Genomic DNA, 144,179 nt, shown 5'->3' with positions numbered 1-144,179 from the left:
AAATTAGGTCCTTGCATTCAATGAGCCTGAGACCCATTTTTCAATCTCTCCATCCTCTCCCCTATCTACTATTTATTTTGCTTAACATAACACTTTTTTAGTTGCTGTACCTAGACCCCGGCGTCGCGCCACCGAAATTTTTTTCTTGTTGCCGCCGGTGAGATGTCAGCGATAAACATTTATGTTTTGATCAGTCTTTTTCAAATCCCAACTTTAATTCAGAACAGATTTGGACCTATTCTGACGAGTTAGAAACTTCGTGAGTCGGTGGCTGGACGCTCGTCATCTTCATTATTCATCCAGAGAAGCAGAAATCTGGTAGAAACGAAATGTCTCTGGCAATTTCAGAACCCTTGCATAATAGATGAAATATCTAATAGCTATGTGTTTCTAACAGAATTAATTATCAAAATTTGTAGTATTTTTTTCAGCGTCACCATTTACATCACAGCTGGGTTGGTAGGAAAATCTTTACCCTTAGCTTTCATACCATCAAACATCCAGAAGGTATTTGGAAGGTATATCTCTTTTAAATCCAGATTAGTTTGATAATGAAGATCTGAGCTTTTAACTACAGACCAACCAAACATTTTGTTAGCCCATGAAGCTGGTGGCAAATTGTCAAGCTCATCAGAGGTTCTAACTCCAGCCCCATCCCTACCTGCACTGTCATCCTCTCACCCAATGCTTTCAGTAAGCCCTGTAGTTTTGTAGCCATTATGAAATAGGATAATGACACCTGAACAAGTACAACCACAAGACCACCCAGCACCACCAAGAAAAAAAAGCACCTGAAGGAAGAAAGGAGGGCAGAACAAAAGTGCTCACTGCTTTTGCTACAAAGAAGGAAAAGAAGAGGTGGAAGAGAAAAAATGAAGCAACAAAAACAAGCCAAACAAAGAAGCAGGCTGTGAAGCAATTTGGTGAGAATACAGCCCTGAGGGTGAAAATGAAACTGAAAAGGGTCAGATAGTGACTGTCGATGACAGCTCAAACGGTTCTCTTGCGTAAGATAGTGAAAAGGAATATGAACTTAGGTTTGATTTGGTATAAGTCATCTATGAGGGCCATTAAGCAGAAGGTAGAACCTACTGCAGAGGTCGGTGTGACGACTATGAGTGGTTTGAGAGGTAATCTGTGAAAGTGGCTGGACCAGCCAGATCATATCTACTACGTGAAAGAGGATTTAGGGTAAAAACTCCCAGTACTTGGCCAGTGTGAGATCTTGGACACATTTTTTGACTTAAATGTATCTTCCCTAAACAAGGACATTAAGTTCTTAATCTTGAACCTGATGCAGATAGTTGGGAATCTTGTGATTGGCTGACTATAATCTTATATCCAGGCCTATTTAAATATGATTACTCTTTTTCACAGCACATGTCAATGATTAATCTGTCCATGATTGAGATACTTCAGTTTTAAGATCCTTTGTCCAAAATTGGGCAGTAATCTATTTTACAAGATTAGACTCAAGCTGAAAATTTGCAATTTCAATTAGGCCTTTACTATTAACTGTCTGTGGATTTAAAATGCTTACTATTGTGTATGGTTGAAATATCCAAACTAATGAAATACTTATTGAGAAAATTTAGACAGAACAAGTGGAGAAAAGTTAATTTCCCAGTTGGTATAATAGATATAACTATTGAGATGGTGATTAAGGAGACCTACATTTGTAGTTTCCTTCCCATTCATTTCTGTCGATGTCTGAAATAGGTCCCCCTCCTGTAATTAGACACCTCCTAGTCTGATCCTATATATTACACCTCCAGAGGTTTTATGACTAATAAGGAAACACATTAATTGTCCTCGACTCATGGCAAGGACTTCCGAAATATTGATTCTTTGCTATGCCAAGGTGTCTTGAAATAGAGAGGTCCTTAAATCTCAAGTTCCTACCTGGAATTTAATCTGGTGTCTGTTCAAAAGACAATTGTCTATTCAATGGATGCGCTACAAAAACTGGTGCTGAACAAAAAATTACCCTAAAAGCACAAGGAATTCTTGCAAACTATTTGTGTTCGCACTTGTTTGCTTAATTTCAAAACCGCACTTCATTTCTAAGAAGGAAAATTGAAATCCTTAACCACACAAGAAAACAAAAGCTCCAATATCGTGGTTTACGCAATAAAGAATTGGCTCCAATTAATTCAATTAATTAAAATACAGCGCCGGTGGCGTTAAGACACTTTGGCGGCGGTCGACCGCGCGTCTCGTCAGCGGCGTTCGATGCATGCGCCGGCGCGGCGCTGGGGTCTAGCTGTACATTTAATGTTTTGTCTGTGTGCACTAGTATGATATTGTTTTTTTTTTAATTGCTCACTTTTGTGAGAGTTCTATCATCATAAAACTGCCAAATATAATGCCATCTAGCCCAATGAGTTCTAAAATGGGCAAGTGTGAGAACCACAATGCCGAAATTGGGTAGCATAAACACTATATGAAATTATAGGAAAACTACAAAAATCTGGAAGTACCCCCTCCTTCGCCCTTACATACTTACGTGATCTATACTGTACTAAAAGCTACTCAGTTACTTTTTTTTTGTAGACACAGACTGCTCAAATGTGCAACTGCAGCTCACCTCAACTGAACTTCAACTTCACCTCAGTTGCAGCTCAACTGCAAATGTAACTCAAATATACAACTCTTTAGTCTAAAACTTATATTTAAATTCTTATTTTAGATTTTATATTTCAGGCGCATGACATTACAAGACTGTGCTGAACGAGCGCTGAAGAAAGGAAAATGTGCTGAACAGCAGGAAGGAGGAAAGCTGGCTTCTTTGCTCTGCTTTCAAATGGGCACAACTCTTGATACGGAAACGTTATATAAAGACATGAGATCCATGTTTCTTACAATTATAAACGATACTAGTATTGGGATTGGTGCTAGAGAACAATGCTGTTATACTTTAAGTAAATTCCTTTTATAAGTTATTGACTTTTGTTAATTATTTTATTGGGTTAGCGTTCTATAGAATCAGTATTATTTACTTCCATTCTTCATGAAATCCTGCATTAGATGTGCTATTGCCATGAATTTAGTAATTTGTGTGCACCTTTGCCTACATGCTATTACCAATGTAGAGTAATGATAGTTAAGCTAGATGCGAGGAAATAGCTAAATGAATAAAGTCAATAGCTAAAGTCAATAATAATGGTACCTTTTAGTTAGATGGGGCCTGTAAACCTTAAGGACACGTATTTATTTCAATATTTTCATTTGCCTGATAAGTATCAGGTCAAACCGTGTAATGATCGAATGACAAGAAGATCAGGTCAAATGACAATCAGGTTAAGAAGATCATGTCTGGTCAAGAAATTATCAGGTCATTTTACAAGAAGAAAAAATTAAATAAATTGCAAAATAAAAAAAATCAACGAGCAATAAAGCCAGAGTAAAAACCAATGAAGCGAAATCAAATGACAAGAAGATCAGGTCAAGCAATAATCAGGTCAAATGATAAGAAGAAAAAAAATTATTAAAAAAAAATCAACAAGTAATAAAACCAAAGCAAAAACTAATGAACTGAAATCAAATGATGAGAAGATCAGGTTAAATGACAATCAGGTCAAGAAGATCATATGAGGCCGAGAAATGAGCTGGTCAAATAACAAGACGAGAAAATTAAGTAAATTGTTAAATTGTAAAAACCAATGAAGTGAAATCAAATGACAAGAAGATCAGATCAAGCAATGATCAGGTCAAATGACAAGGAGAAAAAAAATTTAAAAAAAAATCAACAAGCAATAAAACCAAAGTAAAAACTAATGAAGTGAAACCAAATGATAAGAAGATCAGGTCAAATGATTGACAATCAGGTCAAGAAGATCATATGAGGTCGAGAAATGGGCTGGTCAAATAAGAATACGAGAAAATTAAGTACATTATTAAATTGTAAAAAGCAATGAAGTGAAATGAAATACCAGAAAAACCAGCAACCGAGGAAATACCTAATTAATCATTTTCACAGTTGTATGTGTTTGCATGATAAATTGTCTTAGATCATAAAACGAAAACGGAGATAAAACATTCTTTCAGTACGAACAAATAAACTTTCAAATGGGGATAAATCCATTTATTTAGACAGTGAAAAAAAAACAGGTACCAAAGTGGAGATATTTCGATCACATATACAGTGACTGTCTTCAGTAGTAACACTAAAATAATAAAATTGAAACTAGCATATTTATATACAACAAAATAAATATTTTTTCGGGTCATTCACAAAATAATGAAATACGGGATTATTCACTAGATTATTTTCAGAGAGAGTTTATTGACAAAGTTCATTCAAAGTTCTTGATGTATATTTTCTTCTCTAATCTTGCCCAAACGTAAAACAAATTTCCAAGGAAAGTGGCAAAGCCTTCCGTTTTTCAATCTCTGTTTCCTCGCTGTCTAAATAAATGGATTTATAATTTTACTGTTACTGCTGAAGACGGTCACTGTATTAGGTCTTTGCCAGCGTTGAACTACGAACTACGTTCCAGAGCTTTCAACTACGTTGAACAAAATGTCTATCCCAAAATTTTAATTGGATGTGTTTAGGGAAATGGTGGGCATAGAAGGGGTGTTAGTTGCCTTCCAATGACTTTTGGCTATTAAAAAGGGCACTAGTCACTCTAATTTCCAATCGAATCAGCCCTTTTCGAATTTTCTACGACTTCTTATTTGATACGAAGTGCCCTGGTCTAAAGGGAAAAAATAAATAAAGTTGATTCTAAAGTTTTGGAGTTTCCTTTTAAGGAGCCTTGAATAAAGAGTCGATTAAGCTCTTTAGCATTAAAATTTCAACATTTTGGAGAACGTAGCAAATCAATTTATCTAATGAAAGACTTTTGTCATCTAAACTTGTGAGACAACTAGATTGTCATAAATTTCAAAGATTTTCGACGAAATTTAGAGCAACGTTCGATAAACGTATTATTCACCACTTTTGTTCTATTACAGGCGTTTTGTGTTTCGTAGCATCACATAATCTAGAAGAAATAGAAGATATTATGAAGGCTTTGTCGAATGTATTTAAACAGAAACTTCCCTCTGATTCTCCTCAATTGTCGGCGTTACACTCAGCTGCACTAGCGTCGTGGAGCCTTCTATACACATTACTACCATCCAAAAGAATCTATGATTCTGCAGAAGCGTAAGTTCTTTTTCTTCTCCCAAACTGAAGATACTTGTGTAGGTAGATGGAATTTCTTAAAATAATTAAACACAATTAATTTCTTAAAATTGTGCTTTAAGCTAATCAGAATTTCAGCATTCGCTTTGTTTTTCTTTTTGCTTTTTTTTTGTTCGTATGTAGTTGAATGCCTTCATAATAAATGAAAGAGAAGAGTGAAACTTTAAGAAATTGTTTGAGTGGTGGATTCTACGTTGTTCCTCAATTCTTTAATCCTTTCGCCCGGACCATTTGATAATTTAATATACTTTGAAAACTAGATTACTTTCTTGTAACTTCTTCTTTTCTTTTATTTTACTAACAAAACAAGAAAAAAAAACCTCTTAAACTTAAACTTCTTAAAGAGACTTCTTAAACATTTTCTTAAAAGAAGAATTTCTTGGCTACGTTTAATAAGTCTTCGAAATAAGAGAAAAGCTATAAATTCTTCTGTACGAAACGTGAGGTTCAATCCTGTTGTCTACGGCTATAATGAGAGAAGGGTTGATATAGCTAGGGTACGTTCTGCGAATGAACGATGACAGATTGCCGAAGATCATCCTTTTTGACCAACCGTTTAGGGCTAAACAGAAAGCAGGTCGTCCTCGGTTTGGGTGGGAGGATGTCGTAAGGAGAGATTTAGGTGAAATTGGAACTTCTTGGGAAGGTTTAAAGAGGAAGGCTTTGAATAGACTTGGATGGAGAAGGTGCTTGCGTAGCTGTGTTGGCTTCAGGCGGCTTGCTGATGTGGTGAAGTATTAGTAGTGGTAGTAGTATACATTCTTCTACACAGTGTGCAAACTGCTTCACAATTTGACTATCCAACAAAGAAAATCAACTAGTGCAGCAATCATTTTGGCAGCATCTTGTGAATATTTTGGCCTGTGGTAGTACTGGGGGGTGATCGCGGATTGGTATTATAGGACCGAGGTTCAATCCCAACTGCCAATGTTGTGCATGCGTTTGAGTGTATCTCAGTAACTTGATCTGTTGATGTTTACATGGCTGCCATTCCTGCACTTGGTATAGGATCCTTGACTCCTACGAAGGACGTGTCCAAGATAACTCCGTATTTTCTTCTTCGCCATTTCAGGAATACGTAGAACTTGTCAGTTCTAAGACGAATCTTTGAGTTGCTTACTCTTTCACCACTTGAACTTAAATATGTCCTCGAGCATATATTTTCGAATGCTGCCCATCTTTTCTCTGTGCTTATGTCGAATTTCCAGCACTCGCTAGTATAAAATCAAATTTAGGTGACATTGCTTTCGAGGAGACGCAGTATTAAGGGAAGGAGGTGGCCTTTCAACCTCCAAAATGACCCAAGTCCGCTAAAGTTGGTGACAACCTCCAGTTTCCGAGATATTTAAATTCATGGACCTACTCTATTCTGCATTTTCTACATAGCAGTCCAAGTAGGGAGCCTGATGTTACCATATATTGTGTCTTGCCAGTGTTGATATTCAATTCAACTCGCTCTGCTTCATTGTCTGCTTTTTCAAGGAACTATTTGACCTGTTGTTTTGTACCTCGCAGAAGTGTCACGTCATCAGCAAAATGTCAGATAAAAGTTTTGTTTCCGACTGTTACTCCAAAGCAAATCTCTTCCCTAAAAAACAGGCATATTATCTCAAAACATCAGTAAAATTAAATTAAGAAACTGCATTTTTCATTAAAAGAATGTACAAAATAGCTATGTACACATTGATCATGATTATTGTTATTATTAAAGACAGACTCACAAAACTGAGTCAAAGCTTGGACCGTATATGCCCATTACCTCCACCCCCCCCCCTCTACTTCACATTAAACAAAAAGTCAATGGCTTATTATTGCCCACTCGGGTGAAGTATTTTGAAACAGGGCATGTATAACTGTCTTTTCTCTCTACAGAAGAGCTTTCCTTGGTAGTGTCAAGGCGTCTCCCCCATCCCGAGTACGCTATCTGCCAACTTCTGATCGGCTTGGGCAGGCAGCACTTGTCCTTCGAAAAGGGAGAGTCACCACCCGCCAGCCATCAGTGACAAGCTGTACATGATCCTCAGAACCGGCACCAGCAAAAGAATCTTTCCTTTGCCTCTACTTGCTTCCTAAAGTATCTTTTCTTCCCGTCACAGAGGGCGCTTGTCCTGGGTATACCCCCCCCTCACACGATTACGGGCTTCAGTCAATCCATATTTCACAAAATACCGTGCCTCTCGGCCGAAAAATCGGGTAGGACGGCCACTGGCTTGGACTTGAATGGACTTTGATGTAGTAGCCCCCTTTTTCGGTTTACTAATCTAAGGGGCACCACGAGAAGACTGTCATCATTACCTCATTCATCACGACGCCATTGTTTCTAACTTGTATTCTGTCTATACAGAAAAGATACATGTAGACCTCTTAAAATAGCGTTATTTTGTTTTCTGTGGTGATTTTAAGATCTTTGTGGCCATTCACAATATGCTACTTCGTTGTATTACTATTACGGTTGTTTATGTTTGGATGATAATAATAGTTTTAATATTGTATTTCAACACCTACAGCCATACACCCCACAAATTAAACATAATACTAAAAAATGTTGTAACCAAAATTCTAAATAAATACTAAATGCAAAATGCAAAATACTAAATACAAAATAAAGTGTAACCAAAATTAACGAAAGAATAAATGTTGGCTTTTTTTTCATAAAGTTGTCAAACATAAGTAAACGAAGTTGATAATAATATAGATAGGAATTGCTCATCTCCCCCTCCCTACAAAATTGACCCTCGGATTGAAAAGAGCTTACTGCATCTAAATAGATCATGGCGAAATCATTTATCCAGAGAATTATTTATAGAACAAATAATCTGGTATTCGATTTCTTCTTTGTCTTTCAGAAATGTTACAGTGCTGTTGAAGTTATTAGAATCTGGTGACGTTGATCTGCGAATAACGGCTGGCGAAGCAATTGCCCTTGTCTATGAAGGAGCTAGAGCTTTTGATGATGAATTTACTCTTGCTAATAATTCAGAAGGTAATTCTTTGTTGTTTTTTTCCACTATACCACAAACAGAGGAACTGCTTGTAAAGAATCTTGTGACTCAAAGTTTTTATTATTTTTACTGGTTTTAAATTTTCACAGCGTAGAACCAATCAAGGAATTTTAACTCTTTCTCTTTTTTACTGGCTTGAAATTTCTCTTATAAGATTCTAAACTATTTCGGGTATATAAAGACAGGGTTATTTGCCTCTCCTGAAATATGGCGAAATTTGATTGGCTTACATAAATACGTCGCGGATGTAAACCAATGAAATGAAAGCATTGCCATGGAAATTTAGGGAAGTTATCCCTCTTTTTCTCTTTGATTAAACTACCTTAGCAATGATTGTTGTTATTAGGATAATGAGACTCATCAGCCCCCTTCTGTATAAAAAAAAAGCCGACCTAGGTTATATAGAATTTTAAAAAAGAGGAAATTTACTTTATAACATGCGGCAAGTATCAATGAATCATATTTCTAAGTTTTTCCCACTTTCACATTTTAAGTGGTTCTCAACCGATTTTGGGCCCTGCCCCACCTAAGCATGTCTAAAATCCTGATGCCCGCCTCGTGATATTTAAGTTTTGTTATTCAGAATTTATCGCGTATTCACCTGAAGGAAGCTTAAAAGGTTATTTACTTGGTATTGTTTTGGGTCGTCCTCTAGGCATATTTTATACTAATGGAAAATATTGTCTGAATACAACGCCTTTTATACAATTTATGATGTCATTGCGATATTATCATGTATCTTTTTTGCTCTTTAAATGCATCTGAATATGACGCCATTTATATGAATAACCTCAAGATTTCAACTGTTTTCAAGATTAAGGCTCTAAAGTATAGTCAGCCAAAGGGGGCTCGTCCTGTCCATGGCGCATCACAATATATTTTCATGTCCCACCGGTGGGGCCTGCGCTCCACATTTAAATCACGGATGTAAAGGGTCTCTTCTGTTTGGGCACATGTCTTGGTTCTGCTGAATGATGCTATTGATCATCATGATCTGATTCTAGAGACTCTAAAAACTGGAAACCTTGTTTTCCAATTATATAGGAATCATTATGACGTATCTAATGATTCTTGAATTTTTAGATTTGAATGATTAGAATTTCTAAACTAATTATTCTATTTGATATTTTAACCCATTAAATGCAAATTAGATTTATATGAGTCCATTAGTAAGTCAATAATACATTAGTAAATTCAGTAGAGTAAATGTGTCACTTTGTTTTTGTGTCATAAAAGAGGGGGGGGGGGGTATATAAGGAATCCCTGGATATGTTGACCATTTTCGGCGAATCAGGGGCCCCAAAAATAATGAGAATATCAGAATTTATGGGCAAATGTTTAGTTATTCTCTGAGTTTTTCATTTTAAGACACTTAAAATTTATCTAGGGATATTTCAAACCCTACATTTTTGATAATTTTGAGGCGGTAAAATTCAAAATTCAATGTTTGTTCGCTACTCGTCACTGATTGGGAGAACCAGTTGCATAGTTTTTAAGAATCCACCTTTAGCTCTATAAAGTGTTAATTATGCATTATATACAATATTTTTGGTAGTTAAGCATATTTATTGAGATTAAAAATACACAGAAAGTAAATACACAATTTAAGATAACTTCTAAAGTTTGAGTGAGGAGGGTTATCAGATTAAATAGTTGGAGTCAGAAAGAAGGGAACCTACGGTATCAATTAGGCGTTTCGACAGATCCAATTAAATAATTACTGACAGGTTTTGGACTGTGTTGTTTTTTAGACCAACTGTTGCCCTAAATCGTATTCATGGTGGCTTAAGGCCGTATTTCCACCTGATTACTGTTTCCTAATAACGATACAAATTTTGTTTTAATAATTGCATGGTGGCTTAATGCTAAATATTGAGTTTATGTTAATGCTTCAGAGAAAGAACGCTGGACATCCCAACTACTTGCAATCTCTGCTGTTGTGAAAACTGTTTCTGTTTTAGTTTAAAATATTAATTTTAGACATTGAAATTTTTCCAGTGGTGGCAGCATTTACGCCTTCTATTAACGACATATTTCTTTTCTCATAGCTTTATATGTTTATGATATTCATTCTTTAATAAGATAAGATAAGATTTATTCTTCATTAAATACACATACAATGATACATGTTATTATTAAAATGATCACTTACTCACAGACAGAAGAGCAATAGGAGAAGAAAAGAAAACATAGATCAAATAAAACTATAGGAAAAAATAGAATAAATAAACTAAATTAATTAAGTAGATTAAATAGACTAAAAAAAATAATAATAATAAAAAATAATAATAATAAAAGAAAACGATAAAAATAGTTTCTACGAAGCCAAAGAATTTTTAAAAAAAATGTTTAAACGAACCAAATAAGTGGCACCTTCTAGCCGATTCAGGCGACTTATTCCAAACAATATGACCCGCCATTAAAGAATTAAAATCTGACCTTATGCTGACACGCTTAAAATCTGACCTTATGGATTAAAATCTTAATCCATAGGATTTAAATCTGAAACCTTATGCAAGGAGTAAATGGAACTTGAACATGATTTGCCATATTGCAAAGATCGTAACTCCAGACAATTTAGTAAATATACAATTTTAACTTCAATATTCTTTCTAAACTCTTCTTTTATTCAGAAAGTATAGAAACCCCCAAAGTTTTTGGTCGTTTTTGCTGAAGACACGAGGCTCCCAAAAAACATATTTTTTGGGGAAGTTTAAAACCCTGGTAAGCCATAGCTTGCAACTGGAAGGATCTTGCTAGAGTTAAATATTTTTTATTCTTTAAATGTCTTTTTTCTAACTAGACTTATTATATTGGCTTGTTTTTGTTTTTCTTTTTGTTTGTTAACCCCAAAGTTTGAATTTGGCCCATCTAATCTTGTGACAGAAATTTTTGAAAAAATAATCTCATCTTACATGCCTCAGACTACCAATTTATTGATTTATTTACTTTGTTAATTTATGTCCTCTTCCCTCACTCAACAGTTTAACCTAAAATTGTAATTAGACAGAGTGGAAAATTTGAAAGGGTTGCAGGATATTTAAAAGCGAGTGGAAGGTCAATATAACCAGAAAAAAAGGTATCAACGCCATTTAACATACCCAACAAGCTTATAACGTTAGTTTTAAAAATCTAATCAAAAGCAAATGGAGGTAATTTTTTTCTTTTACTCTATATAGGCCAATGATAATCACGAGCTACTTTTGTTAAAAGGGTACAGTAAATGTAGTCAATCCCATTTGTTTTTTAACTTGACTGTGTTCTGCATGCTATCATAAACTTAATAGTTATTTTAATATTACCAAAAATTATGATCCGAATCGCGTATGTTCCACAAAATAATCCGAGGCGAGGATCAGATGATCTGTTCCTCCACCCTATGCTCATGGGCAAAAAAATTGAATTATTTTAGTACACATAATTAGCTGGAATTAGTTTTTTAGTTTTTGATTGAACTTTTTTGCTCAAGTCGATCAATGTGTGTAGGTGGATTTCTTGTCTAGAAGGCTAATGAGTCTACTATGCCTCAAAATGCTGAAATTCATTTGTTTAGTTTGTTCTTTCGCCCAAACTTATCCCATTCCACAGAAAAGTCTAGTAAAAATTTTTATGTAAAACATAAAATTTTATGTAAAGACCTTATGTAAAGCGTTTGGTATTTATTTCGAATTTACTTAGTCGTTAGAGAAGACTTTAATTCTAAAAACCCGTTAAAGCACTAATACGTCTTCACGACAGGTCCCAGCTTATATTAGACAAAGGTTGGGAGTGAGGTAGAGGAAGTTGAAGGGTCGATTTTTAACCTATCTGTATGCTGTTTTGGATCAACAGTGTTGTCAACGAAGTTAAGCTTTCCAGGGATTGGACCTAGCTGTGATTTTAGTGTATATACTAAAGTGTGAAATGTACTGATGATATTTAAAACTCATTTTTCAGATGAAAATTCTACTGACCTGGAGTCAGAACTCTGCAATATGCTCAAATCGTTGGCAACTGATTCTCAAAAGTTTAGAGCGAAAAAAGATAGAAGACAACAGAGGTCTAGCTTTAGAGATGTCCTTAGAGCAGTTGAGGTAATTGACCGTATACTAGTTTAAGCTGATCATCCGGATTAAATCTCCCATTTCTTCGTAATCAGAACCCGTTTGTACAAGTGTTTACTTATTAGCATGGTCAAAAAGGCATTTGACATCTCATCTATGATCAAAGACATTTCCCAATTGTTTCTGTGAGTAAGAAAAACACATGTTGGAGAAATAGAAAACTTTAAATATTTCGAGAACTGAATAGTATAGGAGAAAACAGATTTGACCTATTGATAGAATTTATTTAATTTAAGGGTTTTGGACTGTAAAACTAAGTTAAAAACGCACCTCAAGAATTACCTAAAACGAAGGTATATAAAATGCGATAAATGATACTATTTAATATTCAAGAAATTCTTATAAATTACTTATTTTAAATGTAAAATAAAACGTTTAAGACTTAAAAATTAGGGGCATGACTAAAAAAATAACATATTATAATAACATATTATAAAAATAACATAATAATAAAAGATTACATATTAAAATTTACATATTATTATATATGCATATATGCGTATCCATTTCCATGTAATTATGACCAGTTTATAGAAGCGTTTTATTTATTAGCATGATCAAAAATGCACTTGACATGGAATGCTTAAAAGATCGACATGTCTTTATTTATTTAGTAGAAAACCGTCCACGGTAACGCGAAAAGGACAGATCTGAAAAAAAAGTTACATTAGCAGATCAATGTTAAATTTTTTATTTAGTCGAAAATTTGTATAATGTATTGATCTTGTAAGTAAAAATTTTATCATTAATCATACAACCCCCTTTTGTTTAAGTTATTTGAATGAACAAAATTAGATATATGCATATAAGCTAGCATATATTAAATTAGATATATGCATAGGTCTAAGCATAGATATAAGCATAGAATATATTATAAGCTTAGATATAAGCATAGCATATATTAAATACGTAACCTAACCTCGGTACCTTTTGCCCCCCTAAATCCCAAAAAACAACAGTTTAAATATTGTAAATTCAATAAGAAACCACGCTTTGCGATCAAGATTCTTTAAAAACTTTAAATATTTCGAGAACTGAATGACAGAGGAGAAAACAGATTTGGTTCAAACTAATCCGCGAGTTGCATCAATCTTTTTAAATTAGGATCTATCGAAACTTGCTATAATAATTTTATCAATAATCGTACAACCCCCTTTTGTTTAAGTTATTTGATGAACAAAATTAGATATATGTTTGTATATATGCAGAAGTGTAAGAATGGATTCACGAATTTTAAGCTCAGCTACCCAGAATGAAACCCATATAGGTTTTTTCTTTTAGAAGCCATGTAGCTAACGCCATATATCTCTACCAATATGATTAGTAAGTGTTTGTAACTGCAAACAGTCACTGATCTCCAACTCTAAAAAAAAAAATAACGTTATAGAACAGATATTGGAAGCTTGATTTTGTTTTTCTTGGAAGAAGAGCGGGGCTGTTGTCAGAGGAATGTTCTCCAGGGGAAGGGTTATCTAAGGTCTGAAAACTATGGATTTTTACTTAGTAACTTTTTATGGTTTTTTTTTTATGGGGGATGGATCGTCCAAAAATAGTGTTTTCAGCGATAGGTTGGTAAAAGTGACGTTTGCTTTTGAGACTTTTATTCTCCTTTATTTTGTGTCAAATTTTGTTTCCGTGATTTTAAATTAACTTTAAGCTAGTGAACAGTTTGTATTTCCAAGTGCCTGAAAACGATTGCTGTAACAAAATAGACCGCAGAAACAAGTGTTACGACCATTTGCTGTGTTAAGACCATCACACTTAATAAACGTGTTAAGACCATCTGTTTTATAATGCTATAATATTATATGTTTACGATATTACCTGACAAAAAATATGATGTACCGACGAAAAATATGATGTACCTACAATGGTATATGTTTTTATAATGCACCTGACAAAAACAACAAATTCGACAGTTTAATGTTGTGAAAATTCGGTTGTAAGTAAAGTCTCATCAATCTTCTATCACGTTTCTTAACCTAGGAAGCCAAATTGTGAGAAAAAAAATTTAATTAGGAAATGTTGTTAAAATTATGGAAAGCTCATTGTTATTCTCAATTTTGTGGTTTTTTTTTTTGTTTTTTGTTTTTTTTAGGAAGGCGATACTCCTGATGTACATATAAAATTTGGTATCGAGGTTCTAGTACTCGACTCTTGGTCTCGAAAAAAGCAATACGATGCCATTTGTCAGGTAAATGTCAGCATATAATCTCGCAGTCCTTTGACTTTTTTTTTTATCTAGGTATGATATTTTTGCCATTTACCGGTTCTTGGGTCGATGATAATGTACACTTGGACGGATTTTTCAGTGTTTTCGATGCTTGTCCCCCCCCCTTTCTAATACTAGAATATTTAAATTGCTCTGCATCTCGATTTGGTACTATTTTGGTCTTCTATTTGTTAGAGGGAGGGATAAAGTTTATATGTCTAAAATAAATAATAAAAAAAAGTTTTGCCTTTATCATATTTACTAGCAAAGACTGTAAATATGAAGGCTGGAATTTTGCAAAAATTTGTATCCTAGAAAAACAGAGTATTGTATCCTAGAGTTTTTTTTTATTCATTTATTTTGTTTCCTAATTTTTACGTCGTTCCATCACGAAGTTTTAAAATTTTCTTTTGAAACTTTCTTTTGGAAAACGTCCACAGGAAGATCATTCAAAACGAAGTTTAAGGTAGAACGAAGCTGTTCTTATCTCGGCGTGTCAACAAAAATCTACAATATTTTGGAAAATCTACAGTGTAATTTTCATTTTGTTGCAGGATCTCCTTAGGACTATCCGTCATTGAAATACCAGGCAGGAACACTAAACAAACTGCCTAAAGAGTTAGGCAAGGGTGTAACCGGGATTTTTTTGGGGAGGGGGGGGGGTATGCAAAATTTGTGTAAAACTATTTTTTTACTTTTTTAGGGAGCTGACGAAACTTTGGGGTTATCCCCAGCACAACTAATGCATTTACGTGGGTTGTTTGTAGCAGTTTTTTGTTAGTTAACAATTCTATTTCTATAGAATTGCAGAAAGTTATTTGTAGCAATCAAGACAGCTGAAACAGGCCTTAAACTACCCGAAGCTACTGTCAAAGAGAAGTGGTAAATGATGAGAAGAAACTAAGTTTGATTTTAGAATAAAGCAACAATCAGCACCATCTAGTGCTACCCAGAATAATGGAATTTTATCGAAACTTCCACTCTTATAAGCTACCTATACTCTTTGACAAGAGATTGGCGAAATAATAGTTTTCATTATTTCCCAGATGCAATTTTTAAGTGCTTTTAAGTGAGGAATCAGACGAAAAAAATATAATTAAATGTTGCTTGAGATTTGTCGTTGGATTCGAAAGTTAGAAAGTTATTGTTAAAGTAACGTTAAGTTATGTTGATGATTGTAAATTTTAAAATAAAAAGATTGGTTATTTTCTTAAAATAAAATATCTTCTTTTAATTTTTTTTTTTGTAGAAACCTGATCTATGAGACTCTATTTTAAAGTCAGACTAAAAGCATTTACTTTAAGCCTACTCTGGAAGCCTCTTTTAAGCCTACTCTATTTTTCTATCTTCTAAAATAATGTAAACTGGGGTAAAACTGTCTAGAATATCTTTTTAGGTTCTTGGATCTGGTATGAATCTGCATTTAGCAGAAAATGAATTTCTTAGAGATATATTTGACCTTGGACCACCAATGTTAGTGGGAGGAGTTACAACCAAAGTATCGAAAAGCGAAAGAGTAAGTCAATTTTAGAATACTTTCTAGACTTCTCTATTAATGTTGTATGAAATATTAAATAGATATAATGAAATGTAATACCAATTAATGCAATAGAAATATTGGTCGGTAATACATTACAAATGAAGATATACCTGTAAAATTAATAAAAATTGAATTTGAAATAGATTTTAGGCTTATTAAGGTCACTTCTGACAGAAGATGGTAAGTATTATCGTGCAAAAACGATCATGGTTCGTTTACACATTGCGGAAATCCGTCCGTTTCTGTTCGAACTATGGCTAAAATAACGCTGCGTTTTAAGACAAAGATTTCAAATTATTGCAACATTATGACGTATGTTCTTACCCTCTTCTGAAAGCTGTTGAGCAATAGAGAGCCAAATGACACCATTTTTCTTAGTTTTCTTATAGCCGGGGCGAGCAGGATCATACAAGCTGGCGTAGCCTCGAACCAAAGTTTTAACATATCTTAGTTTTTGGTATTCCATACTCATGGTTTTATTAACTTAAAAATCTTGCCAAGATTCCGTCCTGATTTGACCAAAACGTTGCGGAAAGCTAGAGATTTTTTCTAGCACAAAAACAGACGGAATTTCCCCACGGATTGCTAAATCCACATGAATTTCCGCAATGTGTAAACGAACCATCAAGCGACGTCGTTATTAAAATCCGGCTGTTTTGTTAGGCGGAAAACGAAATTCTCTGAAGTCTTCCTAGAGAACTTCCATAATAAAAAGGCAACTATATCAATTTGCCAATGCATCTTTGTATTACTAGAAGATATCATCAATAGTAAATTTTCACTGTCGTATTAACAGGAAGTTGTTTATCTGTTTTAAAAGCAATGTTTTTATCCAGAGGAATTAATTTTAAGGCTCATCTGAAATATAGAAACAAGTTGAATATTCGTCACCAAATACGACATTTTATTGGGTGAAGATGAAATACGGCTAAAAGAGTATGTGAAATTTACCAGAGTTGGAACTGGCGCTAGTGTCGACGAAACAACCTTCAATGCCATCTAGCATTTGGCGACATCGCATTCTTTTTTTAGTGCAATAATAAGAATTATTAATTTAATTTGTGTAGTTGATAACATTAGTTTAGTAATAAGTGTCTGGTCTCAGTTCTTGCAGAAAAACGATTACAAAGCTTGAAAAAGAGACGAGTTGCCAAACGCTAGATGGCCTTGATGTTCTTTTTGGCCAACACTAGTGCTAGTTTTCACTTTTATAAGTTACCCTGCCTCTTTGGTCTGGCCGCCGAAGCAAAATTTCACCTCTTTCAGAACCTAGCTTCAGATTTAAAATATGGATAAGCACTACTAATTTACGATAAATAAAAGTTCAAATAGGGACAATTTTTTTTTAATAGACAGTGTTTCACAAACAGTGATAGAAATTCACAAAACAATACCAAATATTTCGGTCACATATGCAATGACCGTCATCAGTAGTAAAACTAAATAAAAACAATTTAAAAGAATAATTTATATACGAAATCAAATAAAAACACATATTGTTTAATTATCTAATTCTTTTCAAAGCAAAGGCGGAAGCCAGCCTCTTTGACCTTTTTGGATTCGGTTCATTAGTGTTCAATGATATGACACTTGGACAGAGGTCAACTACATTGGGTGAATTGAACTATACTTTATCAGATTTTAATAAATTATAGTAGATAGAGCTCAGCCCAAATTCAACTTTGTCACAATTCAAAGCTATATTCTCGAATAAGATTTTCTTTATTTCAAGAGTTTTTACGAAAATTTTCCTTTAAACCCTGGTCCCTAGAAATCAAAGAGACATTATCGAACAAAATAAAGTGGTCTGGAAAATTGAAAGTATGTTCTGAAAGGGCTGAAGTAAAATCTTCAGACTTGGAATCTTGCTTTAAAGCCTAAGAAATAGTATGTTTATGCTGTAACTATCTCATTTCCAAATTCTGTTTAGTACGTCCACATATGAGCTTCCGCAAGTGCATGGGATCTGAAAGACCACACTCTATTGCTCCAATGAAGTTAGATCCTAGAATGTAGAAAACTACCCAAAGTATTATTACTCTTTAAAGCTACCTTTAGACCCTTACTCTGTAAAATTGTTTTAAGTTTTTCACTTAGCCCGGGTACAAATGGTAAGGAACAATCCTTCTCATGAGGTGTCTCCAAGACTTCCTTAGAAATTTCTAGAAATCTTTTTCTTCTCTTTGAAAAAGTCTGGTTAATTAACCACTCTGGATACATGTTGCTTATTAGTATTTTTCTTAGAAAAGATAACTCGTGCTCCACCAGATTTGGAGAGCAAACACTGAAGATCTTGTCAGTTAAGTAGATGATCAAGTCAATGTTTACTTTGCAAGTGTGACTGGAACTATAAAACAACAGTCTATTGTTATTTGTCAGTTTTCTGTGAATTTTAAAATCCAGACTATTTTATTTTTTAAAAGAAGAACATCAAGAAAAGGATGTTTCCCATTCTCTTCTAATTCAACAGTAAACATTAAGTCCCCCCCCACCCAATTAAGATTCTCCAAAAATCCTTTTGATTCCTGCTCCCCATAAACCCTTACTGAAATTATGTCATCCATATATCAGCCCCAAAAAATTTGTTTAAAACAACATGAATCTAACGCAATTGTTTCAACATTTTCCACAAAAATATTAGCTACTAAAGGAGATAAAGGGGCCCCCATAGGTAAACCTTTTACTTGTTCGAAAAACTTCCCTCTGAATTGAAACAAATAAGAGAAATTGTTGAACAACCTTACTAAATACATAATTACAGAAATTCCAAATCTGTTTGTCATTAATCAAGTCCAAATTTGTTAACAGCTTTCTTTCTAGAAGAGTTTCGGCTGCTTCTACATCAATATTTATGTACATTGATACAATGTCGAAGGTTGAAAGCAAAGAACTTGAAAAAATTTCTACTTTTTTCAGTTTTTCAACCAAATTTGAAGAATTCTTAATGTACAAAATTTGTGTAGACAAAAGTGGTTTACAGATTGACACTAACCACTTGGTCAAAACACTTGTTGGTGACCTTGTACTTGACACAATTGGTCGTAATGGTAGGTTAGGCTTATGAATTTTGGGAAGTCCATATAATTTAGGGTGCAAGGAACTGCATGGCAGGCCATTGTAATAAAGTTGAGATATAATTTTCCTTCATCCTTTAAACACTGTAATTCGTTCTTAAACTTATTTGTAAATGAGTCTGTTGGTATTTTTTGTGCATTTCAATCACTGTTTGTGAAACACTGTCTGTTAAAAGAATTTTGTCCCTGTTCGAACTTGTATTTATCGTCATGAAAAAGGCAGTGTGGTCTCCGAAATTATCTACTACTAATTTAATTTTCACTTATAATTTGGATCCAGTTGCCATTGACTAGAAATAGTAAACTTGGAGTTCATTTTGTGATGTGTTCCAAGTGATGACTCCAACTAGTGCTTGAAACTCTTGTTTGAATATAAATAGTGTTTAAGTAATGTCTCGAGTTTTGTCATATGTGCAAGTGCAAAAGCGGTATTTGTCTGTCTGTTGAGTTTTAAAAAGCTAAGCATTTACAAGTGTGAATTAATTGAACATCTTTTGCCAATTATGCTGTCAAATAATTGAAAAAAAATCGATGAGCTCCCCTGCTAGTTTGTTACAAAGGCATCTGTTAAAATTTTGAATATCAATTCTTTTTGATATTTAAAATTAAAACAAGTTTAATGATGAAGTGACAGAGGTCGTCCCCATTGTGAAATAATAATTTTAACTCTTATTTACTTGTATTTGAATCAGGATACTTGAACGATTACATATAAATATCAGAGCCATCGTCATACAAATTTACATGCAAACTCAAAATAACACAAACAGAGTCTAACTAAAATCTAAATATCCAACTTTGTAATAATAAAAAAACAAATAGAAAAAAAAATCAAGTTCAAATTTTAAAAAGTTTAAAGATCAACAAAGAATAAAAAGAATAATGAACCAGAACAAACTCATATGTACAGTTATTAACGAGTGAGTGTAGCATTAAAAACCTTGACGAATGAGAGAGCGGAACTATTTGCGTAACACATATGTCATGTTGTTACCGACTGAATTTTTGGTACCGGTTTAGCTACTTGTCGCGGGAACTGTTGGTGCGAAGGGAGACGGTGGATAGAATTTTACGAAGCCGTGGATTGGGCAAAATACCGACATTAAACTTAAAACACAATTCATCACGGCGTGCCGACAGAGAATACAAGCTGGGTGCATCTTACCCTGGCGAGAGGACGCTGCAGATTGTTGAAATAGGTGACAACAGCCTTGACGACTGAAACTTCCGACGGGCTCAACGTCCGTCTTGACAGTCCTGATCCATGTATTGACTTTTCCGTTCCGACACTTTTTCTATTCTGAAGTTAATTGCAGCACAAATCCAGTGTTTTATTTTGTCTTTGACAGACAGGGTCAAACCAGAGCAGGTGCCAGTGGTACATTGTAGTTCCAAAGAAGAGTTTCATCTCACAACGTTGACAGATGGAGTCGTTTGACTATCGGTCTCTTAAAACACAAATCAAGTATATGCCTCAGGCATCCAAACCATATACCTCTATTACTTTTAAAGGCTAGGTTACACAACCGAACAGAAGAGCTTCATATATTCAAGAGTAGGTTTTGATGTGAATCAACGTCCTCCTCCACAGGGTTCTTTGAACTTGAGCAAACAAAGTAGAAGTGGCAACTATGTGGAAACGAATTTCATCACTACAACTGCCATTTATGCCTATGATAGACCTCAGATATTTGAAATTATCTTAGACCTTTACTTTTCCTTGGTTGAGAGTGAGAGGTATAGGAGATAATTTTCAAACTACGGGGGAGAGATGGTTGCAACTACTCTGAGTAACGTGTTTTGCATCTTCCAAGAATGGCTTCCAAGTAGAGTCAAATCGTCCACATTGTCGAGCTCTATTGCGCTGGAATCAGTACCAAAAAACAGAGCCAAGCCTCCATGCCCCTACACATCGATCCTTTGAAAGTTGAAATTGGTTCAATGTATCAGTGTCAATGCGTCGAAAACAAAGGAGCTGCTGATTTCCTGATCGAAAGTGCCACACATACACCCCAACTTCATCTATATGAATGAAGCTATAAAAAGGGTCGACGAGCTTCGTCTCCTTGGGATTGAATGATAGATTTCTCTTAGATAACCCACCTCGATCCGGTGAGAAACTCCTGCGAGAGAAAGCTGGGGATGACTCTTTTACTGCCAACGCCCATCTCCTTCACCCTATTTAAGATCATCTTCCCTCCAAATTCCAACCGGCAAGACATGCACCATGCACACAGCTCGGCCCAGTTATCTTAAGGTTGACACGCCGAGAATAAAGTATTGTCCTCATATTTTTCTGTGTAGACAGAGACCAACAATTGATTTCTATCCTTTAAAAAACGGCATAATCAATAGAGACAGATTGAACGGTTTTTCTGTCGACATGAATCTTAACGAATAAATTGAACTGAAACAAACAAGTAAATCGAAATAAAAATCGAGAGTTCTCTAGAAAATTTCCTTGAAGGTATGTGAATATTATAGTTTTCTTGCTTTTCGCCGAAAAAAAAACGGCTAAAAGAGAAAACAAAAAAAAATCATGATTTTGGTTTTACTCTTGTTTTCTCTTAGCAGTCGGCTTTGAAGCTTTTTAAAACACATATATTTAGACATTTTTTTATGTTCTAACTATATTATTTTTTATTTATTTTTAGCATGCTATGAATATGGCTAATTTCAAGAGCCGTTCTATAGCCCGGCAGAAGAATAGAGATAAACGAGTTGCCGCCTTTTAACCACATTATGAATAGCTGTTATTGACACTGACGATTTATTTTTCTAGTGATAATTTATTTTTGTGTTGGCATGCAGACTTTATTAGGAATGGTAATTTGTGACCTGATTTTAAAAAGTAGATACAGATTATGATACACTTAGGCTAATAGATTTATTTAATTAGGCTAATTAAATATGTTGGTGGTTTGCTCATGAATAATTGGTTGGTTTGAATGTTTTATAATGCATTCAAATTTATAAAAAAAAATTGCACTTTATGCCTTGTGTTGCAAATTTCGTATCAATTTTTTTCAGGAGCAGGGTTTGATAGTTGCTCAATTAAAAATTCTTAATTATTCGGTTCAAAAATATTTTGGTTTGGAATGGCGGGGGAGGTACAATTTTTATCTTACAAAAAAAGCAACAATTCTTCATATGTTTTTTTGCTTTTGCATGACTGGGACAGAAATTTCAGGGGGGAGGGGAAGGTAAATTTGGTACCTCCGGAACACGACCCTTCCTAGTTCATAGACAGATGATCAAAAATTAACAAAAGAGAATTAATTAAGCAACTACTCTTAAAAAAAAATACGTTGAGATTTGTCTATGTGCATATTTGTTACGTTTTAAGGAGCCAGACAAATATTGCGGAGCGGAAGGGGGAGGCACCCAGATCAGCTGTAGTAATTCAAAATGTGTGTGACACAATTCGGAAAACAAATATATATACTTCATCCCTTCAAGCTGATCAGGGTCAGTTGATTGGGTTAATCTGTTTTCTCCTATCTTATTTGGTGCATAATGTCCTTTTTAATAGTCAGAAATTAAATTTTTGGATATTACGCTTGACATATTTTATACGTCTAAAAATATTCTCTTTTTTAACAACCAAATCGCGACCTGAGAGTGAAATCCTATGCCATAAGAAACCAAAATTCAGAGTTTTTTCCGTTTTTTTTCAAATGTTCTCTGTAGGAACTGTGCGTGACCAAACATTTTAGTTTTATCCTAATTGACACGTCAGTACTTATTCTGAAAAGGAAATTAAACTCTTTACGAAATTAATTTGAAAAAAAACTTTTTCCACAAAATAAGTTTCTCAAAAAAAGTAAAGAACTCCATTAATTCAAAAATGAAAAAAAATAGAATCAAATAATCTACCAAGCATACAACTACCACAAATCAATATCAATAAATAAATGAAACTAAAAACAAACAGAGATTAAAGTAAATAACACGACTCAAGCTCAAAACACGCAGAAATTAACATGAGTAGGGTTCTAAAACCCTTTGCTTTCTAAAAGCCAGAATATAATTTGTACTTTACTGAAAAAATTACGTTGAACAAAATGGCTATCTCAAAATTTTGATTGGAAGTCTTTGGGGAAATGATTGGCATTGGAGGGGGGGGGGGTATTTGCCCTCTGATCACATTCGACTAATAAAAAAGGCACTAGTACTCTCAATTTCTAATCGAAAGAACCCTTTTTGAAGCTTCTACGACAAAACTTTCTATAAAAACCTTATATGTCCCAAGGGCATAACTTACGACCCTTGTCCTGAGGGTTATAGGGGGAGGGTTGTCATCCTCAAAGACATAATTTCCAGGCCTTTCAACTACGTTGAACAAAATGGCCATATCAAAATGTTGATCGAAAATGTTTGGAAAAGTGATGGGCAGTGGTGGGGTGATTCTCCCTCCGGTTACTTTTGACTATTAAAAAAGACAACATCCTCTCAATCTCCAATCGAATGAGCCCTTTTTGAAGTTTTTACGAAAACGCTTTCTATAAAAACCTTATATGCCTCCAGAGCATAACTTACAACCTTAGCCCTGAGGTCTATGAGGGTTGTCATACTCAAAGACATAATTGTCAGACCCTTCAACTACGTTCAACAAAATGGATGTATCAAAATATTGATTGTAAGTGTTTGGGGAAATGATGGGCATGGGGGGGGCATTCGCCCTCCGATCGCTTTTCACTATTAATAAGGGCACTAGCCCTCTCAATTCCCAATTGAATGAGCCCTTTTTTAAGTTTCTACGACAACGCTTTCTATAAAAACGTTACATGCCCCCAGGGCATAACTTAAAACATTTGCCCTGGGGGCTGTGGGGGTTTGTCAGCCTCAAAGACATAATTTCTGGACCTTTCAACTACGTTGAACAAAATGGCTATCTCGAAATTTTGATTGACTGTGTACTAGGAAATGGTGGGCGTGAGAGGAGGGTTAGTTGCCCTCCAACCACTTTCGATTATTAAAAACGGCACCAGCCCTTTCAATTTCCAATTGAATGAGCCCTTTTTGAAGTTTCTACCACAACACTCTATAAAAACCTTATATGCTCCCAGGACATAGCTAGCAACCCTTGCCCTGAGGGCTGGGGGGAGGGGTGTCATTCTCAAAGACATAATTTCTAGAACTGTCAATTACGTTGAACAAAACGGCTATCTCAAACTTTTGATTGGATATGTTCGGGGAAATGGTGGACGTGGGAGGGGGGGGGGGGTTTAGTTGCCCTTCAATCACTTTTGACTATTAAAAAGGGCACTAGCCCTTTCAATTTCCAATCAAATGAGCCCTTTTTGAAGTTTCTACAACAACGCTTTCTATAAAAACCTTATATGCCCCTAAGGAATAACTTACAACTCTTACCCTGAGGTCTGTTGGGGGGTTGTCATTCTCAAAGACCTAATTTCTAGAACTTTCCGCTACGTTGAAATATATTACTATTCAAAATTTTGATTGGATGTGTTTGGGATGTGGATGTTGGATGATTGGATGTGTTTGGTGTCTTACAATCCTTGCCCTGAGGGCTGTGGGAGGTTTTTATCTTCAAAGACATAATTTCCAGAACTTTCAACTACGTTGAAAAAAATGGCTATCTCAAAATTTTTATTGGATGTGTTTGGAGAAATGGTGGGCGTGAAAGGGAGGTTTGTTGCCCTCCAATCACTTTCAACTATTAAAAAGAGCACTAGCCCTTGTCAATTTCCAATCAAATGAGCCCTTTTTGAAGTTTCTACGACAATACTATCTATAAAAACCTTATACTCCTCCAGGGCATAACTTACAACCCTTGCCCTGAGGGCTGTGGGGGGGGGGGGTTGTTGTCATCCTCAAAGACCCAATTTCTAGAACTCAACTACGTTGAAAAAAATGGCTATCTCAAATTTTTTATTAGATGTGTTTGAGGAAATGGTGGGAGCGAGATGGGGGTTAGTTGCCCTCCAATTACTTTCGACTATTAAAAAGGGCACTAGCCCTTTCAATTCCCAATTGAATGAACCCTTTTTGAAGTTTCTACAACAACGCTATCTATAAAAACCTTACGTGCCCCCGGGCATAACTTATAACCCTCGCCCTGAGGGGTGGGGGGAGGGGGATTTTCATCCTTAGAGACAGAATTTCCAGGACTTTCAACTATATTGAACAAAATGACTTGACTTATGTCCCATCCGTCCTTGAAGGTCGTTTTGGGGCCTCTAATTAAACCAGTTCATTGATGTGCCTCCTGTAGGTGCTTCTGTTGTCGGCCAGGCGGCAGAGTTGTGGCAGGTTGTAAGGTGAGAAGTTTTATTTCCATCTCTTCGGAGGGCGACCTCTGGATCGAGAACCGTGTACTCGTCTATCGAAGGTTATCTTCCGGAGACGAGTGCTAGCCATGCGTTTGGTATGTCCAAGCCATTTGAGTTGTTTTAGTTTTATTTTGTCCAGTATTGTAAATTTGACTTTCAGATTATGGAGAAGCTTGGAGTTGGAGATTCTGTCGTGGTAGGTGATACCAGCGATGCGTCGTAGGGATTTGATTTCAAAGGCAGCTAAGCGGCGTTGATCGTCTGTTTTAAGCGTCCAGGATTCACAGGCATAGATGGCGATCGGAATAATGAGGGAGTAGAAGAGTCTCGTTTTGAGAGTTGTTGTTAAGTTCGTATTCCTCCAGATGGGCATCAGAGCTTTAAAACTGGAGTTTGCAAGTGTCAGGCGTCTATTGATGTCTTTGAGTTGGTTGTTATCATAAGTAAGTAAGCTCCCAAGGTAGGCGAAGCCTTCCACCCACTCAATGGTACCTTCACCAAGCTGATGGCTGAGATTTACCTGTGAATCGAACTTGCGTGAACAGCGCATCGCTTTCGTTTTTGAGGTGTTGATTGCCATCCCGAAAAGGTTGGTGGACGATTGAACGCTGTTAGCCTGAGATTGTAGATCTTGAAGGGACTCGGCTGTTAGGACTATGTCATCAGCATATGCCAGTTTGTCTATCACCACTCCTCCGACAAGGGCGCCGGGCGGGTTATCTGTGAGTGAAAGAGCTGCCGTTAGGAAGAGATTGAACAGCTCCGGTGATATTAGGCAACCTTGAAGTACTCCGGTAGAGGTTTTGAAGCTCTCGGTAAGTCCTTCTCCAGTCATGACGCGGCTACTGAACTTCTTATACATGTCTTTGATCAGCGAGATCAGGTTGGATGGGATGTCAAAGTGAAGAAGGATGTGCTTGTTTAAAGTCTATGAAAAGGTGGTAGATGCTGCGGCCAAGTTCGCTATACTTTTCCACGATTGGCCGAACAGTGAATATCTGATCAATTGTTGATCTATTAGGTCGGAAGCCGGGTTGGTATTCCGGAATGACCATTGAGGAAATGGCTCGTATGCGCCCGAGCATCACTCTTGTGAGGATTTTTGCTGCGTGGCTGGTAAGACCTATTGGGCGGTAGTTGTCGCAGACAGCTTTAGAGCCTTTCTTATGCAGAGGGACTATAGTGGCTTCGCACCAGAGTGAGGGGAAATGACATTTTTCCCAAGCAGCTGTGGCAATTTTGTGGTAAAGGTTAAGGAGTGGTTTGCAGTTTACTTTGAGTAGTTCGGGCTGGATTCCATCGAGGCCGAAATCTTTGTTCGTCCTCAAGTCTTTAATAGCGGCTTCTATTTCAGAGTGAAGAGGAAGAGGATTTGGATCAGTAGAGGTTATTGGGATAGTTTCGAGAATTGTTCGGTTTGGGTGGATGTCCAGATTCAGTTTATTTTTAAAATGGTTTTTCCATCGAGAGCGGATTCCGTCTGTGGATTGTATTTGGTTTTTATGTTTGTCGAGAAGGGAGAACGCCTTGATGTCCTTCTTTTTGGCCAATTCGCGCACTCTTCTATACATGTAGTGGGGGTCTCCTTTCTTGAGGGCCGATTCACATTGGTCACACGTTTCTTTAATAAAAGCACGATGAGCACATCTGATGGATTTCTCAACAGCTCGTTTGAGTTGCTTGTATCGGTCCCTGCTTTCTTTATCTTGCTTGTTCGTGAGTTGGCGCTTTTCGTCGCAGAGTGAGATGATCTCGTCTGTTATCCAAGGTTTCTGAATGTTGTTTTGGGTACCCAGTGTGGAATGAGCGACATCACATGATATTTGTGCTGCTAGTCACCAGGTTGTCAATATCTTCCTTAGACAGGATAGGTGGAGATCTCGACGTGAGCTCCGAAATTTTTTCGGATAGAATGGTGATATAGGTCATACGTGTGTTTTCGTCTTTCAGTAGATCTACTCGGAATTCGGGGGTTTTCTGAGACAACTTTGATACTGTTTCAAGTCTTGTTTTGAACCTAGACATGACAAGCGACTGGTCGCTGTCAAAATCGCCACCAGCTAGTGTGACTGTGTCTAGGACGGACGTTTCCCAACGTATAGACAGGAGGGTGTAGTCTATTAAGTTTTTAGTTTTTCCATCCGGTGAGGTCCAGGATGTCTTACGGCGAGGTCTGTACTTGAACAGTGTGTTTGTAATGACTAAATCGCTGTCTCTGCAGAATTCGATAAGGCGTTCTCCTCTTCTCTTCATTTTTCCATGTCCAAATTTGCCCATTACATCTTAGTGTCCTGTGTGGTTGTTTCCAACGATGGCGTTAAAGTCACCAATGACAAAGACTATGTCCTTTTTAGGGACAGAATCAACTAGACTTTGAAGCTGGAGATAGAAGTTTTCAGACTCTTCGTCGTCTCTGCTGGAATCCGGAGTGTATACTTGGATAATTGTGAGGTTGGTGGGTGAATCTTTCAGGCGGATGATGATGATCCGTTCCGTGAGGGGGGTTACGGAGATTAAGGATTTTCTGGCTTTATTAGACAGTAGGAAACTTACACCTTGTCGATGTTTCTTATCATTACGTCCCGAAAGTAGAAGGGTAACATCTCCATGTTTCTCTTCACCAATGACTCGAAGATGGGTTTTGGCGAGACCAACAACGTCCCAGCTGTACCGTTTTATCTCTCTTAGGAGTAGGTCTATTTTTCCTTGTTTAGCGAGGGTTCTAGTGTTGAGGGTACCTATTGACATAGTTATTTTTGGAGAAACAATAGCCTCCAGGGTTGGAGTTGTCAACGTAGATATATTCGGGCGATTCACGGTTGTCGAGTCGTCGGCTGCCCCGGACGCGGTATCTCTTAACGCATTATCGTCGGTTACCCCGGACGCGGTAGCACTGGTTCTCATATTTGATCTCTTATTCGTATTCATATTCATCATTAAAATTAAAAAAGAGGTTTCTTGGCTGGTTTCGGGACAGCGGTAAGCCACTCCTCTCTGTCCCTAGCAGGGGCCGACTGTATCTATTACTGATAGTGCGCCCTTTTGGTGTCCTGCAACACCAGCAACTTAACCCATTGCTAAGAAAAGGTTTGTGACTGACGGGACGTATCGAAACACCGATGGGCCCTGCCCAGTGCACATCAGAGTGGTCATCCTCCTCCTCCGTCTGAATTTAAGGCCCCCAGACGAGGGTGCTCCAGCAATGTTTCAAGACCCCCAGAAACTGTGTCCTCCCTTGGTCCGCGCCTCACTACCCATGAGGTAACCTACATATCTGCAGGGCGTTCCCCTATCCGCCACCTGGGGACGCGCTGAGTGGCCTGGGTTGCTCTCCAACCACTTGCGACTATTAAAAAGGACACTAGCCCTTTCAACTTTCAATCAAATGAGCTCTTTTTGAAGCTTTCTTCAACAATGCTTTCTATAGAAACCTTATATGCCCCCAGGGCATAACTTACAACCCTCGCCCTGAGGTTTGTGGGGGGGGGCTGTCATCTTCAAAGACTTAATTTCCAGAACTTTCAACTACGTTTAAAAAAATGGCTAAATTAAAATTTTGATTGCATGTGTTTGGGGAAATGGTGGGCGTGAGAGGGGGTTTTTTGCCTTACAATCCCTTTCGACTATTTAAAAGGGCACTAGCCCTTTGAATTTCCAATCGAATGGGCCCTTTCTGAAGTTTCTACGACAGCGCTTTCTATAAAAAAAAATATATATGCCCCCAGGGCATAACTTACAAACTTTGCCCTGAGGGCTGTGGGGGGAGGAGTGTCTTCCTCAAAGACATAATTTTCAGATCTTTATACTACGTTGAACAAAATGTTTATCTCAAAATTTGGGGAAATGGTGGGCGTGGAAGGGTTGTAAGTTGCCCTCGAACAACTTTCGGCTATTAAAAAGGACAAAAGCGTTTACAATCGAATAAGCCCTTTTCGAAGTTTCTACGACAACTCCTTTGATGCGAAGTGCCCTGTTCTAGACCAAAAAATAAAATAAAGGATACATTATGCCAACAGCGTCCTTTACATAGGCAGCGTTATTGCGCTGTCTATGATTTCCCAATTCCATTTATTTGTTTTCACTATGATTAATGGCCGATGAAAGAATAAGCCTACGCATCTGGATGATGGATCTTTCAAAATTTTTGATCTTGTTTTTCTCTGCGTGAAGTTTCGAGCAGTCGGACAATTTTGCTCACCTGTCGCGAACCACTTGTAAATATTGGTTAATAAAAACTGAGAAACTTTTTGCCGTTTTCTGCTCTCCTTCAAAACTGAGGTTTATATAACATGGTGCCTTTTGAACCACCACTGTTGAAATTTCACAGTTCTCTCGTGCCAGATAAGACAGTACTAACCACAGATAATTTAAATATTCTAAAGATCATTGCACTGTTCTGTGGGGTGGGAGTGGAAAACTGCTAATTGTCAACCCCATAGAATAGAGTGAAATACGTCTGTACCAAAAAGTTCCAGAGTTGGGAGTAAAGTTATCTGAAGTAGAAATCGTCTTATTCAAAATAAAAAGCTTTACCCTTCTATTTATGTGGATATAAGCCAGAAAAGTAGAATATTCCTTTATTAACTGGTCCCTGAGCCCAACTTTTCGTTAAAAACAAGTATTCCCACCTTTAGATTGATTTCTTTTTTGAATATGTTGAAAAAAAAGCATATTTTATTATTTTATTAGCTGGTCCCTGAGCCCAAGTTTTCGTTAAAAACAATTATAACCACCTTTAGTTTGATTTCTTTTCTTTTTTAAATTTTTTGAAAAAAAACCTATTGTAGTCGTTTATTAGCTGGTCACTGAGCCCAACTTTTCTTTAAAAAAAATTATTACCACCGTTATATTGATTTCTGTTATTTTTTAAATTTTTTGAAAAAAAACATATTTGATTCGTTTATTAGCTGTTCACTGAGTCAAACTTTTCGTTAAAAAAAATTATTAACACCGTTATATTTATTTATTTTATTTTTTAAATATTTTGAAAAAAAAAGCATATTGGATTGGTTTATTATCTGTTCACTGAGTCCAACTTTTCGTTAAAAGCAAGTATTCCCACCGTTAGATTGATTTCTTTTCTTTTTTGAATAAGTTGGAAAAAAAGCATATTGTATTCGTTTATTAGCTGTGTCACAGAGCCCAAGTTTTCGTTAAAAACAAGTATTCCCACCTTTAGATTGAGTTCTTTTATTTTTTTAATATGTTGGGAAAAAAAAAGCAGATTGGATTCGTTTATTTGCTGTGTCCCTGAGTCCAAGAGTTTGTTAAAAGCAATTCTTCCCACCTTTAAATTTGATTTCTTTTCTTTTTTTATTATGTTGTAAAAAAAGTAATATTGGATTAGTTTATTAGCTGTGTCCCTGAGTCCAAGTTTTTGATAAAAGAAAGTATTACCACCGTTATATTTATTTCTTTTCTTTTTTAAATATGTTGAAAAAAACAGCATATTGGATTCGTTTATTAACTGGTCCCAGAGTCCAAGTTTTCGTTAAAAGCAATTATACCCACCGTTATATTGATTTCTTTTCTTTTTTGAATATTTTGAAAAAAAAACATATTTTATTCGTTTAGTTGCTGTGTCACAGAGTCCAACTTTTCGTTAAAAGAAATTAGTAACACCGTTTGATTGAGTTCTTTAATTTTTTAAATATTTTGAAAAAAAACAAAGTTTATTCTATTATTATATGGTCAATGAGTCAAAGTTTTCGTTAAAAAAAATAATTAAAACCGTTAGATTGATTTCTTTTCTTTTTTGAATATGTTGGAAAAAAAGCATATTGGATTCGTTTATTAGCTGGTCCCTGAGCCCACCGTTAGATTGATTTCTTTTCTGAATATGTTGGAAAAAAGGCATATTGATGGTTTATTAGCTGGTCCCTGAGCCCAAGTTTTCGTTAAAAACAAGTATTACCACCGTTATATTGATTTCTTTTATTTTTTAAATATGTTGGAAAAAAAATATTTGATTAGTTTATTAGATGGTCCCTGAGTCCATATTTTCGTTAAAAACAAGTATTCCCACCGTTAGATTGATTTCACCGTTAGACTGAGCCCAACTTTTCGTTAAAAACAAGTATTCCCACCGTTAGATTGATTTTACCGTTAGACTGAGCCCAACTTTTCGTTAAAAACAAGTATTCCCACCGTTAGATTGATTTCTTTTCTTTTTTGAATATGTTGAAAAAAAATATTTAGACTACAGGTAAGAAAAATATGATTTTTTTATTGTCAAATTTACTTTTCATTTTTAGACAAAGAAGCAGCATTTTAACTTGTTTTCCTCGACTCATCGACTTTTCCTTACCTCTTTTTTGTTTGTTTGTCTTATGAATTTTAAAAATGTGTGAGCCACTTTTCGATCTTTTCAGAATGTTCAAAAACTTATAAATTTTATCAGTAGATGTACTTCGGGTGCCAACGCAACAATACAATATCAAAATTCCCCCTCTCGTATTATCCTTTGCATAAATAAATCAACATAAAAGGGTGATAAAGCACAGCAAAAAGTATAAAACAAACACACTATTATGCAAGACTTGATAGCGCAGCGGTAAGAACATTTGCCTGTGGCAACTTAGGTTCGAATCATAGGCCAAATTTTTTTTTCAGTCTGTCTTTGACTAAAGATAGCTTTAGAGAAAACTAAATATAAAGTAAATATAAAAAATAGATGTTAAACTTGTTTTCAGAATGGATCGATCGAACATAAGTAGCCTATAAGGGAAGAGGGTACAATGGATTGGGCATAACGACCATTTTAACTAGTTTTCATCACTCAGCAGGTTATTTGATTTATGCATTTACAATTTGTTTTCGACTTTTTAGTCCTTTTTAAAAATGAGTTTAAAAAAAGTATATATTTGCTTTTATTATCTAAATTTAATCGAGAGAAAAAAATAACAAAGTGACACTAGAGATGAGACTTATTAGAAATATTAGAAGCTTCGAGGATGAGGTGGTGACCCGTGTGCATATATTAATAGTAGCAAATAAACCATAGAACATGATAAGCTGCAAAAAAAGCCATTGAAACACTCGTATCAAGCTCCTGAAGGTCAGTATTAAAATCCCCGAGCATCATAAATGGATGCGAACCAGTTGGTAATTTACCCCTTATACTTATCCAGAAGATCTACAAAGAATGGTATGGAGCCAGATGGCTTAACTAGGATTTATTTTTAAATTAAGTGTTTACTAGTATTTGTTTTTAAATTAGTAAAGTATTTACTGGAATCTATTTTTAAATGCTCAAGTCAACTCTAACAATTTTTATAGCTCTGGTCTCTCCTCATTTTATTTACGTCTCATGGAACGCTAAGGATAAGTAATCTTGGAATATTCGAACCTAAAACAAAAGTGGAGGCTAGTCTGCCTTTCGGTATTCAAAAATTTCTCAAGACTCTTCAAGTCCCCCTCCCCACAGTAATCTTTAGTAAAAGGCAAAAAATTAACTCTATATCGATTTAATGGGTCTCAGTCCGATGGCATTCGTAGTGGCATTTTGGTTTCATGGGAAGTAGTGGAGATAAGCCAGGAATGGGGCAACAGTTTTCTAGTGCCTCCAGCTTAATGAAGTCCCATTACACAGCTAAGCACTATAATCTGCAGTTATATCATTTAGGTATCTGAACAAGATGGTTTTGTGAAAATGTTTGTAAAATTACAAAAGTGAGAAATACACCCCTTTGCTTTGGGCACAGCGATAGCCTGTAAAGGAAACATATCATCGACAGAAAGGGCGGGATAATTTCATGAATCTCTTTTCACGTAGTTTTCAGATGGTTTTTCATGGTTCAGATGGTAGATGGTTCAGATGAATTTTCAGAATTAGGACTAACTGTAGAATAGACAAATGTTACCAAATTTTCACGTTCATAAATATTGATCATTATCTCAGTGCAAAAATTTCGTTCCTGCTCTACGCTTGGGAAACTTGGCCTTTAAAGGCCAAAGAAACACGTTCTCTGGAAGCATTCGACCATAGCTGTATCAGGCACATGCTACGAGTCGATGTTTTTGAACCCAAACGCTACGGTTCGAAGATGTTGTACATAGAAAGACTCCCTCTAGGCAATCATTAAACTACATTGACTGAAATTTTTGGAACACGCTTCAACGACCAGCTGGAACCCTATCCCGCGATAATTAAATTCATAGGTCTTACATTAACTCAATATAGGTCATTATTTTTCTAAAGGAGACAGAAACCGGAACCCGATTTAGGGTGCAGAGTAAACACTCTGCACCTACTCAAGAACATTGTTATGCCTTAGCAATAGTGCAAAACTCATTTTAAAACTCCTTGCGTTTCGGAATTAATAAATAAAGGAAGTTTTATATATATACAGCATCATGCCTTACTAAAAGTCTGCTTGCCTCTCGTTTTTGCTCATATTTTGTCTAGCTAAAAACGTAAGTCTAATTTTTTTATTCTTTTCCTTAATTTTTAAAATATAATCCTAGTTAAGGGGTAAGATTCTTATCTTGCTTAAGTCTATAATGAATCATCCTGTGCCTATTCCATTGGTTGTATCATATAAGGTCTTATCCTATTAGGAATTTCGCTTGCTTTTCTTTCATAATACTGAAAGTTAACTTTTAGCTTAAACCTCAACGGGAATTTAGTCAAGATACCAGAATTTGTGAATGGAAAATATTGATCCCTTAATAAATCAACAAATGATTAATAATTAATCAACAAACATTTCTCAATAAATTACAAATAAATGGCTTAAATTGACACAAACACAGAGACCACATTCACACAGAGACGACGCACACACAGAGACGACACACACACACAGACGACACAAACACAGAGACGAAACACACACAGAGACAAACACACACAGAGTTTTCCAAAAATACTATTAGTAATTAAATAAAAAATAAACTGTCACATCCACTCCATTTTCGAAAAAGCCCTATCTCAGGATCATAGAAATAAGTGAAAATATGAATGGTATATATTTTGAAGCAGCATAGTTATCTAAATTAAACTATCGAATCGGATTTTATTTATGTAATCTAATTTCTTCAAAAACTTAGTTTTTAGTTTTTTTTTTCGAAAACAACCTCTGTTGACGCGACAAACATTATTTTTGGCCAGATTACAGCCTTTAAAGCGTGAGAGGGGAATTAGTTACCCTCCAATCACTTTCGACTATTAAAAAGGACACCAGTTCTCTCAATTTTCAATTGAATGAGCCCATTTCGAAGTTTCTATGACAACACTATCTATAAAAAACCTTATATATCCCAATGGCATAACTTACAACTATTGCCATCGGGGCTCTAGGGGGTTTGTCATCCTCAAATACATAATTTCCAGAACTTTCAACTACGTTGAACAAAATGGCTATCTCAAAACCTTGATTGAATGTGTTTGCGGAAATGGTGGGCGTGAGAGGGTGGAAGTTAGTTGCTCTACATTCACTTTCGACTATTAAAAAGGGCACTAGCCCTTTCAATTTACAATCAAATGAGCCCTTTTTGAAACTTCTACGGCAACTCCTTCTATAAAACCTTCATATGCCCCCGGGGCATAACTTCCAACCTTTGCCCTTAGGGCTAGGGTGGGGGTGTGGTCAGCCTCAAAGACCTAATTTCCAGAACTTTCAACTACGCTGAAAAAATGGCTATCTCAAAATTTTTGTTTTATGTTTTTGGGGAAATGGTGGGCATGAGAGGGGGGTTATTTGCCCTCCAATTACTCTCGGTTATTAAAAAGGGCACTAGCCATAGCAACCTTGAATCGAGTGAGCCCTTTTTGAAGTTTCTACAACATCACTTTCTATAAAAACTTTATATACCCCCAGGGCATAACTTACAACCCTTGCCCTGAGGGCTGTGGGGGGGGGGGGTGCCATCCTTGAAGATCTAATTTCCAAAACTGGCTGTCTTGAAATTTAATTGGATGTGTTTTGGGAAAAGCTGGGTGAGAGAGGCGGGTTAGTTGCCTTCCGATAACGTTCGACAATTAAAAACAGCACTATCCCTTTGAATTTCCAATCGAATGAGCGGTTTTTGAAGTTTCTACGACATAGCTTTCAATAAAAACCTTATGTGTCCCCAGGGCATAACTTATAACCCTTGCCCTGACGACTGTGGGGGGAGTTTCCTTCTCAAAGATATAATTTCCAAAACTTTCAACTGTATTGAACAAAATGGCTATCTCAAAATTTTTATTGATTGTGTTTGGGTAAATGGTGAGCGTGGAAGGGGTGTTAGTTGCCTTCCAATCACTTTCGACTTTTAAAAAGGGCACTAGTCATTTCAATTTCCAATCGGATGAGCCCATTTTGAAGTTTTTACGACAACGCTTTTTATGAAAACCTTATATGCCCCCAGGGCATAACTTACAACCCTTGTCCTGGGGGTTTTGGGGAGTTTCCCCCTCAAAAACATAATTTCTATCTGAAAATCAACTACGTTGAACAAAATGGATATCTCGAAATTTGGATTAGATGGGTCTTAGGAAATGGTGGGCGTGGGATGGGGGTTAGTTGCCCTCCAATCGTTTTTGACTATTAAAAGGGGCACTATCCCGTTCACTTTCCAATCGAATGAGCTCTTTTTGAAGTTTCTACGACAAAACTTTCTATAAAAATCTTATATACCCCCATGGCATAACTTACAACCCTTGCCCTGGGGGCTTTGGGGAGTTTCCTCCTCAAAAACATAATTTCTATCTGAAAATCAACGACGCTGAACAAAATGGCTATCTCAAAATTTTGATTGGATGTGTTTGGGTAAATGGTGGGCGCAGAAGGGGTTTTAGTTGCCTTCCTATCAAAATGGGCACTAGCCACTCCAATTTCCAATCGAATGAGCCCTTTTTGAAGTTTCTACAACAACTAATACATATACATATTAGGTGGGGCCTATAGCATATATTTACAGATTAGGGGGGAAGGGTTTAAGTTCTCTGACACAAATGAATGATAGGTCTATATTAGTATTCAGGATGAAACTATAATTCTAAATGTATGTCTATGTCTATTTTATAGCTGTCCCATTAGTGCTTTAATCAGAAAATGTTAAATAGCCTTGGCTACAAGACAAGCTAATTTTTACTATCTTAGAAAGGGGTTGGGTTAGGAAAATGAAACTTGTAGTAATGAGTACAAAGCAAAAAACATATTCTGGGAAGATATTGCCACACTACTATGATAACCCTCTTCTGAATTCTAAGTCTAAGAAATCCAATTGAATATTTGACAAAACATTATCGGCTTAGGCTACCTTAATTTTCAGCCTTTGTTTTCTTTTCTCTGGGATTAACTTTGAAACTGCAATTGCTGCTGTTTGAGCAGGAGTTTAGGCTATATCGATATTTTGTTTCTTTCTAAAATTATTTTATTGGCTATTTTGCGATCTTTGCAAGTTAATTGAACTCTGGGAATTGTCTAATGATTTTATTTTCTACTACTAATATCTAATCAAACTCTCCAAATAATTCTCCAATAATTCTCCAAATTCTCTTATTTGTTATTGAAACGCCTAATAAGCTCAGATAACCTCCTATTCTTTAAGTTTATGGATTTATGTGCTGACATATCCGACAGTTTTTGGTAACAAATTTTAAGAATGGAGATACAACGCTAAATAGTAACCAAAATTCTAGAAACGGATTTTGACATCACTTAATATATCATCGGCTTATTATGTTGATTCCAAATATATAAGATTCAATAAGTTGAGTTTTACCCATAAAAGGCTAAGAAACAATGAAAATTTGACTGATTTTTGAAGGAAGGAGGAAACACCCAATAAAGGTGAAAGAATTTTAAATAAAATCACACCATTAGGTTCGGCGAATCAGAGAACCCTATTGTAGAGGTTTCAAGCCCCTATCTGCAAAAGTCTTAAATTTTTTATTATTTCCCAGGAGAAAAATGACGGATGTATATTAATTTGTTGTTTTTCCCCAGGGGCGATCGTATCAAACCAACGGGTCTAGAAAACTGGGAGAGGGCTCATTTGAACGGAGATTAAAATATCTGGTGTCCTTTTACTTGACCAGAAAGATCGGACGGCTATTAGCCCCTCTACCACGTCCCTTTTTTCCCCAAAATTTATTTGATGAAAAGTTTGAGATAGGCATTTCGCATAGCATAGTTGAAAGGTTCCAAACCAATACCTTTAGATTTAAAGTGACCCACGTAGCCCCTGAGGATAGGTCTGGGGATGAAAGTATGCTAAAGATAATTTGTTAAGGATAATAAGGATAATTTAAAAACTAGGGAAACCAGTTTCATACCCACAAGGACAAACAACGGGTGCCTGAATGCATTGGACTTGTATAACTTGGGCTATAAATTTGCATATTAGGGGGGTGATGCAAGGTTAGGTTACTTTACCCCCACAGCCCCCTAATGCGGAAATATATAACCCTAATTATATTATTATATAAACTAAAGTATTATATTTTCACTATATTTTGGTATATTTAATTAGGATTAACATAACTCTACTTCTTGGGTGTGTTCCTGATAATTATAAGTTATACCCTGGGGACACATAAGGTTTTGGGGAGTTTCCCCCTCAAAAAAATAATTTCTATCTGAAAATCAATTACGCTGAACCAAATGGCTATCTCAAAATTTTGATTGGATGTGTTTGAGGAAAAGGTGGCCGTGGGAGGGGGGTTAGTTTCCCTCCAATCATTTTTGACTATTAAAAAGGGCACTAGCCCTTTGAATTTCCAATCGACTTAGCTCTTTTTGAAGTTTCTACGACAACATTTTATATAAGAAATCTTATATGCCCCCAGGGCATAACTTACAACCCTTGCCCTGGGGGCTTTGGGGAGTTTCCTCCTCAAAAACATAATTTCTCTCTGAAAATCAACGACGCTGAACAAAATGGCTATCTCAAAATTTTGATTGGATGTGTTTGGGTAAATGGTGGGCGCAGAAGGGGTTTTAGTTGCCTTCCTATCAAAATGGGCACTAGCCACTCCAATTTCCAATCGAATGAGCCCTTTTTGAAGTTTCTACAACAACTAATACATATACATATTAGGTGGGGCCTATAGCATATATTTACAGATTAGGGGGGAAGGGTTTAAGTTCTCTGACACAAATGAATGATAGGTCTATATTAGTATTCAGGATGAAACTATAATTCTAAATGTATGTCTATGTCTATTTTATAGCTGTCCCATTAGTGCTTTAATCAGAAAATGTTAAATAGCCTTGGCTACAAGACAAGCTAATTTTACTATCTTAGAAAGGGGTTGGGTTAGGAAAATGAAACTTGTAGTAATGAGTACAAAGCAAAAAACATATTCTGGGAAGATATTGCCACGCTACTATGATATCCCTCTTCTGAATTCTAAGTCTAAGAAATCCAATTGAATATTTGACAAAACATTATCGGCTTAGGCTACCTTAATTTTCAGCCTTTGTTTTCTTTTCTCTGGGATTAACTTTGAAACTGCAATTGCTGCTGTTTGAGCAGGAGTTTAGGCTATATCGATATTTTGTTTCTTTCTAAAATTATTTTATTGGCTATTTTGCGATCTTTGCAAGTTAATTGAACTCTGGGAATTGTCTAATGATTTTATTTTCTACTACTAATATCTAATCAAAACTCTCAAATAATTCTCCAATAATTCTCAAATTCATTTGTTATTGAAACGCCTAATAAGCTCAGATAACCTCCTATTCTTTAAGTTTATGGATTTATGTGCTGACATATCCGACAGTTTTTGGTAACAAATTTTAAGAATGGAGATACAACGCTAAATAGTAACCAAAATTCTAGAAACGGATTTTGACATCACTTAATATATCATCGGCTTATTAAGTTGATTCCAAATATATAAGATGCATTAAGCTTAGTTTTACCAATAAAAGGCTAAGAAACAATGATAATTTGACTGATTTTTGAAGGACGGAGGAAACACCCAATAGAAGTGAAATAATTTTTAATAAAGTCAAACCATTAGATTCGGCGAATCAGAGAATCCTACTGTAGAGGTTTCAAGCCCCTATCTGCAAAAGTGTTGAATTTTATATTATTTGCCAGAAGAAAAATCACGGATGTATATTAATTTGTTGTTTTTCCCCAGGGGCGATCGTATCAAACCAACGGGTCTAGAAAACTGGGAGAGGGCTCATTTGAACGGAGATTAAAATATCTGGTGTCCTTTTACTTGACCAGAAAGATCGGACGGCTATTAGCCCCTCTACCACGTCCCTTTTTTCCCCAAAATTTATTTGATGAAAAGTTTGAGATAGGCATTTCGTTTAGCATAGTTGAAAGGTTCCAAACCAATACCTTTAGATTTAAAGTGACCCACGTAGCCCCTGAGGATAGGTCTGGGGATGAAAGTATGCTAAAGATAATTTGTTAAGGATAATAAGGATAATTTAAAAACTAGGGAAACCAGTTTCATACCCACAAGGACAAACAACGGGTGCCTGAATGCATTGGACTTGTATAACTTGGGCTATAAATTTGCATATTAGGGGGGTGATGCAAGGTTAGGTTACTTTACCCCCACAGCCCCCTAATGCGGAAATATATAACCCTAATTATATTATTATATAAACTAAAGTATTATATTTTCACTATATTTTGGTATATTTAATTAGGATTAACATAACTCTACTTCTTGGGTGTGTTCCTGATAATTAAAAAGGGCTTCTTTTTTTAGAAAGCAATAAGAAAATTACTTACTGAAGTTATTGAAGAGTAGGACACATTTTTTTTCCATGAAATTATAAAAAGGCCATTTTCAAAATTGTCACTAGTGTCCCAGCAATTACACTAGCTTAACTAAAGTAAAAAAAAAAATTCTATATTTTTTGGGAAAAAAAAGACAGGGGTTTCGGACCGACAAGGAAAAAAAAATTAAAAAGAAAAAGCAAATACTTCGATTAGATCACCGATAACCAATTTTCAGTGTTTGGGGTATAAGCCAAGGGTACCAATTCGGGAACATACATGTACAAAGCAAGAATTTTGTTCTATTCTCTGCATAAAGATGCAAAAAGGAATTTCTCACAATTTCAAGGGTAATTTTAGCTTGAGAAAAAAACAAAACATCAATCTAAAGGTATTTCTCCACATTTAGGGGGGATAATTTTGCCCCTTTTCTGTAGATGTGCCTGTCTAGAACAAGGTAAAGAAACAAAACAATTATTGATTACAATGATAATGAGTATTATAGCTCTAGTGGTTTCTGGTCAATAATCTAGTGATGTATATGCTGATTTAGTGTTTTTCTTCAAGAATCTAGTGATCTTTTTCTCACCAGACGGCAACCCTGTGTAATGGATCCCAAAAGAAATTCGAAAAAAGCTATCAGTAAGTTTATAGCTACTGCGACTGGAATTATTACCACTAACTATTGCCACTGGACTTGCAAGAAAACAGTGCTACTGTCACTTAGGATGTTTGTATGGAAGGGGTTTTATAGAAAGAAAACATGGTCCTAGGCTATGCTAGACCTACCTTCAGTTGTAGCTCTAAGTGTTGTAAGCCTTTCTTCTTGTATTCTGGAGTGTAACCTAGGCTGCAATGATAGTGGTGATGAACATTGGGCCATGCAGGCTGCCAGTAATTTCTCCCAGGGGGGGGGGGGTTAAGGTCTAGAGTAGGGGCTGTTGAAAAGGAAACAGGTGTAAATTCCTAGGTGGCACTACAATTTAGCAAGAATGAAAGTAAAAGCATCATTTGATGCCCTTTTTATGTTATTTCATTATACAATAATTGCTTCTGTTATAAATTGCATCTTGAGCCCATAAAGAGGCCCCAAATGTATTTTATATGAATTATGAAAGAGCATAAAAAAATTTTACCCCTCCCCTCCTAATGTGTAAATATATACCCTAAATTGGAATATAGCCTACCCTGAATTGTTAACAGCAAAGTTTTGAACCACAAAATTCAGCACTATTTTTGTTAAAAGCATTTGAAAAACTTGAAACAGTAGGAAACAGGGGCAGATCCAGGATTTTTTTTAGGGGGGGAGGGGTGCAAAATAAATTGACCCAATAAACTTGCATTATGAGCATCTCCATCCCCTGGATCTGCCCCTGGTAGGACAACAGTTTGAATTGTAAACCATGTATTTTGTAGGATAGGTTATAACTTCTTTGTGAAGTTACAAAAATGAAATACCTTTGGGTGCCCCTTTAAGGGCTCAAGATGCGATTTGCAACAGAAGCAATTTTTGTATTATGAAAGAACATAAACAAAGGCATCAAATAATGTTTTTACTTTCATCCTAGCTAAATTATAGTGCCACCTAGAAATTTACCAAAACAGGTAAATTTGGAGTAGGCCATATAGTTTAGCTAAGATGAAAGTGAAAACATCATTTAATACCTTTTTTTATGCTCTTTCATAATTCAAGAATCACCTCAGGGTCTAGTTGCATCTTGAGCCCATGAAGGGGCCCCTAAAGTATTTCATTTTTGTAACCACACAAAGAAGTTATCAACACTAGTTAAGTTATTGAAAAGTGGTTGAAAACGTATCACTAGTTTATAAATGAGTTGTTCAAGAGTAATATATCCCAAAAATACTTATAACAGTTCATACCTCATTTATTAGGCAACTCAAATATAAACCATTTTTCTACCATTTCAAGTTTTTTTGAATGCCATTGACAAAAATAGCACTGAATTTTGTGATTTGAAAGTTTGCCATTGACAATTCAGGGTATATATTTGCACATTAGGGGGATGGGTAAATTTCCTGTGGGCCATACAATTTAGCTAGGATGAAAGTGAAAACATTATTTGATGCTTTTTTTTATGCTCTTTCATTATTCATATAAAATACCTTCAGGGCCCCCTCAAGGGCTCAAGATGCAACTAGCCCCAGAAGCAATTCTTGAATTATGAAAGAGCATAAAAAATGGCATTTTCACTTTCATCTTAGCTAAATTATATGGCCCACTGCAAATTTACCAGGAAATATTTTAAGAAAACCTTAGCCTAATTCATAATATGCAGAATAATTATAGCTATTACCTTAATTTGTATTTGGAGCAATTAAGGTCCATACAGGATCTGTTGTGCTCTGGGTCAATGATGGCAAAATTTCATCACTGTGTTAGGGCCCAATGACATGCCATAAGAGAGGTCTGCAGGAGAGATGCAATTTAAGCCCAAAGCAGCATCAGCCTCCTAGCAAGACACTCATTATGATGAAGTTGGCATCAGTTGGTAGTTAAGTGGGAAGGTCAGTCCCACTCGTATTTCCATTCCTTGTCCAGTCTGGACTTGAAGGACGCAGCCATGTGTGCAGTTGCTGTTTCAGCTTGAAGGCTATTCCAATATTGACAACATGCTCAGAGAAGAAGTGTTGCCACATTTGTGTATTGACAGAATGTTTTGACAGCTTTTGTGAGTGTCCTCTTGTATGGTGCTGACTTGAATTTTTGGTAAAAAGGGGGTTATTTGGTTGTGCATTATCCTTCTAGGGCAGCATTGTATCTCAACAGAGGCGTCTGAAGACGAGTGTTGGCAGCTGCATGTGCTCCAGTCTCTTGTTGTATGGGAGATCTCATAGGCCAGCTATGCACTTCATGACATGCCTCTGAACTCCTTAGATTAGACTGGTATCATTCTTATAGGAAGGGGAGGTGAGACATGTACCAAAATCCAAAACAGACCTAACTATAGCCTTATAGAGCCTTAGAAAGACTGTAAAGGAATGGCTGGTTATGGTCCGTTTGAGGAGACCGAGGCTTGAACTTGCTTTTGAAACTGCTTGTTGCCAGTGGCCGTGGAATTTTTGTTCATCTATCAACACTCCTAGATCTCTTTCTTCAGGACTTGTCTTTAGTACTAAGTCAGCCAGTGAAATGGAGTTGGACATGTTGTACTGGTGATAGGGATTGTTGCTCCCAAAGTGAAGGACACTGCACTTCGTTATGTTGAATTCGAGTAGCCAATCTTGTGCCCATGTTTGGATTTTATGAAGATCACACTGCAGACTTTGTTTAATCTGCATGCCCAAAAAGCTTGGAGTCGTCAGCATAGAGATTGCTGTTGTTTTATGTTCCATTCACCATATTGTTGATGTATATGAGGAATAGGGTAGGGCCCAAAACAGTACCTTGGGGAACTCTGCTGACAACATCACATGGTTTGGAGAAAACCTTGTCACCATTAACTGTGAAGAGTCAAACCTGCTGAGTCTGATGAGTCAGAAAGTGCATGACCCAATCAATCACGTCTGCATGGGTACCTGCTGCTGAAAGTTTCAATCTGAGATGGTTGTGTGGTACCTTGTCAAAAGCCTTGGCTAGGTCCAGTAAAATCAGGCCACAGGGATTCCTTTCTTCAGGTGATGTTCTATGATGCTGTATGTCTCAAGGAGATTGGTCTCAACCAATTTTCCTGGCTGAAAGCTGTGCTGGTTAGGGGAAAGTATATTATTGGTATGGAGATGTGTCAGAATCTCACCATTCACAATCTGCTCAAGGGTTTTTGCCACTGCTGAGGTCAGACTGATGGGTCTGTAGTTTTGACATGGAAGCTGACATGGGTCAGCTTCTAGTCTATGGGTACCTTTTTTGAGTCAAGCAACAGTTGGAATATATTGCATAGTGGTTGTGCAATTTCTTTGGCAAGCTCCTTCAAAAGTCTTGGGTGCAAATTATCAGGACTGGCGGACTTGTTGACGTCTAGCGCTTCAAGTCGCTTTTGGACAACAGGGGGGGAGTAAAATCGGTGGAATTGGGTTAGAGATGTAGTATGATGGGCTATGAGGAAGAGGGCTATCTGGTTCATTGGTGAAAGCCGACACAAACTGCCTGTTGAGTAGTTCGGCAATTTCCTTCAAGTTGGTCACTTCCTTGCTATCATCTGTACTGAGTGATTTTACTGATCCTCTGCTATGGTCCTTACTAGATACATACTTCCAAAACTTCTTCAGGTTATTCTTACTACCATCAGCTAGCTTGGACTCATAACTTGCATAAAGTTGTTTAGTTAGGCTTCTTAGTTTGTTTCAAGCTTTTGCAAACTTTTGGTAGTGTTCTTTTTTCCCTCCTTTATTGTACTTTCTCCAGTAATCAAAATTATATTTTTGATTGTAGCTCAATTATTCTTTACCCCCACCCATTAGTCTGCAAGTATATAGCCTAAATTATATATTTCCCATGCGTTCTGCCAATGCATCTGATGTTACAACCTTTGAAACCATAAATTGAACCAACTGTGACAACAAAATAAACAGAAAAACAAAATTGATAGTCTATGTTGTGGAACATATGGGACCATCCACCACCATGTTGCTTGGGATTATTTTAAATATAGCTACTTTGCATATACAATATAAATAAAGAGAAAATAGCACACAAAAAGGAGTAGTAGATTGGCTAAGATGAAGTTGAGTTGCTATTTTTGCAACTTCTTTGAAACATTCAAGTGACTACTTTCTTTTTTTAACAGTTAGTATAACTGTTTTCAAGTCTTTATCCTTTTCATGTCAAGTTTTTAGACCATCTAACATAGCCTTTGCTACATATACTCCAACCAAATTCTTTGACTCAAAAATGTTATCTTGTCTTTAAGCCACTTGTTCCAAAAGATTGTTTGGAACCACTTACTCTATTGACACATGTTCTTTCTTTTTATCCACATCGTTTTCTAATGCAACTGTAGATTCTTTCTATTTTTTGAGGCTTTCTTCTAGTGCATGTTGCTTTTCTTCTTCACAGTTTTTTCTCTCTTCTTTTGTCTCTTCAGCTTTCTCAGCAGCCAATATTTCAAGATATTTTTCATATGCCATTTAGACAGGCCTGGCATAGGATAAAATCTCAGAGGAGGTAGGATGCAGTCCATTGTTCCCACTGTACAGCTTCAATGCAACTTTGACAGTCAGTTTGGCATTGAGAGTTCTCTCCACCATCAATGTCTGAAGCTGGTTAAGTGTATTCTCTGATTTGAAGAAACTGTTTTTAACATTTGCACCTTTATATGAAACATTAAGACTAGCACTCATGACACTGGTCAAATTAGGATTACTCAAAGTGAGAAGATTGGTCCAATAGCTTCAATTTGCTGGTTGTGTAGGTCTTCAGACTCCTCTTCCAACTAGATCAAATGTCACTGGTGTTGCAAACTGTCAACATTAATACTAATTGGGAACTGGAATGCAATAGCTAGTACTCCTTCAATGGTCAGATGATCTTTTCTCAAAGAACAAACTAGGAATTTCATTTTTGAACAGCATGTCTTCCTTCTATGTAGAGTGAATTTTTGCTGTCAGATGTTTGACAGCAGCAATAACATGTTGACAAATGTCCAACAGAAATGCAGCCTTGGCATTTTGGTTTATGGATTCCAGAACCTCTCTCATGTTTTTGCTGTAGCTAATACTTTCAAAAGTCAAGAAAAGGTATTTATCATTACAATCTTGGACTGGTCAATAAATCTGCCCTGAAAATGCTCAGGTTGTATAAGTGGGAAAGAGCATAGACAATGAGGCCCTATAACTCCAAAGCTAAAGTATAAACTGGAGGCTCATCCTTCTGAAAATGAGTACAGAAATTCTGATAGGCCTATGGGGCAGCACCAAAGATGACAAAGCATTGTTTAGCAATTACCAGCTCTGGCTGGACCAACAAGACTTTTTTCTTATTCTTCGAACAATGATCTTTTCCTTTGGAAAAAAAACAAACAAACTGGAAAATAAGGCTACCAGGTCTGCATGGCTTTCCACTGTTCAATCACTCCTTCTGCCACCTCTGCAAGGGCTAACGATTGCATTTTAATGACCTTAATGAAATTTTGCTCCAGTACTGACTTTTTTTGGACTGACTCAAGATCCATCCATGGAAAAATGTACTACAGTTCAATGACCAGGCCAGCAATATCCTCACTAAAAACCTCTAGGCCTTTGTGATATGGATTGTTCATGACATGACACTTGCAGGTGCCAATGTCCAATAGATGCTTTCCTGTGTATTGGTTTTTCAGTTCATCAATCAACTTGAAAACTTTCTTGTTAACATTGTTAACATATAGCTTATCACTACTCAACATACCTCGTAATTATCTGTTGTAACCAAAGAACTGCATTTTTCAATGCCTTCAGTAGACTGTCTTTTAACGTATTGTTTCCCCAGTAAAAGATGTTTCAAGATGTCTATTAACAACTTTGGCTTGGTGATGAGACAAGTGCCTAATACAAATTTAAAACTCTTGATGACTGGCATAATTCGTCATTCTATTATACTCTAATACATAATAATCAGAATCCTTGATATCTTTGTTTTTTATTCCAGAAATACAGGTACAGCCCCTGATCAACTAGATTTCTGAACTTGGAAAAGCCCAATGCACATTTTTCTTAAACATATAGAGGAGACATCACTTAAAGCAACACCCTGGTCCCATTGCAACTGTTGCCAGAAAAACTGATATAAGACACTTCATGCACCAAAGTATTCCAGCTTTATAGCTAGCTACTTTCAAAAACAACATACTTATGATGTTTGGATAGGCACTCTGAGAAGTTCCAGCTGGGACAGCAGTCACTCATAACTGACCAGTGTTTAGGTTTGTTATTGCATTTGTCTATGATCATCTTCTTTGTCATAAACTGGCATACTAACATGCGTACAACATACAACAACTAATTTTTCATACAAAAATTACCTGCCCTGTAGTATTTTAATTCAAGTACCAATTTGTGTCTGTAAATAGGCCTGTCCTGAACCATAACATTCCAAAATACATTTGACTATATATTTCAATCTTTGGAATCAGAGAAACTACCATCTAAGCAACTCAGTTACTTTACTCCACAAAAGAATAAAAATGACAGGGCAGGCAATAGCAAACCTATCAAATAGCAATGAGAAACTGCAAATCAAGAAGGTAATGTGTTGGCTTGCTGAAACAATGAAAATAATGACTTTTTTAACACAACAAAAAAGAGTGGTAGGCATACAATTCGATTCTACAGCTGATGTTCTTTCTAAGTATAATACTTACTTCCCCAACAATGAATCCAACCCCCTTTATGGTCCCAAATAGGCTCCCAATGGTGGCAGAATGCAACACTGTCAAATTATTTGAAAATCATACATGTCTCTTGAATCATCAAGATTCTGTAGAGATCATACATCTCTACAGGATATTATTATTTCACAGGGATCCTCAATTTATGGTAAATTAATAACTTTAAAAATAAATCTACCAGTACCTGAGCATTAGAGGTGTGAAAGATGGTGGGCCATGTGAAGCCACCAGAGTATTTTGCTGCTCTCTGTCACCTGAATTAATAGTGTTTGAACTTCAGTGTTTCACAAACTGTGTTGATTCCTGTATGATTTGTTGGAGGTACTGTCTTTGCCTCACTCTGAAGGTAGATTTTTTATTAGCAAAATCATTTGTATTATAAAGGTTGTGTTTTAAATTTAAATCAAAATTTAAAAATATTGTGTTTCAAATTTATGTCAAGTGATTGTGGATTTATCTCTGGACTCCATGCTAATGTCTGTTTTTAATAATAACTTAACTTAAAGTACAGTAGTCATTTTATACTTATAGATGAGAGAGAATTTGGAAGAAAAATCAAGACATTGATAATATATTGAAGCTAAAAGTTTGTCAAGTAACATGATTTTCAACAAAATGAAGTGTTGGTATTTATTATAAATTCTTCTCTTATATCAACTGATATATGGTTCAAAACATTTCCTATGCTTAATGAGTATTTACTTGAATATTGCCCTGTTGATGTGTTTTGTTAAAAATGTACTGTCTTAATTTTAGATTGGGCTTCATACTATACACAAGAAATGGGGGGGGGGTGGAGTCTGCGTTCCTCCCAAAAATTTTGAGATTGTTATAATTTCGTTTGTTTTCCTTATAATTTGACCATTCATCTTGTCTTAATGCATTGCCTAAATTTTTGCCATTTTATGCTTTACCTGATTCCAATGTTTCATGTTAAGTTAAACACTACTAAGTAAGCAATTAATTTTATTTATAACCTATAATAATACAAAAATGAATGCAGAGTAAAGAGTTTTTATTTTTTTTAATACTAAGCAAATAGAAATAAAAATACTTTCATCCTGGCTCCATTTTAGGCCTGTTCCTACCTGAAAATTGGGACTTTCCACTATTTTTATTTTGTTTTTTACAAAGTGATGAAGAGTACAAGCCTAGTGCAAACTTTCACTATTGTTGCCACACTAAACTCTGAAAAAGCTATGTATAAACTAATTTGATAAATTTTAAGATACTCTGTGATAAAAATTCCAACCTATTCCTTGATTTCTAGTGTGTTAATCACACATTATTTCCTGTGTATGCTATATTAACTGGATCCAGTTTATTGTTATATTATCAAGGGATGGAGCCAAACCGGGCAAATATCCCCAAGGTTAGCACTTACCTTTTGATAAGTGTTATTAGGACACTGAAAATGAATCACATTTTAGACAATGTTGATTGTGGTGTCTAAAACCAAAATAAGATTTAATATTTTTGCTTTATATAATAAAAACCAAGTACAAAATTGACATTTTCAGTATTAGAAGAAAATGAGGATCCTATTAAAATGCCAATAAAGTTGAAACACTAAAGTAATAAATATAATAAAATAGAAAAATTTGTCTTTTGAAAAGATGCTCTTGCAGGCAATGCAATTAACTAATAATTTGAAATGTTTAACTTTGAATAATTTTAACAATAACCATATTAATGTATAGCTTAGGTTAACTGTTTAATAATTATACATTTCTTTTCAGTTCCTGTTTTGTTCCAAGATGTTAGGGTTATATTCTTACATAATTTTACTCGCTCAGTCACAGTCTTTTCTACCAGTTAATTAAAAAAAAACAAATTTCGAAAAAGAAGTTTTTTTAAAAGAAAAGCAAAGGCAATATCAAACTTAAGATCAGAAGAAATAGAAACATACAATAGATCAAACTTAAAACGACTAGAAATTACTATTAACTCAAGCTTAAAAAAGATCAAACAAACATACAATAGGTACTAATATAAGTGAAATGAGAAAATAATTCTTAAAACGAGGGAAACTTAAATTGAAAATACAAATCAAACTTGAAACGAAGAAAAATCACTGCAAACAAGAGTTTGGGTTTTGCTTCTTTCTCTCACTGTAAAAGTCTAAAGCCTACTGCGTCATTGGTGCTTCACTGAAAACAAAATTATATAACAAATATTTTCTTTTGTACTTATTACAACATTGAAAATAAACATAAAAATTGACGTAAAATTAAATTTTGAACTGATCAGTATTCAGCAATTAATATCATTATATCTAAATATTCAGTTTAATTTCATTAGTTCTTTCCAAGACTGCTCAAGACAAATATAGCTTCAATACAAACAAGAGTTTGGATACTTCCCTCTTCCCTAACTGTAAAAGTCTAAGGCCTACTCTGTCATTGGTGCTTAACTAAAAACAAATTATATTACATGAAAATAAAATTACAGTGAAAATAATCTTGAACTGGTGATCTTTCAAAAATTGATAATACTATATATCAAACATTCAGTTTGATTGTATTTGTACTTTCCAAGACTGTTCAAGACGCATATAGTTTTCAGTAAAGTGCCAATGATGCCATAGGTTTTAGACTTTTGCACTGACAGAAAGAGGCGATGCCTAACTACTTGCTTGAAGAGATTTTTGCTCGCTTCATGTTGTATCTCAAAATTCAGTTTCAGGTCGACTCTTTTTCATATTTGTTCGCTCATTTATAATAGTACCTATTGCATCTTTTTTTGCCATACCTGTTTAGTAAGCTTATGTTAGTCTCGTATCTCATATATTCTCTAAAAGAAAAATATTTTTGTTCGTTATAAGCTTGAGGTGCATATTCAGTTTAAGCTGTACTCGCTTTAAGATTTAATTATTGATTTGTATTCGTACCTGTTGTATGTTTTTTGCTATTATTGTTTATATAGTTTCTGTTCGTTTTGGGTTTCATTTATTCTTTAATAGTAATTTCTGGTTGTTTCGAGTTTGAGTTATTGTAGGTTGAAATTTCTTCCGATCTTAAGTTTGATATGGCCTTTACTTTTCTTTAAAAAACTTCTTTTTCGGAAAGTCTTTTTAAATTAATTTTTGTTCGTTTTTGATTGCCAAGGTTTCAAGTTTTTCAAAATTGCCTATTCCAAAATAGATAAACAGACTTGGCAAGAACTAAAATAATTAAACTGAAGATTTGATATATAATGATATCAATTGCTGAAAGCTCACCAGCTCAAGGTTTTGTTTCACTCAGGGCAGATTTAAAGCTTTGACACTTCTAGGTCCAAACTTTTTTGCTGCTCTATTTTTGCAAGATTTTCGGGGAATTCCCTAAAACTTTGGGAATAGTGAAAGTTGCAGGGCCTTGTTGGCCTATTGGTAAATCCTGGTCTGGTTTCATTGCAATTTTCAATTTATTTTCAGTTTTGTAATAAGTAAAAAAGAAAATATTTGTAATATAATTTGTTTTAGTAAAGCGCCAAATATGCAGTCGGCCTTATGCTTTTACTCTTAGGGAAATGGGCAGTAGCCAAACTCTTGTTTGTAGTGAAGAATATAGATGTTTTGAACAATTTTGGAAAGAGCTAATAAAATAAACTGAATTTTCATGATTATTTGAATAAAATATTCTTAAAAAATTCTTTTTTTCGTTGGGGGGGGGGACTGAGGGGGGTGGAGGGTTGGCCGATGGAGGGAAGGCCAGGGGTCAGTTCCCATGATCTTGGAATAAAATATCGTTATTCAGTTGTTGTTGTTTTTTTGGGAGGGGTCAGCTCCCATGCTGTATCATTGGTAATTTTTGCCAAGAGAGGGAGGGTATTGGGCTATGGGTCAGCTCCCATAAGTTTTGGAATAAAATTTTGATAATAAGTTGTTTTTTTGGGGGGGAGGGGGGTCAGGCCATAGAGGGCCAAATGTGAGTTGCCATATTTTTTCTTACTAAAATGTCGTTAATAAGTGTTTTTTTTGGGTGGGAAAGGGGGGCATGTAAATAAGGCAAGGGGTTAGCTCCCTTAAGTTTTTGGAATAAAATATCATCAATAAGCTTTTTAAGTGGGGGTGGGGGTCAGGCTTAACTGATCTTTGAAGTTTTTTCAAAACCCTCGCATAAGAACCTTATATGCCCCCAGAGCATAATATACGACACTTGCTCACAGTCTATGGGGGTTGTGTTGACCCTGTAGTTTTTGTCATCTGATGTTTTGGCTTATTTTAACAAAGTGGCTATCTAAAAAATTTGATCGGATAGATTTGGCGAAAAGACGGCTGGTAGGGGGGCGGTGAGGCTAGTTGCCAGGGAGAACTTGTTGCCATCGGATCACGTTTTACAAAGGTAAGTTTTCTATAAGACAAAGGTTAATAAATTTCATTGCAAGTAAGAACCATATTATTTAGGGCTTTGAAAAGAAACGACTAAGGGCCTATTTATACTTTCCTTGTTAAAAAAAGGAGTACCCAGTCTCAGCTGCCCTGCTTTCACAAGCTGGGTTGCCATTGTAGGGAGTGCTTCTTCTTCATAAAGCAGGAAGTGTTATCGCTAGAGGTAGCTTCTTTGACCTCTTATTGCCATGGCTGCAGTAGTGGGCCATACTTATGACCAATTAAAAAAAAAAAGAAGATTAATCAGGCGCCACTTGAAGCAGCAAGTGCTGGATTTTTCTTGTGCAAGATTAAAATTAAGACGAAAAAGGACTCGAGATCGTGTTCTAGGAATAAAAAAAAATATCTTAGACAAAATGTCTAAGAAAATATCATAGAAAAAAAGATAAAATACTCGGTCAAAGGGTGGACTTGTAGCTGTGTGATGTTTTGTGCTGAATATACTGTATCGGACAAGGTACTGCTGCAACTATGGTTATTTTGATGCCCACTGGAATGTCTGAAATTAAGGTTTTAGATATTCCAGTGGGAATTGCAATAATCATAGTTGTGGCAGCATTTTGTCCAATGTGAATCTCAGAGTGAAATATCGCAAAATTACAAACACGTCCTTTCACCTATTAGTTTTTGTATGAAAGTGAAAGGTTAAACCGCCTGGCTAAGCACTAATGAGAATGTGCCTATAGGGACGTTCATGCTTTCATTTCTTTCTTTTGTCTGAAGAGAAACTTAATCTGTACCATCTAACATTTAGAAGTCCTGCAAGTCTTTTTTCCACATTACGGACATGACATGTCCAAATTTTTGTGTTTCCTTTTTTTCATTCTAGAAATCAATTGCAGCGTTGCAAAAAGTGATAGGCTGCTTTTGTACATGCCAAGATTTATTCCTATCCCAAGCCTAACCTTCGGATAGTTTAAAAGTCGGGGGAAAGTCTGAATGTCGAAATTTCCCCATTAGACTGGATGAATTTCAATTAACTGGGTAACAGCCAAAAAATCGTCAGGGGTTTCTCAACTGATCCAGACTAATTTTGGTGTTCTGAGCCGAATATCCCATTTATTTTGCTCTATCAGATCGACTTTTTGAGATACAGCCATAGGCCTATCTGACGAGCTATACATATGCTAATATCAGGGTTTCGAGTTCAATCCTATTTTCTTGAAAAATATATCGAATTAAAACTCTAATTTATTTCTCTAGAGTAGCTGAATACGTGTATGTATGATTGCAAGATTATTTAATTAACCCTTAGCCAATCAAATTAATTCTAAATTTCAATGCCTGTCTTTAACCTGCATTTTCAGTTTCTTTAAAATGATAGAAGTAACTTCGGCGCGATGGTCACGCAGTAATGATCCTGACGTTTTCTGCTACATCTGCAGAGATTACGCGCTGTCATTGGACAGGAAGAACATCACAGAATTTGTAAAGCGCACTTTCGAGGCTTACTTTGAAGTCATTCTGGGTCACCAAGATAATCCCTGGGTACCGCAACGGTGTGCAAGACGTGCGTGGAATACCTCCGGCTTTGTGCAAAGGGCGCGAAAACTTCACTGAAGTTTGAGATTCCGATGGTTTGGAGGGACACGTTATGCCATGCATTGGATTGCTACTTCTCCACCATCAATACTACTGGCATAAACCGGAAGAATCAGCAAAGCCTTTATTACCCCGACCTTCCATCTGCCTGCCTTCCAGTTACTCACTGCAAAGAAATTCCTGTACGAGCGTTCATAGAGCTTCCTGACAGCGACGTCCAGGCCACCAGTGCAGGCGAGGGAGGATATACAGAAAAGGAGTATAAAGCACAAGATTGTCCGCAGCCCTATTCACAATGTGTGCTTAATGATCTGGTTCGGGATCACAGATTGTCTAACACTTCCTCCGAGCTGTTGGCTTCCAGACTGAAAGAAAAAATCTAGGCGATGAGGACGCACATATCAATTCCTTTCGTAGAAGGCATGAGGACTCCATGGGTTACCTCTGCCAGGGGAAAGACCTCGTTCACTGCCTAGATTTTCCCAGTTTTCTTGGTAAACTCGGCGCTCGTCAATACGATCCGAGAGATTGGTTCATTGACAGCAACAGGTGCTCTTTGAAGTGTGTGCTCCTCCACAACGGAAACCCCTTAGCCTCAATGCCCTCCTGCACACCCTACAACTCTCGAAGAAAAATATGAATCAGTGAAGTACGCGCTTGACAAAATCCAATATGAGCAGCACCAATGGATCATCTGCATCTACTTCAAGATGGTGAACTTTCTACTTGGTCAGCAATCTGGGTTCATGAAGTACCCATGCTTTATATGTATGTGGGACTGTCGAGACAGAGCCTAGCATTATGTAAGGAAGAGTAGACGTTGCGAGAGCAGTTAGTACCTGGGGCGATAAACATAAACAAACCTCTTGTTGACCGAAAGAAGAAATTGATCCCACCGCTACCCATGTAGCTTGGATTAATGAAACAGTTCACACGCACTCTGAACAAGGATGAGAGGTGCTTCAACCTCCAGTGCCGTGCCTTTCCTCGAATGACCATTGAAAAGCTGAAGGCTGGAATTTTCGATGACCCACAGATACGACAGCTTAGAAAGGACACAGAGCTCCAAAACTCCATGAATTCGCTGGAGTTTGCTGCTTGGAAATCGTTTGTAAAGGTGATGAACAACTTCCTAGGGAGCATGAAGGCAGCAAACCACACCATACTTGTCAGCGGCATGATAGAGGCCTTCCAAAATCTCGGGTGTTTGATGAGTATAAAGATGCACTTCTTGTTTTCACACAAAGAAGTTTCTTGAAAACCTTGGGGTAATGAACGATGAGCAGGGAGAAAGGTTCCGTCAGAATATGCGCAAAGTGGAAAAGAGGTACCAAGGAAGGTAAGACGCAATGATGATGGCGGACTACTGCTTGTTGCTGAAGAGAGACAACCCAGCAGCTGCTTATACACGAGAATCAAAGAAACACTGTAAACTCTAAAATTTTGTGTCACGTAACGCTCATTCTTTCACTAATATTATGAATTCTGCTCATCAAATTTAATGGAGTGAATAAAAAAAAAAAAAAAACTGAATTTGGATACGGTGACTGTTATTTCTTGAGGAAAACGGAAAGAACTGTCAGGGGTTTGTAAGCTGATGATCGAGCTCACAAACCCCTGGATAGATGATCCAGATCTATTTTGACGCAAAATAGATGTTTTTTTTCAGTTCAATAGCAAAAAATCCCGATAAAACAAGCGATTGCTAATATAAAGAATGATTTTGTAATTGTACCTATTGATAAAGCTAATAATAATTTTGCAATAATCTATTAGAAGCTCTAGTTTGATGTTTTATCAAAGGAGCTACGTATAACGAATACATATGGAAAGGTTCAAGATGAGAATAATAGTTTAATGGAAAGAACAGAAGATATACTTTTAAAAAAATTTAATATTAAAGTTATTGATAATGATGCAAATTTCCCTTTTTTATATTGGACGGCAAAATTTCATAAGAATCCCCCTAAACCACGCTTTATTGCTGGAGCAGCCAGATGCCCAACCAGAATTGCGGTGACTGACCTGCCGTGTATTTTAGGAGAAATTAGAAATAAATTTAATGCATATTGCTTGGGAATTAAAAAAAATTCTAATTTTAATGCATATTGGAGTGTTCATACTTCATTGCAAGTAATAGATTCTCTGTCAATAGTTTTTGCCAAAATAGTGGACTCATTTCATTTCACTAGACTATATTGATTTAGTGTTCGGAAATTTAAAAAAGACTATTAAGAAAACTTTCCTTTTGTCTAATTTGGTTTTTCTAAAAATTGACACTTATAATAAGAAGACTAGATGGACTAATTTCATTAATAGTACTACTAGTTCAAGATGCTATAGCTTGGGCATAATTTACGATTTACTAGAATTTATTCTATTTAATACTTTTATAAAATTTAATGGTAATCTGTATAAGCAAAGTATTGGAATCCCTATGGGGGATAACGCTAGTCCATTCATAGTAGACCTGTTTTTAAGCCATTTAGAATATGAGTTTGTAATTGATAAAAAGAACCCATGTAATATAAAATATTCGCTTTCAAATAATAAAAGATATTTAGATGACTTTTTGGTGACAAATTGTGCGGAGTTTTTAAAGATTTCGAATAAGATATACCCACCAGAGTTAAGTATGGAACCTAGCAATGGGAAAGGCAATTTATGACCATTTTTTAGATTTAGATATTAATATTTCACATAATAATAAATAAGTTTTTAAAATATATAATAAAACGGATGATTTTAATTTTGAAATAGTTAATTTCCTATTACTTAAAAGTAATATACATTCAAATATCACATATTCAGCTTATTATTCCCAACTATTTAGATATGTGAGAATTTGTACGAATTACATTGATTTTAAAAGTAGTAGTCAAATGCTTAGCCATAAATTAATCGTAAGAGGTTTTTCCGCCAATAAACTTTCTTGGCAATTTAAAAAACTTAGTTTTCAGTATAATGAACTTTTAAATAAGTATAATAAAAGTTATCAAGAAATTTTGAATGATATTTTGATGTAACTTGTTGGAGATATTTCTTCTCTTCCCTATATTTTTGAATTTAGAGTATGTTTAGATACAAGCAGGTGTTTAGTTACAGGGGGTAGGTTGAATTAAGTTCTTAGAAGGTTTTGCATGAAAGTAAATGGGTATTTATTGGCAGTTCGTTGTTATGCAAATATGGGAGGTAAATTGGTCGAAGTGATATTCTTTCAGGTTAGGGTAGATATTATTTTGAATCAGTTCTGGGTGAGTGGTTGTGAAAGAAGCTTTGCTAAAAAAATGGGTATTTTATAATTTTGGTCATTTAAATTTTTGTAGGTATTCCACAGGTGATACTACATATTGGATGTCATATGGTTCTATGGTGGTCGCGCTCATTTGCCAGGGTCAGGAAATTTAAGCGCCGAAACCCGTATTGGCAAGTGAGTTTTCCTCTGAGGATCCCTGATGTGAGGTGATTGCTTGGGGATATTAATTTTTGTAGGCTTAAGGTGGTTTTGCTTGGTTTTGGATAACGACTTACATTTATTAATGTTGAATTTGCTCTATTTTGGACATGATTTTTTGGCTATTGGATTGGATTTACTGTTTTGTCCTAGGCGATTGGATGGATGATTAAGGTCTAGACCTTGTTTAAGTGCTCATTTATCTCAGTTACCAAATTAGGAAGATAGTTTTTTATTTTTTTTTCTTTTTTTCCAAATAATTACCTGTAACATACTATATGTCTTAAAGTACCAATCACTGTAAAAATGAAATTTGATTCTTTGAATTGGTTAAATGGGAACTACCCAAACACACTTATATATCTTAAAAATTGGGAAATACTGGGAATTAAATTTATAATTATACAAAACATCCACATGCAGTTATTCAGTTTATAGCAGTAGCGGGCTCAAAATTAAAAAAATATAATCATGAATGAGAAATCATCAAAATAAGGTGAAAACACATGATGCCAAGCTGCTAAAGGTGGAACTTTCCTTTGAAGGTGGAGTAGTCTTCGGAAATCAACAGATTTTTAGTATTCGAATTATTATGGAGGACAAGCATATGTCAAGTTAAACTACTTGGTTTTTCCAATTTGTTTTCTTGTCTCAACATGGCAACACTGACGAAAATGTGGTACTGCCCCGAATAACCAAAAGAAGAAAACCAATTTTGGGAATTAAAAGACGTAAAATAAAAGATTTTTTTATACCTAATAAGATTTTAAGTTTTGATACGGTATGGAATTTTTTTACCCCCCCCCCCGAACAAAAATCCTGGATACGGCCTTGTTTTAATTTTCATTTACAGACGAAGTCGATTTGGCAAGTTTAATTGGTCTTCACGTAACGACCCACAATCAGGTAATAAAAGGTGACCTAGGAGTATTTTCGCTGAGAATGAGTAGATTAGCACAGATGATCCAGTACTGGCTAAAAGTTCTAAGTCTGCCAGAAGATATGTTAGCAAAAGCAGCTTATGTGGAAATGCTACGGTCGAAACGTAAAAGATCGCGGCCATATCAAATAAAAAATGTTTTAGATGGATTAGCATTATCATATATTTGGAATGAGAGGCTAGGGCCCTCAGATCAGGATGAGTTGTTTTTGGCCATGATTATAGAAAGAACAAAAGACCAGGAAGTCCGAATGAGGACCCATGCAGTTAAAACATCTGAAACATTGAAGTTTTATTCCCAAGTAAAAGAGATATTTGGATTTGAATATTATTTTAAATTAGGATTACCGAGGGAGACATTGAGGACTTGGTTTTGGATCCGAGCAAATTGCCTGCCACTAAAAAATAGAAAAAGAGAATTTGAAAGAAACAGGGCGGCCCCAGATGTAGATGCAGATGCGAATTACTCTTGCCCCAGATGTAACCTAGGTATTGAGGATGTGGCCCATATTCTCGCCGAGTGCCAGCAACTTTCTCTTTTATGGCTAATTTATTTTGCGGGGGGTAAATTGGAGTACTCGAGGATCATTAAAACGACTGTAAAAAGGACAATCAGCCAGTTATGTAAATATGTAAATGAAGCGTTGACATCAATGAGTGAAACTTGATATTTATGTTATTTTTCTTGTGGAGTGTATTTAAGAATACTGTTCTGTATGGCCTGTTTTTTTTTGGCTTATAATAAATTGTTATTATTATTATTATTCAGTCAATTAGGTTATAATTATAGTGTTATTCTCCATTATATTTTCCTTTTTACAGAAACGTGGTACTCAACAACCTTTGAAGTCATAGCAGAACATATTGCTGAAAGATGTCGGTGTGACTTAGTTGTTGACGCATTTTGTGGCGCTGGTGGAAATGCAATTCAACTGGCAAGGACTTGTGAAAAAGGTTAGAAAATAAAGAAGAAAAAGATCTGCGTGTTTTGTTGAGCTCTTATTTTTTCTCTCTTTTATTTTGCTTTTTTCCTTATTCTGTTTTTTTTATAAGGCTGGGATATTTTGAGGGAAACCTAAAATAGTAAAATAGCAGCGTGCCAAGTGCTAGGACCTGGCGGCGAGGCTGCCTTGCTCCCAGTACTATATATACACACACACATATATATATATATATATATATATATATATATATATATATATATATATATATATATATATATATATATATATATATATATATATATATATATATATATATATATATATATATATATATATATATATATATAATATATATATATATATATATATATATATATATATATATATATATATATATATATATATTTATATTTATATATATATATATATATATATATATATATATATATATATATATATATATATATATATATATATATATATATATATATATATATATATATATATATATATATATATATATATATATATATATATATATATATATATATATATATATCTATATATGTATATACATATATATATATGCGTAGTACCGGGAGTCTGGCGACTTCGCCGCCTGGCCCCGGCAATTGGCATGCGGCAGGCTTCTATATATAGATTCCTACTGTCGCTGGTCTTATAAACGCAGACAAATTGAGCCTTTTCTTGATGTCATGACGTCCAAATGGACCTTAAATTAGATTTGGTGCCGTTGTAAAACTACATTTTATGTTATTGGCCTTTTAACTATTGCCTCGGCTTGGCTTTTGTTATTATGAAAGACATATCGCCGAATGTTTCTTTTAGTTTTTCAGGTGGTGGGATAAAGACTTCTTTTTCTTCCAACGATTTATCTTGTCCAGGTTTTTGTTTTTCAAAAGTATGGAAGGCAATGATGATCACCTTTACTTCTCTTAATTGTTCAGACGGTGGGAAAAACACTTCTTCTGTCGCCTTGGCTTGTATTTTGTATTATGAAAGATGTATCGCCGAACCTTTATTTCTTTGAATTGTTAAGTTGGTGGGACAAAAACTTCTTTTTCTTTCGATTTAGCTACTCCATTTTTTTGATTTTCAAAGGTACGGTAGGTATTGATGACCTTATCCATGACAAAATCCAAAAACCAATCATCATCGCTATCATTTTCAATTTTAACACATTTGGATTCTCGCTGTTCAGGTTGATTTTCTTTGACTCGCTGCTTTTCATTTTCATTTTTGACTCCCTCACCTGTTTGGTATCGTTTGTCTTCTAACTGCGTGTGTCTTTGCCCTTCATTTTCATTTAACACGCTCTAATGGTCATTTCGCATATCTTTTAACCGTCCGTGTCTTTGTTCTTCATTTTCATTTTCGATGCTTTTTTGGATTTTCACATCTTATCAGGGATTTCACATATTATTTCACATCTTATCACGTTTGATAGTTCAGGTGTTGGTTCCAAAGAATCATCATTTATAGTAACTGCAACTGCAATTTTTCATTTTTTTGGCCTTCCAACAGATATTATCAAAGGTATGGTAGGCATTGATGACCTTATCCATGTCAAAATCCAAAACTCAATCATCACCTCTATTATTCTTTATTTATTTGGTTTATTTTACTTCGGCTTATCTTTTGTCATTACCAGATACATATGGCCAAACCTTCATGTTTTTAACAAAGGTATGGTAGGCATTGATGACCTTATCCGTGTCAAAATCCCAAACCCAATCATCATCACTATCATTTAGTGTTTTGACAGTTTTGATTCTCGCTTTCCTGGTAAATTTTCAATGGCTCGCTCACATGTTCGGTGTCGCATGTCTTCTAACCGTGTTTGTCTTTTTTTCAGTTTTGACTCTGCTCATATGCTCGATGTCACTTGTATTCTAGCCGCGCGTCTTTCCATTTTCATTTTTGACACGCCACCGCTTTTTTTCTAACCTTATTTGTCTTTCCTTTTCATTTTTGTTTTTGACTCTCTCACTTGCTTGGTGTCATACGTCTTCTAACCGTATGTGTCTTTGCTCTTCATTTTCATTTTTAACACGCTCTAATTGTCGTTCTCGCATATCTTCTAACCGCCCGTATCTTTGCTCTTCCTTTTATTTTTGAGAAGTTTTTGGAATTTGATTACTTCAGACAATTTAGCAACGGCATTTGCTTTAGTTGTCCGTATTGGTGTTGTCAGAGTTGATAGTTCAGGTTGTCGAATTTCACATCTTATCACGTTTGATAGTTCGGGTGTTGGTTCCAATGAATCATCATTTATAGTAACTGCAACTGCAAATTTTCATTTTTTGGACCTTCCAACATAGCAATGTCCTTTGCTTTAGCTGCCGTACTGGTATTGTCACAATTGATGGTCCAGGTTGTCAAATTTTACATCTTATTACGTTTGATAGTTCCGGTGTTAGTTCCAAAGAATCATCATTTATAGTAATTGCAACTGCAAATTTTCGTTTCTTGGGCCTTTCAATAGACATTATATTATATAAATAATTGTTGCGTTGGAAAATTAACAATCTTATTTTTGCTATGCATGAAATCATATAAGAAAATACTTATATGATGTTATAAGAAATCCTTATATGATGTAATAACATGGTACATGACGTCATATTTAAAAAAACAAAATTTAAGGCTCTTAACGATTTTTCTCAGACTTCTGACCTATCTAGATCGTTTTTTTATTCGAGAATATCCCACGATACCAATTTTCCCAAAAAAAATATGGAGTCGTTTTGAGAACATACATAAATAAATATATATATATATATATATATATATATATATATATATATATATATATATATATATATATATATATATATATATATATATATATATATATATATATATATATATATATATATATATATATATATATATATATATATATACTATCTATTATATGTGAGTATATATGTGGTGATATGTATGTATCTTTTCAGAAAACGGCTCCATATTTTTTTGGGAAAATTGGTATCTTGGGATTATATTGCACAAAAAAACGATCTAGATAGGTCAGAAGTCTGAGAAAAATCGTTAAGAGCCTTAATTTTGTTCTTTGAAAATGACGTCATTCACTATACCATTACATCATATAAGCATTTCTTATGACATCATCATATACAGTTATTTATATAATTTAATGTCTGTTGAAAGAAGCATAAAACGAAAATTTGCAGTTGTAGTTGCTATAAATGATGATTCTTTGGAACCAACACCTGAACTGTCAAACGTGATAAGATGTGAAATTTGAAAACCTGGACCGTCAATTGCGACAACACCAATACGGACAGCTTAAGCAAAGACCATTCCTAAATTGTCAAAAGTAAAAATGAAGAGCAGTGAGTCAATGAAAATCAACCTGCACAGCGAGAATCAAAACGCGTCAAAATAGAAAATGATAGCGATGATGATTGGGTTTGGGATTTAGACATGGATAAGGTCATCAATGCCTACCATTCCTTTGTTAAAAAAACAAAGGTTCGGCGATGTTTATTTCATAATGACTATAGATAAGTCGAGATGTAACGAAGCAAACAAATTAAACATGATAGCGATGATGATTGGGTTTTGGATTTTGACATGGATAAGGTCATCAATACCTACCATACCTTTGAAAATTAAAAATATGGACTAGATAAATCGTTGGAAGAAAAAGAAATTTTTATCCCACCACCTGGACAATAAAAAGAAACAAATATAGTCGTCAATGCCTTCTATACATTTGGAAATCAGAAACCTAAACTAAATAAATCGTTGGAAGAAGAAAAAGTTGTTGCTCCACCACCTGAACAATTGAAAGAAACAAAGGTTCGGTGATGTGTCTGTTACAATAACAAAAGACAAGCCAAGGTACATGTGTAAGGTCCAATAAAAAAAAATGTAATGTCACAATAGCATCAATTCTAATTTAAAGTTTATTTGAACGTCATGACATCAAAAAAAGGCTAAAACTGTCTGCTCTTATAAGACACGTGACATTGAAAATCTATACTTAGAAGCCTGCCACGTGCCACGTACCTTCGTTAAAAAAGCAAAGGTCCGCCGATACGTAATTCATAATGATGAAACATAAGCCGAGGTGTAACGAACCAAATAAATTGAAAATGATACCGATGATGATTGGGGTTTGAATTTTGACATGGATAAGCTCATCAATACCTACCATACTTTTGAAAATAAAAAATATGGACTGGATAAATCATTGGAAGAAAAAGAAGTTTTTTCCATCACCTGAAAAATTAAAAGAAACAAAGGTAGTCGTCAATGTCTTCCATACTTTTGAAAATCAAAACCCTGGACTAGATAAATCGTTGGAAGAAAAAGAAGTTATTGTCCCAGTATCTCTTAACAATTGAAAGAAACAAAGGTTCGATGATATGTCTTTCAAAATGACTATCTATCTATCTATATATATATATATATATATATATATATATATATATATATATATATATATATATATATATATATATATATATATATATATATATTATTTATATATATATACCGGGCGGCTTCGCCCCGGTGGCCTGAAGCTCACGCCGGGCTTCCCGGCACTATATATAAACGAGCAATCATTTTATATTTATATATTTTCTTTTCTCGCAAAACAACTCCATTTTCTTTCCGGAAAACTTGGTATCTTGGGATGATCTCGCACTATATAGATATATATATATATATATATATATATATATATACATCTGATGCACCTATGCATAATACTGATATATATCAATCAATATCATATATATATATATATATATAGTATAGTATATATGACAGTGATATGATATATATATATAGTATCATACTATATATATATATATATATATATATATATATATATATATATATATATATATATATATATATATATATATATATATATATATATATACTACTACTAACAACTCACCACAGCACCAAGCCGCCTGAGGCCAACACAGCTACGCACGCTTCTCCTCCATCCCAATCTATTCAGAGCCTCCTTTTTGCACACCCGCCCATGAAGATCCCATTTCCTTTAAATCTTTCTTTATGACGTCCTCTCACCCCATACGAGGACGACCTGTTTTCCGTTTAGCCCTAGACGGTTGGCCGAAAAGAACAATCTTCGGCAATCTGTCATCCTTCATCCGCACAACGTGCCCTATCCACCTCAACCTTTCTCTCATTATAGCCCTAGAGAACGGTATTGAACCACATCTTTCGTACAGCCTATTGATTGAAATACGGTCATTCAGCTGGGTACCCAGAACAATCCTTAAGCAATTTCTCTGAAAAATATCTAGCAAATCTTCATCCGCTTTTCGGAGCGCCCATGCTTCAGAGCCATATTTGACCCCTGTCAGCACTGTAGCTTCAAATATTCTAATCTTGGTTTGCAGACTTATTTTCCTATTCTTCCAAACTTTTTTCAACTGTGAAAAAACACCCTGAGTCTTGGCTATTCTACTTTTGACATTTTCACTGCTCCCACCATCTTTACTAATAATACTACCAAGGTAAATGAAGCTGTCCACCTGATCAATATTTTCATTACCCAACTTCACCTTTTCATCTTCACTTATTCCTACCCTTAGTGACTTAGTCTTCTTAACATTAATTTTCAAACCCATTCTAGCACCCTGAACTTGCAAAACCTCTAAAACTTCATTCATTTTGCTCACACTTTCATCTAGGATGCTTAAATCATCAGCATAATCTATGTCCAGGAGACCTTTTCCTCCCCATTGGATTCCGTGGTCTCCCATTGCTTTTCCTGTGCTCCTTAAGACAAAGTCCATAACAATAATCCATATAAGGGGGGATAGAACACATCCCTGCTTAACTCCTGATTTAATACAAAACCACCTGCTAACCTCATTTCCTACATTAACCGCAGCAGTGTTATTCTCGTACATAGCACTAATCACTTTAATGTATTTGTCTGGTATACCATACAAGGATAGAATCTTTACTAAAGCTTTACTAAACCTTTACTAAATCGAACGCTTGCTCATAATCCATAAAACTGAGGACCAAAGGTGTTTGAAAACTCAGACACTTCTCAATTATTAACCTAAGAGTGAAAATTTGGTCGACACATCCTCTACCTTTTCTAAAACTGCACTGTTCTTCTCTTTTGGTCTACGGCATCTCTCAGTCTAAAAAGTATCATATTACTAAGTAATTTACTACCTACAGAGACCAGACTAATCCCTTGATAATTACCACACTCACTTTTATCACCTTTCTTATAAAGTGGCTTAATTAAGGTTTTCCTAAAATCGTTAGGAACTTCCCCTTTTTCAAAAATCATTTTCATAATCTTCAGTAACTTATTTCTAACCTCATAAGCCACCATATTTAAGAAATTTACAACACTATCAGCACCTGGAGCCTTATTATTTTTTAGTCCTTTTAGTAGTGTTGCTAATTCCTCCTCACAAAACAAATCCTCCTTCACATCCATTGTATCACAAAATTTTTCCTCTATATCTCTTCCTTCAACTCTATCTCGGTTAAGCAAACTCTCAAAATGTTCGGCCCATATCTCTTTAGTTTTTTCCTTATCGCTAATTGCGGCCCCATTCCTATCTTTAACTGGGTCAAGTCCGCATTGACTACTCCCTCTCAATTTGTTAACATGCCAGTACAATATTTTACTATTATGCCGTCTAGCTGCATCTTCCAGACTCTCGGCAATTTTATCCATGGCCTCCACTTCACACCTCCTTAGTTCATATTTTAATGCTTTCTCCACTTTCTTCACATTCCTTTTGCTTTCATATGATCTATCACTAAGGTAATTCTTGTACAACTCCTTTCTATCAAACATAAAGATTTCTCACTAACATGCTTAGCTGCAGTTCAAGCTTTCTTCACAAAGACACCTTTTGCAACTTCACAAATTATTTTTCTAAAATTATTCCAACCATCTTCTGCATTATTAAATTTTAAACTCGCTAGTTTAGTATTCAACTGCTCCTGAAAAGTTTCCCTCAAATTCCTATCCTGAAGTCTACCAACATCATAACTTCCTGGAAGGTAGTTACCCTTCCGATATTTCATTTTTAAATTAACCCTTGACACTACTGGATGGTGATCTTTACTTTTAACATCGATAAAGGCACTGAAGATTGTTCTTTTCAGCCAACCGTCTAGGGCTAAACGGAAAGCAGGTCGTCCCCGTCTGGGGTGGGAGGACGTCATAAAGAAAGATTTAAAGGAAATGGGAACTTCGTGGGCGGGTGTAAAAAGGGAGGCTTTGAATAGATTGGGGGGAGGAGAAGCGTGCGTAGCTGAGTTGGCCTCAGGCGGCTTGGTGCTGCGGTGAGTTGTTAGTAGTAGTAGTAGTAGTATATATCCTAGTGTCAATAAGGTTTGCTGTCATACCGTCACGTGAATACCATGTTAAATTTTGAGCCATTTTATGACCAAACACCGTATTGGTTATAACTAGATTGTTATAACTACAAAATTGCAAAAGCCTGTATCCATTACATTCATCATGAGCCCTACTCCCTGTCATGTAACCCATCCTTCCTGTCTGAGTAAACAAATTCTATATAACCTAATTTCATACTTCCTACCCCTGGGATATGAGTTTCTGAAACTCCGAATAAATCCAGTTCGAATCGTCTGAATTCGTCAGTCAAAATGTCGATACGATAGTAATCTTTTAACGTCGTAACATTCCAAGTTCCAATTTTCATGTTCTATAAATCATTGAAATTATTGTGGCCTCAGGAAAAGCAATAATCCCAGATACCAATGCAGGATGGAGATCATATATCTTCTCAAGTCTACGCCGTAGTGCTTAAGCTGGCTTAGAACCGGACAGCAAGAAGTCCCTGGGACCACCATGGACGGAGAATTTGTACAATCCTGGGCCCATCTTGGTCCCAACATGGTTTTCAGCACTTGGCGATGCTCTTCTATCAACAAGAGTCGAAATCCTGCACAGACAATCTCAAGCCTATTACCTCCGACTCATTATATATTCATGCCTACAAATATTATGCTACTACGGGGAGGCAGCTAATAATAGATAAATTAGCTAGGAAGAGGTTTTTCAGCCCGAAGACGGCCGTCAAAACATACGAAGCCCAGAAGAATTATCCATTAGTCAGAATCCCGTGCGAATGCTGTGTCGTTTACTAGGCTATAATTTCCTCGAGGGGCGCCACTTCTCAAGTGGGAATAGAGTTTAGCGCAAGGTCCCCAGTCTTGCAGGTACCCTGAAAGGGTCGTGGCAGCCCTTTACAGAGGCCGTTGTCCCTAGACCTGGATCTTACGCCCTGCCGCAGTTGTCCTCCTATAGAGGATCCTCCCGCGATGGTGTTCTGCATCACCTTGCAATTTAACCCATTACTGGGAGAAGGTTCGTAACTCCTGGGACTTGTGGACAAACCAGTGGGCCCTTTTGAGTGTACATTTGAGGGGCCTTCTTCCTCCTCCGCCTGTATTTATGACCCCGGGCGAGAGGTGCCCCAGTTTCTATTATGGACCCCTAGGGACATGGTCCCCCCTTGGTCCGTGCCTCCTGTGGAGGTACCCTATATATCTGTAGGGCGTTCCCCTATCGCCACCTGGGGACACGCTGAATGGCCTGGGGGAGGCCAATATATAAATATATATATATATATATATATATATATATATATATATATATATATATATATATATATATATATATATATATATATATATATATATATATATATATATATATATATATATATATATATATATATATATATATATGTATGTATACATATGTGTGTGTTCTCGAAAACGACTCCATATTTTTTTGGGAAAATTGGTATCTTGGGATATTCTCGCATAAAAAGACGATCTAGATAGGTCAGAAGTCTGAGAAAAATCGTTAAGAGCCTTAATCTTGTTTTTTTGAAAATGACATCATGCACCATGTTATTACATCATATAAGGATTTCTTATGACATCATATAAGTATTTTCTTATGTGATGTCATGCATAGCATAAATAAGATTGTTGAGTTTCCTACACATCGGTTATTTATATAATATAATGTCTATTGGAAGGCCCAAAAAACGAAAATATGCAGTTGCAATTACTATGAATGATGATTCTTTGGAACTAACACCTGAACTATCAAACTTAATAAGATGTGAAAATTGACAACCTGGACCATCAGTTGTGACAACACCAATAAGGACAGCTAAAGCAAAGGCCATTGCTAAATTGTCTGAAGTAATCAATATCCAAAAACGTATCAAAAATGAAAATGAGGAGCAAAGACATGGGTGGTTAGAAGATATGCAAAAACAACAATTAGAGCGTGTTAAAAATGAAAATGATGGGCAAAGACACATGCGGTTAGAAGACATGCGACACCGAGCAAGTGAGGTAGTCAAAAATGAAAATGCAGAGCAGCGAATCAACGAAAATCAACATGGACAGTGAGAATCAAAACGTGTCAAAATTGAAAATTATAGTGATGGTGATTGGGTTCGGGATTTCGACATGGATAAGGTCATCAATACCTACTATACCTTTGAAAATCAAAAATATGGACTGGATAAATCGTTGGAAGAAAAAGAAGTTTATATCCCACCACCTGAACAATTAAAACAAACTAAGTTCGGTGATATGTCTTTCATAATGACAAAAGACAAGCCAAGACAAAAGAAGAAGTTTTTGTCCCACCACCTGAACAATTAAAAGAAACAAAGGTGGTTTCAATGCCTTCCATACATTGTAAAATGAAAAAATTGGACTAGATAATTCATTGGAAGAAAAAGAAGTTTTTGACCCACCACCTGAACAATTAAAAGAAACAAAGGTTCGGCGATAATTAAAAGAACAATTGTTTAATTGTTTAATAATGACAAAACACAAGCCAAGGTAAAAGTTAAAGGTTCAAAAAAAAAATGTAATTTTACAAAGGCACCACTTCTAATTTAAGGTCCATTTGGGCGTCATGACATCAAGAAAAGGCTCACATTGTCTGCGTTTAGAAGACAGGCGACAGTGAGAATCTATATATAGAAGCCTGCTGCGTGCCCCATACCTCTGTTAAAAAAACAAAGGTTCGGTGACACGTAATTCATAATGACGAAAGATAAGCCGAGGTGTAACGAACCAAATAAATTGAAAATGACAGCGATGATGATTGGGTTTTGGATTTTGACATGGATAAGGTCATCAATGCCTATCCTACTTTTAAAAATCAAATATATGGACTGGATAAATCGTTGGAAAAAAGAAGAAATTTTTGTCCCACCACCTGAAAAATTAAGAGAAACAAAGGGTTCGGCGATACGTCTTTCATAATGACAAAAGACAAGTCAAGGCAAAAAAAAAGTTTTTTGACCCACCACCTGAACAATTAAAAGAAACAAAGGTGGTTGTCAATGCCTTTCATACCTTTGAAAATCAAAATCCTGGACAAGATAAACCGTTGGAAGAAAAAGAAGTTGTTGTCCCACCACCTGAACAATTGAAAGAAACAAAGGTTCGGGGATATGTCTATCATAATGACAAAAGACAAGCCGAGGTAAAAGTTAAAAGTCCAATGAAAAAAAAATGTAATTTTACAAAAGCACCACTTCTAATTTAAGGTCCATTTGGACGTCATGACATCAAGAAAAGGTCTGCGTTTAGAAGACAAGTGACAGTGAGAATATGTATAGAAGCCTGCCGCGTGCTGAGTGATGGGGCCATGCGGCGAAGTCGCCGTGCTCCCCAGTATTATATATATATATATATATATATATATATATATATATATATATATATATATATATATATATATATATATATATATATATATATATATATATATATATATATATATATGTATATGTATATTATATATATTTATATATATACTATCTTTATGTGTGGGTAATAATTGTTTATGTATGTATCTATGTTCTCAAAAACGGCTCCATTTTTTTTTCGGGAAAATTGGGATATTTGCAGTTGCAGTTACTATAAATGATGATTCTTTGGAACTAACACCTGAACTATCAAACGCAATAAGACGTGAAATTTGATAACCTGGACCATCAATTGTGGCAACACCAATGCGGACAGCTATAGCAAAGGCCATTGCTAAATTGTCTGAAGTAATCAAAATTTAAAAACGTAATAAAAAATGAAAATGAAGAGCAAGGACAGGGGCGATTGGAAGATTAGTGGAAACGACAATTAGACCGTGTTAAAAATGAAAATGCAGGACAAAGACCTAAGCGGTTAGAAGACATACGACACCGAACAAGTGGGGGATTCAAAATTGAAAATGAAGAACAGCGAGTCAATGAAAATCAACCTGGACAGCGAGAATCAAAACGTGACAAAATTGAAAATGATAGCGATGATGATTGGGCTTGGGATTTTGACATGGATAAGGTCATCAATGCCTATCCTAACTTGAAAAAAAAAATAAAGGTTGGGCGATATGTATTTTATAATGACGAAAGATAAGCCGAGGTGTAACGAACCAAACAAATTAAAAATAATAGCGATAATGATTGGGGTTTGGACTTTGACATTGATAAGGTCATCAATACCTACCATACCTTTGAAAATCAAAATTATGGACTGGATAAATAGTTGGATGAAATAGAAGTTATTGTCCCATCTTCTGAACAATTAAAAGAAACAAAGGTTCAGCGATATGTCCTTCATAATGACAAAAGACAGGCCACGGCAAAAGAAGAAGTTTTTGTCCCACCCTCTGAACAATTAAAAGAAACAAAAGTGGGCGTCAATGCCTTCCATAACATGTAAAATCAAAAACCTTGACTAGATAAGTCGTTGGAAGAAAAATAAATTTTTGTCCAACCACCTGAACAATTAAAAGAAACAAAGGTTCGGCGATATGTCTTTCATAATAGCAAAAGATAAGCCGAGGCAAAAGTTAAAGGTCCAATAAAAAAAAATGTAATTTTACAAAGGCACCACTTCTAATTTAAGGTCCATTTGGACGTCGTGACATCAAGAAAAGTATCAAATTGTCTGCGTTTAGAAGACAAGCGACAGTGAGAATCTATATATATAGAAGCCTGCTGTGTGCTCCATACCTTTATTAAAAAAAAAGATTCGACCTTACGTATTTCATAATGACGAAAGATAAACCGAGGTGTAACTAACCGAACAAATTGAAAATGATAGCGGTGAGGATTGGGTTTTGGATTTTGAAATGGATAAGATCATCAATACCTACCAAACCTTTGAAAATAAAAAACCTGGACTAGATAAATCGTTGGAACAAAAAGAAGTTTTTGTGCCACCACCTGAACAATTGAAAGAAACTAAGGTTCGACAATACGTCTTTCATAATGACTAAAGACAAGTCGAGGCAAAAGCTAAAGGTCCAATAAAAAAAGTATAATTTTACGAAGGCAACAGTTTTAATTTAAGGTTGATTTTGACGTCGTGACTTCAAGAAAAGGGTCAAATTGTCCGTGTTTGGAAGATAAGGGCCAGTGAGAATATATATATATAGAAGCCTGCCGCGTGCTGACTGCCAGGGCCCGTTTGCGAAGCCGCCGGGCTTCCGGTACTATATATATAAACGAGCAATCATTTTATATTTATATATATTTTCTCGAAAACAACTCTTTTTTTTCGGGAAAATTGGTATCTTGGGATGATCTCGCATTAAAAAAAAAAATCTAGATAGGTCAGAAGTGTGAGAAAATCGGTCAAGAACCTTAATTTTGGTTTTTGCAAATGACGTAATGTACTATGTTAGTACATCATATAAGCATTTCTTGTGATATCATATAAGCATTTTCTTATATGTTGTCATGCAAAGTATAAACAAGATTGTTGAGTTTCCAACGCATCAGTGTTTTATATAATATAATATGAAGAGCAAAGACACGGGCGTTTAGAAGATATGCGACAACGACAATTAGATCGTGTCAAAAATGAAAATGAAGAGCAAAGACACACGCGGTTAGAAGACATGCGACACCGAGCATCTGAGCGAGTCAAAAATGAAAATCAAGATTAAATACACACGCGGTTAGAAGAACAGCGGCGGCGTGTCAAAAATGAAAATGAAGAGCAAAGACACACGCGGTTAGAAGACATGCGACAACGAGCATGTGAGTAAGTCAAAAATGAAAATGAAGAGCAAAGACTCGCACGGTTAGAAGACATACGGCACTGAGCATGTGAGTGGGTCAATGAAAATTAACATGGACAGCGAGAATCAAAATGTGTCAAAATTGAAAATAGTAGCGATGATGATTGGGTTTGGAACTTTGACATGGATAAGGTCATCAAAGCCTATGATATCTTTGTTAAAACAAAACAAAGGTTTGGCGATATGTATTTCACAATGACGAAGACAAGCCGAGGTAAAACGAACCAAACAAATTGAAAATGACAGCAATGATGATTAGGTTTTGGATTTTGACATAGATAAGGTCATCAATGTCTACCATACCTTTGAAAATAAAAAACCTGGACTAGATAAATCGTTGGAAGAAAAATAAGTTTTTGTCCCACCGCCTGAACAACTAAAAGAAACTGAGGTTCGGTGATATGTGTTTCATAATGCCAAAAGACAAGCCGAGGCAAAAGAAGAAGTTTTTGTCCCCCCGCCTGAGCAATTAAATGAACAAAGGTCAATGCCTACCTTAAATGAACAAAGGTCAATGCCCACCTTACGTTTGAAGATCGAAAACCTGGACTAGATAAATCTTCGGAACAAAAATAAATTTTTTCCTACCACCTGGACAATTATAAGAAACAAAGGTTCGGCGATATGCCTGTCATAGTACAAAAGACAAGCCGAGGTAAAAGTTAAAGGTACAATAAAAAACATGATTTTACAAATGTACTACTTCTAATTTAAGGTCCATTTGGACGTCATGACATCAAACATAGGCTCAAATTGTCTGCGTTTAGAAGACAAGCGACAATGAGAATCCATATATAGAAGCCTGCCGTATGCCGATTGCTGGGGCCCGCTACTATATATATATATATATATATATATATATATATATATATATATATATATATATATATACATGCGCTTTCTCTTAAGTTATCCCGATTTATTAAAATATGTTTTTAATGGGTATTTCGCATGATTTCATGAATGAGTCCTCTCCTGAACTTGTAGGACTATAGGTTTGATATTATCACCCCTTTGACTGACTTCATTCACATGAAAAACGTCTTTGTAAAATTAAGGTTTCAAGCGAATTTTTTCAAAGGCGGTCTATTTGAAAATAGAAAGGACCTTATTTCTGTGTATATCAAACAGTTCATGGTAACGAACTGTAAGTAAGGAGCGACCCGGCTCAATGGTAACCGAAACTGTAGAAAACGGAATTTTGATACTAATAGATGCATCAAAAGAATCAGATTTTAATGCTGATTTCAAATATATAGGTTTCATCAAGTTTAGTCCTACCTATCAAAATTTGCACGCCCGAGAAAATTTGCCTGATTTTCGAAAAAAGAACAAAAGACCCCTAAAAGCTATTGAACCTTAATGAAAATCACATCATCATATTAAGTGTATCAGAGAACCCTAGTACGGAGCTTTAAAACTCCTATCTACAAAAATGTGGAAATTTGCATTTTTTTTGCCAGAAAAAAGATCACGGATGCGTGCTTATTTGTTTTTTTTTTCTTTTTTCCCCAGGGGTGATTGTATCAACCTAGTAGCCCTAGAATATCGTGGAAGGGCTCAATTAACCGAAAACTGGTAATCCTATTGCTCTTTTGATGTGACCAAAAAAATGGAAATCAAATAGGCCCTCTTCTGCGCTCTTGACTCCCCAGTAATTTAATCAAAATTTTGAGGTGGTCATTTTGTATAGCCGTGTCGAAAATATAATGTCATTGTCTTTGGGATTGATTAAATCCCCCACAGTCCCCGGGGGGAGCGCTGAAAATCATGAACTTCAACCACAGTTTGTGTATAGTGTTGACTATTGGGAAATATTCAGACGTTTTCAGGGGGAATTTTTTGTGGTAGTGGGGGGAGTGGGTCGGGGGTTATATGGGAGGATCCTACCATGAAGGAAGTTTTCATGGGAGAAGGGACATTGCTATGAAGGGGCGCCGGATTTCCCATCATTATTTAAAAAAAGATCAGAAATTATATATAAAAAAACCAGTTTTTTAACTGAAAGTAAGGAGCAACATCAAAACTTAAAACGACAGAAAACATTACGTATATGATTGGGTTCATTCCCTAGTCAATATCTCGCTCTTTAAGCCAAAGATTATTTAGTACTTTCATAAGAGCTATTTATTCTAATAAACGGCATTTGTGATTAAGGGGTCATTTTTAAAGAATTGGAACAAAATTCGAACCTTAGCTTAAAGAGCAAGGTATTGACTAGGGGGCGAACCCTCTAATATACGTATTAAAAATATAAGAATATAGAGGTTCGTTACGTAAGTTAATTCGTTAGTTACGTATATTTATTACGAATAGAAACGTTCGTAAATAATATTAAGCACGTTTCGAGAAAGCCGTTTAACCAAATAAGAGTAAAATTAATATGCAATTTTTTTTAATTATTCATGTACGGGGAGCCAAAATTAAAACCTGCATTAATTCATAAATGTTCAAAAATTAAATAGATAAAAATAAGTTTTTTTAACTGAAATTAAGTAACAATGTTAAAACTTAAAACGAAGAGAAATTAATCCGTATATGAAAGGGGATGTCCCTCCTCAGCGCCTCGCTCTTTGCGCTAAAGTTTGACTTTCTCACAACTCTATTTTTTTTTAACAATAAAAAACTTTAGCGTAAAGAGCGAGGCGTTGAGGAGGGGACAGCCTCTTTCATATACGGAATAATTTCTGTTCGTTTTAAGTTTTAACGTCGTTCCTTACTTTCAGTTAAAAAAAACTTGTTTTTTTTTATTTAATAAAATACAAACATGAAAAGAATTATTCTTATTCTCCTAGAAAGCTGGTAATCTATCATAACACATACATTGCAGATGAGATCTTGGCAAAACACAATCTGTTTTGCGCAAAATCTGCAACTGTGTGAACCATTGTTAAATCGTTGCAAAAGAAGAAAAGAAACATTGGGTCACGAAAATCACGTGTTTTCAAGGGATGAACTGATCAAGATTAAAGGTATGCTGTTTAGATACACCTAATCCCTTGCGTCGTCTTAGCCGAGTGGTTAGCGCGCTAGATTTGAAATCCTTCGTCTGTGAGGACAAGAATTCTAGACGTGGTGCAGCTGGTTATTTGGTTTGGAATGAGGGTCAGCACTGTGGCTGTGTAAGCTCAGCCAAAGTCGACCTAGGTCCAAATGGGTCCCTGGAGAAATCTAGGGAAAAACAAGAAGTATCGGATGATTCTTTAACTATGCATTGCACTCCCAGCCGAAGTTGGTAAAACCGGACATCGGTACCTGCGCTGTGCACTCCATGGTTTAGCATGCGATTTTTTAAGCTTATGTTGTATAAATAGAAGTATTCTGGGAGACGACATACTTTTTCTCTTTTTTCAGTGATTTCTATCGACATAGATCCCGTGAAGATTGAAATGGCACGAAAAAATGCAGCAATCTATGGAGTCGAGGATAGAATTAAGTTTATTACTGGTAATTTTTTCGAGCTGTCTAGTAGTTTACAAGCTGATGCTGTCTTCCTCAGCCCTCCTTGGGGTGGGTCTGCATATTTGAAAAATAAGCTTTTTGATATCAGTAAAATGCCAGTTGATGTATTTTCAGCCGTAGAACACTCAAGGAGGATTACGAAAAACATCGCAGTGTATTTACCGAGGAATTCTGATATTAAACAGGCAAGTTAAATTTTTACCAGCAAGCAGTGTTGTCACTACGGCTTAGATTCAGAATTAATTTTTGTTTCTGCTTTAGGAGTCAAACCTGCGTAAAGGTTGATAATCGCTTTTCGGCTAAGTTTCGAAGTTTTGGTGAATCAACTCAGTCGAGTGCAAGTCAATAACATATATATATATATATATATATATATATATATATATATATATATATATATATATATATATATATATATATATATATATAGAGAGAGAGAGAGAGAGAGAGAGAGAGAGAGAGAGAGAGAGAGAGAGAGAGAGAGAGAGAGAGAGAGAGAGAGAGAGAGAGAGAGAGAGAGAGAGAGAGAGAGAGAGAGAGAGAGAGAGAGAGAGAGAGAGAGAGAGAGAGAGAGAGAGAGAGAGAGAGAGAGAGAGAGAGAGAGAGAGAGAGAGAGAGAGAGAGAGAGAGAGAGAGAGAGAGAGAGAGAGAGAGAGAGAGAGAGAGAGAGAGAGAGAGAGAGAGAGAGAGAGAGAGAGAGAGAGAGAGAGAGAGAGAGAGAGAGAGAGAGAGAGAGAGAGAGAGAGAGAGAGAGAGAGAGAGAGAGAGAGAGAGAGAGAGAGAGAGAGAGAGAGAGAGAGAGAGAGAGAGAGAGAGAGAGAGAGAGAGAGAGAGGAATGAATGAATGAGCTTTATTGCGGCAGTTGGGTTTTGGAACCTAAGGATCATATAAGCTACCTATTGATCCTTTTAAACGTATCGATTGCCACGGGTTTTTGCTCCGTAGTATTCTAGTCTTATTTAGGAATTAATTTTTTTTTTTTTTAAGTTGGTACTTTGCTGTGACACAATCTCTTTTCTTTATTAAAATGGTCATAGTGTTTTGAATCTTCGTACAGGTGACCCCGCTCACGATTTTCTACGACCACCCATCCGATGCGATCATCCTAAAAAAAAGACAATTTTTGCTTTTGACGGCTATTTCGTATTTTTTTGTAGTTATGTGCTCGAAGCATCCGTTCTAGGGTTCCTAGACAGGTTGGATTTGATAGAGTAGTTTTCATTAAGATAGCACCCCTTTTAGTTGATTGTTTCGCTTTTTGAAAATTACGGAAATAATTTTGATGGTAATGACTTTATGTGGATGGATTTCTTAAATTACATCATCTTTCCATTCAAAATTAAAACGAATTGAAGATATAGAAAAACGGATATAGTTTTTCAATAACACACTGGAAAAATAGGAAAAAATCCTTGTTAAGCCTTAAAAAGCCTTAATCAACGGGAAGAAAAGAACCAAACGAAATAACCTAATATAAACAAGATATGAAAATAAAGGGGGGGGGGAGGAACAAACCATACACAAAAACAAAATAAAGAAAAACCCACATTTTATTAGAGTCCAGTAGGATAATTCAACTTAATATCACAAGACAACAAAGCAGGTTGTCTTTGCAATTTTGTTCTTTACATTTTTCGTTGTCCACCTTCTGTTCGATCTTCCTGTTTTTGCCAAACTTTTGTTTTGGCTACTGTTAGGAAGAAACGGTCTTAATTTACCTGTCATTTTCTTAAACGGTTCGATATTTCCGATATTGTTTACAAGATTCCATATTTTATCAAGCCATTCCATGAATTGTCTTTTGATAAGACTGCAATGTTCTATTGGAAATAAAGCATTTAGTGAAAGTAAAATGTTTGTTATTTGAGCTATCTTGCGCTTAGAAAAAAGAATGTGTGTCTCTAGATGGTGTTATTTAATAGTCAGACAAAAGACAAATTACATTACCAGAAACTATTTTTCTTAAATTAGAGGACATTATTTTGTATAACAGTCGCAAGTATCGACTTGCAAGTATGAATTTAGACCCATCTAAATTTTAGTTTTAGTCCAATCTCTTTGAGAAAACACTTTACCAGGGAGATAGGAGCTGCTGCTGTATTTACACACGGAATCTCTACGTATTGACATTGTGTCTACACAGTCGAATTACCAGCAATAGCCTGTACTGCAATTTTCTTTTAGGTGAAACGAAAAAAAAACAACAAAAAACAAATGGCTATATCTTTGAAATAATTTCCATCTCTTTGTTGAGACTCTGTTCTATATAAACAGTATCTTCAGCTTAAATCTAAAAGGGTCTTTTCAAATTTAAAAGAATGTGTTTATTTTGTGCTTGTTCTTGAAGGCTTCCGTCAGTTTTGGCTTCGAGGCAGAATTTTTGGAAAGGTTTATTGTTCATAGTAAACGATGCATACGGCTTCTGCAAATTTTTATTTATAGACATTTTCACTTTCTTTGATTACCAATTCTTATGCCTAAACAAGTGCAATCACCCGTTTGCTGGTGGTGGAATTAAGTGGCTCATATGATTTAATTTTTTTAGGTTTGTCTTTTTATTTTGCGTTTAGTGTTTTATTTTGTGTTCTATTTTGTATTCTGTTCTGTGGTTTTTTTTTTGCTCTGAGGACGGCTGAGCATGATTCTTCCCTAAATATTTGGATTGTTTTCTGTTTTCCGATGTTTAAGATGTATGTTTACTTGTTCTAAATTTTTCTTAAAGTACCAAGGACATCAAAACAAAATGATTTTCCCCCGTAGATCAATCTTGGGCCCATTCATGACTAGAAACTGCAATTTTTAATATTTTTCTTTTTCCTGTTTCAAAATTATCAAGTTTCTAGGGGAGTAGCACATTTTTGTCAGTGTTGCCACGTTGAAACATTGAAATAATAGGAGGAAAAAAATCATTTAAATTTGACAACACTTTGTGCGTAAAAATTCAAACATTAGTAATCTGTTGACCCCCAAAGACGCCACACCTTCAAAGAAAAGCAACTTCTTAAGCTGTTTGGTGCTCATGCGTTTAGCTTATTTTTTGTTCAGTATTCTCACACGTTCCTTTTTTAAATTTTGCACACACTATTACCAAAAACTGCATTACTGCATATGAAAGCGGTTTTCTTTAAGATAGAATTCCGATCTGTGCTCATTTTTAAAATATAAATGGTTGTGTTATGTATACTTAATTCAAGCAATCGTACCTGTATTTGTTTTTTGAATCTCGTTTGTATTTTAAGTTTCTCTATTTCTTTTAAGTTTTTTTCTTTATATTTCCTTTTCAATCTCCTCTGTACTTTAAGTTTCTCTTTCTTTTAAGTTTTCCTCGTGTTTCTTTCTCTTTTCTTTTGCTCTTTTAGTGTTTCTTATTTCTCTTCTTCAGGTTATTCAGTTGGCTAGTCCTGGAAGCCGTATTGAGGTTGAGCAAAATTGGCTTGGGAAGAAAATCAAGTCTATTACTGTGTACTTGGGTGAGCTCATAAGACATAATCACTGTGACGCAAGGATGGAGTGAGCTTGCTTAATGTGTAATAGTCTTTTTTACTGTTGGTCTTGTATGTGATTTTATAGGAGGATTTGAATTTTTCAAAAAAGTAAAAAATGTCTGATTTATTATTTTTATGATCGCGATTATGATTATAATCTTCAGACCATCAAGTGGTTTAAATGAATGTTTGCCTATTTGAATCATTTCTTGGAACTTATCAAACAATAATAATAAAAAAAACAGACCGAACTAGACTCGGTTCAATAAAAACAAACAATAGATTCCTGAACTTTTGGCAGTTTAGAAGCCAAATGTGTCAAGTCCGCTTTTTATATTTTATGGTCATAAAAAAAATAATAAAAAATATAATATAAAAAAAATAATAATAATAAATACAGACCGAACTAGACTCGGTTCAATAAAAACAAACAATAGATTCCTGAAATTTTGGCAGTTTAGAAGCCAAATGTGTTAAGTCCGCTTTTTATATATTATGGTCAAATCGGCTTTTAGTACTTCTTCTTCTTTTTGTTTGAATTTTGTTTTTGTCTCTCTCTGTATGCCTATGTGTCTGAGTCGCGGTCTGGTTGTCTCTATCTTTCTCTCTCTCTGTGCCTGTGTGTCTGAGCGGGTGTTTGCTCGTCTGTGTGGATTTTGAAAAAATCCAGCTCATCTCTCTCAGACTTTGGTGAAAGCCCTGTTAGCTTATCTCAGATTCTAATATACCCCCTATGAGCCTGCTTGAGGTATCTATGTCTCTGAAAATTCCTTTTCTTACATCTTCGACTTTTTAATAAACTTCCTATAGGTTTGACTTGATAGCTTATCCTAAAATAATAGAAATATAACAAAGTGATGGATGAATTATTTTTATTGAAACAACAATATGTAGAATATCATCATAAAACCAAAAATGAATGCTTTGAATCCATTCTACAAAATACTTCATTCTATTTTCTGTTTACATGGCAGTTATTCCATTTTGGGGTCATGCACGAGTTTTAACATAGTTTCAGCTATAATCGCATCACACATTTCATCATTGGTATTATTGGGTTCATTTGTTGGTATACGATCAATGGTGCTAATAATGTTAACATGTGTCTTGTTTTTCATCAATTCGTCTTTCTATTCCTTGGAAATTTTGTCTGTCAATGCCCTTTTACCCCTCTTTTGATTTCACTATCTATTACCACATTATTTTTACATAGTTTGCAATTTTGGCACATAGACAAGATTTGCATTATGGTATTAGTACAGCAGTAGGCCTTTCTTTTCCCCTTTGCTTTCTTTTTAATGGTAACAGAAAGATGGTGATATGATCTATCAACAGGTACCATGTTACCACCAGCAGTAGCAAGAAACTAGCCTTCGTCATCAACTAATAGTTTTATGTTTGCATTCTCTTTGAGCAATAACATCTCTGGAAAAGTCAGTCTCACTTATCATTATCTTAAAAGTGGAATCTTTTCGGTACTCCAACGGATTCTAATCTCTCACTGTCATGACAATGCATGCATATATTTTGAATAGTGTTACCACTAGTAGTTGTTTCATACTTTAAATATTTGTCTTTGTCAGCATTCAATGCAACCATAACTTTATCCTATGCACACGCTTTCTTAGAATGTTTCATCTTCACTTTTTTTTCTATATATAATGTGAGTGTTTATCCTTTCAATGTACAAATAATACTGTTTGAAAACATACAATACACTAGGTACTCTCAATGACCAACCAAATTTTAAGTCCTAAAAAATTCTAGGTAAAAAAAAGTCTCACTACAAACATTGTTTTACCAATAGGAAAAATCACAAATAACATATCTATATCATCTTCATTTCGTATTTTGAAAATATCACAAGTGAATTTTTTTTGTTTTAAGTATATTTTATGTTATTTTAAGACATAAAAAAAGTTTAAAAAATTTCTAAGTTCCAAAAATTCCAAGTCAAAAGAAAAAAAAATGTTACTACAAACATTATTTTTCTAATATGAAAAATCACCTACTAACATATCTATATCATCTTCATTTTGTATTTCGATAATATCGCAAGGGATTTTTTTGGTTTTAACTATATTTTGTGTCATTTTAAGACATGAAAAAAAAGTTGAAAAAATTTCTAAGTAAAACAAAATATTTAAAGTTCTAAAAAAAAAATTAAAAAAATTAAGTACAAAAAAGGGTAAAAAGTTGGGGAGGGGCGCTGGGCCCCTTGGAGGTTGGGAAATGGATGACCATAAGTCCTCTCTAAAAGAAGTGTTGATGCTGTCAAGTAAAGTTCAATACTATATCATAAATTATATTGGTTCAATTTGAAATCAAATAAAATGGTTTACTTAAGTGGTTATAGCCTTTCTGCACTTGAATCAATTGACTTGAAAATGTTGAATATATGTTAATCATGCCCTAACAAGAATATGTAGGTCGTTCACCGGATGTAGTTGCTAGGAAAACCGGTTATGCTAATCAGGTATATCTCCTGTGGTATGGTTATGTAAGAAGGTGAATGCTCTAGTTTAGTATAGGCAACCCTTAGTGCCAAAATAAGGGTATAAGATCAGTACCCATCTTGGGACTACTGCTTGTGCTTCAATTCTCCAACTATTTTCTCCAACAATGATCCGGTTTCATAGAAAAATCCGTTTTGGTAGTAAACACTTTTTATTTGGACGGCTGAAAAAAAAACTAAATTCTTCCCATAACTATATCTACCAGGATATGTTGTCAGATTTTAATCTAATTTTAATGAAAAAATAAGAGCTGGTGTCTTACTTGGGACATTTTAGGGTATAGAACAGATTTCTCTTTGAAACTGGAGATAGTGTATATTATTGTAATCAGAACATATGCTAGAATGGGTTTCGGATTCAAGCCAAACTTGGTGCAAAGTCAGATTTAATTTCCGAATTTCGGTCTTTTTGGGGCCAGGACTTGATTTGACCGCTGAATGGAGGGTACTAAATTGTTGTCTTCTGGACATCTACCCAACAGCCCTTTCTCTCGAAGTATTGTTTTGGAAAATTTAACCTTTAATGTAAAGGGCGGGATTTGAGGGACGCATTCGAGGGTGCCTAAGTGTGAACGAATGGAACTTAAAAAAAACAAACCATGTTTTTCAAATGAAAGTAAAAACCAACTTCAAAGAAGTTAAAACGAACAGTGATTATTCTGTTTGACTTTTTTTCTCCCAAAGCTTCAGGAACGAATGTATAAAGACAAGGGTAATTGACTTGGGATGAAAAGCAGGCTTTAAACTTCGTCAAAAATGGAAGGGCTTATTTATATGCATTTGATCTAAACATACAATCCAATTTTCCGTTCTAATGTTTTGAAAGACAATCAGTAAATAAAAGAGTTTCAGTTGCCCATTGGTCAGTATTTGTTAACAGTCAAAACTTAGTGTAAATAGCGTAGGCTGGGGAGAGGAGCAGCCCCCCATATACAGGAGGACTTTTGTTCATTCTGAGTCTTTATGTCCCTCTTTACTTTAATTTTTTTTTTTTGTAATTAATTTTGAACTGATCCAGTGCTAGTTGAATAACGACGTTAGCTGAATATAATTTTGAAAGGGACTTGCGTATTTTATAATTGATAAAGATAATTAGAAAACAAATGAATGTGTGTACTATCTGAAAATTTCTGGTTGGATGCTAAATTTAGGATCTTAATTGATATCTGCATCTTATAGATCAAATTTGTTTTTTTTCTAATTTTGCTGAGCAACCCTCCATGTCAGTGGTACTAATAGTTTCCCATGCGCTTTGCTTTCGGTATTTATGTGTCATTAAAAAAATATTCTTTCACTAAATCATGTAGTAAATTATATAACAGACTATTTAGGGCGGGGGAGGGGGTCGCCCCGGTGGATCCACAACTGTTGCCAAAATTATTTTGTTTTCCAATTCAAAGCAGCTTTTCAAAGCAGATTACTTCCTGAGTAGATACAACCAAGGGTGAGATACAGCTAATACACTTACGGTTTTCTAGCTTTTTTTAGATAAGTAATATTTACACCGGCTTTTCGTCTATCTATTGGAGATGACCTAAGAATTCTATTAAAAATATAGCCTGCTGGCTCCTACACATTATTAAGGTGGAAGAACATAAAAAAAAGCAATTGTCTTTTTGAGCTTAGTGCAGTAATACGTACCTCCCGTGGCCCCGCCCTACAATTTTGGAGATTGTGTTCGTATCTTCACCCCCTATCGACATTGAAAAAGTAAAAAAAAACATAAAATATAATGTTTCAAAATTAGAAAACCAGTTTTTTTTAGCAAAAACTTTATACAGTAAAGAACTAAAAAATTAGATATAAAAATGCGTTGAACAACGCCCCAGCAACCCTGTCAGGACATAATATGATAAAAATAGTTTTTTTTTGTGGAATTGAAGACACGCCAGTATTTTACGCAAAAGAGGGTCTTATTTCCAGTATCAAAATTTCTGCAAATAGATTGATAAACAACTATTCTCTCATTGCATCCAGTTCGGATCGTTGGTTCAACCTTGATGTAAGCATTATTGGATTGTAAATATGACTAGCTTTGGTAGATCAGTATTATTAGCTTTACTGAAGTGATGAGAGGATTTCTCAGACTGTGTTTCAGCCTTTCGGATCTTGCTCATCCTGCCCTTAGGCTTACAAAAGGTAAGGGATATACAGGGTTAACTTTATCTGTAATGATCCGGAAGACGTGATGGTATTTTTCATCGAATTTATGTTTATACCCCACCTGCTAAACTAATCACGTTGGTATGCTTGTCAACTATGTTATCCAGTATCTCGTCTTGGCTCTCTAGAAAACTAAGTAAGCTCTGTTTACACCAACTCCATTCTTGTATAAGGGGGGGAATTGTATGGGGGGGGGGGCATACACAATAAATCCATTGGTAAAAAAATATTAGCTGCGTTGGATGTCATTGGTTACCGTCACCAGACTGTCTTGTTCATCCTTTTAATCGATATGATAGTTATATCAAATGCCAGTTTTCTTCAAATGGACGATTATTAGGTCATCAGCATTTCCAATGTAAAGTAGGCTATCATTCACTTGAGATTCTATAAACTAAGTATATCTGGGACAATTTGTTGGCTTTATTTAAAAAAGGCAATAGCAAATTTGTACCCAGGATATGGGTTTCTCTTTTTTTTTGGGAGGGGGGGGGGGCTCAGTCTGGAAACCCCCGTGTACCCTTGGGGTAGCGTGTAAAATAGTATACCGTACTCTCCATGTTTCATAAGACCTTGTTAAAAAACGTCTTTCAATGGATCTCTGAAATGGGATTAAACATAATTGGGATCTCTAAATTGGGATCTCTGGGATCGACACGGGTTGTACAGACTATCGTTTTGGTTACCGTGTTCAACAAGTTTTTAAGTCTTTTCAGAACCCGTGCCCAACACGCTTGGAATTCTTTAAAAATGACCCCTTAATCACAAAGGCCGTTAATTAGAATAAATAGCTCTTATGAAAGTACTAAAATATCTTTGACTTAAAGAGCGAGGTATTAACTAGGGGGTGAACCCAATCATATACGTAATAATTTCTGTTCGTCTTAAGTTTTGATGTTGCTCCTTACTTTCAGTTGAAAACTTTTTTTTTAATTTCTGATTGTTTTTTTAAATAATGCTGGGAAATCCGGCGCCCCTTCATAGCAATGTTCCTTCCCCCATGAAAACTTCCTTTATGGAAAGATCTTCCCACATTACCCCCGTAAAAAAGACGAAAACGCTATTAAGTTGGCTGGGTTAAAAACACAGAAACCCTGAAAACGAATTTTGCGGAACCCTCTCAAAAGATGTTTCAAACGCGGTGTCTGAAAACACAACTGTGCTTGTGAGAAAATTGAATGTCGCTTTCTCGTAAGATTCCCGCTTTTTCAAGGAACGCTTTATTTCCTTAAGAAGTTTTTTTGTTAAAAAATCTAAAATTTGCAAAATTATATCAGAGAAAAAAGTGTTTTCGGAAGCACTGAATCCTCCCCGCAAAATGCTCCCATAAACCGTCAGTCGTGGGCAACTATGTAAATATTGTTTCTATCCAGGACTTGAAGCAGAAGAACAGACAGAAGTTGATCAGGTTGAAGAGAAGTTAAAAGATGCTATCGATCTTACTACTCAGAAATCCCAACAGGGTCGAGTTTTTGCCCTTAAGACATTGTGCAACTTTCTATCTTTGAAGTATCTGCCTTATTTTGTCGTCGACAGGTCAGTGTCTCAATTTATATATATAAACAGCTGAAAGACAAATTACATGATGTTTACATATTCTTATGAATCTAATGGTTGTGGTTGAAGCATTAGTCGGATTTTCCACTCGGAAACCTAAAATGGCCCATTCTCTAACCAAACTGTCATCTTTTTTCCATAAAAATCCAACAAAGGTGTGTTGATCCTTTTTGGAAAACTTAGTGAGTTTCACAGTGAGACACCAACCAATTGAAGCTTTGCCAAGTGAAAAATTTAACTGTTCTATTAAATGGCATATAGATAGAGGGAGGGAGAAATTTATTATAACAAACAAGCAACAATTAGAGTTTAACGGCCATCCCAAAAAGCAAAACACTTGTCCGAGGGGGTGGTAAAAATACACTAGCCTATAACATGAAAAAAAAGAAAAAAGAACCAGTTCACAACACTACCTAATCAGGCACCACCACAGTTTATATAATTATCCAGTATGATCTTTCCCTATCTCACCCATTATAAAAACCCGGACCAAGGTGCGAGTGCTCCAGAGAACGTTTTTGCAGATAGAAACATAGGCGGCATCAGATCTTTTCACGGGTAGACAAGTCAGACTGTGATCTAATCGGAAACAAGTGGAAAGTGCATTATTACGAATAATGCACTTTGTTGGAAACAATCGGAAACAGACTAACCCGCTAATGCAGAAAGAAGTGGGAGGAGCTTTTTGTTCGCACCGAGAACGAAGACCAGAAATGATCTGTGATAAGCTTACTGGATAATTATATGAACTGTGGGCACCACAAACCTTATAACAAAAAACTTTCATCAAATGTATTATTCTATCCATACCCAAAGAGGCCATGATTTTTAATGTATGCATTTGACTAGATTAGGAACCTAGGTTAGGTTACGTATTTAATATATGCAATGCTTTACCCCCCCCCCCCACCCCCTAATGTGCAAATTTATATCCCTAATTTGTTTCTAAACTATTATATATTCATCCTATTTCATTAGCATTAACCAAACTGGACTTTTTAGAAAGGCCCATCTAACCTGATTGTACCCAAATTTGTTTATATTTATATACATTTTTGTTACGTTTTTACGAGTCAGACAAAACATTTTTTTTTAGGAGGGGGGGGAGATTTTACTATTACCGAGGTTTAACTAGCGCTAATTCGAGCCAATCACAATTTTCCTAAAAAATTTTCAGCCAGTCGGAAAATTATGTGAAAGATATGATTGTTTCAAATTAGCGCAAGCTAAATATTTTTATTAGTAAAGTCTCAATGTGAATGGGCCTTTCAAAACCTTATCCGTAATGTACTAGCTCATCGGTGGAACCCATCAACAGTTGTGTAACGGCTACAACATCAAAGGGAAGACATAAAAAAGTCTTAAATTCTGATATGAAAGTTAATTTTCATTTCATGTCTTTTCATTTCGCACTGAGTAGTCATATTTTTAAAATCCTGGCCGTTCCACACCTTTTGAAGAAATAGTTCTAATAGGTAATGGCCAGGAGAACTAAAAAAATTGCCATAGAGCCGTTGAAATTAAAAGAAACTTAAATGATTATACATCCTTAAGCAGAGATTAGGGCGAGTATGCACTTAACAACTTGCACACAAATCTAATGAAAAATGATTTAATGCAAATGAAAAATGAAATAAAATAAAGGTAGTAACCAATCGAAGTGAACCTGCATCCAAAAACATCAAGGGCTAACTGCGAGCATTTTAGTCAAAAGTTGTCTAAAATGTTAATAAAGCATGGTTAAATATCTTTTTTTTTTACCTCTTTTAGCTGAATTTGAATGAAGCGATAAAGCTAAGGCTTTGTCTGTTGCCATTTCAGTTTTATAATTTATCTCCATTTTATCGAAGCTTTTGAGTGATTTATATTTTTTATTGATTTTTATTTAATTTCATTTATGCGTTATATGTCTCCGATATAGCCGAAACATTTGCTTAGGTTTTATTTTGATCATTGACTTCAGAAACATTCATCAGTCCGGATTACTTCTTGTTTTTTCATGATGCAAAGGCAGTGTAGTCTTCGTTGACAATAGCTTTTATGTTGTGATATAAATTCTTTTAGCTGGCGTCCTGTTGAACAAGATCAGTGGTTTCCTCAGATTTGTGTGACATTCTTGCTCAATCCTTGATTCCATCTACCAGTATCTACTAGTGTACACTTGTAGACAGGCATGTTCGGAGGGGGGGGGGGTGTGAAGCCCTCCCTTAAATATCGATATTGTTATGATTTTTGCGTTCTAAATAATTTGCTTATGGTATTTTCTTCTTGTAAGACATCCCCCTCTTCCAGGTAAAAATTGTGTACGTGCTTGCTCGTGAATTTCTTGGTGAATAATAGTTATATTTAAAACCTGTAAAACTTGATCCTTTCTGGACCAATTTCCAGGCCATATTTTTTCAGCTAAAACATACAAGGCTTAGAACAAAGAGTGCGGGTAAATTACAAGGGTAGAAGTGTCGATAAGTGCCAACAACAACAAAAATCCCCAACTCCAATTAGCGTTTGACATTTCTTGACATTAGAGCAAAATTGAAGGGGTTTGTGTAACCAAGGCCGTATCCAGTGGGCTGGGGATTTGACCCCCCCCTCCCCATATTTTTGTCTGATTTGCGAACAATGTAACAAAAATGAATATAAAAGATTTTTGATGCGTTTTTAATTTTGTTTTATACCCCCCCCCCAAAAAAAAAATCTTCTGTGACCCCCCCCCCCTGAAATAAATCCTGCGTACGACCTTGAGTGTAACTGACAAAATTTTTGTAGTAATAAGTGTCAGATCTCAGTTTATGAAAAAGCTCAATTACGAAGCTTGATATGACGCTAGGAAGTTTGTTTGTCGTGACGAGCTGTTATAACTGAGATGTCTGGCTTAACACGCGTCTAGACATGAAGTTTTACTTGATGTGAACGTGAACGCTGCTTAAAACTACGGCATACATGTTTATTGAAGGATTTTGTGCTATCAAGAGTTTCTCAAGATAAGTGATTTTTTTTTCTGACCCGGTTAGGCGTCTTTTTGAGATACCACTCTGGATTAGTGTTGTAGTGTTGCCGTAAAATAAAAACTCGGTAAGTAAAATTGGTAAAATAAGGCAAAATTGGTAATTAAGTAAAATTAGGTACTCATTAGGAGATACAGGGTAAAATTGGTGTTTTACAGTTGCCTTGTAGCTACAAGACCAGCTGAGCATTTATTTTTAAGCAATCACTTCCAGCTTTTAGGGAAGCCTTTTAATCATTCTGATTTTCCTGGGCTTAAAAAGGTAATGCCCCTTCATCTAGAGTTTAATCAATTTAATTAACTGTCCAGTACTCCAGTTTATCCCTTTGGTAATCTTGTGCTAAGGGTAATACCCCAGCAATTGGACAGTGCCTGATTTTAGACATCCATTAAAAAAAAAAAAAAAAAAAAAAATAAACATTATTTGAGAGTAAAATCGTATTAGTCAGCTTTTTCTACATTTGACCCTAAGAAATGTTACCCTAACAACCTTGCTTATTTAAATAGTCGTATTCTGCAACATTCCTCATATCATATGCATGTTATTTTTCATTTATCTATAAAAGTACTGAATACAAGTAAAAGAAGAGGTATTTAACATTTTGATGACGTTGGTTAACTAAGCACTGGATCATAATAGCGGAACATTCAGTCACTTTCACACTCATTAAGATCCCTTCAAAAAGATTTGCTTGCAAATCTAGCTCCTGTCCTTTAGACTTAGATTCTGATTCAGATGAAATCAGAATCCCCCCCCCCCTCCCAACGAAAGTCCTGGATACGGCCCTGAGGATTATGTAGCAATTTCTACCTCCACGCTCCCATCATCTGTCCCTTAGAGCTAATTTGGTATTTATCTGAAGATTCTTTCTAAACAACCCCTGAAACACAAGGACCGTTAAGTTAGAATAAGAACTTCTTTTGGACATTGTAGTCAGTAACAACTCATTCGGTATCAATTGGTTGAAAAGAATCTTAGAATTAGTTTCTAAGTCCTAGAAAAGGCATTGAAACTTTTAATTTCCAATTGACTGAGCCCTCTCTATAGCTTATTTGACCACCCCTTCCACACGGAATGCCTCTGGGAAGAATTAAATGAACAAATATTTATACAGTGAATCGTATGGCAATGCAGTACGATTGCCCCTGACTTAAACAAGGAGTAGAAATTTTAATTTCGCTTACAATGAAAATCCGGAATTATCCAAGGGGAAAACAGGGAGAAAATTTTTGCGGGGGAGGGGAGATATTCCGGGGGTTGGTTAAACGCCAGCTCCCGGGGAAAAGACGACATGAATGCAAGATTTCTTTGAGATGTGAAATTTAAAATAAAAATGACGATATTGATTCTCCTTTGGCCCTCCACATTGTTGAAAATCCAGATCATGTAGTTCTTTTTGATGAGGCAACTTTACTATTTGAAGCAAATGGCTACCCGCATTCTTTTAGGAAGGCAATTGAAATTAAACAATCTATAAATAGAGACCTTACTTTAAATAGAGATACTGGAGATATTCCTGTAAACCCAATGTACAATAACTTAAAATCGAAGGATTCAAATAATATTTTTCTTCAGTTTAAACCAAGATCATCTCACCTCACTTTTAAAGAAAATTAAGTCAGTATGCCCGCTATGTCCATCGCTAAGCAGAGAATTGTTGCCCAATGTAATTGGTGAATAGTCTTTCATTTATTCTGGTTTGGTTTTTCGGTTTGTGTGATTCAGTCTTTCTTCTGCTCAGTTAAAGCTACTTCAAAAGGTTAGGTTTCTTTCTTCTTCTTTTTTTGCACTCAAGAAGGCCAGGCGGAAGTCGCTGACGAAGTATCTGCCTCTATAGTTCTCGCTTTTTTTTTTCGTTGGCTGATATTATCCTCGTTTTTCTCGGCTATTTAATTTTTGTGTCATATGGCAATCCTGCCTTTCTGTCTTTAAGAGTTCACAGAATTAATGTTATTTTATTTCAGCTAAAATTTCACCATTTTAAGATTATAATTACCTGTAATATAATACATTTTATCGTTCTGATAATAAGAGACCAAGTCAGACCGACAGCCTTTTAAACCGGGGAACACAGCTATACACAAAACAAAATCATATTCAATCCTTTTCCTGCCAGCCTTTTCGCGCTTTTATGCTCTGAAAATTGTAACGCGTCGTAAAATATATCTGTAAAATATCTAAGATGCCGGTAAAATACGTAAAATACCAGTAAAATAGGTAAAATACGTACATTACGTAATATAGGTAAAATACCAATTTTACGGGGGTCCGTAAAATTACGGTAAAATACGTAAAATACCCAATTTTACCAGTTACAATACTACACTGGATGTATACAAAATTTTATTATGGAAATATCAGATCGTCACATAAAATGAACCGGAGACCCATTTATCAATATGTCCCATCTTCTCTCTTATCTACTATTTATTTTGTTTAACATAACTTTTTTTGAGTTGCTTCAGCTATAGTGTCGTGTATGTGTGCACTAGTATAATACTATGTTTTTTTATTCTTCACTTTTGTGAGGCTTTATCATCGTAAAACTGCCAAATATAATGTCTGAGGCTTATATCATCGTAAAACTGCCAAATATAATGTCTGAGGCTTATATCATCGTAAAACTGCCAAATATAATGTCTGAGGCTTATATCATCGTAAAACTGCCAAATCACAATGGAGGCTATTAATGTCTGAGGCTTATATCATCGTAAAACTGCCAAATATAATGCCTGAGGCTTATATCATCGTAAAACTGCCAAATATAATGTCTGAGGCTTATATCATCGTAAAACTGCCAAATATAATGTCTGAGGCTTATATCATCGTAAAACTGCCAAATATAATGTCTGAGGCTTATTAATGTCTGAGGCTTATATCATCGTAAAACTGCCAAATATAATGCCTGAGGCTTATATCATCATAAAATTGACAAATATAATGTCTGAGGCTTATATCATCGTAAAATTGCCAAATATAATGACTGAGGCTTATATCATCATAAAATTGCCAAATATAATGTCTGAGGCTTATATCATCATAAAATTGCCATATATACTGACTGAGGCTTATATCATCATAAAATTGCCAAATATAATGTCTGAGGCTTATATCATCATAAAATTGCCAAATATAATGCCTGAGGCTTATATCATCATAAAATTGCCAAATATAATGTCTGAGGCTTATATCATCGTAAAACTGCCAAATATAATGCCTGAGGCTTATATCATCGTAAAACTGCCAAATATAATGTCTGAGGCTTATATCATCGTAAAACTGCCAAATATAATGTCTGAGGCTTATATCATCGTAAAACTGCCAAATATAATGCCTGAGGCTTATATCATCGTAAAACTGCCAAATATAATGTCTGAGGCTTATATCATCATAAAATTGCCAAATATAATGTCTGAGGCTTATATCATCGTAAAACTGCCAAATATAATGTCTGAGGCTTATATCATCATAAAATTGCCAAATATAATGTCTGAGGCTTATATCATCATAAAACTGCCAAATATAATGTCTGAGTCTTATATCATCATAAAATTGCCAAATATAATGTCTGAGGCTTATATCATCGTAAAACTGCCAAATATAATGTCTGAGGCTTATATCATCGTAAAACTGCCAAATATAATGTCTGAGGCTTATATCATCATAAAATTGCCAAATATAATGTCTGAGGCTTATATCATCGTAAAACTGCCAAATATAATGTCTGAGGCTTATATCATCGTAAAACTGCCAAATATAATGTCTGAGGCTTATATCATCGTAAAACTGCCAAATATAATGTCTGAGGCTTATATCATCGTAAAACTGCCAAATATAATGTCTGAGGCTTATATCATCATAAAACTGCCAAATATAATGTCTGAGGCTTATATCATCGTAAAACTGCCAAATATAATGTCTGAGGCTTATATCATCGTAAAACTGCCAAACATTATGTCATCTAGCCCAGTGAGTTCTGAAAAGGGTAAGTGTGAGAATCACGATGCCGAAATTGGATAGCTTGAAACATAGGAAATTATAGGGAAACTGGAACCCCCCCCCCTCCTCTCCCTTCCTTAACTACGTTATCTATACTGTACTAAAATCTTAGTTACTCTTTTTTTTTGTAGACAAAGACAGCTCAAATACGCAACTGCACCTCAACAACACCTCAGTTGCAGCTCAACTGTAACGGTACGTCAGTTGTGCAATTGCTCAGTATAAAACTTATATTTTAAATTCTTATTTTACATTTTCTATTTCAGACGTATGGCATTACAAGACTGTGCTGAACGAGCGCTGAAGAAAGGAAAATGCGCTGAACAGCAGGAAGGAGGAAAGTTGGCTTCTCTGCTCTGCTTTCAAATGGGTCCAACTCTTGATACGGAAACGTTATATAAAGACATGAGACCCCTGATTCTTACACTTATAGACGATACTAGCATTGGGATTGGTGCTAGAGAGCAATGCTGTTATACTTTAAGTAAATTTCTTTTATAAGTTATTAACTTTTGTTAATTATTTTATTGGGTTAGTTTTCTAAAGAATCAGCATTATTTACTTCCATTCTTTATGAAATTCTGCATTAGATGTACTATTGCCATGAATTTAGTAATTTTGTGCACCTTACCTACGTACTATTACGAATATAGTGTAATAATAGTTAAGCTAGGTTTGAAGAAATAGCTAAATGAAGGTAAATAATAGTGATACCTTTTAGTTACATAGGGTCTGTAAACCTCAAGGACACGTATGTATTTAAGTATTTTCATTTGCCTGATAAACATCAGGTCAAATCGTGCAATGATCAAATGACAAGAAGATCAGGTCAGGTCAAGAAATGATCAGGTCAAAAAATAAGAAAAAATAACTAAAAAAAATCAACAAGCAATAAAGCCACAGTAAAAACCAATGAAGTGAAATCAAATGACAAGAAGATCAGAGCATGTCAAGCAATGATCAGGTCAAACGAAAAGAAGAAAAAATTAAATAAATTGTTAAAAAAAAAATCGACGAAGAATAAAGCCAGAGTAAAATGAATCTTCTTCACAGTTCCAACCAAATCACGTGTTAGAATCCTAAATCGCTTTAGAGCACCAAATAAAACGGAGATCAAATACTTTTCCTCTACGAAGAGCGTTTTTTAGGTATTTTGCAGTACGAACTAATCAAATTGCTCCTTAGAAATTATTTTTATCTGAGCATTTTACATTAAATTGAAAAAATATCTTGGATGAAGGAAACAATAAATCTTTTGAATTATTATAACTGAAGATAAACCGATTTAAGACGGTTTTATACATGTAAAAATATGATTCTCCAATTACTTTTAGGCTTGTTATATTATGCTTATTATGATAATTATGTTATAATAATTATATTATAATAATAATAAGAGATAAGTGTATGTATCATAATAATTGTGTTATAATATATTAAAAAATAATAATAATATACAATAATGATGTATAATAAGATTGTAATAATAATAATATAGCATAACAATATTACTATAACTTATTATAGTACTCATAATTAGTTTATAAGAACTTGACGATAAGCAGGGTTACCTATGAATGGCGATTCTCTTCGTAATAAATGCGTTGTAGATTACAAGGATTGCTAAAAAAAAGGTAAAAGATACGGCACTAGACCTTTTAAGTCCAAACTGCCGGTGCTGATCTTCCTTTCAAGGCCCTTCAGCCAGGATGTGCAATGGGCTGGTTGGGGACCTGCCATCCTCTGCTTTTGCACACCCTTCCTGCTTACCTTCTCCAGATTTCTACAGGTTCCCATTTAGAACTGGGTCGACTCTGGCTGAGCTTACAAAGAAAGCAAAAATAGCAGCCTAATAGCCTGCTATTCTACCCTAGCGTTTGCTGTTGATAGAAGAAATGGAATAAATTGTGTTTCAATTAAAATTGATGAAAAAATATATCTAATTAATTGAAAACGATACTGCAAGCGTCAACTGGATTGAAGGTAGTACTATGTCATTATAAAAAAAAGAAGACAGTATCAAACTGACGAAGCTGAGCGAGGCTTCTGATTTGCTGTTTTTAATAACTGAATATAAACTTGATTTGAAATTTATTTTAACGAAAGGTTTACTACTTCACATGTAAATAACTTAATTTTATCAATCAATTATTTTAGTCAACAGGATTGAAGGTAGTATTATGTCATTGTAAAAAGAAGACAGTATCAAACTGACGAAGCTGAGCGAGGCTTCTGATTTGCTGTTTTTAATAACTGTATATAAACTTGATTTGAAATTTATTTTAACGAAAGGTTTACTACTTCACATGTAAATAACTTAATTTTATCAATCAATTATTTTAGTCAACAGGATTGAAGGTAGTATTATGTCATTGTAAAAAGAAGACAGTATCAAACTGACGAAGCTGAGCGAGGCTTCTGATTTGCTGTTTTTAATAACTGTATGTAAACTTGATTTTAAATTTATTTTAACGAAAGGTTTACTAATTCACGTGTAAATAACTTAATTTTATCAATAAATTATTTTGCACTAGGTTGCAAGTCATTTAATAATATCGCTTAGCGGGAAATAAAATCAGTTCGTATCAGTCTGTGAATATTAGGTTATAAAATGTGGCAATTTCTCGATCTTTCCATTCTTCCTTCTTTTGTTTGTTTCTTTTCTGAAACCGTATTTTAATCTTGTGTCTACCTTTACAGTTTCTCTTCGGTTTTTACCCTATATTCCAATGGAAAAAATCACTCTATAGCTGTAAATAATTGATTTTTCATTTAGTTCTCAGTTCTACGGGAATTGTCCGTGATGGTTTTTACGATCCAATAAGAAGACGAGATAGAAATTCTGTTTTTACCTGTTTTAGTACAAATTTCCGGATTATTATAGCCTAGTATCTTTGGGTAGTTCGATTCTGCTAACTCCTTAAAATAAAAAAGACAAAATCTCTGTGTTTATCTTGTCCTACTACGGAGTTATGTATTATGCATATATTTGGTCAGTTCGCTTCTAAAAGATTGAGATGCATTCAAATTCCAAGGTCCTTTTTTCTAGGAGGGGGTGTTGTGTGTTGATTCTTAAATTTTGGACTTTTCTTTTAAGGTGCCTTCATATAAAGCTCTTTGGCGTTCAAATTTTACCGTTTTAGAGAATTCAGCAAATCAATTTATCTAATGATAGGTTTTTGTCATCTAAACTTCTGAGACAACTAGATTGTCATAAAGTTTGTCAAAAGATTTTTGACGAAATTTAGAGCAGCTTTCAATAAACTTATTATTCACCACTTTTTTTCTATTACAGGCGTTTTGTGTTTCGTAGCATCACATAATCTAGAAGAAATAGAACATATTATGAAGGCTCTGTTGAATGTATTTAAACAGAAGCTTCCCTCTGCTTCTCCTCAATTGCCGGCGTTACAATCAGCTGCACTAGCGTCGTGGAGCTTTCTATGCACATTACTACCATCCAAAAGAATCTATGATTCTGCAGAAGCGTAAGCTCTTTTTCTTCTTCTCAACTGAAGATACTTGTGTAGGTAGATGACTCTGTAGGTAGATGGCTCTGTAGGTAGATGGAATTTCTTAAAATTATTCAACAAAATTAATTTCTTAAAATTGTGCTTTAAGCTAATCAGAATTTCAGCATTCGCTTTGTTTTTCTTTTTGCTTTTTTTTGTTAGTATGTAATTGAATGCCTTCATAATAAATGAAAAAGGACAGTGAAACTTTTTGAGAAATTGTTTTGAGTGGTGGATTCTACGTTGTTCCTCAATTCTTTAATGCTTTCGCCCGGACCATTTGATAATTTAATATATTTGATAAACTACATTACTTTCTAGTAACTTCTTCTTTTCTTTTATTTTACTAAAAAAGTAACTACAAAAAACAGAGACTTCTTAAACATTTTCTTGAAAGAAGAATTTCTTGGCTACGCTTAATAAGTCTGTTGGAAATAAGAGAAAAGCTATAAATTCTTCTGTACGAAAAGTGTGGTTCATTTCTGCTATCTAGGGCATAATGAGAGAAGGGTTTAGATGGCTAGGGTACATCCGGCAAGTGAAGGATAACCGAAGATTATCCTTTTCGACCAACCGTTTAAGGCTGAACAGAAAGCAGGTCGTCCTCGGTTTGGGTGGGAGGATGTAAGGAAAGATTTAGGTGAAATTGGAACTTCTTGGAAGGGTGTAAATAGAAAGGCTTTGAATAGATTTGGACGGAGCAAGAGCTTGCGTAGCTGTGTTGGCTTCAGGCGGCTTGCTGCTGCGGTGAGTTATTAGTAGTGGTAGTAGTATAAATTCTTCTACACACTGTGCAAACTGCTTCACAATTTGACTATCCAACGGGGAAAATCAACTAGTGCAGTAATCATTTTGGCAGCATCTTGTGAATATTTTGGGCCTGTGGTAACACTGGGGGATGATCGCTGATTGGTAATACAGGGCCGAGGTTCAATCCCAACTGTCAATGTTTTGCGTGCGTTTGAGTGGATCTCAGTATCTTAGTCTGTTGATGTTCACGTGGCTGCCATTCGTGCACTTGGTACAGGATCCTTGACTTCTACGAAAGATGTGTCCAAGATAACTCCGTATTTTCTTCTTCGCCATTTTAGAAATAAGCTGTTTTTCAGTTGTAAGACGGATCTTCGCGTTGCTCACTCCTTCACAACTTGGATTTAAATATGTTCTCGAGCACATATTTTCGAATGCTGTCAATCTTTTCTTTGTGCTTACGTCGAATTTCCAGCACTCGCTAGCATAGAACCAAACTGAGGTGACATTGCTTTCGAGGAGACGCAGTATTAAGGGAAGGAGGTGCTCTTTCAACCTCTGAAATGATCCTAGTCCGCTAAAGGTGGTGTTTGCCATGCCTGTTCCTCTCTTTATCTCATTTTGAACCATATCGTGTCTTGCCAGTGTTGATATTCAACTCAACTCGCTCTGCTTCATTGTCTGCTTTTTCAAGGAATTCTTTGACCTGTTGTTTTGTACCTCGCAGAAGTGTCACGTCATGAGCAATATGTCAGATAAAAGTTTGTTTCCGACTTTTACTCCAAAGAAAATCTCTTCCCTAAAAAACAGGCATATTGTGTCTCAAAACATCGGTAAAATTAAATTAAGAAACTGAATTTTTCATGAATGATCATTGTTATTATTAAAGACAGACTCACAAAACTGAGTCAAAGCTTGGGCTGCAAAGACTCATTACCTCTACCCCGATCTACATAAAAAACAATAATCGGTCGTTTATTATTGCCCATTCGGGCGAAGTATTTTGAGATAGGGCATGTATAACTGTGTTTTTCCTCTGCACAAGAGCTTTCCTTGGTAGTGTCAAGGTGTCTTCTCCATCCCGAGTACCCTATCTGCCAACTTCAGATTGGCTTGGGCAGGCAACACTTGTCCCTCGACCAGGGAGAGTCACCACCCTCCAGCCATCAGCGGCAAGTGGTACTTGATCCTCAGAACCGGTACTAGCAAGATAACCTTTCCTCTGCCTCTACTTGCTTCCTAGGGTATCTTTTCTTACGTCATGGACGGTGCTTGTCCTGTGAATCCCCCTCCCCCGGCACGATTACGGGCTTCAGTAAATCCATATTTCATACGATACCGTGCCTCTCGGCCGAGAAACCGGGTAGGACGGCCACTGGCTTGGCCTTGACTGGAATTTGATGTAGTAGGCCCCTATTTGTGTTTACTAATCTCAGGGGCACCACGAGAAAACCTTCATCATTACCGCATTCATCACGACGCAATTTCTTCTAAGTTGTATTATGTTAACACAGAAAATATACATGTATAGTGTTATTTCGTTTTCTATGATGATTCTGAGATCTTTGTGGCCATTCACAACGTGCTGTTTCGTTGTCTTACTTTTATAGTTGTTTTATGTTTGGCTGATAATAATAATAATAATGTACTTCAACACTTTCAAACATACACCCAAAATGTTAAACATAATGCTAACACGTGTCGTAAAACATCATGTAAAAAATGACTAAATTCTAATTTACTAGAGGAAATCGAATAATTAATGTGTAACCAAAATTAACGAAAGAATACATGTTGGCTTTTTTTTATAAAGTTACCAAATATAAGTAAAAGAAGTTGATAATAATATAGACAGAAATTGCTCATCTCCCCTTCCTATAAAATTGATCCTTGGGTTGAAAAGAGCTTACTGCATCTAAGTAGATTATGGCGAAATTACTTATTCAGAGAGTTACTTATAGAACAAATAATCTGATGTTCGATTTCTTCTTTGGCTTTCAGAAATGTTACAGTGCTGTCGAAGTTATTAGAATCTGGTGACGTTGATCTGCGAATAACGGCTGGCGAAGCAATTGCCCTTGTCTATGAAGGAGCTAGAGATTTTCATGATAAATTTACTCTTGCTAATAATTCAGAAGGTAATTATTTGTTGTTTTTTTTTTCCACTATACCGCAAACAGAGGAACTGCTTGTAAAGAATCTTGTGACTCAAAGTTTTTATTATTTTTACTGGTTTTAAATTTTCACACCGTAGAACCAATCAAGTGCATTTAGCTTTTTTTTACTGGCTTGAAATTTCACTAAGATTCTAAACTAATTCAGTTATAAAAAGACAGGGTTATTTGCCTCTCCTGAAATATGGCGAAATTTGATTGGCTTACATAAATGCGTCGCGGATGTAATGAAGGCATTGCCATGGAAATTTAGGGAAGTTATCCCTCTTTTTGTCATTGATTAAATTACCTTAGCAATAATTTTTGTTATTAGGATAATGAGACTCATCCCCCCTCTGTTGGTCTCATATATTTATAGCCTTAGGCTATATGAAAATTAAAAAAGAGGAAATTTTACTTTATAATATGTAACAAGCATCAATGAATCATATTTCCCTGGTTTTTTTTTGTGTGTTTTTTTTTTCACTTTTACGTATTAAGTTTAGAGCAGTGGCTCCCAACCGACCTTGGGCCATGCCCCACCTAGGTATTTGTAAAATTTTGATAACCCCCCTCGTGATGTTTAAGTTTTATTATTCAAAATTTTACACATATTCACCTGAACCTTAAAAGGCCATTAACTCGGCGTCTTTTTTCCAATCGTCCTCAAGGCCATATTTTATACTAATGGAAAATATTGTCTAAATACAACGCCTTTTCTACAATTTATGATGTCATTGCGATATTATCATGTATCTTTTTTGCTCTTTAAATGCATCTGAATATGACGCCATTTATATGAATAACGTCAAGATTTCAACTGTTTTCAAGATTAAAGCTCTAAAGTATAGTCAGCCGAAGGGTGCTCGTCCTGTCCATGGCGCATCAAAATATTGTCATGCCCCACCTATAGGGCCTGTGCCCCACATTTTGAATCACAGGTGTAGAGGGTGAAGGTCTCTTCTGATTGGACACATGTCTAGATTCTGCTGGATCTGGTTTTGATGTTATTGATCAGCATGATCTGATTCTAGAGACACTAAAAACCGGAAAACTTGTTTTCCAATTATATAATAATCATTATGGCGTTTCTAATGATTCTTGAATTTTGAGATTCGATTGTTTTAATTACTAAACTAATTATTCGTATTTGATCTTTTAACCCATTAAATACAAATTTATTTGTATAATTTCATTAATAAGTAAATATTATATTAGTAAATTCATTAAAATATTTCTGCCACTTTGTTTTTGTTGTCAGAAAAGAGGGGGAGGGTACATACGGAATCCCTAGATCTATTGACCATTTTCGGGGAATCAGGGCCCCATAAAAAGAATAAGAAAATCAGGATCCCTTGGGAAATTTTAAGTAATTTCCCAAATTTTCCATGATTTTTAAGACACTGCTAAAATTTATCTAGGTTTATTTCAAAACCTACATATTTGATAATTTTGACCCGATAGAATTCAAATTAGATTGGCTCTTTGCTGCTCGCGTAGTATTTACGTTTAGCTCTATAAAGTATTAAATTATGTATTTTATACAATTAAGGATCTATATGTAATTAGAATCTAATAAAATAATTATATATAACTAATTTTATATAATTTTAAATAATTATTTGTAATAGTTAAGGGTATTTAGTAGGATTAAAAATACACATGTAATAAATACACAATTTAAAATAAGTTCTTAAGTATGGGGGGAGGTGGCTTATCAGATTAAATCGTTGGGGTCTTAAATGGAGGAAGCTATTGAATCAATTGTACGTTTCTCCAGAATAATTACTGACATGTTTCGGATTGTGTTGTTTTTCAGACCAGCTGTTGCCCCACATCGTATTCATGGTGGCTTAAGGACATATTTCCACCTGATTTCTGTCTCCTGATAACAATATAAATTTTGTTCTAATAACTGTATGGTGGTTTAATGTTAACCATATAGTTAATGTTAATGCTTCAAAGAAAGAACGCTGGACGTCTCAACTGCTTGCAATCTCTGCTGTTGTGAAAACTGTTTCTGTTTTATTTTAAAATATAAGTTTTAGACATTAAAATTTGCCCTGTGGTGGTAGAATTTACGCCTTCTACTAACGACATATTTCTTTTCTCATAGCTTTATATGCTTATGATATTCATTCTTTAATATGTATCGTAAATCCAGACAATTTAATAAAAATACAATTTTAACTTCATTGTTCTTTCTAAACTCTTCCTTTATTCAGAAAGTATAGGAACCCCCAAAGTTTTTGGTCATTTTTGCTGAAGACACGAGGCTCCCCGAAAACATATTTTTTGGGGAAGTTTAAAACCCTGGTAAGCCATAGCTTGCAACTGGAAGGATCTTGCTAGAGTTAATTATTTTTGATTCTTTAAATTTCTTTTCCTAACTAGACTTATTACATTGGCTTGTTTTTGTTCTTCTTTTTGTTTTTGTTTGTTAACCCCAAAGTTTGAATTTGGCCCATCTAATTTTGTGACAGAAATTTTAGAAAAAATAATCTTATGTTACATGCCATGGTTTCAGACTGCCAATTTATTGATGTATTTACTTTGTAAATTATGACCTCTTCCCTCACTCAATAATTTAACCTAAAATTGTAATTAGACAGAGCGGAAAATTTGAAAGGGGTGCAGGATTTTTAAAAGCGAGTGGAAGTCTCTATATAACCAGGAAAAAAGGTATCAACGCCATTTAACATACCCAACAAGCTTATAACGTTAGTTTTAAAAATGTAATCAAAAGCAAATGGAGGGATTTTTTTTACTCTATATGGGTCAATGATAATTATGGGCCACTTCTGTGAAAAGGGTACAGTAAGTGTAATCAATCCCATTTGTTTTTTAGCTTGACTGTGTTCTGCATGCCAACATAGACTTAATAATTATTTTGATATTATTAAAAATTATGATCCGAATAGCGTATGTTCCACAAAATTATCCGGGGGCGAGGATCAGATGATCCTTTCTCTCCACCCTATGCTCATGCGCAAAAAATTGAATTATTTTAGTACACACAATTAGCTGGAATACTTTTAAGTTAGTTGTTTAGTTTTTGACTGAACGTTTTTGCTCAAATCAATCAATGTGTGCTGGTGGATTTCTTGTCTAGGAGGCTAATGAGTCTACTATGCCTCAAAATGCTGAAATTCATTTGTTTAGTTTCTTCTTTCGCCCAAACTTATCCCATTCCACAGAAAAATCTAGTAAAAATTTTTATGTAAAGCATAAAATTTTATGTAAAGACCTTATGTAAAGCATTTGGTATTTATTTCGAATTTACTAAGTCGTCCAAGAAGACTTTAATTCTGAAAACCCTTTAAAGCACTAATAGGTCTTCACGGCAGGTCCCAGCTTATATTAGACAAAGGTTGCGAATGACGCAGATGAAGTTGAAGGGTCGATTTTTAACCTATCTGCATGCTGTTTTGGATGAGCAGTGTTGTCAACGAAGTTAAGCTTTCCAGGGATTGGACCTAGCTGGGATTTTAGTGTATATACTAAAGTGTGAAATGTACTGATGATATGTAAAATTCATTTTTCAGATGAAAATACTACTGACCTGGAGTCAGAACTCTGCAATATGCTCAAATCGTTGGCAACTGATTCTCAAAAGTTTAGAGCGAAAAAAGATAGAAGACAACAGAGGTCTAGCTTTAGAGATGTCCTTAGAGCAGTTGAGGTAATTGACCGTATACTAGTTTAAGCTGATAATCCGGATTAAATCTCCCGTTTCTTTGTAATCAGTACCCGTTTGTACAAGTGTTTACTTATTAGCATGGTCAAAAAGCATATGACGTCTCATCTATGATCAAAAATCCATCTCCCAACTGTTTCTGTGAGTAAAGAAGATATAACACATGTTGGAGAAATAGAAAATTTTAAATATTTCGATAACTGAATGACAGAGGAGGAAACAGATTTGGTTCAAACTAATCCGCGAGTGGCATCAATCTTTTTAAATTAGGATCTATTGAAACTTGTTATAATAATTTTATCACTAATCATACAACCCCCTTTTGTTTAAGTTATTTGATGAACAAAATTAGATATATGTATGTATATATGCAGAAGTGAAAGAATGGATTCACAAATTTTAAGCTCAGCTAGCCAAAATAAAGCCCATATAGGTTTTTCAAACAGTTCCTGGTAACGAACTTTGAGTAAGGAGCGACACGGCTCAATAGCAACCGAAACTATAAAAAACAGAATACAAATAGATACATCAAAAGAATTGGATTTTAATGCTGATTTCAAATATATAAGTTTCATCACGTTTAATCCTACCCATCAAAAGTTACGCACCTGAAAAAATTTGGCTGATTTTCGAAAAAAGGAGGAAAGACCCCGTAAAAATTATAGAACCTTAATGAAAATCACACCATCAGATTCAGCGTATCAGAATACCCGACCGTAGAGGTTTCAAGCTCCTATCTGCAAAAATATGGAATTTTGTATTTTTTGCCAGAAGAAAGATCACGGATGCGTGGTTATTTGTTTTTTTTTTTTTGTTTTTTTTTTACCAGGGGTGATAGTATCGACCCAGTTGTACTAGAATATCGTGGAAGGGCTCATTGGAACGAAAATTAAAAGTTCTAGTGCCCTTTTTAAGTGGCCAAAATACTGGAGGGCAACTAGGCCCCCTCCCACGCTCATTTTTTTCCAAAGTCACCCGATCAAAATTTTGAGATAGCCATTTTGTTCAGCATGTTCGAAAATATGTTAACTATGTCTTTTAGGATGACTTAATCCCCCAAAATCCCCCGAGGGGGGGGGCTGAAAGTTACGAACTTTATCCAATGTTAACGTATAGTATTTGTTATTGGGAAGTATACAGACGTTTTCAGGGGGGATCTTTTCTGGTAGTGGGGGGTAGGGGGGGGGGTGTGGTCGGAGGCTTTGTGGGAAGATCTTTACATGGAGGAAGTTTTCACGTGGGAAGGGACACTGTTATGAAGGGGGTGCCGGATTTCCCAGCATTATTTAAAAAAAAATCAGAAATTAAATAAAAAAACAAGTTTTTCAACTGAAAGTAAGGAGCAACATTAAAACTTAAAACGAACAGAAAATATTACGTATATGATTGGGTTCGCCCTTAGTCAATACCTCGCTTTTTAAGCCAAAGACTTTTTAGTACTTTCATAAGTGCTATTTATTCTAATTAACGGCCTTTTTGATTAAGGGGTCATTTTTAAAGAATTAGAACAAAATTCGAATTTTAGCGTAAAGAGCGAGATATTGACTAGAGGGGCGAACCCCCTAATATACGTGTTAAAAATATATGAATATAGAAGTTCGTTACGTAAGTTAATTCGTAAGTTACGTATATTTATTACTAATAAAATTCAACAACTTTCTAGAAAGCCATTTAACCAAATAAAAGTAAAATTAATATGCAAATTTGGCTTAAATTATTCATGTACGGTGAGCCAAAATCAAAACTTGCATTAATTCAAAAACGTTCAAAAATTAAATATAAAAAAAGTTTTTTTTAACTGAAAGTAAGGAGCGACATTAAAACTTTGACTTTCTCACAACTCTATTTTTTTAAACAATAAAAAACTTAAGCGTTAAGAGCGAGGTGTTGAGGAGGGGACAGCCTTATATACGGAATAATTTCTGTTTGTTTTAAGTTTTAACGTCGCTCCTTGCTTTCAATTAAAAAAAAACTTTTTTTTTATTTAATTCTTTTAGAAGCCATGTAACTAACGCCATATATATGTACCAATGTGATTAGTAAGTGTCTCTAACTGCAAACAGTCACTGATCTCTAACTCTAAAAAAAAATTGCTTAACCTTATAAAACAGATACTGGAAGCGGGATTTTGTTTTTCTTGGAAGAAGAGCGGGGCTGTTGTCAGAGGAATGTTCTCCAGGGGAAGGGTTATCTAAGGTCTGAAAACTATGGATTTTTACTTCGTAACTTTTATGTTATTTTTTTTCTGGGGGATGGATCGTCCAAAAATAGTGTTTTCGGCGATAGGTTGGTAAAAGTGACGTTTGCTTTTGAGACTTTTATTCTCCTTTATTTTGTGTCAAATTTTGTTTCCGTGATTTTAAATTAAGTTTAAGCTAGTGAACATTTGGGTTTCCAGGTGCTAGAAAACGCTTGCTGTAACACAATAGACCACAGAAACAAGTGTAACATTTGCTGTGTTAAGACCATCACACTTAATAAACGTGTCAAGACCATCTTTTTTTATAATGTTATAATATTATATGTTTACGATATTACCTGACGAAAAATATGATTTACCGACGAAAAATATGATGCACCTACAGTGGTATATGTTTTTATAATGCACCTAGAAAAAACAACAAATTCGATAGTTTAATGTGGTTTTGATGTTTTGACAGTTTAATGACAGTTTAATGTCGACAATTTGACAGTTTAATGTCGACAGTTTAGTGGATATCCCGTTGTAAGTAAAGTATCATCAATCTTTGATCACGTTTCTTAACCTAGGAAGCCAAATTGTAAGAAAAAAAGAAATTTTTAATTAGGAAATGTTATTAAAATTGTGGAAAGCTCATTGTTATTCTCAATTTTGTGTTTTTTTTTTTTTTTGTTTTTTTTAGGAAGGCGATACTCCTGATGTACATATAAAATTTTGTACCGAGGTTCTAGTACTCGACTCTTGGTCTCGAAAAAAGCAATACGATGCCATTTGTCAGGTAAATGTCAGCATACAATCTCGCAGTCCTTTGACTTTTTTTTTTATCTAGGTATGATATTTTCGCCATTTACCGGCTCTTGGGTCGATGATAATGTATACTTGGACGGATTTTTCAGTATTTTCGATGCTTGTTCTTTTTTTCCCCTTTCTAATACTAGAATATTCAAATTGCTCGGCATCTAGATTTGGTACTATTTTGCTCTTCTAGAGGAGTGGTAACTGATGAGAAGAAACTAAGTTTGTGTGAGGAAAAAAGCAACAATCAGCACCATCTAGTGCTACTCGGATTAATTGAATTTCATTGCCACTTCCACCCTTATAAGCTACCTATACTCTTTGGCTAGAGATTGGCGAAATAATAGTTTTCCTTGTTTCCCAGGTGCAATTTTAAGTGCTTTTAAGTGAGGAATCAGATGAAAAAAATATAATTAAATATTGCTTGAAATTTGTAGTTGGATTCCAAAGTTCGAAAATTATTGACAAAGTAACGTTAAGTTATGTTGGCGATTGTTAATTTTAAAATAAAAAAAACTGGTTATTTTCTTGAAATAAAATATTTTCTGTTAGTTTTTTTTTTTTAGAAACCTAATCTTTGAGACTCAATTTTAAAGTCAGACTAAAAGCATTTAGTTTAAGCCTACTCTGGAAGCCTCTTTTAAGCCTACTCTATTTTTCTATCTTGTAAAATAATGTAAACTGGGGTAAAACTGTCTAGAATATCTTTTTAGGTTCTTGGATCCGGTATGAATCTGCATTTAGCAGAAAATGAATTTCTTAGAGATATATTTGACCTTGGACCACCAATGTTAGTGGGAGGAGTTACAACCAAAGTATCCAAAAGCAAAAGAGTAAGTCAATTTTAGAATAGCTACTAGCCTTTTCTATGAAATATTAAATAGATTTAATTAAATGTAATACAGATTAATGTAATAGAAATATTGATCTATAATGCGTTATAAATGAAGAATATACCTGTAAAATTAATAAAAATTGAATTTGAATTAGATTTTAGGCTTATTAAGGTTACTTCTGACAAAAGATGGTAAGTATTGTCGAGCAATATGAAATGCGACTGTTTTTTGTCGGATGGAACACGAAATTTTTTTAAGTCTTCCTAGAAAACTTCCATAATAAACAAGGCAACTATATCATTTCGCCAATGCATTTTTAGCATTACTAAAGAAAATTATGAGAAGTAAATTTTCACTATATGTATAAACAGGAAGTCATTTGTCTGTTTTAAAAGCAATTTTTCTAGCCAGAGAAATTAATTTTTAAGGCTCATCCGAAATATAGAAACAAGTTGAATATTCGCCACCAAATACGACATTTTATTGGGTGAAGATGAAATCTGGGTCAATGAGTATGGTTAATTTACCAGAGTGGGAACTGTCGCTAGTGTGGACAAAAACAGCCTTCAATGCCATCTAACATTTGGCGACATTGCATTTTTTTCAGTGTAATAATAAGAATAATTAATTTAATTTGTGTAGTTGTTAAAATTAATATAGGAATAAGTATTTGACCTCAGGTCCTGGGAGAAAAACGATTACAAAGCTTGAAAAATGACGAGTTGCCAAACGCTAGATGGCGTTGATGTTTTTTTTTGCCAACACTAGTGCTAGTTTCCACTTTTATAAGTTACCCATAGTCTTTGATCTGGCCGCCAAAGCAAAACTTGGCCTCTTTCAGAACCTAGCTTTACACTTTAAATATTGGTAAGCACTGCCAATTTTTTATCCACTTATTAATTTTGATCCATTTGCAAATGACTAAAAATAGTAAACTTGGAATTCATTTTGTAATAAGTTTTGTGATGACTCCAACTCTTGTTCGAATATAAATAGTGTTTAAATAATGCCTCGAGTTTTGTCATATGTGCAAGTGCAACCAGGGGTATTTGTGTGTCTGTGTTTTAAAAAATTAAGCATTTAAAAATATGAATAAACTGAACCTCTTTTGCCAATTATACTGCCAAATGAAAGAATAAAAATTGATGAACTCCCCTGCTAGTTTGTTACAACGGCATCTGTTGAAATTTTGAATATCAATTCTTTTTCATATTTAAAATTAAAACAAGTTTAATGACGAAGTGACAGAGATCCCCGTTGTGAAATAATAATTTTAACTCTTATTTACTTATGCTTGAATTAAGATACTTAAACGATTACATATAAACATCACAGCTATAGCCATCATCAGACAAATTTACATGCAAACTTTAAATAACACAAACAGAGTCAGACTAGCTACTTGTCGCGGGAGCAGTTGGTGCGAAGAAAAATGGTGGGTAGAAATTCACGAAGCCATGGATTGGGCAAAATACCGACACCAAAGTTAAAACACAATTCATCAAGGCGTACGGAAAGAGAATACAAGTTTGGTGCAGCTTACCCTGATGAGAGAACGATTGTTGAAATCGGTGACAACAGCCTTGACGACGGAAACCTGTGATTGGCTCAACGTCCGTCTTGACGGTCCTCATCCATGTCTTGACTTGTCCGCCCCGACGCTTTTTCTATCCTGAAAGTGAGTTGCAGCACAAAACCAGTATTGTATTTGGTCTTTGACACACATTGTCAAACCAGGGCAAGTGACAGTAGTACGATGTAGCTCCGAAGCAGAGTTTCATCTCACAACGCTGACAGATGGAGTCGTTTGACTATCGGTCTCGCAATCACAAAACAAGTATTTTCCTCTGGCAATCAAATCATATACCTCTGTTACTTTTAGAGGCTAGGTCTCACAACCATACAGAAGTACAAAAAGGCTTAATATTTGCAGGGCTAAGTTTTGATTTGAATCTCCTTGCTCCTTCACGGGGTTTTTCGAACTTGAGCAAACAGCAGAAGTGGCAGCTATGTGGAAGTGAATTTCATCGCTACAACTACCATTTATGTCTATGATAGACCTCAGATATCTGAAATTATCTAAGACCACTACCTTTCCGTGGTTGAGAGGAGAGAGATAAGAGATAATTTCAAACAATAGGGGAGGGGTGGTTGCAGCTACTCTGAGTAACGTGTGTTGCACCTTCCGAGAAGGGCTTCCAAGTAGAGTCACATCGTCCACATTGTCGAGGTCTGTTGCGCTCGAATTAGGGATGAAGGGAAAGCCCGGGAAGGTGTTATCATTCTTTTTCTAATAAATGGACATACAAAACCAAAATGAAAAGACACGTAGCCGTCCCAAGACACGAAGAGCCAAGCCTCCGTGCCCATACACATGGGTCCTTTGAAAATCGAAAATTGGTCCGATGCATGATTGGTCAGTGTCAATGCGTCGAAAACAAAGGAGCTGCTGATCTCCTGATCGAAAGTGCAACATTTACACCCTAACTTCATCTATATGAATGAAGCAATAAATAGAGTCGACGAGTTTTGTCTCCTTGATAACTAATTCTCAACATACCTCTCTTAGAAAACCCACCTTGATCCGGTGAGAAACTCCTGCGAGATAAAGCTGGGGATGACTCTTTTGCTGCCAAAACCTTTCACCGCCCGGCTCCTTCATCCTACTTAAGAAGTCTTGCTTTAAACCCATTCAAAGTAGGATGTCCGCTTTATGCTCGTGCTTCGATAATGTTGCTCGCACAACTTCAAAATATCTAGAACAGGGCTAAAAGGGCAGTTTCAGTCGTTACTCATGACTTTTTTCAGTCTGTTAGTGAAAAGTTTGATGTGGCGTTGATGGCTGTTTTCTACGAGTACATAAATTCACCTCTTTTTGTAGAGCTTTCTCATATTATCCCCCCCCCCCATATTCCAACCGACAAAATAGGCACGAAAGCTCACAGCTTGGTCCAATTATTTTAATGTTGATCCGGTGAGGACACATTACTGTTCTCTGGTTTTTCTCTGTAGACAGAGACGAACAATTAATTTCTGTCTAAAAAAACATAGTCAATAGAGATATATTGAACGGTTGTTCTGTCGACATAATTCGAAACGATTAAACTGAACTTAAAAAAACGAGTAAATCGAAATACAAAGGAAGAGTTCTCTAGATAATTTCCTCAAAAGTGCCTGAATATTATGAATTCCTTGCTTTTCGCCGTAAAAAAGAAACAGCTAGACCATGAAATTAAAAATTTTCATGATTTTGGTTTTCTTTTCTCTCATCAGTCGGCTTTGAAGCTACTTTTAACACATGTTCTATTTAGACAACTTTTTTGTTCTAACTATATAATTTTTTTTTTCAGCACGCAATGAATATGGCTAACTTCAAGAGCCGTTCTATAGCCAGGCAAAAGAATAGAGATAAACGAGTTGCCGCCTTTTAGCCACATAGTGAATAGCTGTTATTGACACAGACGATTTATTTTTCTAGTGATAATTTATTTTTGTGTTGGCATGTAGACTTTATTAGGAATGGTAATTTGTGACCTGATTTTAAAAAGTATATACAGATTATGATACACTTAGGCTAATAGATTTATTTAATTAGGCTAATTAAATATGTTGGTGGTTTGCTCATGAATAATTGTTTGGTTTGAATGTTTTATCATGCATTTAATTTTATTAAATTTTTTTGCACTTTCTGCATCCCTGCCTTGTGTTGCAAATTTCATACATTGAATTTCTTCAGGATTAGGCTCGGATAGCTTCTTAAATAAAAAAAAAAATATGAAAATTGGCATATTTCAATTGTCTGAATAAGGGGGTTTCTTATTAAAGTGAACCTATTCCAGAAAAGTTACGAATTTCGTCGAAAGTTGAACTAAGTTTAAATAACAGTTGGTTAAGACCAGTATTAATTCATACTGGAGGTCCCAAGGACTTCTGCTGTCCGGTTCTATGCCTGCTTCGGCGCCTCGTGTAGACTTACTAAGATGTGTTAGTCCCCGACCTCCACTGGTTCTGGGACCATTGCTTTTCTTGTGGCCGTAATAATTTCAATAATTTAAAGAATATAAAAATTGCACCTTGGAATTTTACAACGTTAAAAAACCGCTATCGCATCGAAATTTTGACTGACGAATTCAGACGCTTCAAACCGGATTAATTAGCAGTGGCGTAATTTCGTCAAAATCCCGGGGGGGGGGACAAAGTTGAAGCTAATTTTTCAAAATCAAGTGAAAACTGAAAAATGAGCCATATATTACCTTAAAGGCACAGATATACTAAAGAAAACTGGCCTGTTTCTCTGGATACTTGAATTGTAAAGACTTATCTTAATATTCGTTGATTTCCGTCAGATATTTGACATGATATGGCGCGAAGGACTCTGGCATATCCTCCTTCACTACGGCATCCCTTACAAGATAGCCCAAATAATCAAGAGTCTGTACTATCAGTTTCGAGGCCAAGTAATAACCGCTGATAAGTTGTCAGAAGAGTTCACAACTTCGTCAGGAGTACTCCAGGGTTGCATCTTATCAACACATCCCTTCAACCTCTTTCTAAATGCCGTTCTGTCACTGATGCAGTTGGAAAATCGCGCGACAATAGGAGGGCTGCTAATAGACAATCTTGCCTACGCTGATGATATTGATGTGCCAGCCAACTCTACACAAGAACTGCAGGCACAAGCTGATAAACTCTACAATACCACAAAGCCGTTCGGGATGGAAATCAATGCCAGCAAGGCCAAAGTCACGGTAACCACGAAACGGGAACTAAACAACCTACCCATTATCAACTTAGGCGGGAGACAGGTTGGAACGGTTGACTTCCTGTACCTTGGTAGCCAACTCTCCTCAGATAATTGCCATAGCTCTGACGTGAAACATCGACTTGCACTTGCTAGCTCTAGCTTCCGAAGACTAGCCAACCTCTGGAAAAGTAACCACCTATTCGACAAATTAAAAATGCGCCTATTCAACAGTTTAGTAAAAATCTCCATAGTTATTTATGGATGCAAACAAGGACACTGAAAACCGAAGACCAAAGGAAACTTCTAGCTTTCAAGATGTGGTGCCTCTGTCGCATTGCTAGAACCAAATACACTGACCGAATCGCAAATGTGGAAGTACATCAAAGGCTCCAGTCCACTGAAACCATTCTCAGTAAAATCAAGAAAATACAACTTTGCTGGTTTCGCCACCTGAAGCGAATGGAGCCAAGCCGCCTCCCGAAAATCGCCCTTGTAGGATCCCTCCATGGTCTTCATCCACGAGGCAGACCGCAAAAAAGATGGATGGAGAACTTACACTTCGACAACGTCAAAATGGTCCGGTTATCACGTATCGCACCAGATAGAGCAGTTTACCGAGCCCTTACGCATGAGCTAGCAAAGAGGAATGGCCCCAAAACGTCCCACGAGGATGGCCGGGACCGAAGTAAGTAAGTAGTAATCTTAATTTTGACAAGATATTTTGCAGAAACTAAGCATCAGCTGGGGGGGGGGTGCAAACTGTTGTCTGGGGGATGCAAACTTGGGTCTTGAGGGGGCAGTTGCTCCCCTGCCCCATAGCAAATTACACCCCTGCTAATTAGGAGTTTCAGAAACTCATTTCCCAGGGGTAGGAAATATGGATTTAGGTGATATTTAGGATCTATCTACTCAGGGAGGAAGGATGGGGTGCATAGGCAGCGGGTAGGGCTTGTGATGAACAAGTAGCCTGTCAAGCCTTGTTTAGGTTCGGAAGGTATTAGTAATAGGATGCTAATTGCTCATTTTGTGACTAAAATGAGCAGGGTATCAATCATGGTAGTATATGCCCCTGTAAAACCGACGTATGGAGATAGTAGTGACTCAGATGAATTTTACTTGCAGCTGCAAAAACAAGTAGAAAGCATCTTAGGTAGGAATATGGTATTTTTATTTAGGTATTTTAATCCCCAGGTCGGTAGAAATAGAGGTATATGGTGACCTAGCTTAGGTAAATTTGGTATAGGAAAAGAAAACAGTAATGGTCATAAACTGCTGCAATTTTGTATGTATAACCCTAGTTATTACCAATACAGTATTTGGTCATATTATGCCCCATAAGCAATCTAAAGGAAAAAGTTAAATCAGGGAAAAGTAACAACCTTCCGGGAAGCTATGACCTTGATAGACTCCAGAATGAGAATTTGAGAGGACCTTTCCAGGAACAGCTGAATACTAAACTTGAGAGTCTAAAATGTGATAATGTAGAATATAAAAGGTAAAGAATACGGCATTTTACTTTATAGTCCCTACCGGTGGTTCTGATCACCGTTTCTTGGCCCTTCAGCCACGGAGTGCAATGGGGGGTTGGGGGTGAACCATCCTGTACTTTCGCCCACCCTTCCTGTTAACCTTCCTCATCTTTTTCTTCGGGTACCGATTTAGAGCTGAAGTAGAAGAAACAAAAAAAGAAAAATACCAGAATAAAACATGTAAAAGCAAGGTTTCATCCCCAACGGGGGAGGTGCTACATAACCACTTATTCATTTTTTTTCTGGGGGGGGGGACTTAGTACATATTACATGTAAGGGCGGTAATAAACATCCCCTGAATGATTTTCAGGAGTTTCAGCTGGTAATTTGTTGGCTAGAAGAAATACACGTAAGACACCACGGAAATTCATAAATCAAATATCGTAATTAAAACAAAAAACCCTGAGCAATTGAGATACCATATCAATGTCATGGATAGCAAGAATTTTGAATCAGATCAAAATAAAAATCTTCTCTTGAAGGTTGTAGTACTAGTTACTGCGGCGTAGTGGCGCCGACGCTCTCCTTTGGAAATAGAGAAGTTGAGATCTACTATTCAGTGTTAACGATTCGTTTCATTAGGAAAACAACTAAGTTGTAATAATTTTTTAGCATTTATTGCTTTTAAAAGACCAATCAGAAGTATTTCCGTATTTGGTGTAACAAAAGAGCCGAAACATTTTTGCCGATGATGATTCATTGTTTCAAGATTCACCCAGGATTATCTTCAATCGATTGCAAAAATAAAAAGGTTTCTCATAGTGATACTTTAACAAACCCGTTCAGACGACCTCATAAAATAGTACGTCATAAAACAGTTTGTGGTAACGAACTGTAAGTATGAAGCGATGCGGCTGAATAGTAACCGAAACTCTAAGAAACAGAGTCTTCATAACGATACATACACCAAAACAATTTAATTTTGATGTTTATTCAAAATATATCAAATTCATCAAGTTTAATGTTACTCATCAAAAATTACGAGCCTGACAAAACTTACACAATTTTTGAAAAATGGGGTAAACACCTCCAAAATATCAAGTGATCTTGAAAATCACTTGAAATCAATGTGATTTTCACATCAATGAAAATCACACCATCACATTCAGCATATTAGAACCCTTCTGTAGAGGTTTCAAGCTCCTATATACAAAATGCCGAATTTTGCATTTTTCTTTTACCAGAAGTAAGAACGCTTCACGGATGCGTGTTTATTTAATTTTTTCCCCACAGGTGATTGTATCGAACCAGTGATGCTAGAAGATTGGGAGAGGGCTCATTTGATCGGAAATCAAAAGTTGTTTTGCCCTTTTTCAGCGACCAAAAATATTGGAGGGCAGCTAGCCCCCGTTCCGCGTCCTTTCCCCCCCGATGTCGCCCGATCAAAATTTATAGGTACCCATTTTGTTCAGAATAGTCGAAATATCTATTAAAAATGTCTTTGAGATTACTTGACCCCCAACAATCCTCGGAGGAAGATCTGCAAGCTATGAACTTTGCCCATTGTTTACATACAGTATTGGTTATTAGGAAGTATACAGACAGGAGTTGGGGGGAAGGGAGGGGAGTTACGAATACTTGGGAAGTTTTCGTGGGGGATTTTTATGGTAGGGTTAGGGGGTCATTTCGGAGGATTTGTCTGTGGGAGAAGGGAATTTTCCATGGAGGGGGAGCTGGATTTCTGGGCATTATTTAAAAAACACCAGAAATCAAATTTAAAAAAAGAAGTTTTTTCAACTGAAATTAAGGAGCAACATTGAATCTTAAAACGAACAGAAATTACTATGTATATGAGGGGGCTGCTTCCCCCTCAATACTTGGCTCTTTGCGCTAAACTTTTTTTTAGAACTTTAAGAAAAGCTTATTATTTGAAATAAACGACCCTTGAGTTTCAGGAGTCATTCTAAAATAATTGGAACAAAAAGTCAAACTTTAGTGTCAAACAGGCACGTCAAAAATTAAAACACAGGCACGTATGGATAAATTTGGTTTTAGAAAACACAGCTTAAAAAACACCACAAATGGGCCAATTTTATGGAAATCGCAAATAAATACAAAAATCAAGTTGCGATACTCTAGTTCGCAAGCAGTGGCGGCTCTAGCCTCTCTTGTGCGCGGGAAAAATCTTAATTAGCGCCCCCTTCCTGTCTCCCATAAAATTTTCAGGCCAAATTTTAACAAAATTTTCATTTTTTAACACATTATTTTGAGTTTATCAATTAGTTAATAACTCCTTTTTTAAATATTTTTTTATTTATTGTTTAAATTATTTGATTATTATCAATTTTTGAAATGATTACTAAATAATTTTTTATTTTAATTTATTTTATTAATTACTTAATAATTTATTAGTTAAATATTTTCATTTATTATATGCGCCTTCTATTTTATTTCAATCGAAATAAAATTAGAAAAATTACAAAATGATTATCACAGTTAGATTATTTATTCGAATTTTGTGTCCCCTAAAATTTCTGCACCCGGTGCAAGGGCCCCCTCATTCCCTCCCCTAAACTACCTCTGTTTGCAAGTTAAAATCGAATTGCTTACTTTCAGTATTAATTGGCAATGAAAATTTGTAAAGAATTGGATGAACACTTAAACCCTTTAACAGCCACAAAGTGCATCCTGGGCAAGACCTTGATTAGCCACCCACCCCCTGTCTCCCACAAAGGTTTCAGGGCAAATTTTGCAAAAAAGAATTAATTAACAAAATTCTTTTTCAATTTATTTTTTAATGAATAATTTATTTTTTAATTTATTATATAGACTATTTAATTATTATTAATTATTCCAATTATCAATATTTAATCATTTTTCAGTGATTAAACTGTAATTGGCAATGAAAAGTCTCAAATAATTGGATTAAAACTTAAGACCTTAGACCACCACAAAGTTGTGTTGTCTTGGCTCTGCTTTGTTCTTTATTTTGAAAATAATTGAGAACGGAACGATGCGGAAGTCTAAGTTAAAAAAAATACTCCAGGGGATACTTGCGTTTAAGCATATAGGTTACATTAAGCTTTATTATTTCGGTGGGTAATACTACTGGCTTCAGTAGTTTTTCTCTCAGAGCCGGGCTACAAATCTTTCTTATCCATTTCATGTACCTTCTGAATATCTACAATAATCACCTTGTTACAGCTCAGTGGATGAAGCCGTGCTCAGAAATGCCTGGGGACGCCGGTTCAATCCCGACTGTCACAAGGAACCCATCACAATAAATTCCAATGGAAAATTTTTGGAAAAATTGTCTTTATTGCATTTTGGAAAAAAAATTCAATAACTACATTAAATCTCTTAATTATGTCTTCTTACAAAAAAGTGAAGGATTTATTTATTCTGAATCTTGTTTTATTCTTTGCTAAAGTTGACTTTACTTTAAATTTTCGGCTCTCGGTGAAATGCAATATAGCAAGATAATTAAACTTGTCCTAAATCTTAAGATATGCAACAAGGAAATCAAACAATTAATTGTTAATAGATGAGCAAGGAAATGAAAACGTAGAACATTATTTGGACTAATGCGAAATACAAAGACCAGATATCTTTTAAGACTATTAAATAAAAAAAACTGTTTTTTTCTCAACTGAAAATAAGGAGCAACATTAAAACTTAAAACGAACAGAAAATTGTGTATATGAGGGGTCTGCCCGTTCCTCAACCCTTGCTCTTTGCACTAAAGTCATAAAATTCTTTAAAAATACTTCATTTAAAATCAACGGCCCTTGTGTTTGAGTAGTCTTTTTTAAAGAATCAAACAGTTAGTGGTAACGAACTGTAAGTAAGGAGCGATCCGGCTCAATGGTAACCAAAACTCTAAAAACCGGAATTTTGATACAAATAGATACATAAAAAAAAATCAGATTTTCATGCTGATTTTAAATATATAAGTTTCATCAAGTTTAGTCTTACCCATCAAAAGTTACGCGCCTGAGAAAATTTGGCTGATTTTAGAAAAAAGGGGGAAAGATTCTCTAAAAGTTATAGAACCTTAATGAAAATCACACCATCATATTCAGCGTATCAGAGAATCCTACTGTAAAGGTTCTAAGCACCTATCTACAAAAATGTGGAATTTTGCATTTTTTGTCAGAAGAAAGATCACGGATGCGTGTTTATTTGTTTTTTTCCCCCAGGGGTGATCGTATTGACCCAGTGGTCCTAGAATATCGTTGGAGGGATCATTGGAACGGAAATTAAAAGTTCTATTGCCCTTTTTAAGTCACCAAAATAATGGAGGGCAACTAGGCCCCCCCATGCACATTTTTTTCCCAAAGTTACCTGATCAAAGTTTTGAGATAGGCATTTTGTTCAGCATGGTCGAAAATATGATAACTATGTCTTTTAGGATAACTTAATCCCCCGAAGTCCCCGGGGGAAAGGCTAAAAGTTATGAACTTTACCCAATGTTAACATATAGTATGGGTTATTGGGAAGTATACAGACGTTTTCAGGGGGGTTTTTTTCTGGTAGTGGGGAGAGGGGGGGGGGCGGGGGTTATGTGGGAGGATCTTAGTAGAGATGCCTCATGAGCTCGTGTCACCCACCCCTGCTGCCACCTACAACTTTTTTTACATAATTTATGTCATTATGTCAATTTATGTAATTTATGTGTTAACTTTCTCACTTTAATGGATGTCAACAGCAATTTATGTCTGTTTTATGGTTTTTGTCAGTGAGAATAAAAAAACAGGAACTTTCTCACTTTCATGGATGTCAACAGCAATTTATGTATGTTTTATGGATTTTGTCAGTGAGAATGGAAAAACAGCATTTTTCTCACTTTGCTGTCAGTCATTAATCAAATTGTTTCCGGGCAAAGTTTAGTAATGTCTGACAGGTACTGCTCCAGGACTAGATCCAAGTCATTAATGTCTTTGCCTCGGAAACAATTCTACTGGTTGAACTCCAAAAGATATTCATAACCAAACGCCATGGAAACAATTCTCCAAGAAACATCTTAGCGATGATTAGCTTTAGCGCGGGAATCAGGTTTTTTAGTAATTTGAAATGTGACAGCGCAAAGATGACAAAAAACAAGAGGAAGACGCTGAAATTACGTTTAGGGGTTATTTGGGTAAAACCGTTTTCAGACATTTTATGGAATTATTTCGGAGAAACAGTTAGAGAAATTTTAAAAGATGATTTTAAAAGAGGATTTTAGAAGAGGATTTGAGGGTGAAACTCTGTGGTCGTTATAATACACAAGTTGTATTTGAACAGTGTCGTGAGGTCCCCTACCCCAACCCCAAAGGGCTCCAATCCCCCCACCCCAACCCCGAAGGAAGCCCCCGGTCCTCATAGGTCCCCCAAGCTCCCAAAGGACCACCCAGCCCTCAAAGGCCCCTCAAAGACCCTCCCCGGGCCCCGTCTTTCGTTGATGCGTGTTGTCTGAAACCTATGACTTGGGGTGTATGGGTTGTTATTTTTACTTTTCTGAGTTGGATTTCTTAGTCTTTCATAGGTATGTGTTGTCTGAAACCTATGATTTGGGATGGATGGTTTGCTATTTTTGACTTTTCTGAGCTGGATTTCTTACCCTTTCATAGGTGTGTGTTGTCAGAAAATTATGATTTGGGATGTGTAGTTTGCTAGTTGGAATTTTCAGAGCTAGGATTCTTAGTCTCTTATAGGCGTCTGTTGTCTGAAAACTATAGTTTGGGATGAATAGTTTGCTATTTCAGGCTTTTATGAGCTAGGTTTCCTAGTATTTCGTAGGCGAATGTTGTCTGAAACTTATGATTTGGGATATGTAAATTACTATTTCGGGCTTTTCTGAGCTAGATTTCTTAGTCTTTCGTTGGTGTGTGTTGTCCGAAACTTATGATTTGGGATAGGTGGATTGCTATTTATGACTTTTCTGAGCTGGATTTCTTAGCCATTCATAGGTGTGTGTTGTCTGAAACTTATGATTTGGAATGGTTAATTTGCTATTTCCAGCTTTTATTAGCTAGGTTTCTTAGCCTTTCGTTGGTGTGTGTTGCCATAAACTTATGATTTGTGATTTGTAGTTTTCTATTTGGACTTTTCAGAGCTAGGATTCTTAGTCACTCATGGTGTTTGTTGTCTGAAACCTATAGTTGGGATGTGCAGTTTGCTATTTACGTCTTTTCTGAACTGGATTTCTTACCCTTTCATAGGTGTGTGTTGTCGGAAAATTATGATTTGGGATGTGTAGTTTGCTATTTGAAATTTTCAGAGCTAGGATTCTTAGTCTCTCATAGGCGTTTGTTGTCTGAAACCTATAGTTTGGGATGAATAGTTTGCTATTTCAGGCTTTTATGAACTAGGTTTCTTAGTATTTCGTAGGTGTGTGTTGTCTGAAACTTATGATTTGGGATATGTAAATTACTATTTCGGGCTTTTCTGAGCTAGATTTCTTAGTCTGTCTTAGGTGTGTGTTGTCTGAAACCTCTGATTTGGGATGGATGGTTTGCTATTTATGACTTTACTGAGCTGGATTTCTTAGCCGTTCATAGGTGTGTGTTGTCTGAAACTTATGATTTGGAATGGTTAATTTGCTATTTCCAGCTTTTATTAGCTAGGTTTCTTAGCCTTTCATAGGTGTGTGTTGTCAGAAAATTATGATTTGGGATGTGTAGTTTGCTATTTGGACTTTTCAGAGCTAGGATTCTTAGTCCCTCATAGGTGTTTGTTGTCTGAAACCTATAGTTTGGGATGAGTAGTTTGGTATCTCAGGCTTTTATGAGCTAGGTTTCTTAGCCTTTCGTAGGTGTGTGTTGACTGAAACATATGATTTGGGATATTTAAATTACTATTTCAGGCTTTTCTATGCTAGATTTCTTAGTCTTTCGTTGGTGTGTGTTGTCTGAAACCTATGATTTGGGGTGTATGGGTTGCTATTTTTTGACTTTTCTGAGTTGGATTTCTTAGTCTTTCATAGGTATGTGTTGTCTGAAACCTATGATATGGGATGAGTGGTTTGCTATTTTTGACTTTTCTGAGCTGGATTTCTTACCCTTTCAAAGGTGTGTGTTGTCAGAAAATTATGATTTGGGATGTGTAGTTTGCAAGTTGGACTTTTCAGAGCTAGGATTCTTAGTCTCTCATAGGCGTTTGCTGTCTGAAACCTTTAGTTTCGGATGAATAATTTTCTATTTCAGGCTTTTATGAGCCAGGTTTCCTAGTATTTGGTAGGCGAATGTTGTCTGAAACTTATGATTTGGAATATGTAAATTACTATTTCGGGCTTTTCTGAGCTAGATTTCTTAGTCTTTCATTGGTTTGTGTTGTCTCAAACCTATGATTTGGGATGGGTGAATTGCTATTTTTAACTTTTCTGAGTTGGATTTCTTAGCCTTTCATAGGTGTGTGTTGTCTGAAACTTATGATTTGGGATGGTTAATTTGCTATTTCCGGCTTTTATTAGCTAGGTTTCTTAGCCTTTCATAGGTGTGGCTTGTCAGAAAATTATGACTTGGGATGTGTAGTTTGCTTTTTGGACTTTTCAAAGCTAGGATTCTTAGTCCCTCATAGGTGCTTGTTGTCTGAAACCTATAGTTTGGGATGAGTAGTTTGCTATTTCAGGCTTTTCTGAGCTAAGGTTTCTTAGTATTTCATAGTTATGTGTTGTCTGAAACTTATCTTTGAGGTGTGTAATTTGCTATTTCCGACTTTTCATAACCAGATTTCTTAGTCATTCGTAGGTGTGTGATGACTGAAACCTATGATTTGGGATGTGTGGGTTGCTATTTTTTGACTTTTCTCAGCTCTAGTTTAGTTTAATTTTAGTTAAGAGTTTAGAGTTTTTAGCTTAGAGTCTTAGCTTAGAGTTTTGGTTAGATTTCTAGTTTATTTTAGTTTTAGTTAAGAGTTTAGAGTTTTTAGCTTAGAGTCTTAGCATAGAGTTTTTGTTGAAGTTCTAGTTTAGTTTAGTTTTATTTAAGAGTTTAGAGTTTTAGCTTAGAGTAATAGCTTAGAGTTTTTGTTAAAGTTGAAGTTTAGTTTAGTAATAGTTAAGAGTTTTGAGTTTTACCTTCGAGACTTAACTTAGAGTTTTAGCTTAGTTTAATTTTAGCTAAGAGTTTAGAGTTTTTTAGCTTAGAGTCTTAGCTTAGAGTTTTTGTTAGAGTTCTATTTTAGTTTATCTTTAGTTAAGAGTTTATAGTTTTTATCTTATAGTATTAGCTTATATTATTTTTTGAAGCTCTAGTTTAGTTTATTTTTAGTTAATAGTTAATAGTTTTAGCTTAGAGTCTTATCTTATAGTTTTTTTTAGAGTTTTAGTTTAGTTTAGTTTTAGTTAATAGTTAAGAGTCTCTAGTTTTTATCTTAGAGTCTTAGCTTAGAGTTTCTGTTAGAGTTCAAGTTTAGTTTACTCCTAGTTAAGAGTTTAGAGTTTTAGATTAGAGCCTTAGCTTAGAGTTTTTGTTAGAGTTCTAGTTTTGTTTAGTTATAGTTAAGAGTTTGGTGTTTTACCTTAGAGACTTAGCTAAGAGTTTTAGTTTAGTTTTAGTTTAGTTATAGTTATAGTTAAGAGTTTGGTGTTTTACCTTAGAGACTTAGCTTAGAGTTTTAGTTTTAGCTTAGATTTTTTTAGCTTAGACTCTTAACTAAGAGTTTAGAGTTTTAGCTTAGAGTCGTATCTTAAAGTTTTTGTTAGAGTTCTAGTTTACTTTAGTTTTAGTTAGTATTTAAGTGTTTTAAGATTAGAGTTTTAGTATATAGTTTTTGTTGAAGTTCTAGTTTAGTTTAGAGTTTTAGCTTAGAATTAGAGTTTTAATTAGAGTTCTAGTTTAGTTTAGCTTTACTTAAAATTTTAGAGTTTTATATAAGAGTCCTATCATATAGTTTATTTTGGAGTTCTATTTCATTTCAGCTTTAGTTATGATTTTATTGTTTAAATTAGAGTATTAGATTAGAGTTTTTATTAGAGTTCTAGTTTAGTTATAGTTGAGAGATTAAAGTTTTAAACTAGAGACTTAGCTTAGAGTTTTATTTTAGTTTATTTTTAATTAATAGTTTATAGTTTTAAAGTTTTTTTTTTGCATTTATTTATTTAAATGCTTCGTGCTTTAAATGTCTATTAGCTTTGAGTTTTGTTACAGCTCCTGCTTATTTTGTTTTTAGGTAAGAGTATAAAGTTTTACCTTAGTTTCTTAGATCGGAGGTTTAGTTATATCTCTAGTTTAGTTTACTTTTAGTTAATAGTTTAGAGTTTTTATCTTAGAGTCATAGTTTAGATTTTTAGTTAGGGTTATATTTTAGTTTAGTTTTAGTTAAGAGTTTAGAGTTTTTAGCTTAGAGTCTTAGCATAGAACTCTAAATAAAACTCTAAGCTAAGACTTTCAGGTAAAAATCTAAACTCTTAGCTAAAACTAAACTATGCTAGAACTCTAACTAAAACTCTAAGCTAAGAGTCCAAGCTAAAACTCTAAACCCTTAACTATAACTAAACTAAACTTCAATTCTAAGTAAAACTCTAAGCTAAGACTCTAAGGTAGAACTCTAAAGTCTTAACTAAACTAAACTAGATTTTAAACGAAAAATATAATCTAAGAGTCCATGGTAAAACTCAAAACTCTTAAATAAAGATACACTAGATAAGTAACTATAAGTAAAATTATAAGATAAGAGTATATTCTAAAAACTATAACTATTTAGTTCTTAATAACATAACTTACAAATTAAAAAAAAATACAAGATAATAGTATAAGCTAAAAAATAGATAACATGCACTAAATATGAGACAGAATAGAAATATAACACAAAACTATATCCTAAGACTCTAAGCTAAAATAAAATAATATATACTAAAACTGTAATAGAACTCCAACAAAATCTCTAAGCTATAGCTCTAATGTAAAACATCAAACAAAGCAATGGAACCCTACTAAAATAGGGATATAAAAAAAAATATAAGCTTATGCTCCAAGCTAAAAAAAACCTCTAAACTCTTAACTAAATCTAAACTAAACTATTACTCTAAGCTAAGTCTCTAGGGTAAAACTCCACACCTTTAACTATATCTAAACTATAACTCTAACAAAAACTCTAATATAATACTATTAGTTAAAAATATAAACTCTTTAATATTACTAAACTATACTACATCTCTAACAAAAACTCCATGATGAGATTCTAAACTAAAATTCTAAAATATCAACTAAAATAAAATAGACCTTCAACAAAAAAAACTCTAAAATAAGACTCTAAGCTAAAACCTCTAAACTCTTAACTATAAATAAAATAAAATAGAACTCTAACAAAAACTCTAAGCTAAAACTCTAGGCTTAAATTCTAAACTCTTAACTAAAACTAAACTAGAACTGTAACTAAAACTCTAAGCTAAGACTCTAAGGTAAAACACCAAACTCATAACTAAAAGTAAACTAAACTATAACTCTAACTGAAACTCCAAGGTAAAACATCAAACTTCTAACTAAAACTAAACTAAACTAGAACTCTAACAAAAACTCTAAGCTAAGACTCTAAGGTAAAACTCTAAACTCTTAACTAAACTAAACTAAACTAGAAGTCTAACAAAAAACTCTAAGATGAGACTCTAAGCTAAAACTCTAAACTCTTAAGTAAAACTAGAACTCTAACAAAAACTTTAAGCTAAGACTCTATGCTAAAACACTAAACTCTTAGCTAAAACTAAACTAAACTAGAACTCTAACAAAAACTCTAAGCTATGACTGTAAGCTAAAACTCTAAACTCTTAACTAAAGCTAAACTAAAGTAGAACTCCAACAAAAAAAAAAACTCTAAGACAAGACTCTAAGGTAGAACTCTAAACTCTTAACTAAACTAAACTAGATTTTCAACAAAAACTCTAAGTTAAGACTCTAAGATAAAACTCTAAACCATTAACTAAAACTAAACAATACCAGAGCTCTAGTTAAGGCTAAAATCTATTGCTCTAATCTAAAAACTCTAAGCTCTTAGCTAAAACTGAAGGGAGGAATAACTATAACAAAAAGCTATAAGCTAAGACTCTAAGTTCGAGCTACAAATTATTAACTAAACTAAACTAAACTAGACTAGATTTTCAAAAAAAACTCTAATCTAAGACTCTAAGATAAAACTCTAAACTCTTAACTAAAACTAAACTAAACTAGAACTCTAACAAAAACTCTAAGCTAAGACTCTAAGCTAAAAAAAAACTCTAAACTCTTAACTAAAACTAAACTAAACTATAACTCTAAGCTAAGTCTCGAAGGTAAAACTCCAAACGCTTAACTATATCTAAACTAAACGAGAACTCTAACAAAAACTCTAAGCTAAGACTATAAGCTAAAAACTCTAAACTCTTAACTAAAACTAAACTAAACTAGAACTCTAACAAAAACTCTAAGCTAAGACTGTAAGCTAAAAACTCTAAACTCTTAACGAAAACTAAACTATAAATCTAACAAAAACTCTAAGATAATACTATAAGGTAAAACTCTAAACTATTAACTAAAACTAAAGTCAACTATAACTCTAACAAAAACTCTAAGCTAAGACTCAGCTAAAACTCTAAACTATTAACTAAAACTTAACCAAAATATAACTTTAAGACTCTAAACTCTTAAGTAAAACTAATCTAAACTAAAAGTCTAATCTAAGTCTCTAAGGTAAAACTTCAATCTCTTAACTATAACTAAACTATAACTCTAACTAAAACTATAATCTGAGACTATAAGTTAAACTCTAAATTATTAAATAAAGCTGAAATAAAATAGAACTCTAACATAAACTCTATGCTAAGACTATAAGATAAAAAACTAAACTTTTAACTAAAGATAAGCTAAACTTAAACTAAAATTAAAATTCTAAGTCAAAGATAGAACTCCAAACTAAACTAAAGTTTCAACAAAAACTCTAAACTAAGACTCTAATCTAAGAACTCTAAACTACTAACTAAAACTAAAGTAAACTAGGACTCTATACAAAAATTTAAGATACTAGTCTAAGCTAAAAATCTAAACTAATAAGTAAAACTGAACTAAACTAAATCTCTAAGCTAAGTCTCTAAGGTAAAACACCAAACTCTTAACTATAACTATAACTAAACTAAAACTCTTAGCTAAGTTTCTAAGGTAAAACACCAAACTCTTAACTATAACTAAACTAAACTAGAACTCTAACAAAAGATCTAAGCTAAGACTCTAAGCTAAAACTCTAAACTCTTAACTAGAAGAAAACTAAACTAGAACTCTATAAGAAAATCTAAGCTAAGACTATAAGCTACAAACTCGAGACTCTTAACTCTTAACAAAAACTAAACTAAACTAAAACTCTAACAAAAACTCTAGGCTAAGACTCTAAGCTAAAACTATAAACTCTTAACTAAAACTAAACTAAACTAGAGCTTCAACAAAAACTCTAATCTAAGACTAAGCTAAAAACTCTAAACTCTTAACTAAAACTAAACTAAACTAGAACTCTAACAAAAACTCTAATCTAAGACTCTAAGCTAAAAAACTCTAAACTCTTAACTAAAGTTAAACTAAACTAAAACTCTAAGTTAAGTATCTAAGGTAAAACTCCAAACACTTAACTATTACTAAACTAAACTTCAACTTTAACAAAAACTCTAAGATATGACTCTAAGCTAAAACTCTAAACTCTTAATTAAAACTAAACTAAACTAGAACTTCAAAAAAAACTTTATGCTAAGACTCTAAGATAAAAACTCTAAACTATAAACTAAAACTAAGCTAAACTAGAACTCTAACCAAAACTCTAAGCTAAAACGCTAAGCTAAAAACTCTAAACTCTTAAATAAAATTAAACTAAACCAGAACTGAGAAAAGTCAAAAAGTAGCAACCCACACATCCCAAATCATAGGTTTCAGACATCAAACACCTACAAAAGACTAAGAAATCTAGTTATGAAAAGTCGGAAATAGCAAATTACACACCTCAATGATAAGTTTCAGACAACACACACCTATGAAATACTAAGATACCTTAGCTCAGAAAAGCCTGAAATAGCAAACTATTCATCCCAAACTATAGGTTTCAGCCAACAAGCAATTATGAGCGACAAACAATCCTAGCCCTTAAAAGTCCAAAAAACAAACTACACATTACAAATCGTTATTTTGTGACAACCCACACCTATGAAAGGCTAAGAAACCTAGCTAATAAAAACCGGAAATAGCAAATTAACCATCCCAAATCATAAGTTTCGGACAACACACACCTATGAAAGGCTAAGAAATCCAACACAGAAAAGTTAAAAATAGCAATCCAGCCATCCCAAATCAGAGGTTTCAGACAACACACACCAACGAAAGACTAAGAAATCTAGCTCAGAAAAGCCCGAAATAGTAATTTACATATCCCAAATCATAAGTTTCAGACAACATTCGCCTACGAAATACTAGGAAACCTAGCTCATAAAAGCCTGAAATAGCAAACTATTCATCCCAAACTATAGGTTTCAGACAGCAAACGCCTATGAGAGACTAAGAATCCTAGCTCTGAAAAGTCCAACTTGCAAACTACACATCCCAAATCATAATTTTCTGACCACACACGCCTTTGAAAGGGTAAGAAATCCAGCTCAGAAAAGTCAAAAATAGCAAACCACTCATCCCACATCATAGGTTTCAGACAACACATACCTATGAAAGACTAAGAAATCCAACTCAGAAAAGTCAAAAAATAGCAACCCATACACCCCAAATCCTAGGTTTCAGACAACACACACCAACGAAAGACTAAGAAATCTAGCTTAGAAAAGCCCAAAATAGTAATTTACATATCCCAAATCATAAGTTTCAGTCAACACACACCTACGATATACTAGGAAACCTAGCTCATAAAAGCCTGAAATAGCAAACTATTCATCCCAAACTATAGGTTTCAGACAACAGACGCCTATGAGAGACTAAGAATCCTAGCTCTGAAAAGTCCAACTAGCAAACTATACATCCCAAATCATAATTTTCTGACAACACACACCTATGAAAGGGTAAGAAATCCAGCTCATAAAAGTCAAAAATGGCAAACTGCTCATCCCAAACTATAGGTTTCAGACAACAAACACCATGAGTGACTAAGAATCCTAGCTCTGAAAAGTCCAAATAGTAAACTACACATCCCAAATCATAATTTTCTGACAACACACACCTATGAAAGGCTAAGAAACCTAGCTAATAAAAGCTGGAAATAGCAAATTAACCATTCCAAATCATAAGTTTCAGACAACACACACCTATGAATGGCTAAGAAATCCAGCTCAGAAAAGTCATAAATAGCAATTTACCCATCCCAAATCATACGTTTCAGACAACACACACCAACGAAAGACTAAGAAATCTAGCTCAGAAAAGCCCGAAATAGATATTTACATATCCCAAATCATAAGTTTCAGACAACATTCGCCAACGAAATACTAGAAAATCTAGCTCATAAAAGCCTGAAATAGCAAACTATTCATCCCAAACTATAGGTTTCAGACAACAAACGCCTATGAGAGACTAAGAATCCTAGCTCTGAAAAGTCAAACTAGCAAACTACACATCCCAAATCATATTTTCTGACAACACATACCTATGAAAGGGTAAGAAATCCAGCTCAGAAAAGTCAAAAATAGCAAACCATCCATCCCAAATCATAGGTTTCAGACAACACTTACCTATGAAAGACTAAGAAATCCAACTCAGAAAAGTCAAAAATAGCAACCCATACACCCCAAGTCATAGGTTTCAGACAACGCACTTAAACGAAAGACGGGGCCTGGGGAGGGCCTTTGAGGGTCTGGGGGGGCCTTTGAGGGCCGGGTGGTCCTTTGGGAGCTTGGGGGACCTTTGAGGACCGGGGGGTTCTTTCGGGGTTGGGGGGGGGGTATCGGAGCCCTTGGGGGTTGTGGTAGGGGACCTCACGACACTGTTCAAATACAACTTGTGTATTATAACGACCACAGAGTTTCACCCTCAAATCCTCTTCTAAAATCATCTTTTAAAATCATCTTTTAAAATGTCTCTAACTGTTTCGCCGAAATAATTCCATAAAATGTCTGAAAATGGTTTTGCCCAAAAAACCCCCAAACGTAATTTTAGCGCCTTCCTCTTGTTTTTTGGCATCTCTGCGCTGTCACATTTCAAATTACTAAGAAACCTGATTCCCGCGCTAAAGCTAATCATCGCTCAGATGTTTCTTGGAGACTTGTTTCAATGACGTTTGGTTATTAATATTTTTTGGAGTTCGACCAGTAGAATTGTTTTCAAGGCAAAGACATTAATGACATGGATCTATTCCTTGAGCAGTACCTGTCAGACATTACTAATCTTTGCCCGGAAACAATTTGATTAATGACTGACAGCAAAGTGAGAAAAATGCTGTTTTTCCATTCTCACTGACAAAAACCATAAAACATACATAAATTGCTGTTGACATCCATGAAAGTGAGAAAGTTCCCGTTTTTTTATTCTCACTGACAAAAACCATAAAACAGACATGAATTGCTGTTGACATCCATGAAATTGAGAAAGTTTCTGTTTTTCCAATTCTCACTGACAAAAACCATAAAACAGACATGAATTGATGTTGACATCCATGAAAAACATCAAATAAATTGACCAACACACATAACCATCCAAGAAAACATCCATAAATGTGAGAAAATTTCTGTTTTTTCATTCTCACTGACAACAAACAGACATAAATTATGTAAAAAAAGTTGTAGGTGGCAGCAGGGGTGGGTGACACGAGCTCATGAGGCATCTCTACTGATCTTTCCATGAAGGAAGTTTTCATGGGGAAGGGACATTGCTATGAAGGGGGCGCCGGATTTCCCAGCATTATTTAAAAAAAGATCAGAAATAAACTAAAAAAAAGTTTTTCAACTGAAAGTAAGGAGCAACATCAAAACTTAAAACGAACAGAAAATATTACGTATATGATTGGGTTGATCAGCTAGTCAATACCTCGCTCTTTAAGCCAAAAGTTTTTTAGTACTTTCATAAGAGCTATTTATTCTAATTAACGGCCTTTGTGATTAAGGGTCATTTTTAAAGAATTGGAACAAAATTCGAACTTCAGCTTAAAAAGCAAGGTATTGACTAGGGGGCGAACCCCCTAATATACGCATAAAAATATATGAATATAGAACTTCGTTACGTAAGTTAATTCGTAAGTTACGTAGATTCATTACTAATAAAAACGTTCTTAAATAAAATTAAACAACTTTCGAGAAAGCCATTTAACCAAATAAAAGTAAAATTAATATGAACATTTTGTAGTAATTATTCATGTACGGTGAGCCAAAATCAAAACCTGCGTTAATTCAAAAACGTTCAAACATTAAATAAAAAAACAAGTTTTTTTAACTGAAAGTAAGGAACGACGTTAAAACTTAAAACGAAAAGAAATTATTTCGTATATGAAAGGGGCTGTCCACTCCTCGACGCCTCGCTCGTTACGCTAAAGTTTGACTTTCTCACAACTCTATTTTTTTTAAACAATAAAAAACTTTAGCGTAAAAAGCGAGGCGTTGAGGAGGGAACAGCCCCTTTCATATATGGAATAATTTCTGTTCGTTTTAAGTTTTAACGTCGTTCCTTACTTTCAGTTAAAAAAAAAACTTGTTTTTTTTTTATTCAATCAGGATAAAAAGTCAAACTTTACCGTAAAGATCAAGTGTTAAGAAAAAGACAGCCCTCCTCATATGCAGAATAGTTTCTGTTTGTTATACGTTTTGATGTTCCTTCTTACTGTCAGTTGAAAAAACCTGTTCTTAATTAATTTTCGACCGTTTTTCAAATCATTGCAGGAATTTTCCAGGTCCGCCCCATCAGAAAAGATTCCGGGGAGGTGATCATTTGAATTATTAGAATTACATAAATCAATATTAGAATCATCAATAATAACAATTTTGGGGTACTTTTTCGAAGCAATAATCAGAAAACCATCAAGAAGTTGACCGAACTTCGAAGCAGGTGAACTTTAAGGCCTGGAAAATAAACAACACAATATTTTCAGATCCTTCAAATCTATGTTAACCACGAAAAACTGAAACACCATTTCAGTATATAGATAATCAATTTCACTCACCAGATCTTTCTGAATTGCTGATTTAATGAAAAAAACAACCCATTCCTGTTTTCTCTTAATCAGATTCTTATAAAAAAAAGTATAATCCTGTTTATTAATAAATGTTTTCGTCGAATCATTCAAAAATATTTCGCAAGAGGTAAAGATATCTATATCATGACGAGAAATAAACAGGGATATTCTATCAAAAATATTAAGTAACCCGCAAGAGTTCAAAAAAGCCATTCTACAACCAGCACCTTTATTCAGAATTTGACTTGGAAGTAGATATTTATTTTTCGGGATTGAATGAACCATCACATTAAAAACATCATCATCTTGATATTAACTCTCAAATATTTTACTTGGATCCAGGGGGAGCCCCTCAATTACAAAGCCTATGATCCATTATCTCGACCCCAGGTATACTTATTGACAAAAAGTAACTTACCAACCATACGGAGATTCAAAGGAGACATAAATGTAACAAGAAATTCATCTGAAAGAAATAAGCATAAACGAAATCCCTGACCTGACAGTAATTTTAACTGAATTTTAACTTACTTTCAGTTTTTAACTGAAAGTAAGGAAAGACCTGACAGCAATAAAAAAAAGCAACAAAGTAAGAAAAAATCTCGGGGGAACAATCACCATGACTGACAATCACTTCGCCAACGGGCATCCAAAAATAAAATAATCACAATCGTCTAAACAATCATAAATTATCAACTAACTTAACAGTAAAATTCTACTTTAGCTACTTTTGGCTATCTTGGAAAGGGGTTAGGTTAGGAAACTTTCAGGGATGGGTCTACAGGCTAAAGTATATCCCGAGAAGATATTTTGAAGTACCTACCTCCACTCCCTTTCCCTCTAGAGGGTCCTGATTTTTGATGACCTTTAAAAATCTATGTTTTATAAAAGTGGAACCTTGCAAAATAGATGTGCTTAAATGAAGCAAAACAAAATGAAGTAAAGTAAAACCCAGCGTCTTGATGCAACCTATGCAACCTATTGCAAAATACTTGATAACTTCAATTCAAAATCAACAGATGGATAGTCCGTTGATTTTGAATTGAAGTTAAGTGTTTTGCAATAGGTTGCATAGGTTGCATCAAGACGCTGGGTAATTCTAGACAGAGAAAAGCCAAGACAGATAGTCCAAGTAATTGAGCTTTTTCAGCTTCACAACTTTACTCAATCCCAATTTATAAGGTTTTAAAGATATGCAGATACTTTTCCTAAATGTTGAAAAAAAAATATTGATATGGCTTAAAATTCCACTCAAATAACAGGAATTGCATTTCAAAACTAAAGTCAGAGAAAAAATAACTGATTATTGAAAATTAAGGTAAAATGCTGTTTTGTCAAAATTTCAATGGGTCATGTAAGCATGAAAAAATGTGGACTTTGGGGAAAAAGAGGGCTTGGGAGGGGGCTAGTTGCCCTCTGTTTTTTGGTCACTTAAAAGCACACTAAAACTTTGGATTCAAACGAGTTCAAACGAGTTATCTTCCAATTTTCTAAGACCATTGTTCGATACGATCACCCCTGGGTTAAAAAAAAAAAAACAACAACAAACAAACATGCATCCGTGACCTTCATTCTTTCATAAATTAAAAAATTCCTCATTTTGCCGTGTTACTTTACCTTGCATGAGTCTGAGAAAGATAAACAGCAAGAGGGATTTGACTCCACGCCAGGATTTCTTAATTCAATGGAAATTACTGATTTTTCACCCTAGAATGAAGAAGTGTTATTTTAGCGTCTGCAAAGATACACAGGAAGGAAAAAATGAATTCATACATGAATTTCGTAACAACCCTGAAATGGAATGAAGTTATTTTGGCGTCTGTGAAGGATTAAATAAAAAAAAACTAGTATTTTTAACTGAAAGTAAGGAGCGACATTAAAACTTAAAACGAACAGAAATTATTCCGTATATGAAAGGGGTTGTCCCCTCCTCAACGCCTTGCTCTTTACGCTAAAGTTTTTTATTGTTTGAAAAAAATAGAGTTGTGAGAAAGTCAAACTTTAGCGTAAAGAGCAAGGCCTTAACCGGTTGAGCAATGAATTCATGACGGATTCTCACTATTGCTTCTCCCCTATCCGCATATTTCATTAACGATTCGAGATGATCATCTTACTCTATCACCTACTCTATGAATCACGTAATGAAATGAATGAAGATGGATTACTGCTAAATTATCTGTATGCTGTGATACAATGAAAACTTTATACGAGCTGATAAAAGTCGATTTGAAAATACAAGCCTTTTCCTAAACAAAACTCAACAATGGAAATCATTAGCTATTATTCCTCCAAAGTGATTTAAGGCTGAAACTATTCGTGATATGAGATTAAAGCAATAGTACAATAGGAAAAAAGGACTGATTAAGGACTGGTGGTTTCTTCTTTTGCCAGTAAGTCAATTTTAGCTATTACTAAGTTAAAATGGGTAAGAAAAAAGAAATAAAAGGAGTCATCCAGATATTGATTTTAACGAGGATATTGCTACAAGCACCCCAACTACGTCGGGAAATCCGGATATTCAGAAGCCAGTGACAACTCAGGTTTGATTAATGACCCTATCAGAGGACTTAGCGAAGATGATGGACATTATGCGTGAAACTCGTAGCTCAGTCCGATCAATTGAACAGCGATTTATTGTAGTAGAAAATAGAATAAAAGCAATTGAATCAGAGCAAATAGCCTTAAAGTCTGAATTCTCCGAGATAAAGTCTTGTATAAATGCTATAGAAAGTGACATTTTTTTGTTGAAAAATGATGATTTTAACCTACAGTCAGAAGTTAAGTATTTAAAAAAAGAACCTGTGTATGTCTGATAGGCTTATGGCTGCAGATTATCAGTCTAACGAAAACAATGTGGTTGTATGGAATGCAGTCTGTGAGGATGAAGATCAAACTAGACGTATTTTTACCGAGATATGTACGGATGGACTAAATTTACCAGTGATACCCCATTTTTCAGTTGTTACAATAAAAAAGGATAAGAAATATTTTAAGGTTAATGTAAACAACCATGGAAACAAGATTGAAATACTTAAAAATGGGAGGAAGCTTAAAGGAAGAAAGATAGCAAACCAGGGAAATATTTATGTGAGTGATAATGCCCCATTTTCTGTAAGAGAGGCAAAAAAAAAACTATATGGAAAAAAAAGTCTGTCTTAAAGCGATGGGTATCATTTCATGGGTATCAAACACAGTTTTACCATATCTTCAGTTTGAACGTCCGGGTGGTATGAAAGTGAAGTTTACGTGTGACGAATGGATTGAGGAACTAGCACATAAGCCTCCTCCCTCCACAATTCCAGAGGTGCCGAGAAATTAGTGTTTTATTGAATGTGTTTAGTTTACTTATTGATTAAATATCTTTTCTTTTTCGCTTGGTCTAATCAGAGAGATATGAAAAAGTTGATAGTGATGGACTTAAAATGTTTGAGTTAATGATGATTTTTATTTGAGTATAATAATTTAAAATTTTTTGTTAATATGAAAATATTTCGAGTGGGTGGTAGCGGACTGGTGTCTTTTTGAATGGTTTTGCTTTGTGCCATGAAGCTTTAAATAAAGTATTTTTTTGAATTGTATGTCCGCTTTGACGGAATAAATTTTGTTATTTTTTTTTGTATTTATCTAGGTCTAGATATATGTTTAGTAGATAATGATTTTTTTTTCGCCACCGCCACCCTCTACCATCACATTCATTAACTTTTATTGATAATGGTTAGAGGTATCGTCTTACCTCCTGGGAACAACAATGTCATGCAACTTGAAAGTCGAAGGGTTGATTTTTCCAGTCAGTTTAACGAAATGATAGATAGAAATTTAAATATTAATGCTACTGAGATTTTCACAAATGAACCATCAAGGTATATTTTTAAGGAAGAAACACTACCCTTGTATTGTGATAGGGGCCATTTTGGCCTGACATTTTTCATTTGAATTGTCAGGGATTGAATTCTGCGCATAATTTTTTATCGGAATTAATAAATATTAACGTTTCCCAGGTGATCACTTGAATTGAAACGTGATTAGAAGATAATAACTCGCAATAACTACTTATCCGTTGTTGCACTTTATGTGTAAGTAATTGAGAGTATTACCAGCATAAAGGCCAAGCAGCTTATATTCGGGCTGATTATAAGGTTTCAATGAGAGAAGATCTTACAATATACAGAGAGAAAATTTGTGAGTGTTTTGTTCTACATGTCACTAGAGAGAATTTGAACTTTTGTATTGTAGTATATAGACCTCAGAAGAGACTGCTCCAAGATTTTATGGACCTTTTTGAAGAACAATTAATGAAACTTCCGATTAACTCTATGCCATGTTTTACTATGGGGGACTTCAATATTGACCTTATAGATCAGTCATCCGCTAGCACTGAATTTATTAATAGAAGTTTATCTAATGGGCTTCATCCTTGTATAAATATCCCTACAAGAATTACGGGAACATCAGCTAAGCTTCTGGATAACATCCTTTCTAATGTGCCCTTGAGTCTTCCCAGGGTCCTTATCAACGATGCATCCGACCACTTTGGAGTCTAGCTTTAGAACTGTAACGAGGGTAGTTAAAGGCAAAAAATTAAGCATTCCAGTGATCAGTCAAAATGCGGTAGAAAAGGTGTATTGGTATGAGGTTCTAGGCGAAGTTCAGGACGCAAATCCGAGAATTGCTTTATTTTATGAAAAGTTGCAGAGTTTGATAAGTCAAGTAGTCACATTGAAACCGTTTAATAGAAAACACTCTAGTAAAAAACTTTGGATTAGTTCTGTGATTTTGAAGCAAATGAATGTAAGAGATAAATTGTTTAGAGCTCAAATAATTAACCCGACACAAGAAAATAAGCAATTATATAAAATTTATCGAAATAGGTTGAACACAATTTTAAGAAATGAATTAAAGAAATATTTTGAGAAAAAGTTTAAGGAGGTCGAAGGATGCCTTAAGAAAACCTGGGGACTAGTAAAAGAAGTGATTGGATTAAAAATAAATAGTGTACCTGATGAATACAATGGGAGAGACTTTGAATTTGAAAATTATATATGTAATGAATTGCAGAGTTATTTTTCGAATATTGGTCTTAATCTAGTTATGTCAAATATACTTGATAGAGGTGATCCGACGTTCGAGTCCTTACTGAGGGACCCAACTGATGTATCTCTTCACCTTAAAATTGTAACAGTTGATGAAATTAAAAAAATTATTTATGGGTTGTGTAGTAATTCATCTGGTAGCGACCATATTACTTTAAAAACACTTAAATGTATTTTTCCTGTTATATCTGAAGCGTTATGTGGGTTAATTAATGAGTTTTTTCGTCAAGGAAAATTACCAGATTGTTTTAAAGTTGCCCATGTAACCCCAATTCATAAGGATGGTATTCAAAACAACCCAGGAAACTATAGACCGATATCTGTTTTACCCATCATTTCTCGTGTTTTAGGGAAGTGTTTTAGTATTAGGATGATGAGTTTTTTGGAGGATTATAAGTTACTGGTAGAGACACAATTTGGGTTCCGTAGAAAAAGGACAACGGAACAGGTGAGGATTTATTTGACAACTATTATTAATGAGACATTAGATAAAGGTTTTAAAATAAGTGCTATATTTTTAGATCTGATAAAAGCTTTCAACGCTGTGGATTATGAACTTCTACTTAAGAAGTGTGAGGTGTAAGGTTTGAGGGGAAAATCATTAAATTTTTTAAGAAGTTTTTTAAGTAATGGTTATCAGTATGTCCAAATAAATCACTCTTCTTCAGGGAAAAAACGTATTGCAATAGGGGTTCCGCAAGGATCAGTTCTTGGTCCTCTATTATTCTTGATTTTTATTAATGACTTACCAAATTCTCTAAATAATTTTTGCTATAGAATAAATGAACTAACGGTAAACCCGACTAATGAAACAGTTTTACTTTTTGCTGATGATACGACAGCCATTAGCCCAGCTAAGACAGCAGAGCTGCTGCAGATTTCCATGAAGGAATCAGTTAATAGAATTATAGCATGGCTGAGGGCAAATAAACTAAGGATCAACATGGCTAAGTCTAACTTTACTATTTTCTCGCGATCACCAAACTTTTACCCATGTATCAAGGAATTAGATATGTCTAATGGCGTTATAAAAAGGACTGCGTCTTTTAAATACCTTGGGACTATAATAGATGAAACTTTATCTTTTAAGCAACATGTAACTTTAACTAGCTAAATTCTGGCAAGAAATCTAGGTATAATGAAGAAACTCCTACATTGTTTCCCCAAATCTGTCCTTCGCTGTCTTTATTTTTCTTTAATACACTCGTATATACTTTATTGTTCGAGTATTTGGCTCTCAACTTTTTCTTCTATCCTAAAACCAATAAGAGTTCTACAAAATCATGCAATAAGAATTTTAGCCGGCATATCTCCACATAAAACTGTTCGAGAAATTTACCCAAGTTTAAAAATTTTGGCGGCTGCAGGCCTTCATGAATTCTACGTATTGTGGTTTATTTTTGGGCTGGACCAGGATATTCAGCCTCGTTGTTTTGGTGATTTATTGTCCATTAGGTCTACTGTTGATTCTCACGATACAGGGGGTAGTGCGGACTTCTATGTACCTAGAGGTATTTCCTCTCGTTCATGTTTTTCTTTTTTTTATAGAGGTATGCGGAAATGGAACAGTTTAAATAGTGATATTAAGATTATTGGAGACCCCAATATATTTAGAAAAACCATTAAGGAACTGCTTTTCGCTGAATATGAGTTTTGAATGATTGATTGATTTATTTATTTATTGTATGCTTTGTTGATATGATGGTCCCGGAGGAAGTACAATATATGATATTATTTTGTATTTATTGTTTAGTGTGGTGGTATCAGTGGTGTCGGTGGCCAAGTGTTCTTTTTGTTTTAAAGATTTTGTTTTCTCTACTTCCCCCACGGACAAGCTTCGCTTTTTAGGGGAAGTAGCAATATGTTTTGTTGATATATTTTTTTTTACTCTCTCTTCTCTCTCAATCACAACGAGTCCCAGAGGAAAAAAAAATCCTATAAAATGGATGATTCTTTGAGGCATTAACAGGAAAAAAAAATTGAATTCACGCCATAATAATAAGTAAATAAGTGAGTACGTTTATTTATAACCCGCAATGATATAAAAATAAATACAGAGTAAAGAACAAAAAAATGTAATCCACAAGGGAATAAAAACGAAAACACAACATAAATGACATAACAATTTTCACTGAATTACTAATCGGTGGAAAAAAAACTGGCGCACATCTTTTTTGGAGTATTAGCCCTCAGATCCTTAGCAATGTTATCAAGCAGCACTAGCGGGTTGATAATTTAGTTTGAAACAAACTAACCTTGGAATTAAGATTTACACAGGATACATAATCATCCCAACAATTAGACGTAACTCATGCCTTCCTTCGCGGGTGCTTGCCAGTGACTCAGGACACTTCTGCTAAGAGTGACTAATCAGGGATTAAATTGGATTGTGGCTGACGATATTAATGCCAATCTTCTGACCAAATCTGAAAGAAGTGACCTGTTCTTCAATGCTTTGCCTAGTGGCTATCAGTTAGTCAATAAAGATAAACATTTTACCATTTACATTTACCATTTACCATTTACATTTACCATTTACATTTTACCATTACATCCATAACCGTGGTGGTGCTACATCAAACCTTGATCATATTATAGCTTCAAACGGATCATTCGTGATTCCTCCTGTCATTGATTTGGATGATAAAATTGAGGATGAGCACTTGCCTTTAACTTATGAAATTGAGTCGCCTGCTCTGCTCGTTTATGGTCGTTCTTCTAACCATAATAAATGGTTTGATAGGCCAAAATTGGAAACGAGTAAATTCTGAAGTTTATTTGTATGTTCTTGGCTCGCTATTGTCAAGCCTCAAAGTGCCTTTTCACCTTTTAAAAACCTCTGTAAGGTCACCGACAGCTAAGATTGATCTAAATTGTTACTATTACCAGCTCGTGCATTGTTTGAAGTCAGCTGCTTTCTTGTTCAAATTCTTGTTATATTTAACAAGATGGTATAGAAACCGCGAGATTGTTTCTCATTTTGGACTTATTGTCCCGCTAGTGCTGCTTGACAATATTGCTAAGGATCTGAGGGCTAATACTCCAAAAAAGATGTGCGCCAGTGATCCTCTCACTCATTTTTTCCCCGATTAGTGAACCGATTCAGTGAACACTGTTATGTCATTTATGTTGTGTTTCGTTTTTATTTCCTTGTGAATTATATTTTTTTTGTTCTTTACTCTGCATTTATTTTTATATCATTGCGGGTTATAAATAAACGTACTCATTTATTTACTTACTTATGGCATGAATTCAATTCCTTTTCCTGTTAATGCATCAACGAATCATCCATTTTATAGGATTTGTTTTCTCTTGGGACTCGTTGTGATTCTCAATATTGCTTCTCCGCTAACAGCACGATTCAAGATGATCATCCCCGTCGCTTTTCTTCTAACCGCATATTTCGTTACCAATTATATTTATTTAGGATTAGTTGTTTCACATCTTCTAGCCATAGATCTCTTTTACACCTCATTGCGCGTCACAATCATAGTTTATTATTTAATTTCAAGTCATAAGGTAGCAAATCAGAAATTTCAGTTGAATTTGGAAATTCTGACGTATATTAAATTCATCCTTCCTGAGTATCCTTAATAACGGTTATTATCCAGGTTCTGGTTCCAGGTTCTGAGTATCCAGGTTCTAAAATAACATGTTCCTCATTTTATTGTAGTTTCTTAAATATCCAAATTACGCAAGAGCCTAATTATCGTCTTATTCTTTAGTTTTATGTCATATTTGTGTTTGTAATTCAGTTTGATTTTTCTCTTTCTTGTTCCATGCCTCTTACTTTACAGGCAACTAGGGCAAACTAGCCCCCTCCCAAGCCCTCTTTTTCCCCAAAGTCCACATTTTTTCATACTTGCATGACAGGTCTATACCCATTGAAATTTTGGCAAAACAACATTTTACCTTAATTTTCAGTTATCAGTTTTCTTTCTCTGGCTTTAGTTCTGAAATGTAATTCCTATTATTTGAGTGGAATTTTAAGCCATATCAATGTTTTTTTTTCAAAATTTAGGAAAAGTATTTGCATATCTTTGAAACCTTATAAATTGGGATTGAGCAAAGTTGTAAAGCTGAAAACAATTTTGTTGTACTTCATTCCAGCAGACCTATTTTGCAAGGTTCCACTTTTAACACACAGATTTTTAAAGGGCATCAAAGATCAGGACCCTTTATTTCCCGGGAAATACCTTAGCCTGTAAACCCATCCCTGAAAGTTTCATTTTCCTAACTTAATCCCTTTCCAAGATAGCCAGAAGTAGCTAAAGTAGGATTTTACCGTTAATTTAGTTGATAATTTATGATTGTTTAGACGATTGTGATTATTTTATTTTTGGATGCCCGTTGGCGAAGTGATTTTCGGTCATGGTGATTGTTCCCCCGAGATTTTTTCTTACTTTGTTTTTTTTTTTTTTGTTGTCAGGCCTAATTTTATATTCTGTTTCCTTTCTTTGTGCCACACTATTCCGGATTTTTCTTATATAAGGTTTTCGTTTTTCGTTTATGCTTGTTTCTTTCAGATGAAGTTCTTGTTACATTTATGTCTCCTTAATCTCCGTATGGTTGATAAGTTACTTTTTGTCAATAAGTATACCCAGAGCGAGATAATGGATTATAGACTGCGTAAATTTGAGGAGCTCCCCCTAGATCTAAGTAAAATATTTGAGAATTAATATCAAGATGATGATGTTTTTAATACAATGGTTCATTCAATCCCAAAAAATAAATATCTACTTCCAAGTCAAATTCTGAATAAAGGTGCTGGTTGTAGAATGGCTTTTTTGAAATCTTGCGGGTTTCTTAATATTTTCGATAGAATATCCCTGCTTATTTCTCGTCATGATATAGATGTCTTTACCTCTTGCGAAATATTTTTGAATGATTCGACGAAAACATTTGTTAATAAACAGGATTATACTTTTTTTTATAAGAATCTGATTACGAGAAAACAGGGATGGGTTGTTTTTTTCATTAAATCAGCAATTCAGAAAGATCTGGTGAGTGAAATTGATTATCTATATACTGAAATGGTTTTTCAGTTTTTCGTGGTTAACATAGATTTGAAGGATCTGAAAATATTGTGTTGTTTATTTTACAGGCCTTAAAGTTCAACTGCTTCGAGATTCGGTCAACTTCTTGATGGTTTTATGATTATTGCTTCGAAAAAGTACCCAAAATTGTTATCATGGATGATTCTAATATTGATTTATGTAATTCTAATAATTCAAATGATCACCTCTCCGGAATCTTTTCTGATGGGGCGGACCTGGAAAATTCATGCAATGATTTGAAAAACGGCCGGAAATTAATTAAGAACAAGTTTTTTCACTTGACAATAAGAAGGAACATTAAAACGTATAACGAACCGAAACTATCCTGTATATTAGGAGGACTGTCTTTTTCTTAACACTCGATCTTTACGCTAAAGTTTAATGTTTTGTCCTTATCCTTTAAAAAAGACTACTCAAACACAAGGGCCGTTGATTTTAAATGCAGTATTTTTAAAGAACTTTAAGACTTTAGCGTAAAGAGCAAGGGTTGAGGAAAGGGCAGACCCCTGATATTCAAAATATTTTCTGTTCCCTTTAAGTTTTAATGTTGCTCCTTACTTTCAGTTGAGAAAAAAAGAGTTTTTTTTTATTTAATAGCCTTAAAAGATATCTGGTCTTTGTATTTCGCATTAGTCAAAATAATTTTCTACGTTTTCATTTCCTTGCTCATTTCCTTGTTGCATATCTTAAGATTTAAGATAAGTTTAAACATCTTGGTATATTGTATTTCACCGAGAGCCAAATATTTAAAGTAAAGTAAACTGTAGCAAAGAATAAAATAAGATTCAGAATAACTGATCCTTCACTTTTCACATTTTTTTAAGAAGACATAATTAAGAGATTTAATGTAGTAATTGCATATTTTTTTCCAAAATGCAATAGAGACAATTTTTCTAAAAATTAATGTAGCAATTTAATTTGGTGGGTTCCTTGTGACAGTCGGGATTGAACCAGCGTCCCCAGGTATTTCTGAGCACGGCTTTATCCACTGAGCTGTCGCAAGGTGATTATTGTAGATATTCAGAAGGTGCATGAAATGGATAAGAAAGATTTGTAGCCCGTCTCTGAGAGAAAAACTACTGAAGCCAGTAGTATTACCCACCGAAATAATAAAGCTAAATGTAACCTATATACTTAAACGCAAGTATCCCCTGGAGTATTTTTTTTAACTTACACTTCCGCTTCGTTCCGTTCTCCATTAGTTTCAAAATAAAGAAGACTTTTCATTTCCAATTAAAACTGAAACTAAGAAATTGAACAACTTTAATCACTAAAAAATGATTTAATAATGATAATTGGAATAATTAATAATAATTAAATAGTTTATACAATAAATTAAAAAATAAATTATTAATTAAAAAATAAATTTAAAATAATTTTGTTAATTAATTCTTTTCTGTAAAATTTGCCCTGAAAACTTTGTGGGTGACATGGGGTGGGTGGCTAATCAAAGTCTTGCCCAGGATGCACTTTGTGGCTGATTAAAGGTTTAAGTGTTCATCCAATTCTTTACAAACTTTTCATTGCCAGTTAAAACTGAAAGTAATCAATTTGATTTTAATCGCTTGACTTGCGAACAGAGGTGGTTTAGGGGAGAGACAGAGGTGGCACTTGCCCTGGGTGCAGAAATTTTAGGGGACGCAAAATTTCAGATAAATAATCTAACAGTGACAATCATTTTGTAATTTTTCTAATTTTGTTTTGATGGAAATAAAGTAGGGGGAGGCGCAGATAATAAATGAAGATATTTAAATAATAAGAAATTAATTAATTATTATAATATATTTAAAGTGTTTTAATAATAATGATTAGATTAATTAATAATAATTAAATAGTTTAAATAACAAATTATCAATTAAAAAATAAATTGAAAATAATTTTGCAAATATTTTTTTTGCGAAATTTGGCCTGAAAATTTTGTGGGAGATAGGGGGTAAGGGGCCTGTGGGAGATAGGGTTTAGGGGAGGGACGGAGGGGGCACTTTCCTTGGGCGAAAAATATTTAGAGGGCGCAAAATTTCAGATAAATAATCTAACGGTGATAATCATTTTGTAATTTTTGAATTTTGTTTTGATCGAAACAAAGTACAAGGTGCAGATAATAAATGAAAATATTTAAATAATAAATTATCAATTAGTTATTAAAATAAATAAAAATGATTAAATAACAATAATTGGAATAATTAATAAATTAAATAGTTTAAATAATGAATTAAAAAATAAATTATTAATTAAAAACAGATCGAAAATAATTTTGTTAATATTTTTTTTTTACAATTTGGCCTGAAAATTTTGTGGAAGGTAGGGTGTGGGGGGCTAATCAATGTCTTGCCCGGGTGCACTTCGTAGAGGCTTAAGGGCTCAAGTGTTTATCCAATTCTTTTAAGACGTTTCAGTGCTAATTAAAACTGAAAGTAAGCAATTCGATTTTAATCGATTAGTAGTGTTATATTAATGATAGGTAGAAGACAGATAGGAAATTACTGTCTCAATGATAGGTAGAAGACAGATAGGAGATTACTGTGTCAATTAAAGAGAGAAGACAGGTACCCAATGTAGCTATAATGATAGAGAGAAGTGAGGTGCCCAATGTAGCTATAACGATAGAGAGCGGGGTCCTATCCTTTTTGCATATATTAATATCTCCGAGCGGACAGTAACCCTTTTTATATTAATATATACAAGCGGACAGTACCCATACTATTCAACGGGATAGTCATTCCAACAGGGCATTAACATGTATCATAAAAAAATCACCACGTCTAAAAAGTCATATCTGTGGTTGGTTTTTTATGTTGTAATCAGAATCAGTCTACCATAAAAATTCGTGCTGTTCAAGAAACAGTGATTTTGATATTATATTCCATGTTTCCGATAGAGTCATGGTATGGGTAAACGAACTTGGATGTTACGAAATTCTATGGAAATGCGTTAGGCGTGGTTTTATTTATGACATATCATGCATACATCGAAGGATGTTTTCATGGTATTGTTGAATGAAGTGAATGGCTTTGAAATTCTGTCTGTTAAGCAATTTATTTAGACGTGTTTTTTTTTATGTTTGACCTTGAACACGGGTATAAAAACTCTGACAACGAGTTATTTTCTTAGTTCAAAATTGTCATTTGAAATACAACCATGCATTCTAACAAAAGGAATATTGATGAAGGATACACGCAAGAAGTAAGTTATTCATTTATATTCTTAGTGGGTAAAGAAATTAATTCTAATATAATTTATCGGGTGGTTTATACAGACCTCATTATAGTTAACGAATTGTTAAATATTTTTGAATCTGGATCTTCAGAGGTTGGTAATTAGCAATATCAAAAAAAAATATGTAAACACTGCATTTAAATGGCTTGCGGGCCTAGTACATGAGGCAAATCATACTTATTATGATTCTGGCCCTAAGTTTCCCACCACCCACTATGCCACAACCCTCCATCCCCCCCCTTCACCCATCCCTCCAACACTCCTCCCTCCTCCCAACCCTCCCTCCAACCCCTCCTCCCACCCTCCCTCCACCCCTTGATGAGGACTGATGGTTCTCTTTCAAGATTTTTTCATGAAAAACAAACTCTTTTTTACATCTCTAAATCATATCAGAAAAAATAGAATGACACTTTTGATTTAAGTTTTTAAACATATTCTTGTGCATACTATTGATGAGGACTGATGGTTCTCTTTCAAGATTTTTTTTCAAGAAAAACAAACTATTTTTTTAGGATTTCCAGAGCTCCCCCTACCCGTTAAGAAGACAAGGAGGGGCGAAGCGACTCCAGTGGTCATTTCAAACAGACCATATGTTACACAATATGGTCGTAGTTTGAATCCATTAAGCTCATCAACATCCACCGTAAACCACCCAATAGCCAACTGTCCAGCTGCCACATCCAACATCCACAACAATATGTCACAACCGACCGGACCCATCATAAGCCAGCCAACAGTCAACTGGTCAAGTACCACATCCAACATCCACAACAAGATGCCAAAACCATCTGGACCCATCATGCACCAGCCAACTGTCAACTGGTCAACTGCCACACCCAACATGCAAAACCATCCGGACCCATCATACACCAGCCAACTGTCAACTGGTCAATTGCCACACCCAACATGCAGGTTTTAGCCTAGAGTCATAGCTTAGAGTTTTTAGTTACACTTATAGTTTAGTTTAGTTTCAGTTAATAGTTTTAGTTTAGAGTTATAGTTTAGTTTAGTTATAGTTTAGAGTTTAGAGTTTTAGCCTAGAGTCTTAGCTTAGAGTTTTTAGTTACACTTATAGTTTGATTTAGTTTCAGTTAATAGATTTAGTTTAAAATTATAGTTTTGTTTAGCTTTAGTTAAGAGCTTTAGCAAAGAGTCTTAGAACAGAGTTTTTAGTTACATTTATAGCTAAGTTTATTTTTAGTTAAGGGTTTTAGTTTATAGTTGTATTCCAGTTTTTTTTTAGCTAAGATCTTTAGATTAGATTTTTAGCCTATAATCTTAGCACAGAGTTTTTATTTACGCTTATAGTTTATTTTAGTTTAAGTTAAGAGTTGTAATTTATAGTTACATTCTAGTTTTAGTTAAGATTTTTAGATTAGAGTTTTATCTTAGAGTGGTAGTTTAGTTTTAGTTTAGAGTTTTAGTTTAGAGTTTAGATTTTTAGCTTAGAGTCTTATAGAGTTTTAGTTAGAGTTTATAGTTTAGTTTAATTGTAGTTAAGAGTTTTAGTTTAGAGTTGTAGTTTAGTTTTAGTTAAGAGTTTTAG

General features: G+C 34.9%; 3 protein-coding genes and 1 pseudogene across 7 annotated transcripts in view; 2 read left to right on the top strand and 2 right to left on the bottom strand.

The window, feature by feature from the left end:
* Window positions 1-22,244, top strand: part of LOC148946740 (interferon-related developmental regulator 1-like) — a 98,920-nt gene extending 76,676 nt beyond the window's left edge. The window contains exons 3-9 of one of the 2 annotated variants that reach the window (XM_089096357.1): window positions 2,704-2,921; window positions 4,960-5,152; window positions 8,038-8,174; window positions 12,130-12,266; window positions 14,395-14,490; window positions 15,905-16,024; window positions 21,777-22,244. In XM_089096357.1, the coding sequence (XP_088952483.1) occupies window positions 2,704-2,921; window positions 4,960-5,152; window positions 8,038-8,174; window positions 12,130-12,266; window positions 14,395-14,490; window positions 15,905-16,024; window positions 21,777-21,857 (982 nt within the window). In that variant the 3' untranslated portion in view covers window positions 21,858-22,244. The remainder of the gene's footprint in view (window positions 1-2,703; window positions 2,922-4,959; window positions 5,153-8,037; window positions 8,175-12,129; window positions 12,267-14,394; window positions 14,491-15,904; window positions 16,025-21,776) is intronic. The other variant, XM_089096356.1, reaches the window with a different exon arrangement.
* A 5,457-nt stretch (window positions 22,245-27,701) lies between these two features.
* On the bottom strand, window positions 27,702-28,166 carry LOC148946739 (protein CFDP2-like). The gene has a single exon (XM_089096414.1). It carries the CDS (start codon window positions 28,164-28,166, stop codon window positions 27,702-27,704), a length of 465 nt encoding a protein of 154 aa, XP_088952540.1.
* Window positions 28,167-32,781: 4,615 nt separating this feature from the next.
* Window positions 32,782-32,901, bottom strand: LOC148946738 (U5 spliceosomal RNA; annotated as a pseudogene).
* Window positions 32,902-47,542: 14,641 nt separating this feature from the next.
* LOC148946737 (interferon-related developmental regulator 2-like) lies at window positions 47,543-109,627 on the top strand. 4 transcript variants are annotated; one of them, XM_089096353.1, is made up of 13 exons: window positions 47,546-47,765; window positions 56,660-56,795; window positions 58,550-58,681; window positions 75,194-75,486; window positions 78,685-78,772; window positions 84,839-85,001; window positions 92,293-92,510; window positions 95,322-95,514; window positions 98,290-98,426; window positions 101,987-102,123; window positions 105,021-105,116; window positions 105,847-105,966; window positions 109,320-109,627. In XM_089096353.1, the coding sequence occupies exons 4-13, from the start codon at window positions 75,229-75,231 to the stop codon at window positions 109,398-109,400; spliced, it is 1,491 nt and encodes a 496-aa protein (XP_088952479.1). In that variant the 5' UTR covers window positions 47,546-47,765; window positions 56,660-56,795; window positions 58,550-58,681; window positions 75,194-75,228; the 3' UTR covers window positions 109,401-109,627. The 4 variants fall into 4 exon arrangements, with proteins under 4 accessions (XP_088952481.1, XP_088952479.1, XP_088952478.1 ...); XM_089096352.1 differs by lacking the exon at window positions 56,660-56,795; XM_089096354.1 differs by lacking the exons at window positions 47,546-47,765; window positions 56,660-56,795 and adding an exon at window positions 47,972-48,041.
* The last annotated feature ends 34,552 nt before the right edge of the window (window positions 109,628-144,179 follow it).

The sequence above is a fragment of the Artemia sp. Qi Xiang Cuo genome, chromosome 11 (genome assembly GCF_049724085.1).
Source record: "Artemia sp. Qi Xiang Cuo chromosome 11, ASM4972408v1, whole genome shotgun sequence".
Lineage (NCBI taxonomy): Eukaryota > Metazoa > Arthropoda > Branchiopoda > Anostraca > Artemiidae > Artemia > Artemia sp. Qi Xiang Cuo.
The sequence above is the reverse complement of the archived record's forward strand: the minus strand, read 5'-3'. Positions and strand labels throughout refer to the sequence as shown.

Coding starts and splice junctions, on each gene's coding strand:
- LOC148946737 (XM_089096352.1), top strand. CDS start 75,229: ATGGCACGAAAAAATGCAGCAATCTATGGAGTCGAGGATAGAATTAAG. Junction 98,427..101,986: donor TCTTGCTAATAATTCAGAAG/GTAATTATTTGT, acceptor TTCATTTTTCAG/ATGAAAATACTACTGACCTG. Junction 105,117..105,846: donor AATACGATGCCATTTGTCAG/GTAAATGTCAGC, acceptor ATATCTTTTTAG/GTTCTTGGATCCGGTATGAA.
- LOC148946739 (XM_089096414.1), bottom strand. CDS start 28,166: ATGTCAATAGGTACCCTCAACACTAGAACCCTCGCTAAACAAGGAAAA.